The sequence below is a fragment of the Glycine max genome, chromosome 2, assembly GCF_000004515.6.
Source record: "Glycine max cultivar Williams 82 chromosome 2, Glycine_max_v4.0, whole genome shotgun sequence".
In the NCBI taxonomy this organism is placed as follows: domain Eukaryota; kingdom Viridiplantae; phylum Streptophyta; class Magnoliopsida; order Fabales; family Fabaceae; genus Glycine; species Glycine max.
In genome coordinates, this window is record NC_016089.4 from 2,987,938 (window position 1) to 3,098,791 (window position 110,854).

Consider the following 110,854-nt stretch of genomic DNA (forward strand, 5'->3'; position numbering starts at 1 on the left):
TGGATAGGTGTGTAACTATCACTCTCAATTTTTAACACTGATGCACCAAAACCCCTCGTAGTTAGAGAAGAAAGGGGCGTAGGACCTCCGTTTCAACAGAGTAAAGGGGAAAGGGGGCACTTTAATGTGAATGATCAAATGTCTCTATCTCTTGGTGCCCCACATATCTCAGTCATGTTGTCCTCAACCACAGCACTAGATGCCTATTCCATCTCTCTATCATTGTAAGTCCTTTTCAGTTCCCTGTTGGCTAAAGAAGCTATCATCATCAAGAGCTCCCTCCCAACCCCACACCACCAAGACTTGTAATCATTAATTTCCATCTTGCTGGGACTTCTTCATCAAATCATATTATGTAGCATAACTAATTGTCAACTTTGCTTGATATGACAAATTAATTAGAACTCATTGATTAGGCTTTTTAGAGTAAATGATCTTTCACTTATCATCATTAATTAGAAGCAATACAACATCTTGGGCTGCTTTTCCTGTTTCCAAACCTCAAACCTAGCCCGACATCCACCTCCACATTATGCTCCCCTAGGTACATATATGCTTTAGGAGAAAATTATGAGAGATTAATTTCCATTTTTTTGTGAGGTTTTTATTTTTGGGCAGAGATTAATTCTCATGTAATTTTAGGATAAAAAAATTAATATTGTAAACTAGTAAAAAAAATTATTGTTGGTATAACTTTTTAAGGTAGTTATTATAAAAATTAATAAATTTAGGTTAAAATATATTTTTGATTCCTAATAAATACTCAAATTTTATGTTTGTTGTTTTCTGATAAAATAATTTTTTTATATTAAATTCCTAATAAAATAATAATATTTTTTTCTTTGATATTTTTTATGTCTCTAATAAATTAATAAATTTTGTATTTGTTTCATAAAAAAACATATTTGTTATTAGTTTTTTTTCTCTAAAAAAACTAATAACAAATGAAATAAATTTATTAATAAGCAAACACAAAATTTACTAATTTATTATAAACACAAAAAATGTCAATGACAAAGATAAAATTTTTGTTTAATCAAGGAAAAAAAAGAATTTTTTTATTAACAAACAAACACAAAATTTAAATATTTATTAAAAATTCTATACATATCTTATTATTATGCATGTTAGATTATGATGGAATGATAGTATATTTTTTTTTACACTGCTGTCGGTACATATTACATATATTGATTACACAAATAATTAATCAAAGATCTTATATATGCATGACACACACAAACACTAGCTACATATATATTAATTATTTGACAAGTCAATGATAATTTGAAACAAGGCTGGGTGGCAGCATATGTTTCATGGGGATGGAACAACTAAGCGTGTTTTAGTTAAAGGTTAAAGTTACAGCCTAGAAGTGGACCTGACTTACTTATAATCCAACTAGTTTTCTGTCCTAGTTGTCCAACAAATGAGACAATGATGGGTCAGATGTATATACTTACAAGCATTGTGAGTGAGTGTATAGTAAATATTTGTAAAGCCTTGGAGAAAGTGGTTTTGATCAGAATAATATCGAACATCTGTATCACATTAACTGAATATGAGGTAGAACTTTTATCATCATCATCATCTTCTAGATCTCCATTAGCTTGAGAAACCCTTAGCTAGTGATCGCTGCTTGTTATGTTACTGAAAGGCTTGATCAATCACTTTCTGTTTGACTAGCATAAACAAAAAGTTTCTCCCTTTTATAAAATGGTGTTGTCCTGATGGGGAGTGGTGGTGTGAATATTGAATGGCATAGATTGAAGGTTCATATTTTTTAATAGTAACCCTTTATATTTGACATACTATACTACGTGTGCTAGCTATATGTTGCAGTACTGTTTGAGTGGACAATATTGTCCTAGTGAGAGACAAAGGAACATTTTATTGAGAAGGTTGAAAAGATTAAGAAACTGATAAGTGTGAGAGTAACATAAGGAAGTGGCTTTGTTTTTGGCTCATACACTTGCCTTTTTTCCTTTGGGTCGTGGATGGCTACTATAGTGGGTAGGCAAAGCTTTTCTTGGCCAAGATGGTGACTTGCAATCCGATGCTTCACGTGATTCTTTGGAGGTTTTCTCCATTGGAAAAAACTACCAAGTCGCAGACTTTTTCATGCGTTTGATTTGACCATCTTGGTTCCCAGTACACTCCATTGGACTTCTGTGAATTTCTTCCACTAGCTTCTTTCTTTATATATATATATATATATATATATATATATATATATATATATATATATATATATATATATATATATATATATATATATATAATTTTGAAAAGAAAAACGAAACGACGTTGTTGACTGGTAAACGTTTTCTTTTCAAGTGGAGCTCATATAATAGAATAGATCTTATAGAAAGGATACTAGAATGAAGAAAGGGTGAAATACATTGTAGAAAATTAAACTCACACAACTATAATTTATGTCTCGTATTTTGATCAACTATTCTGCCTCAAGGGTAAGGTTGAACGTGATGTTCGATAAACTTCTCTGTAAACTAGTGGGTACTCGTGGGATTGCACTAGTTATATTGATTTTCATGCATATTTTAAAACAACTTAATACTAATAAGTTTATATACTAAATTCATCAATCAAATGCACAATCATAAGTTAATATATATTAATACTTGATTAGAAGTATAGCCACAATTATAATTTTTAGTTCGTCTCCAAGAATGTATTTTATAAAAAAAAATATTTATTCTAAAATTAATGTAAGAAATAAAATAATTGAGTATATTAAATTATCTGTATTTCTTTAATTATATTTATAATTTCAATACTGTCGTTATAATATAATTTTTTTTCAATTATAAAGCATCTTGTTTTATAATTATTCGTTCTCACTTCTCATTTTTTTTCTGGCATGTATCCATATTGTTCAGCTTCAATAGTATGTTTTTTTATAGTTTTTTATATTATAACTTATTCATTTTTATCACAAATAAAATATCTTCATCAGTTAAGTAAATAAAACTTGTTAAGTAAGTACTTTTACATTATTTTAAGTAAAAACCCAATTTTTTTTAAAATAACTTTTGTTTGTATTTTCTTAACTTTATACTATTTACTTTGTTAATGTAATATACACTTATATAAAAATAATAATTATAGTTAATTTCTTTATAAAAATTACTTTTACTAAAAGTGTTAAATATTCATTATAATTTTATTTAAATATTTAGTTGAGATATTAATGTTATCCTTGTGTGTATTTGTAAAAATAGACCGGCAAAAAAAGTAGAATTAATAAACATGTGTAACCAGATGGGAAGACTATATAAGAATCGAAGAATATTAGAAATATAAAAAATACATATTAAGTTAAAAAAAAAAATGAATACAATCATAAAAAATAAATATCTAATATTTTATACATTGATAATGTAAAGTTACTCTCAAATGAAAAAAAGATTCAAATTATTTTGTGTTCTAAATAAAATAATAGGTATATAAAATTTTAGCTTCTAAAACAAAATTAAATTGGCACTATTGATAGTAAAATTATTTAAGAGTTTTATAAATGTATTTTCTTTATTTTTCACTTGTTAATATATAAATCTTTTAATTCATATTTCAAGTAATCTTGATATAAGTTATTTTAGAGAAATAATTAATTTTTATTTTTAAGAAAATAGGAATACATAATATTTTTATACTTATGTTGAAATAAAAATTTTAATAATTATCAATCATTATTTTAATTGTTTATTTTATAAAGTAACGAATATAACCTTTTTTTTTAGAATTTAATTAGAGTATACTGTAAAAATAAAGAATTTTTTTATTGATACATAAAAATAATTATATTTAGTCCAAAACTTAATCTCTACCAATGTAAATATGAGAAATATTATTAAGTTGTATTTATTAATGCATGAAGAATTCAAATAACATGTTGAGTCTTCAGTATGCAACTATGCTACGTTGTATATTTGTAGATAAAATTTTATCATCTATAATAATTTTATTTGATTTGAGTCGAATGACATTTAATAAAATAAAATAAATAAAAAATAATATATTAATTTTTTGTAAAATGTTCGCATATGAAATTATTAAAAAATAGTGTCCAAATATTATTTTTAGTATAAAAATTTCAACCTTTTAATTTAAATATTAACTAATGGAATATATATTTATGAAATTATTTAAAATGACCTTTTTATTATTTTGAAGTATCAGTAAAAAAAATTTAAGTAAAAATAATTTTATATAGTTAATAGATTATTGTAGAGTAAAATAATTATTTGTGTAAAATAACAGATGACCAAAATATTAAATTGAATTTTGTTAATTTAATATAATAGTATAGTTACCTGAAAATTATAATAATCATATTATAAGGAAAAAAATATAGCATAATATATCCATAACAGACTCATAATAGAAGAAATCTTGAGATAAAATAGTTGTAAACCAATAAATTATTAAAGTAATAGATTGTTAAAGTAATTATTAGTGTAAAATAATAAATAATAAATGACTATATAATAGCTATAATAATTAATATAGAATATAAATGATTTAATAAATTTTTTTTAACAATTTTCATAAAAATTAGAATATTAATTATATTTCTTAATTTTTATTTTACAAATCAAAAGTCAAATAGAAAATATTATATTAAGTAATTGATCATATAATCTTGAAATAAGAGACTTTTCTTACCTTATTTTTTGGAACCAAAAGAAAATGTAAAACGTGCTGTCCGTATATGCATTTATGATATGTACCCCGGTGTAAATGTTAACCTATATTATATTATATATTAATAATGTTTATAATTAATGTGGCCAAAAAAAAATTCATTCTTTATTTTAAGGTACCCTACATATACTTTGTGGATTATACTCCATTAAAAGTCGTAAGTGGTGTGGCTTCCAGCTTGATTTACCCTTCACAATTTGGTGCTTTCCGCTTCACGTGTTTACAGCTTTCCACCAATATTTCTTGGCTGTAACTCAAGAACTAAATCGAACATAAAGGATATGTGTTCTAACATATTCACATCCACCAACATCATAATTATTGATAGATATGATCAGAGAAAATGCAATGTGGATTCTACCCCATCTGTATATTAACAGTATTTTGCCTATTGATTTTTTTTAAAAAAAATCAGAATAATTTTCAAAATTATAATTATGTTGATCCTTAAAATAAAATTAATATTATTTTGTGTTTGACAGCATCTTTTACATATTTATAATATCTTATATTTTTGTGTCTTTCTTTAGAGTTAATATTTAATTGATACGTTCTAGATCGATGAGTAAAACTTGTAGATAATGACAATATAAAAGTAGCAACAGCTTTTTTATGTAATTGTTTTTATACACAGAAATGCAAAACTTATAGATAATATATAATATGGTTTTTTTTTGTTTCAAGATATCATAATATTTTCGGGAAAGTTAATTTGAGAATATCATATTTTCATATTTGATACAGTTAAAAAAAACATTCTTAGGTATTACTAATTTCTAGAAATATAAAATATTTGTATTATTTTCCCTTACTTTTATTAATTTAAATGGCTATCTTAGATTAATTATTGTGGAGATGAATGTTACTTTTTTATTTTATTTGAAAAACTAGTAGAATAAAGACACCCTCAATACTATGGTCGAGGGCAATGACATATGTTAGAGTTGTCAATAAAAACTCATCTAGAAGATTTTGGATGAGCAGATACATATTTAGAAATTTTCGTCAAATTTCTAAATTTCTACGATTCTTCTCAATTATAATTACTTAACTATCACATCAAGTAAAAAAAAAGTGACATATGAAAGATTTAAACATAAATTCTTGGAGAGGGAGAAATTTGAACCAAAATCTTAACCATTTGTGTCATCTACACTTGTAGAATAAATGTTAATTTATATAATAATTATCTATCCTTCCTTCAATCTTCTATATTTTTTTTTTCTTTTACCTTCCCTTTTCCAATTTTCAATTAAGTGATTTTTTTCTCAAAATTATTAAATATCATCCAAAATGTTTATGGAAATAATATTCTTAGGCACAATATTTCTGAAAATGTACACCACTACAAAAATTATTTATTAGGACACGCCAACAAAGATGGTTGACAGAAACCATCTTTGAAGATAATGTGATGACAATGTCGTAATTAAGTTCATTAATAACGAACATGATTTTTAAATAATTGTCTTGGAATTGTGAATTTAAGGATGATTATTTAAAAAATTGTCGTAATTGAACCTTATACAAAACCGTCTTTGAATGATTTTACCTTTTCAAATTCACGCTTTTTCTCTCTCTTATCTTAGTAATGCCTTCTAAATTCATGATTTTTCTCTCTCTTATCTTATTGGATAGTGCCTTTTAAATTCATGCTTTCTTTCTCTATTATTCTCGCTTTCTCTCCTCTATTGTGAAACCCTCATCTTCCCTCCTCTTCTACATTTGCAGCAACAACAAATTTAATAATCTTCATTCTTCATAATAATAATGCACAAGAGCAGTTCAGGTTTGACGTTGGGCTTGAGGGGCTCGGACCTAACGCAGGCCTTCTTCAGGCCCGTAACCAACGTGGCTCCTCCCTCTCTGACCAAGCACCACAATAAGATCTCTATGATCGACACCGACAACGTGGGAATGTCCATCACGCAAACCATCGTCACTCGAGACCACCAACGAGCTCGTCCTTGTTGACACCAACATCGACAAGCTCTGCAGCGAGATGCTTGACCTCCAGCACGCTTCCACCTTCCTCTCCCACACCAAGATAAATGTCTCCGCTGATTCCCCTGTCACCGTCGACTTCAACCTTTGCATTGTCACCATTGGCGCCCGCCAGATCGTCGGTGAGTCATGCCTCAACCTCTTCTAGAGGAACCTCTTCCTTTTCTACGCCATCATTCTGCCTCTCATCTATTACTCCCTCGACACCATTCTCTTCATCATTTCCAACCCGTTAACATTCTCACCTACGTCGCTTGGAAGTTTGAGCTCATGTAGGTTATAGAGTATAAACAATAGGCCCTTCAGAGAACAACCTAGCAATAAAGTAATGAACTTTGAAAGTGCAAATTGATTTTTTTTTTTTTTGTTGAAAACAAACTGGTTTCCTGGATACTAGCTTTGACACAATAAGACGATTTATTTTTTTGGATTTTTTTTCTAGTTTACTGGATATTTTTCTCAATTTTTTAATTTTTTTTAAAAAATACATTCCAAGACGGTTTCGAGACAAAACAGTCTTAAAAATTTAACTCTTCTAAGACGGTTCGAAAACCATTGTGAAAAGTCTTAACTTTTCATGACAACAGCTTCAATGAAGAATGGAAATTATCGCAAAAAACCTCTCAAAACTGTTGTAAAAAGTCATTTTTTTAGTAGTTGCAATGTTAATATGTGATTGAATATAACATTTATACTCTTATTTACTCAAAACATATTTCAAATTAATATTTATCGATTAAAAACTTAATTAATCAGTAAGTTAAAATGTAATTTTTGTCTCTCTATTTTCTCAATTTTTAGTTCTCCCATTTTTTAATTAAGACATTTCATCCTCTACTTTTAAAAAGTTTATGATTTTAATCCTCTATTTTTTAACTGAGACATTTTATTTTTCACTTTTAAAAAATTTGTAATTTTAGTTTTTTTAGTTAATTTTAAACGTTGATTTATATCTTCTATAATCGTTACCTAATGATTGTTTGTTTATTATACAGATGATAAATATTTTTTTAAAATTATTTAATTACTAAACGAGCTCAATTTATTAAAAACAATACACAGTCAATAAGTCTAAAATTAACTAAGAGGACTAAAATTATAAATTTATTAAAAGTGGGAGACGGAATGTTTCCATTAAAAAATAGAGGAACTAAAATTACATATTTTTAAAAGTGAAAGAAAAAATGTGAATTAAAAAAATAGGGGGATTAAAATCACATATTTAAGAAAAAGGGAAAAAAATTACATTTTAGCCTAATTAGTAAAACATCTTGAATTTATAAACAGTACATCTAAATTTAAAATTATTTAATTAATAATTTAATTCAATGTATTGTTTTAATATATTTGTGTTAGAATATACTTCTTCTGCTGAATATAACTTTAACATTACTAATTTATTAACCTTAAAAAACTGTCGAATTTTAATAATTCATAGTAACTATTTTCTTCAATAAAAAATATATATATTTTACTCACATGCAAATAAAAAGCTTTACCCCAAAATATTACTAAGTCTTTTTCTGCTATGGTATCAAGAAACAAGACTAATAAAAGTATTGATCACATCTTGAGTTGCTACATATTATTAATTTGGTCAATATATAAATGATTAACTAATTGAAATTAAAATTCTTTCAAAAACACATGAAATTAAAATTATTTTAAAACAAGAGACTGTTAATAAAATGTTTATAGTGTTGTGATGAATTTTATTAAATTATAGCTAATCTTGGTTATGAATTACTTCTAAGGTAGATGTTTATGTTTATGGGATTGATTAAGTGTCCTATGATTTTTACATATAGAAATTAAATTTATGTAAGGTATGGGTATAAAAAAAAATTGTGTATGCGGGTTAAGTAATCTTGTAACTCTTTTTGACAAAATTTTGCTATCAAGGACTCTGTCAAGATTTTTGCAAACAGGAGGAACGTATTTCATGGTTTAGGGTTTTGCAAGCCGTGTTTATATATTTTTTAGTGAGTCTTATCTATTTTCATTTTATTCTTCCATTTTTGTGTAAAAATTGTTAATTAAAATTTAATATTCAAATATATTTTCACATTTCATTCAATAATAATTTATTCTACTCTATCTTACAATATATATGATCTCAAATTGAATCTTGAAAAAATTAATTTTCAATACTTTTTGACAATGACAACAATTGCAAGTATTATTAATTATATTTTATAAACATTATATGCATATAAAAAGATTAATTTTTTAATATATTTTAATATTTTTAATAAGACATTATTTTTATATCAGTATTTCTTTTAATACCTTCAATTTAGGAATAAAAGTTAAGACCAATAATATCAAATTAATGTTTATTAGAACTTAAATTTAGTTCAAGATAAATATAATATATTTTTTTCAATTTACTTTGTTTTACAATTCTCAATTATTATGATTCAAACAAAAACTACAAAGTAATTTTATATTTTATAATAAGAAAAATGTGTAATCTCATCCATTTCATTTTCATCAAAATATACATCATATTTTTTTATAATATTTAATGACTATATTCATTTTAATATTACTTTTTTAATTTAAATTAAATGGAAACTAGTTTTTCTATAATTTTCAAATGAACTATAAACTTCTCAAATGATTTATAATATATCTATGTGTATACATATATTAAAATTTTATAATTTTACTAAAAAAATAATAATAAATAATATAATAAAATATATTACCTAATAATTTAAATTTAAATTAATTTATATATATAATTAAGAACTTGGTGGGAGGCCTAAGACAATGGCCTAATTGGCCTTACCATTTTCATAGCACTGGGATTTTGGTAGTTTTGGGTTTGCTAATATATTTAGCTATATAATTTTGGACGTGCGTATTTGATTTTCTGTTGTTTATATATTGTTCACTATTGTATAGTGCTCTTTCTTTAGCATCCTGAGCTTATAAGTATCGCTAGGCATTTTTTAATCAACCTTCTGTTGACCAAAACAAAAATGTGCCAATATTGCTAATTAAAAAAAAACTCTACACCTACATTTTATTTTTAATTTAATTAGAGACGTAATAAGTAGGTATGAAATTATGATCCCTCACTTTAACTATTAGGATTGATATTTTACCTAATAAGTCCATGCATGGTACCTCTGTGGCCAAACTCTTTTATCTACAACCACCCAATTTTATTTTATTTTTAATATTCCTCTCACTCTTTCTGAGATGATAAAGGTTTATATTCAGCGTTAGTTTTGAACTTTTTTCCACCGTATAGATCCCTTCTTAGTTTATACGTAAAGAGAGTGCTTCTCAGCTGTTTTTGGGCGAGCAGTACCGAAAAAACTTTATATAATTTCATTGTTTCTAGATGAAAAAATCAGCAATTGAAAAAAAAAATAATCCGTATTATTGGTGGTATACTTAGCTATTGTAGCAGTAAAAAAAAAAAAAAAAACCTTAGCTATTGTAACCACTATACACCAAACTAGTACATTTCATTTACCGTGAGAAACAACTCATTCAACATAGTGATAATTATTAGTCATGATAATGCTTTTGCTTCCTCTGTCATCTATATGCTTCCCTATCTCATACAAGAATGGCAAAACAACAACAAATATATGCTTCCCTATCTCCGTTACCAAGTTATATTTTCCTAGATTGTGTAGTATATAATTGAATTGATAAAATAACAAACAACAACAAATGAGAAATTAAGAGAATATATTTTTACAATTGTTTTTTAAATGTTTATCAACTTCATACTTTACTTTAAAGCACACTCTAAAATACTTTAAAGTTTCTTTGTTTCTCATGAGATGACTAGATGTTTAACATTATGTGTGAAAAATTAGCATTAACTATTTTTTATTATAGCATTAATTAATATTAAATCAAGACGACTGCAGGTGGTTTGTTTATATTGAAGCTAAAAACCGTTGCAAACTTTATTATGCTACTTCTAATCAACTTTACACCTTGGCATATATTCTCCGTATCAAGAATCAATTATTGAAATATTTTTAAGTTGTCGGAAAAAGAAGCATATAAATGGTTCATTATCTCTTAAACATGTCTCATTTCAAGAGTCCGATAGGCTTAATTTGGAAATGAATAATACACATATGTCAACTTTGTGCTTTAAATTCTTTTACTAGAATGAGAAACAATATGATTGAACATTAAGTCACTTGGTCATGGAGACTTGATAGTTGGTAAAGTGTATGAGCTACTTTCAATGCCTTCACCAACAGCTTTTTGAAAAAACTGATTATGCTCAGGGTCTTGCCTTCGTTGCGTTATTTACTTATATTTCTTCTCTTTTCATAAGAGAAAAAATAATGTCATGTTTAATTATATATATATATATATATTATCACTACAACATTGGTATGATGCGGTGTGAAAAATTAATCGACTTTGTCAATGATTATTTAAGGAGTAAATTTAATTCAACCTGACCCAATCAGATGTTATTATTTCTGTATATAATTTACAAACATGATGTATAATACCTTCTATTTTAAAATGAAAAACTAAATGTGCATTTAGACTAGTGGTTGAATAGAGATTGAATCGTAGATGGCTTCCTTATCAAGAAGAACGGTGATGTTGTGCTCGAGGTGGGAATTGTGTAGAGAGGGTTCAACGGCAACCTCTCGTCGGTGACATTAGCTTTCTTCTCACAACACCCTCATTTTAAAAGTAGACAATAGCTTCATAAGGAATTGAGGGCTATTAGTGGAATAGGAACTAATATATATAGGGTGAACTAATTTGACTTAGAAGAAGTGTTAGAAATAAATACTGCACTTTTCATTATTAATTAAAAATTTGTTGAAAATTAAAAATTTATATGGGTTTCAATTTTTATTTAATGAACCTCATTTTTAATATATATTAACTAATTAAAAAATATATTATAAAATGTGTTATTAGGACTCCTATTTGACTATGTATGTTTTGCACTAGCTTGTTCATTTTATCCCAATATCATTTCCACACTTTGAGAAGCCGAGCAGAAATGTCTTTGAAGACTTTCCACAAAGACAAATTGAACTCAAGCTATTGACCTTAATGTTACCAATTAAGAAACCTTTACAGTTGGAATAAATAAATAAAGAGAAATATATATGAACATTAATGTCAATCTTAGTTGGATCTTCGTAACATACTTAGCATATATGTGCATTTTTTTAAAGTAAATTACTCTATTTTTTAAGAGATACATAAATTATTGTTAACTAGCTATTTATTTTAAATATATATATATATATATATATATATATATATATATATATATATATATATATATATATATATATATATATTCCTTTTATAATTAAGAGATAAATATTAATCATATTTTATTCTTTTTCAATGTAAGCAAACCTCTTAATACTAGTGAACAATTAGAAGGTGTTTTCTAATAATATTTTGTCGTTTTTACAATTTTCAATGCTCCAACAACTAATTTTGAACATTTGATTTTAGTATTTTAGATGGTAGAATAAAAATTTAAATATTTAAAATTTAAATATCTTTAGAATTAAAAAAATATATCTTTATTAATTATCAGCTTTGCACAATAAGAAAGGTTTTGAATAGCAACCAATTGAATTTTTTTTCTAACGATCATATTTATGAATAATTAGAGACTAATTTAGGGACCAACTAAATTACTAACCAATTTATCAAGTATCAACTTGTTAAGATTGTTTCATATTTCCAGTGTAATCAACTAATATTGAGTTCGAATCTTGAATATTTAATTGTATTAAATATTTAATAAAAAAATTTATCATTCATAAAGATTTTATTAGCCTGAAGAGATTTGTCTCCAATAAAAAATAATGTTGGAATTGGAATTGTTTAATTTGTTTAGCAACGCATTGTTTCGGTTGTTATTTTACTGGTTTTTTTTGCTAGTGTTGATATTTCATTTAATATCTTTTGTTCTATTTTCTAAAGTCACAAATTTGATAGTTGATGTTGAACATATGAAATAAAAAATCTTTAAAAACTAATATATATCAAAATAAACTCAAATGTAGCATATATTAATTCTTTATAAAAGAGAAGTATATGTTTTAAATGAAATATGAGAAAATGTATCATAAACATATCTGGAAATTAAAGGAAATACAATTTACTCTGGTTTTTTTACCTGTGCAAGAATCTTCTATCTGAGGACCAAAGTAAATAAATAAATAAAAATCTTCACCAATAATTTTTTCTAATGTTGGGAAGTGTGAGAAAGTTCATTGTATTCATAGAATTTAAGGGTAGAAACAAATCAGTTAGTTATGGTGATAAGAAATTCCATCACTTCAAGAAACACTGAAATTTAGATATAGATAGACATCACGGATCTCCAATTAGGGTATCCTTTATTTACGAAGCCTAAGTAACTGAGGCGTGAGGGTTATGTGTCTGCTTCTTTTAAGACAAAAAGGGGGCCCAGGAGGGAATCTAACCCTAGCCATTAACTATAACCTATAACATGCCACCAAACATTCCAAAACAATATATAATTACACTCTTTCTCCCCTACCATGTAATATTTTATTTTATATATATAATATATAGTCCGCAATAAGTTTGAGGTTGGAGCTAACAAAATATCTTTGCCTGCTTAGATGTATGCATTACTAGATCCTATGTTTCGTTGTCTCCTAATTAATAATTTATGTGCTTCTAAAGACACATTATGGAAATCACACACACTTTTTTAATTAATTAATTGCTTAGTTTCTTCTTCTATCTGCCGCATTGTTTTTTATTTATTTATTCATTTAATATATGATCAAATGAGACATAGACATTGGGAAGGATGGGAGAGCAGAGATTCCACTTCCTTTAATTGAAGAGAGGGATGGGGCATCCTTTCATATTCAACACCTGTTCCTTGACCAAGACTATTGTGCCATTCTTTGCTCCCATACCAAACTTGTTCGATCCCATTCCCCCACCAAATATTAATTAATTTAAGTTTTTAGTAACCGTATTATAACTCTGATCAAGTATTTATCAATTTTATTAATAATTAATATTTATCAAATAATTTAACTAATTATTTTTAATGTCATTTTTTGGTTAATCACATTTTTCTATCTAAAACTAAAATTTAAAATTCTATTAAGATCTGAATTCAATTCAGTTAGACCTATTTAAGTGATCATCTTTTATAAAACTCCCTTCTAATCATTTTTTTTTTTCAAAATCCTTCAAGGATTCAAATACAGTTTAACTCTCTGAGCAACAAGCTGTTAATAATTAATTTAATTTCTTCAGTCTGTGGTTATTTTTTTATATTTTGTGAAAAGAAACAAAACACCAATATATTATGTCCACAAGAGGGCATCACCCACCTCCAATAAAATCCAAAACTCATTCAATTGTTTTGTAGCCCCCAGCACTTTCCCTTTGCTTACATCACCCATCTCAGAGGCTGTCCCCAACTCTCTACGACTGCTATGTAACTTTCTCTGCCTTACCATCGTACACATCATGAATTATACATGTAGAGTACAGTTTCCTCTTAGCCCCTTAATCACACCAACCCCCCCGTTTTCTCACTCACACATACACACACAATGACATGGAAGCATTGTTGTTGGTACGTTACACAGGAAGAATCCGTTTGGGAAATCATGGAGACAGCAATGTGTGTCACTGTCAAGAAATTAATGAATAAGGCAATAAATAAAGGGTTGGGTTATTAGGTAATCTATAGCATTAATGCCTATAGCAAATGTGAAAATATTTACAAGAGTTTTTATTATTATAATGTATGGTCAAAGGGAATAGGAGTATAATGGCCTGTCTGTCAAGCTTTTTTTTTTTTTCTCGTGTGTCAGAGTGGGGAAATGAAAGTAATGAGTTCTTCTCCATTTAGTCATTATGTAACTTTCAGATTCATCAGAGATGGATGTGTAGCAGGTGCAAAGAAAGGAGATACCGACTATACTATGAGAGAGAGAAAAAAAATGGTGGAGTTCTTAAATTTTTCAAGTATATAAGATGATGCCGTTGAAACTTTGTTTTCTGATGTTTTGTTCATATCATGATTTTGGCTTGGAAAAATGTTCACTACTATATACTACCAGGTTATGGTTACAAGTGGTTGCATATTCTAGCTGGTGTCATTTTATGTATGCACTTGTTTCTATTTGATTGTTACTATAATATATACTACATGTGTGTATATGATAGGTTGCTTTCAACTTCTAGTTTCAACCTTTAGGTTCTAGATAGATTCTTTTTATTTATTTAAAAAGTATAGACTCGTGGAAACCTTTTTTTATGAACGTTTTAATTTGCACATATCATATGGAGAAGGTGATCAAAAGAGGGTGACAAAATGGGAATAATAAAGAAGAAAACATGGTGGGAGAAAACCATGTCTTCCCTAGAAGTGCAACAAGGGTTTGAGGGTTATCATCATTCAACAACCTATTGGATCTTTCGAATCAAGAAGTATTCAACAGTAACACTTTTACCTTGAAAAGGTTATGTATATACAGTAAATTTTAGATGAAGATTAATATGTTTTTTAAGATTAATCATTATTATTTTTACCCAGGTAAAAAAAAAAAAAAAGAAGAAGAATATTAATGTCTGACATTATATCAACTATCAAGTAGTAATTAGTTATGCAATTATAGGCGTTATTACTAACAACTTAATTAGTTATTACTTATTTAGTTGCTAGTTGCTACGAGACTCTGATGCAATAGTATAACAAACAGTAATTTGATGTTGATATTTCGCTTCCTCTAAGGGATATCCTGGCACCATTATCTTGTTCCTCTCGTAGCAGACAACCGATCGAACAAAATTACAAACCCAGGTTAAAGAAAAAAAAAAGTGCCTCACATATATATATATATATATATATAAATAAAAGTTAATTATAAAGTTCTAATTAACATTTATTAGGTGCGGTGTTGTGGCCGGTTGAGTAGAATAAATGGTTGTGGTTTAGAAACAATATTGCTGCGAGGGACTGGAATCATGAGTACATGCTGATACCTAAAAGAGTGTCAGGGAACAGAACGGTAAGCGATGGAACATGAATTTAAAATATAAAATATGTGTATGAAAAGATGGATGGTGCTGCTCATGAAGACAGATTAAGGGCTATAGGAATTAGATAAGAGTCATCAAAGACATGGAGGTACGTGACTCATATATCATGCTGTTTTTGAAACCACATAATATATTATACTGTATTATGGTTATAAATTGCGGTCCACAATCATAATTACAGTCGTAACATCATGGTATTTTGACGCTCCGCAAATGTATTATGATTGTAATTGCGGTCGCATTAGTCATATTTTTTCATAATTGTCCGTAATGTAAAGATTTTTTTTTGGCTCACCGCATCACAATTTAAAATCATATATTATATATTATATAGGTTTGGCATATGCTGCTGCTGCTAGACGGTTCATGAATTTGGGTGAGGTTGGTTGTTTTCAACATTGTAGGATATTGAAAAAATGAGGATTTGGGGAAGGGAGGGTGGTGGGGTCTCAATAAAATGTTAAAATATTTTGAGTAAATTGAAAAGTTTATGGTCCATTTATTTCACCCCACCTAAATGTATTGTATATGTGTAGGAGAGAGAGAAAGATAGAGAGAGGGGGGAGAGAGGGTATAAATGTGAGGTTTTCTTGTTGGTGGGCTTATATAAAGGAGTATAGGATGTTGCAGTTCCCCACTCATAAAGATAGCTAGGTAAGAGGGTGTAAGGGAAGAGAAAGAGATCATAGAAGAGATATAGTTTAATTTTGCTTTGCTTTAATTTGTGAGGATTTGATTTGATGGAAGAACATCTCACTCCATTGGCTGTTACCCATCTCCTTCAACACACTCTCAGAAGTTTGTGCAGCCATGAAAATTCTCAATGGGTCTATGCAGTCTTCTGGAGGATCTTGCCTAGAAACTACCCTCCACCCAAGTAAGGAGAGGGAAATTAGAGAGATCAATCAATTCTATATATAGCTCCTTGAAAGAGAGATTTTGTTCGCTAGCTAGGCACATACATCACACATATATATACTAGTATATATCTATATATATGTGGACTAATTAATTAACTATAACTTTATGAAAGCATTTCCATGATACATGTGTGCTGATTCTTCAATCTTGTTTCTTCGAAATTATATAGGTGGGAAGGACAAGGGGCTTATGATAGATCAAGAGGAAACAGAAGGAATTGGTAATGTTTTTCAGTGTTGAGTGATGAGTGTTAACTTCAACACTGTATAGTGCAGGATTATTGTGTTAGTTTGGCTAACATAGTGTGTTTATATATATATGCATGCAGGATATTGGTGTGGGAAGATGGTTTCTGCAATTTTGCTGCCTCAGCAGCTCCTGAAATTAACTCAGGTGATTGTTCTACCCCACCTGCTTATGGGAACTGTGAATTTCAGCCCTACCAAGGGCTTCAACCGGAGCTCTTCTTCAAGATGTCACATGAGATCTATAACTATGGAGAAGGGTATGCAATATTAATCAACATTCATTTACTTATTTGTGTCACATTTCTCTTGTTTTGCTCTTGAAAGATGTTCATCAAAGCAAAGAGGTTATAGGCTAATTAATCATGTCTAATGGAGCAGGTTGATAGGAAAAGTGGCTGCAGATCACAGCCACAAGTGGATATACAAAGAGCCTAATGATCAAGAAATCAACTTCTTGACAGCATGGCACAATTCAGCAGATTCGGTGAGAAAGAAGAACCCCACATATATCTTGCAGCGTTAAATGCCAAATAAATGTTTGTTAACATAATCATCTAAGTTCATTAGTCATTAATTTCATGTCACATAATTAAAAGACATGATTTCATGTTTAATTAATTATGTATGCTTCCCAAAGAAAATCTGCCTGTATATATATATATATATATATATATCCTTATTATATATGCTCTTTTACAGCACCCTAGGACTTGGGAAGCCCAGTTCCTGTCTGGTATAAAGGTACTATGGCACTCATATATGCAAACCCCCCTTGGTTTTCATACAAAATCTCCTTTCTCTATTAATTTAATCAATTATATATCTTTCAGACCATAGCTCTCATTGCTGTAAGAGAAGGTGTTGTTCAATTAGGAGCTGTTCACAAGGTTCTCCCTCTTCTTCTCTCTCTCTCACAATTAACAAAAAATTATTTTACAAGTTTTTTTAATCGATAACTATTAGTTGTCGGGATTGTTAGTTTTTATTGGCAAGAGATTCTAACTTACGACTTTTTTCTTATTTCTTTCTTTTTTTTCACCACTAAACCAATCTTATATCTAATTTGTTTTGATGGAACTGAAGGTGATTGAAGACCTGAGCTATGTGGTACTTTTGAGAAAAAAGTTCAGCTACATTGAGAGCATCCCTGGTGTGCTGTTGCCACACCCTTCATCTTCAGCATACCCCTACAAAGTAGAAGGAGGAGGAGGGTATGGAGCACTAGAACAATGGCAGCATTTCCATGGAATTAGCAACAACCACCACCACCACCACCTTTCATCATCACCCCAACAAGCTGAACTATATGATCACCATGCAGGCCACTTCAACTTGCCACTCAAGATAACTCCTTCAATGAGTAGCCTTGAGGCACTTCTCTCCAAGCTCCCCTCAGTGGTGCCACCATCAACACAACAACAACAATCACTCTTGCCATCACAAAGGCCATTGGAGTTCATGGGAATGCAGAAAGTGGCAAAGGAAGAGTTGGAAGAAGAGGTGTACAGACCAGAACTTGACATAGGTGAGAGTAGCAGCTCCATGCCAGAAGTAGGGTACCACCACCAACACCAACATCAACATCAACATCATCATCAACATCACTTCCATCAAGTTCAGAATAATAATAATAATAATGTAACTAGGAGTGGAGCCAACAATGGATTTTGAATTTCAGTACCATTAATTAGTACTCCGTTCTAAAACAAAAACACCGAATGATGGGGAAGAATCATCATTGGCAATATTAATGAAAATTAGTCCTAATTAATTATCAAGTCCTAACATTGTAGTGAGTTGTTAGCTTCATCAGTATTATTATATATGATAATAATAATAACAATAATAATAATAATAATAATAACTACTGCGTTTTGAGCTTTGTTGGTTCTTTTTCTAGATGCTTCTGATTCTTGCTATATCATTGTAGTAGTATCAAAGGAAGGTTGTTCCAATATTTCATGCATGCGTGTGCATATCTGCAGCTGCTGATGATCATGATGTGTCTGTCAGTCAATGAGCGTGTGGTGTGTGTATGTATGTGTTGGTAGCACACGTAGTCACATACACACACAGCGAATCTAGCACAATGTACTTCAAAATCAGCGGTTGCGGCTGTTTAAGGATATTGTTAAGTGTAACAAGCAATATTACATATATAGTATTGTAACTTTTAATAAACAAAAAATATTTTCGGACACAAAAAAACTTATTTGACACTTAATGAAGAGAAAACAGAAAGAAAAAAAAAACAATATAAGGTGATAACTGAAAGATATATTAAGAGAAATAATAATAAGTGTTGATTGAGTATTTGAAAAGTGAATTGTCCAAAATCATTGTTGTATGGTAAAATCATGATATGCCACATGTTAGATCAAAACAAGAAAATATATATACATTCTAGTCCATATAATAAGGCCATTCACTCAGCATGCTGAGGACATACGTGACTGTACAGGTTTAGTTTGGCTTCAAGCTACTCAAGATTAAGGGTACTTTTGTGAGTCTTAGCTAGGGAGCAAGGATGACTAATAAGTTTTTTTTTTTGATAATTTTTTTAAAAGAAAAGAAAAAGATGATAATAAATTAATTAACATAAACTTAGTGTGTTATATAACCTTTTATTTGTTTTTATAAATACTAATTATATAAGTTTCAGAAATTAAAAAAAAAAAAAAAAACTTCATACCCATGACCAACAAGTCACCAAGACACAACTTTACCGCTGCACCAGGGCTCGCCCTCAAAAAAACTTCGTATCCCATTGCCCAGAGGCTCTTGCTATGCGAAGGTATGGGAGAGGCACACAGTGGTGGTTGTGGGGAGAGAGAGAGAAAAGTAGAAAAAAAAAAAAAAACAGTACTTAACTACTTAGCTATGTGTCACGCGGCTGCCACATGCACTGTAGTGTATTGCACTGAGGAACCCTTTGTTATATGCATAGTGGAAAATTACATGCATGGTTGAAAATAATAATGGCTGTTTTGCAAAATAAGGATATAACCAAACTTACTGTCCATATTGCCTATTAGTAAATAAATTGGTTGCCAAACATGCATTAACACCACACAGTAGGTTGCTGGTAGCAGCTGCAAAGATTTCGACGTTTTGTCAAGATGAAGAGTGAAAATTGGATTCCCTTGTGTCATACAAGTTTTACTCAAAAGTGTCAATTGATGCAGCATACACACACATGTAAACTTACACATGCACTTTGTGAGTGGTTTTTATTTGATTTAAAATAAAGGTAAAACATGAATAGTTATCATTGTTTTTTGTACAATTTGCAAATTTAATTTACATTACGAGACCTTAACCTCAAGGTGCTAGAAGCAACGATGAAAGTAACTATTGTGATGTAAATCGTCATTTTCTAATTATAAATTAATTAATAACATTTTGACGAATGTGCATGTGGTAGTATCAGCTATATGAGTAGAGTACAAAAATGTTGTTTATACTTTATATATATAGGATCATGGAGATGTGTCACGCATGCCAAATGCCAATTGATCCTTACCTAAAACAAGTTTGAGGCTTGTTTGAAACAATGAGAATTTAGCTTGTCCTATTTATATGATGTGAAGTTTACTTAATTTGAAAGTCTTAAAAGAAAATTAGTTTAAAATTAAGCAATTAAATATTCTCAAATAAGTTAATAAATCTAATTTGTAAGTTTTAAATAAATCAATAAATATATGATTTATTGACGATACAATAAAACTATTAATAATATATATAATATTAATAATAATAATAATAACATTTAATTATTCAAGTTTATTAATTATATCTATAACCTCTTTTGAACAACCTAGATATTAATTTAGTTAAGTAAATAAATTCAAGAAATATCAATTTAACTTATTTAATAGTTTATCCCTTTAATATACTCAAAAATACCCTTCTCCATTTCTTGTCATGAAAATAAAAATAAAATGTAAAAAATAACGTAAATAGTGAATAAATTGTTGCAGGCCTTATATTTATAAATTAGCATGTGTCTAATTATTTTTCAGAACACAAATATTTTTACAAAAAGAAATAATTTCATAGTTAATTTTCCAATTTAGTTTTAAAATAATATAAATACAATATAAATTATCTGACGACCAAAAATTCATCATATAAGTCGATAGGAACGACAAATCACCTTCAAGTTTTAGCATTATGACACATGGATGATTGTTTTTTTCAAAAAAAAAAAAACTATCAAAATTTAATCTCAAATAAAGAATTAAGAATTTAATAGAATTTTTTATAATATTTGAAGTCAGTCACAACTATAAAACTTCCATGACAAAGTTTCTGATCCTTAATAAATGTGCTTACGAACGCACTTTAATTCTTCCTTCTGAAGTACAGTAGAAACAAAGTTGTGATTCTAAAACCTAATGCTACGAGGCCTCAATGAAACAGCCAGGATCTAGACAGAATTAAGGATAACAATTGAAAAAAATAATATATAGTAAAAACTACACATTGAGGAATATACAAGTATGGCAATTATTCTGCCAAGAAAAATATTCTGAAGTATTTTCAACTTTTAAAAGTTGAAGCGGCATATAACGTTTCATCCTTTATATATATTTTTTTTTAATGATGCAATGATATCCATTATTGTGCAAAAACTCCATAGGTTTATCCATTGGCAAGGAGAATGTTTGGAACAACTTATTTTAGAATCCAAAATTAATCAGAAATTTTCTGAAAAAACATTTAAAAAGATAATTATTCAAGAAATTAAATTTGATTACTGGTCAGCAAATTGTGCAAATATGCATATCTTAAAAATAAACAATTTGATTACGAGCTAAATAATCCACGAGAGAATCCTGGGTCCTAAGAAAAACTCAGACAAGTTACTTATAATTGAGGACCAACTCAAAAAGGTATATTTTCCTCAAATGTCAGCCAACTTAAAAGAAAATAAAAACATGTGACATGTAAACTCTAATGCTGATATAAAGCTCGGAACGTAGACAAAAACGATATAAAGATCAACCAGAGTGCGCTCCAGGTATGACCAAGATTCACATTATGTTTCTAGTGCGAAATACAGTGATCATTCAAATCATAAATAAAATCAGGATAAATTGCTTAAGTTGAAAATAAAAATGCACACAACTGTGTAAAACTAAGGTATTTGGGGCTGAAAATTTTCTTCGACAGTTTTCACATGCAAAGTATCATTCGAAAGCTGCAGCTTTGTCTCTGAAATGTTCAAGTAGCTTCTCAATACTCATAACCTTATGTTCTGCCAAGTCTCTAACTCGTACACTCACCTGGAACAACAAGACAGCATGATCAATAATCAAGGAGCAACAGCGTAAACCCTGAATGTCTAGGAACACAGGCACTATAGGAAAATAGTAATGTCTTCAAACATATCACAGACCATAGCCACCTCTAAGATAATGTAAAGCCTCCAAAATTAATAGATGATACGGTTGGAATATGGCAAAGGAAAAAATGGGTATAAGACTGAAGCATAAAAGGGTAACAAACTATGCTGTAAAACTGATCAGACTGAAGCAAAAAACAGAACAGATAATAAATCAGACAGAGCATCAGATTGAAGAAAACAACTATCAGACTGAAGCGGAAATAGCTATCAGACGGAGCAACGATCTAATCAGACTATGCAGAAGCATAAAAGTAGTGAAGTATAAACCAGAAAACATAAACATATATGAAGAAGAAGAGAGTAACAAAACTGCTTTGATGTATTTCAAGTTTATAATTCAGTTTTGCACACTATGAACTGATAAAATAAGTTTTTAAATAGGAAAGCTATAAAGCCCCCTCATTGGGCAAAACATACAGCAAATTATGACAAAGCTAGACATCATTAGCCAGCAACTACAAGTTGCTTTCCGAGCACAAGCAAGCTTTAAACATAGTTGCAAGCAACCACAAAATCTGCAGAGATATCTTAATTATAACAGTGAGAGAAAAAACTCAACTTCCAACAGATACAACCTTAATCAGAATTATTGAAATTAAACTGAGGCTTATACATTACATCTAACTTGAAATCCCTTTCAAATTTGATGCAGTTACTTGAGCTATAATGAGGATAAATTGTTAGGTGGTTCAAGAGGACTATGGTTCCCATTAATCTTCACAACACATAATTAAGTGTTAAATTTTTCACAGAAATTGTAAAATTGTGTTATATAGTTATTGGCTGGGACTTGGGACTATGAACACTTGGTAGGCCTGGACAACTTAATAATTTCTCTAAAATGAGACAAATACTAGCATGCTTTTAATTAAAATCAATCAAGATGGAGCTTAAACAAAGTTTTAACTTTTAACCAAGCTAGAATCCTTAGCCAAAGCACTATGTGTGCACAGTTCATCTCAGCAAGCTGTCTTTCTCCTTTATACACTTCTAAGTAGTACCAACTTAATTTTCCAAGTGTAAGAAGATCATTAATATAGGTCAAACACAGATGAAATGCATATAAAGATATGTTACAGAAAGAAAAGGGCAGAAGTTTATAGAGAAGGGGGGGGGGGGGGGGGGGGATAGAATTGAAATCTAATTACACTACAAATTTAATTTAATGACTAAGGGAAAAGGGAAAAACCTGTCCTGTATTAGCTTCCTCCTCTCCAACAACCAAGATGTAGTTGTATTGTGCTAATTGTGCTTCTCGCACCTGCAGAATGCCACAACTTCTAGTTAAGACTATTCTCTTGCAGGATACTAGATTAATAGTAAAAAAGTATACCATTATAACAAGGAAAGGGAACTTTTCAATTACTGATTCACTAAACATTTAGTCTACTATTTGTGATATCAAATAAATCCCCCAAATATTAAAATGCATAAACAGTCATTACCTTTGTTTGATATCACAAGTCTTTGAAGGATAAAATTGATGTCATGTCAATGTCTAGGGGACTAAATAAGTAGTTTAGTTCTATTTAAATGAATTATAATACTGAAGTTTCAAATATATAACTGCAATAAAATTTGTTAAAAGTAATAAATTTAAATGTTTAATATCACAAATAGAAGAATACATACACTTTGGCTGCATGAAGGGTACAAAATCTAGTAACACTAAACACACAGCTTAACTCATCAGTAACTGCTAGTGGCAACAGCTTGGGCAGTACATCAAAAACAATGTAGGCATTATTGTCCTCTGAATGAATGACATACTAAAATCAAATTGTTGGGCATAAGTTTATATATTACCTTCTTTTGAATCTTCCTATCAGTTGTATCAGCATCAACGTAATACCCTGCTTGGTGGATCTGATCTCGCACCTAGAAAATTGCAGTGCAAGAATGTTACACAATAAACAACTAGCCCTTGCTTTTCACATATCATAATACTAGTACCCTAACACAAATTAGTAATGGAACAATGAAAAGTCAATGGCATGTTCAACATAAGGACATGTTTTGTTATTGCTAATAGTTACAAAAATGATGTTTTCATTTTGTTTCCTATTTTCAAAGAATTGTACAAGGTTGGATTTTTGTAATTATCAGTGAAAATAGAGAGAATCAACAAACCAAACAGACTCAACATAATTTAATAACTAGATACCAAACTGATTCAATGATTTCAAAATGAGACACAAGCTCAGCAATAAACAGCAGAAAGTCAATATTTCATAAACTCCTATGAGAAAGTTCATTAGACAGGCATGAAAAACATGAGATGCCACAAAAATATATTCTCCAATTAAATTAAAAGTGTTGTCACATGATATGCAGTACACATCATCTGTATCATTTAATTGTTATAAGACAAGTATACCATAGAATGAAGACTAAAATTCAGAGCTATGTACCTGTAATGCATAAGCTTGTGACTTTTCAGACACAGGGCATACAATTGCTTGACGAGGACTGAGCCAGAAAGGCCATTTACCCTTGTAGTGCTCTAAAAGTATGGCAAACATGCGTTCAACAGATCCTAGAATGGCTCTGTGTATCATTACAGGTCTCTCAATTTTGGCTTCATCCTCAGCTGAGAATTCCAACTTAAAACGATCAGGAAGCTGGAAGTCAAGCTGCAGGCAACCAGATTCATCCAACCATCAGCTGAAAAGTTATTCAAAACTGAATCAAGTGAATGCAAATCTAGCTGAACAGTGCAAACCTGCAAAGTTGCACACTGGAATTTCCTACCCAATGCATCAGATACACTGATGTCTATCTTTGGTCCATAGAATGCACCATCCCCTTCATTCAACTGCAAGGTTTTACACAGAATATAATTGAATTGAAATGAGATAGGCAAACAACACTTTTTGATATCTAACATGAATTTGTTCTAATCAGAATTACAGCCATATGTTCCAGACAATATTCTAAACTATATATCGCTGGCAAGAAACATTCTAGAAGACATATAGAAGAGGAAATAATTACCTGCCAAGGCTTGCCAAAATCATCTAAAGCTTCTTTAAGAGCACTTTCAGCTTTGTCCCAAGTTGCAATATCTCCTAGGTATTTTTCTGGCCTCTACTCAAATATTCAACACATGCAAAAAACAAATAACAAAACAATATTAAAGAGATGTTATCTTTAATTGAGAGAAAAAAAAAAGTATTGGTTTGCACAAACTGGGAACCAGGATACAAAGACAACAGAAATTTGCTAAAGGAGTTTATATGAGTATCAGTGATTCAGAGTTACATGGAAGTGATGGAACTATAATAAAAGTCCCCACATGAAGTTACCATACCAAAAACTAATAATACATATAATAATGAATGCATTGACTATGCAAAATTTGATCCAGTGTACTTAAAAAGTGATTCACTGGCTAGTTATTATCATAAATACATGAGGACCCACAATCAAAATTCTATATATCTTTAGAAATTTAAATAAGCTACCAGTGAACTGAGTGAAGTCATAATTATAATTTAATCTACTGCAGGAAATGTCAGAATAAATGGGATTGCATAATAAAATCTAAACAGTTCACAGACAATAACAATTAAGATAGTACTGGGATCACCTTAAGTTGAGAACTAAGCATTGAATTTAGGGATTTTTAAAAACATTGAGAAAGGTACATGCTCATTAAGAACAATTAAGATCAAAAGCATACCGTTGAAAGCTTCAGCTCATATGTGAAACCAAATATCTTATAGACATAATTGATGAAATTCAAGCTGTTCCTCACTTCATCCTTTATCTGTAAAATAAATCAAATTAATCACTCAAAATTCAGCTCAAAAGAGACTTCAAAGATTTATGTTGCAGAAATTTAAAGATAAACTCACCTGAGACTCCCTGCAGAAAATATGTGCATCGTCCTGAGCAACATTTAAAGCAAATGCCATTATACTCAATCAGTACAGAAAATAGAAATTGAAGATAATGTGAATGATCCAGATAACTGAATTGCAATGTTCTTTGGGTTGTAATTGTATCATATTTATAAAATGAACAAAAACCATCACCAGGAAAAAAATGACATTTTAGCTACACTAAAATAACTGTATATAAACACCATCCCAGGTGTTTTATTTTTAAGATGAGGATGCCAATCTCCTGTATCTGTGTCTATTCACAAACACTAATCCCCAACCTACTTTAAAAAACATTTACTACTCCAGTATTGCAACAGAAAAATAACGAGATTCAAACATGTGTTCAAAATTTCAAATACCCTGATGAGATTAGTATTTGCTGTGTAAGCCTATAAAATTGAAAGATCAAAGAATCTTGCCATGATAAAGTATTAAAATGTATGTCTTCCTGCCTTAGTATACCTTGACATGAAAAAGAATGCAACTCCTGGTTTAATATACTAAACAGAAAATTAATTTTATTTGGAAATATAACCCAATAAAAAATGTACCCTTTCATCAAAACTTTTATCTTGCTGATCATGTGTGTTAAGTACAGAAGAAAGATTTACCTGCTGGAATCTCCTAACACGTGTTAATCCACTCAGGGCGCCACTAGCCTCATTCCGATGCAAAACCCCAAAATCAGCGAAACGAAGAGGAAGTTCTGCAGAACCATTGAAAAGTTGTGAGATAATATTCCATTTCATATAAAAAAGATCAGTTCAATCAAATTCAGTTCTTCAAGCTATACACTCAAATACATGAAGCATATCAACCTAAAAAACAAACTAGAGACAAGGGTCTGTTTGAATTTAGCTTTCAAAAACAATTCTTTATTTTTAAAAACAATAAAACTTGTTTAATATCATTTGAATTTAGGGAACTAAGTTTTCAAAATTAGTTTTTAAAAACCAAAAAATCAGATCAGATTGAAGATGTTTTGTTAATCTGTTTTTTTTTTCTCAAGAAAAGAGGAAGTGATGTGTTGTCTACCCAACACTGTCATCAACCCTTTCACCTCTTTCTTTCTTCCCTTTTTCCTAACCTGCTGAAAGGGTTGACATCTTGACAACACCCAGCATTCTGGCAGCAAGTAGTGATGCTGTAACGGTAATTGGTTGACAGTGCAAGGCATTTCAGTGTGGCAGAGTGATGCTCTGGTGGCATGGTGGTTAGAGGACAATTCAACAATGCATAAGGGTCCAATGCCAGGTGTGACAGCGACTTGCTATTGATGGTGATATGGGGGCTTACTAGTTCTGTATTGATGGTCCACGACATGGTGGAGCAGTAACAGGGAGAGATTGTGTTATCAAACAGATTGTGTTCTTGTTTTTTGTTCTCAAAAATGATTTTCCAAAACTATTTACAAAACATTTTTTAAAAGCAAAAAAATCAAAACAGTTTCAAACAAGCAATTAGTATTTGAGCTCACTTGTAAAATAGAAAACATTCTGTCCATCTCTCATCACCACAAAGGTATAACTTTAAAGTCAAGTTCAATTTTTGTAAAGATAGCTGATTGAAAAATTCTTGCTTATGCCAAATGAAAAATATGATATTATATGGAAAATTACAAATTATAGATGAACCACAGTCGCACTTCCTGCCCTGGTCGCCTAGTGCAATAGGATTATGGCCTTGTCACAGGAAGAGGAAAGATGAAGCCATGAAAAAAATAGAATGAATATACAGGCAAATGTCAATCCACTTATCTAGGAGCTCCAATGTGTGCATTATCCTGAATTCAACACTAAAATCTGGACTAGCTCAGCCACCCCACACAAGCACATAAAAGATAATATTCAGAAATATAAATCTCTATGAAAATGAGAATTACCTCTATATGATCGAACCCTGTGTTTAAACATCAGGCAGTGCCCTGGGCAATTCATTGGTTTCAACCCAAACTCTTGTTTGTCAACCTAGTTCACATTAAAAAAAAAATACGCTTTGGTCAGATAACTTGATTGCTTTGAGGGAAAAATTGTCTACTTGGAAGGTTTTGTACTTTTCACAGCAAAATGTACTTTCCAGGTTTTGTAAACCTAAAATATGTAGTAGACATACATAGAAATCCCAACAAACCTATTTAGTTTCCTACATCCCCATAAATGGTCTCACGCTCGCACAGATCATTCATAAAGGTAATAATTACATGAGCAATAAGATACATCAAGACAAATATGATTCATTTAGATTCCAGCAAGATAAAAAGATATGGCCTCCAACCCACATTTTTACACAAACAAGCATTTATAAATATGGGAAAAAAACATACCTCTAAGATAAACATATCCTCCCTATAATTTGCAGCATGACCAGATTGCACCCACAGTTCCATGTTAAATACATTGGGAGATATGACCTGATGATTCCATTTCCAAGTAAGTACCATGTACATGGAAAAAGATTGTTTTTCTGTCAGTTTAAGAAACTCCTACACTAAGGTAGTGTTTGGCTTAACTTTTTTTTGGCTTTTCTTCACCTTAAAAGGAGAAGCTAAGCTAAATACATTCGGAGAAAAATTCTTTAAAAACTAAGGAGCTTAATGTTTATATAAGAAAAGAAGGAACAGTAGCTTCTAAAACAGTTACTGAAGTAGCTTTAAAAAATTATAAAAAAAAAAAAGAGGTACTCCAGCCTCCCTCTCATCTGAACAAACCAATGTGGGACAATGAAATGGAGCTTTTAGTTTAAAAATTAGTTTTTAAGCAAAAACTGACAAACAACATCCACTTTATTTTTAAAGCTCTTATTTTGGATTTTAACTTCAAAGTAACTTTTAAGCCACAAAAAAAAGGGCCAAATGAGCCAAAAACTTAACCTCTTGATAGCCCCTGTCTCTGTACTGATTCCGAATGAAGTCCATGAGTTTGTTGTAGATCCGAGTGCCTTGCGGAAGAAAAAACCAGCTTCCCGGGCTGAAATAAACACAGACAGATAATGACATATCAGTCAGAGAAGCTTACCAGAAGTGGCAATCAGACAAGAATGACCCCAACATACCTCCATTCATGATGAAGAATAAGCTCCTGTTTCACACCCAAAATCCTGTGATCATACTTTTTAGCCTCCTCCAGCCGATGCAAGTATTCCTGGAAATTTAAAAACAAAAAAGGGGAAATTATCAAATGATAATACACCATAAAGCGTGACCACACATCCCTACTACTACACAGATCCATCAAATACCATAACGATGAGTTCCAGCTTCACTCTAAGAAGTTCAAGTGCAGCAGCAAATAACTGGTGTACTTTCATGTGTGCAGACCAAGTTCAAGACTTGATGACATTTTACATTTTCAAAATAAAGAAGCCATGGACTGGTTCAACTAGCCAAACTGTGAGCACTGAGCAGTCTGAATGATTCAACTGGTTCACCACCAGTTCTGCAGTTTTGCGACCAATTTTAAGACTTCCAATTATACAGGCTAGACAGGACTGATCAGAGGACCAGTTTCCACCTTCACGGTTAAAATAGAAACCATCCAGTTTTTTAAAAAAATGGTTAACACTTGATAACTAGCAAATAGAGCACTTCTAGCAATTGGTGTCTCATGGCTATCAGTTATTTGGAAAACAGCATTTTACATACATACATACATACATACATACATACATATATATATATATATATATATATATATATATATCATTCAAAATGACATTAATGACATTATATAATAAAACAGCTAAAATATAAAAATATATCTCCTGGAAAATGTGGAATGTGATGACAATATGTGAAGTAGCATGGCAATGTGGCAAAGAGATGGAGCACCAATAACCACAGAGGATTAATTATTTACTTATTCCACAAGGTACTGCAGCTGAATGTTCAGCACACCATGGAGAGCAGACATTATTTTGCCTTTGCCACCCCCTCAAACCCCTATCATTAGTGGTCTTTTCCCATAGTCTTCAAGGCAGACACAATTCTGCTCTAGCCATAACAGAGACAGCAGCACTATCCACACATTATTTCAAAAATGCCACAGTAAGCATGTAGCATAGTGCAGAGGAGCGAGCTCGAACATTGATAAATGCTATAACACAGTATTAACAACTCTAGCTAGTTATTCCCTCGTTCCACAAGGAACTGCAATTGAACATTCAATCCACCACAGCTCAGTCTGAATAGCTGAATGGATTACTCAAAGAAATAACTTATGAAATGAAAATCACCTTTAGACTTTTCTGATCAGGATAAGATATGCCATAAACTCTTTGTAAACTTTCCCGATCTTTGTCCCCCCTCCAATATGCTGATGAAGCCTGGAATTCCAAATACAATAACCAATGAAACCAAAGTACTTGCCATTGACATAAGTTAATGGATAAATCAAAACTAGAAATGGTAGACTGATAAAATAGTTTATACGTACCTTTAAGCACGCAATTGCTTTGACAAAGGATGTATTAGGTATATGGGGTCCACGACACAAATCAACCAAGGGGCCACATCTGTATACTGTAATAGTTTTGTCGGCAGGCAAATCATTGATAATCTCAACCTGATCACAATAACCACAGAGCCAAAGCACCAAATTGTTAATTTGAGATATAAAAAATTATAAATTATAGGTGAAAGAAAATAGGAAATATGGCTCAGATCAATATGATTATGTAATCCAAAAGACAATAGATAAGATCATAAAAACAAGAAGCTTATCCACACCCCACCCAACTCCCGCAGAAGAAAAAAAAAGCTATACTTGCCTTAAACTTATTATCTGAAAACATCTCAAGTGCCTGATCACGTGTAACTTCAATACGCTCAAAGGGTTGCTTTTCCTGTAAATCCAATCTTCATCTTCCATCACATATATTAACACAAGTATTGTTTATCACAATAATGAGCAACACATATATTAACAACAATAGTAATAATAACATTATCCCACTACGTGAGCCTAGCAAAATAGATCAAACGACATTGTTGAATGGTCAATCAATATAATAATTAAATTTAAAAATCAAATCAATGTTGAATGAAACATTCCAAATTTGAGACAACTACTAAAACAAAAGCAATGAAATCCATGGGATTTAGAAAAATTGAATGAGACCCCTCTAAAGTGAAGTTGTCTCTAAAATGAGTAAGAGTGTATGAATATCTACCTTTTATTCAATTTAAAGTGCATTGAGACCTTAACCTACTATAATTCAAGGATGGATACACCATTACTTGCACTCAAATTGGAGAAAAATTGTCTTTAGAAGAGCATTTTCCATAAAAACTAAATCATTTCCTTTTCTCTAAACATTCCAAACCCAAGATTTGGTTTACAAATCAAACCCTATTTAAAACATTCCAAATACACTCCTGGTGAAAATCAGACTTCCAGATAAAGAAAATATACACAAAGGCGCCTAAATTTGGAATACAGCTTGATACTACACTCCGCACAACTGTTTAAATACAAAGTCTCTCTAAGTCCTAAAAACACAAGACTACGAGGAGAGATCAACATAAACAGAAAAACATTTGAACATTATAACTATTGTTCATCACAGTAACCAGATATAATCCCAATAAATCAACATAAACGGAGTAAATATTTAAAAAAAACATAAATAAGAAAAAGCAGAAACACATAAATAACAAGAAGAAGAAGAATACCGCAACAGCCTTCAATGCTCCAGCCTCAATCTGCTTAAAGTGATCGTCATTGAGACCCAACTCCCCGTAAAATGCATCATAATAGAATCCCTAAACAAAAACGTTCACTTTCTATTTCAATACACACACAAAACATCACAACAGAGTCAACAGTCCGCAAACACGTTAAAACAAAAAAGGTACACACAAACCTCTCCTCTTGTAGTGCAAGGCCCAATGCAGAGCTTGCATCCATACTCCGTCTCAAGTGACTACAAATAACCAATAATAATAATCATAATCATTAGTTCGTCACAATCCAAATTGAAAGAAATTAATAAAACAACTGAATGGAGCAGAACCTGGCCGAGAATGTGGGCGCTGGAGTGCCAGAAGGTGTCGCGGCCTTCGTCGTCGTCGAACTTGAAGATCTGGAGCTGGCAATCGTCCTCGAGAGGGCGAGTCATGTCCCAGAGCACGCCATTGACCTTCGCGATGAGCGCGCTGTTGGCCAAATTCTTCGAGATTTCACGCGCAACATCAAGCGGCGTCGTATGCCACTTCTTCGCCTCCTTGACGCTGCCGTCGGGGAGAGTAACCTTGATAGGATCCGGCGAGAGCGAGAGGCGCTGAGTGTGCTGCTCCGCCAGGATGGTCTCGAAGAGACGGATGCGCTTCGGAATCGTCGCGCTGAGGTACGCCTCGTCCTTCGCGTGAGCAACCATGGCGGCGGAGGCGGAGGAGGAGAAACGGTTAATCGTCGGAAAGAGAGAGTGGAGAGTGTGGTAGGAAGGAGCGGAACGGCGGAAACGGATTAGAGAGCATAGCATAGCATAGTGTGCTGTGGGTTTTGGTTTCGCCTTGGAAATATTTTTCTTTTCGAATTTATTTATAAAATATTGATTAATTTAAATTCCGTGTTTTCCAATCTTACCCTCCCCTGAACTTGAGGATTGGGCAGGGTGGGCGTCGTCGGAGACGGGGGAGGGAGTTGGATTTGGAGCCGGTGAGGCCGTCCATGTTGTGCGGCATGTGTGTGGTGCCGTGAAGTAAGAAGGGGTAAATTTGGTAATAGACCAAAATTTGAAATGACTGATTAAATTAATATTTACACAGATGTCAAGTTTCTATTGACTCGGTGGATAATTCGACCATCTTCAAGTCGCACGCCGTAGCATTTCTCTTTTATTTGTTGTGGAAACGGAAATGAAAATTGAGGGAAGTTGTGTGCTACGGCTACGCGCTACTTTGGTTACAAGTGAAGTGAGTGAGTAACGTGAGAGAGGTTTCTAAGGTTTTTGATTCGGTAAATGTTTAATTTGCTATTTTTTTTTCTTCTAAACCACGTGTATTATGTATGGGAATCAATCTTATTTGAGACCCATGAAATTATTATGAGTGATAGAAAATCTTTTATCAAAGTATTAAATATTGTTACAGTTATCATTAATTTCTGATTAAATTCAATTAATTTATATAACAAAAAGTTTATTTGAGTAAGTGTTTGGTGGTCAAGTGTTTCTTCCTAAGTTTGAGGAGGTATCATTATATATATATATATATATATAACAAAAATTTTATGTGGATTAGATTTGGGGAATCATTAAAATTAGGATAGATTTCAAGACTTAATAAATACTTATAAATATACTTATAGATAAATCATCAATAAAATTCTTGCATTAGAGAAAATCTTATTTAGTGGATTAATATTGGTTGACTATCACTTTAGTTTTTGAAAATAATAAAATTTATAAAAAGAAATCCTAAAAATGTAATTTGTAACTTATTTTAGTCTAAATTTTAAAAGGTTGTATGAGATGATTAATAATATTAATATACTTTTAAAAACTAAAATACTATCAATAAGTTGTTGAGTTTAAAATTTTTGCTGAATATCTGATAACATTATGACTTATTTGTAATTTTATTTATTTATTTTCATGATTAATATGACAGAATTTTATACTTTTAAGTTTTATGGATTAAAATTACAATTTATTGGATTTTGATTTGCTTTATGTTATGCTTTTTAACCTATTACTAATAATAAATGCGTCTATTTCATGAAATAAAAAATTATTTCCGAAAATATAACATAAAAATATTAAATATCCATGTATCATGGGAATATATTCATCTTTATAACAAGTTTTGAAAAGTTATTATTGAATATCGTTGATTCAGTAATGTAATAACTTTTCTAATCAAATAATGTAATAACTTTCAAATAATGTAATGAAGAGGAATCGGAATAGTATATCCCCATGAAAATACGGAAACTTACTTTCTAAAATACCAATAACATTTTTTATGTATTTTTTAAATTTTAAAAGATATTCCTAAAAATATTAAAATATAACCAAATCTTTTTTTAAAATATCAAAAAAAGAAATTCCAATATCATATTCTTTAGGATAACATTTTAAAAAAATCCATAAAACAAACGTTGCATAATTTAATACAGTTTACTTTTATATTACAGTTGCATATTACATTTGTCGTTGTCCAACCAAAGCAAGCAAGGATTTGACTCCCATTCTTTTCGTTGTCTGCGGAGAATAAGATTATAAACCATGAAGGAATATTAGAGAAAATTTTATTTGTGTAGACTACGTGTATTTTTTTTTTTATAAAGACAATTTTAATTAAGTTAGATAAAATTATTATCATTGAAAAATTCTCTGTTTTTAAGCTTCAACTATTCAGGAAAAAAAAGCTTCATCTCTACCCAAAAAATATATTAACAAACTGTATTTTATTTCATATTCAAACTTAAATTCAAAATTACTTGTTAAACTAGGATAATTGTCGTATGTCAATTGACACGTTAAGCAAATATTACAGTAACGTTTTTATTCTTTTTAGAAACAAATGAGACTAATTACGTTTGTGAATATGACGAGGAGATTAGTGTTACAATTTTTGCTTCATTTTTAAATAAAAAAAAAATCATTTGTTAGATGAGTTTTTTTTTTTGAAAAATATAATGAATTTTTCTTTGGTCATTAAGATAGACTCTTGAAATTATTAATTTTTTTTATATCAGTTTTAATGCACTTATTCCCTGCATTTAAATAAAGAGTGCAAATTATCTCAGAAAAATGAAAATGGGATACTCTATGCCTCTAATACGTAACTGAAGGATTCCATTAAAAAAAACGTAACCGAAGGAATTGGAAACAATACAAAATTGATTGCACTATTTGTTCCTATTTTTCCTCTCTCTTTCCTTATTTTTTCAAATCCAAAATTTCAAACTTCACATTCACTCTTTCTCTCTCCACTCTCACTTTTTATTTAATCTAATTCATTCTCTCCACTCTCACTTTTTATTTAATCTAATTCATTTAGTGTTATTGTATTGGTGAAACAAAGAGAACTTATTGGATTAGAATTTTGAAGGATTTTAAAGGATTTTTTTTATAAAAATAATATTGAGGGAAGATTAAAAAAAAAAGTCTTCTGATATTTTAAAATATAAAGATTTTTTATAATTTAAAAAATTTTCAAGCATTCAAAAATATAAAAAATTTAATGAATTCTTTTTAGTATGAATTTTGATGAATTTTATATGATTTTTCAGTAAAAAAATATATAGGTCAAACAATCCAACAAAAACCTCAAACTTTGCTACATTCTTTTATTTTCTTTTTCTCTTGTTACTCATAATTTCTTCTATTTTTCTTTTCTTAAAACTAATATAGACATTCATGTCCCATTCAGCGTATATGCATGAGGCTATGAAAGGGAGAACGGTGTTTATGTGCTTGTTCTGATATATAGCAGGTTTTATGGTTCTGGTTTTTGTAATTCTTAATGTGCAAACTTTGGGTCCAATAGCTCCACTCGGTGCTATGGGATTGTTGATGTAATGGTTCGTGAAAATGGCTTGGTACGACTTGGACGTGGCATTTTACGTTTCTTATATATTAATGTTTTCACCTTTCTTAAAAAAAATATATAGCCATCCATATATAAGACTTCATAACCTTCTTGCAAACATTCAATAATCATCGCATGTTAATTTATAACTGACATGTATAGGCTGTTTCTCCTTTCTCTTGCCTCTCCCTGACATCATAAAATAAAAAGACTTTTTATTATTTTGAATAATTGTTCTTCCAATTTCAGGTAATCGTTATTGAATCTGATTAATTTAAGTACTTAATTCTTTTGTTTTTCATGAAGCCAATTGTATTTTTTGGTTGGTTTTAATTTTTGCTCACGTATTCTAATTAGTTGAGTCACACACATTGCTCCATTAACAGGTGAAGCGTGTGATCCTTCCAACATATCATTTGAATTTTTAGTGACAGATAAGGATAGAAAATGGTCATCGGAGGGGATAGAAAATGTGGGGTGTACCCCATTTATGCCTCTGAGCAAAAGGGATTGGAGTTGGAGTTTGGGGATAGTTCAAGAGATATTGTTGAGTTAGAACCCGACAATTCTAATGATATTCATGAGTTACAAGTCAAAGGATCTAACCATAACAATCAAGATGACCAGACTAAGAAAATAGAGGAAGTTGTGCATCAAACAATTACTACAGGTTTGAAGCATGTAAAAGTGGAGTCGAATGAAAATTCATGTCACGATTTTGTAGGTATGAAACTTGAACAGTTCAACCACTCCCTCTTTATAGCTCCTTATTTTTGCTTCATTTTGATGATCAATTCTTAAGTATTAGCATCTATAAACACAAACAGATAATACTAGCACAATTATGTTACTTGGTAGTTTCGAAAAACTTTTAAAACTGTTTTTGACCCACTTATTACATTTGTGAACCGATCGTAAAAATAAAATAAAAAACATTTGTGAACTGCAATTTTTTTGTTGGTATAACACATTTTAGATGAGTTGGTTACATATTATCCACTAACAATAACAAGATCCTTATATTGGCAACAGCGAAATATAGCTCTTTAGAAAAGTCTTCTTTGGCAAGTGGCTATTTTTATGCCTCCTTGTCACGATGATTTCATTTCTTAGCATTTAAGATTGGATTATTGTGAGAATTTGAAGGGTAAATTTAATAAAATAATTACAGGCCGGATTTCTCTTACATGAATTAGCTTCCATGGTTTTGTGTGAAGGGCAACTAGGATTGGTTGGAAAAATTAATGATTAATTTTTTATTTTGCTTCCTTCAGCTTCAACAACAGTTGGTACAAAGACATAACCACAAAGTTTTAAGGAAGAGGATTACTATATAATGTCAACACCTGAAAATCAAGTCAGTAACTAATATGTATTACTATTATTGTTCTTCATTTTCTAGCTAAATTAAGAAAGTATTTTTCTTGTCTCCTCTATATATGTCAAATTAATTTCCATATCTATAATAAACTTTGCTCATCAACACTCTTTTTCACTTAATTTGACAAACAACACTTAATATATTCACCATAGTATCCCCCTTGACACTTCAAGTGCTTCAAACATCGATTCAAATCAGACTATAGAGGTGTTAGAAGAAAAAGACTTGACATACAATCAAGAAGACAAATATTATGAGCCAATCATGTATGAGGAAGTTCATACTCTTGTGGAAAATGACCATCTGCATCTGGACCAGATTGGGATCCAATTGTTGAGCTTGGAAGCATGTTATGTGATAGTTATAAGAGTTTTCCCTTGTCAACTCTCTCAACTACTGTTTCAGAGACTAAAGTCCTAGGTCAAAATCTGGTAGCTATCCTTAAAACATTAGAGACCCTTTTGGAGACCTCCCTCGAAACTATCTCTTGTGATGATGAAGTCAAGCAACAATTCCATCAAGTGTAGGATCAACTTGTCCAATTTGAAGACCAAGTTCCTGTTCAGCTTCCTCCTGTAATCAACAAGTTAAATTTTTTTTATTGAAGGTGTTGATGTCAGTTTTGTGACTGTCCAAAAAATTATCCAAGATTATGATCTGTCGGACATCTCTACCGTTGGGATTTTCAAATTAATATCTATGGAGAGAGAAATTCTATCGCATGCAAACATTGGAACGAAGGCTTCAATCCATTCTTCTTCTCTCTAACGCTTGGAAACCATAGCAAAGAAACAAAAAAAAACTTGAGAAATCTCAGGAAACCGCTAGAGATACTGTTATCGCTGTCGGAATACACACGTGAATCTGCTTAGAGATAAGGGATGAGTTTATCGCAATTGGGGTTATAATGAACATGTGTAAGGATCCTTAGAGAATTAAATTGGGGTTTATTTTAGGATGTTTATTGAATTATAATTTTCCTTTACGATTATAAATACAATATTTTTGTGTTTGGCGGATCCCAATATTTTGATGTGAATTAGTTGATAAAGTTGAGTGCTCTTGATGTTTTCGTGTTTTTGACCTATGACTTTCATTCATTGATTTTAATATGATTGTGTGGAATTGTTTGAAGGGTTTTACTCTTCATGTTGTGAGAAGCATTTTGTATAAATTATTATAGTGAGATTATGAAATGGTGATTCAAATTATGAGAAAATGACAAATTGAACCTGTGATGAATGGTGAGATACATGTGTATTGAGATGTTATATGTATTGAGTCGTGAGTTATGAACTGTGCAATCACATAATTGTAAGACCCTTTAAGGGCGACGAGTTTTTGTGCGATGAGTATTATGATGGGATCCACTGTGGGAACTTGATGAGTTAAATCACTTTGAGGTGCGATGAGTTAAAATGATTTTGAAAACAATTAAGTAGTTGTGTGTATTGGATAGTTCATAGATAAAGTGTATATGATTCATGAGGTGTGATAACATGTTAAATTGGGATTATACCATTGTGATTGAGACCGAGTGTATGTGATAAATTAAGTATGTATTGACTTGTAATATATATGTGCAGTGAGATGTTGTATAAACTGAGTTGTGAGCTATAAATCGTACAATCACACGACTATAAAATCCTTTAAGGACAATGAGTTAATGCGCGACGAGTATTGTGATGAGAATCACTCTAAGGTCTCGACAAGTTTAATCACAAGCGCGATGAGATAAAATTAATTTGAGAACAATTGAGGAATCGTGTGTTTTGTACAGTTTATAGACAGAGTCTATGTGTTAAAATGTTTTCTGGGTTGGACTTGAATCAGGAGGGAGAGGCCATGGCGGACTCTTTGAGTCTAAGCCTTGAGGGTAACTACACCCGGTTTGAGTGTTCCTTTAAGCCTGTGTTGATTCTACATGGTTGGAGTATTCTCGCAAAACAGTGTGATCGTGGCTGGTTTTCTTATGATTTTACCTAGTGAGAGTGACCTGACTTACTAGTGTGTGGTTTGTCTTGTCATGTACACCTAGGCGTCCGATGAGGTTTTTCACTGACATGATACCACATTGCATATAGGATTGAGTCTTAGTATATCTGTTGCATAACACATGTGTATTGACTGGTATTGATTAGTTGAGTGATATTGTGTTTGACCCTTGAATATGTCAATGATGTGAAAATGAATGAGGCAAGTTATGTTGAGATGTGGTGTTACGCGACAAGTGATGGAATGACATGAACTGTGTTTAAATAAGTTGTAATTCATTTATATGATATGTATATTTATGTTGTCTTGTTTCTCTCTATTAGTTACGAATGTGATAACCCACTCCCCGTGTGTTATTTGTGTTCGAATCCTGTGATGATCTCAAATTTTGTGTTCGTGGAAGCAGATAGTTAGGTGAATGGCGATGGAGAACCTCATGTTATAGGACGTTGAAACATAATACTCTGATAGGATACGACATTGGGGTATAGGTTTCTATATTAATTACATAAGTCTTGGATGACCTTATTTTGAGCTAAGATGATTTTATTAATTATTTGGACAAGTTCTATTATGATGTTAGAGAAGTGAATGCGAATCTTTTACCCTTTGAAATGTTTTCATTTAAAAAATTTAATTAATTATGTATTCCTATTTCTTTTATTATTAGTACATATATGTATGGGATAGAGAGTGTCACATTCATCAAGAGTAATACTTCCACCACTGATAGCAACATTGTCATCACCACCACCACCATTGACAGTATCACGGTCATTACTGCTAACCACCACTACTGGCATTGACACTAGTAACCACAATTATTGGTATCACTACCTCCACCACTAACATTGCTACTGTCGTTGTCGTCACTTTCCCCGTGACCATCACCACCACACAAATATACCATTAGTAGGATAGAAATCTTTAAAAATAAATTTCTTTAAACTAAAACTGAATTTTTAAAAGATTTAATTACTCATTTAATCTTTATAGTCGCACAATCTTTCCCTTTTTGTCCATATAGATCAAAATCATTTATTTTAATCTCCACATATTAATTTAATCATTTTTAATTCCTATACGTAATATTTTTAATCCTTATGATCTAAATTCATAGGGACTAAAATGATTAAAAATTATGTACATAATGATTTAGGATCAGTTAAACGAAAAGTGACACCTAAAAAAAATTTTAGAAAAATAAATATTTTACTTTAATAAGAAAATTACATACTAAGCCTTTTTGTCAACATATGTGATATTTTTTCTAATAAGTTTAGTGTTTTTTCCTATAAACTAAAAAGAAAAAATATTTTTGTTGATAAACCTAATGTTTATCCGTGAGTTGCTTTACTCTTGACCAATCCAATAAGACTAAAGAGATTGGTTTTAAGTATAAGAATTAAAAGATAAAATTTGTATAACTATATATAAAGATGAAATGAGTAATTAAATATTTTAAAAATTAGAGATTGACTGTTATTTTTTAATTTGAAAAAACAACTAAAAAAACCACCCGAAGGGAAACTTATTTACCCTGAAAATAAATAGCAGTAGAAAAAAACAAATGTTATGGCTAGACTTTACGCACGTGAGCTTCCCGTACATGAACGATGAGCTTTACAGGTTCCAAGTCAAGCTTACGAATTTTCTTTCCCGTCTCATAATCTTCACGCAACGAATGTTTCTGATCGACTACTTTGTTTCTCCTGAATTCTCACTTTCCTTATTATAAGCAAATTAATGTTTGTGTAACGCTCAAAAGTTTTCCTAATGGCTAACCTGCAAATGGTCAACTATGCAGCTGCTGCTTCTTCTTCTTCTTGTGTGGCTTCTCTCAAAAGTTATGATGTTTTTCTTAGCTTTCGAGGCGAGGACACTCGCGGCAACTTCACAAGCCATCTCTACGATGCTCTCATCCAAGCCAAACTTGAAACCTACATAGACTACAGGCTTCAAAAGGGTGAGGAAATCTCGCAAGCACTCATCGAAGCCATTGAAGAGTCGCAGGTATCCGTTGTGATCTTCTCAGAAAAGTATGGTACCTCCAAATGGTGCTTGGATGAAATCACCAAGATTATGGAATGCAAGGAGGGTCAAGGACAAGTTGTTATACCCGTCTTCTATAAAATAGATCCATCTCATATAAGGAAGCAACAAGGTTCTTTCAATAAAGCATTTGAAGAACATAAGCGAGATCCGAATATCACAAATGATAGGGTGCAAAAATGGAGAAGTGCTCTCACAAAAGCAGCCAATTTGGCTGGGTGGGACTCGATAACTTATAGGTACCAAACCACAACTCTATATAGAAACTTATTTTCCCAACAAAGGGATATGATCTTGGTTTTCTTTTTCACTTATGGTTTATAAAAAAATCCTAAGATTACATATGAACTATTGAAACTTAATAAATGTAAGACAGATTAAATATTAGGCAGTAGCGAATATAAATTAGATTTGTTAATGTTTAACTGTCCACTGTTTCAAATGAAGCAATTTTACTTACTATAGAGTTGGAAGAATGAAAAGTTGAAGAATAATAGAATATCACAGAGTAAACACGGGTGGTTTGGACTTTGGAGATATTCTCCCAAGTCCATGATCCCAACTCTATTTTTTGTTTTTTTTGTTGAACCCCGACTCTATTGCTGTGTCTCTCCTACTCTACATCCCCCACTTATCCACATATTGTAATTGGTGGTCACTCATATTTTCATTTTTATTTGATCGACTAGTGATACATTATTTCATTCAATGTTCTTACCTTTATTATGCTAGGACCGAGGCCAAATTCATTAAGGACATTGTCAAAGATGTTTTATACAAACTGAATCTCATATACCCGATTGAAACGAAAGGACTGATTGGAATTGAAAGAAACTATGCGGAGATTGAATCACTGTTGGAAATTGGCTCAAGGGAAATTCGAGTGATTGGAATATGGGGCATGGGTGGCATAGGTAAGACTACCCTGGCAATTTCTTTACATGCCAAACTATTCTCTCAATTTGAAGGCCACTGCTTTCTGGGAAATGTAAGGGTACAAGCAGAGAAGCATGGTCTCAATGCCTTACGCAGAACACTTTTCTCTGAGTTGTTCCCAGGAGAAAATCTTCATGTACATGTGCCCAAAGTTGAATCCCATTTTATAACGAGAAGACTTAAACGCAAAAAAGTTTTTCTTATTTTGGATGACGTGGCTTCCTCGGAACAGTTAGAAGATCTAATCGGTGATTTCAATTGTTTCGGACCAGGAAGTAGGGTGATAGTAACAACTAGAGATAAACACATATTTAGCCATGTTGATGAGATATATGAGGTAAAGGAATTGAACCACCATGACTCTCTTCAACTTTTCTGTTTGAATGCTTTCAGAGAAAAGCATTCCAAGAATGGATTTGAAGAGCTATCAGAAAGTGTACTTGCCTATTGCAAAGGCAATCCTTTGGCGTTAAAAATTTTGGGTGCATGTCTTCGTTCAAGAAGTGAACAAGCATGGAACAGTGAATTGAGAAAGCTTCAAAAGATTCCAAATGTGAAAATTCACAATGTTTTAAAATTGAGTTTTGATGATTTAGATCATACTGAGCAGGACATATTTCTAGACATTGCATGCTTTCTCAAAGGATAATATAAAGATCACGTAATAAGTCTACTGGAAGCATGTAATTTGTGTTGGACATTTTAGTGTAATTGATCTCTTTATTGTGTTAAAATAAGAGTGCACGCTTGTTTTAATGTAATAACGAGATGTTCGGTTTAGGCAAAGGTTGGAAGTTACATGGAAGTTACTAAAACTTCCATTAACGGTTGGAAGTTACATGGAAGTTACTAAAACTTCCATCAACGACAATTTTTAAAAATAAATAACTTCCATCAACCGCCAATAACCACCTATTCTTTGATTATAAATAATCATCCTGGTTCAGAAAGCATAATATGTGAAAAACATACAAGACCAAAACAAAACTCTTGAATTATAATCTTCTGATTTTATCCGATTGAACAATTTTGGTTGAACCCCGAAATTTGATTCAATCTGAAAGTGTTTATACACGACTTCAGATTTATCCAGGATTATCTCGATTTTCAAAATTTAACCAACAAAAGATTGAATCAAATCTTTCGAGATGACGAACGATAGTTCGAAGATGACAAGCAAGTTTGCAAAGTTGGACAAGTTTGAAGGGCAGGATTTCAGAAGATGGCAGAAGAAGATGCACTTTCTCTTGACAACATTGAATGTGGTGTATGTGCTGAGTACACCGATGCCGGTGTATATGGAAGACGAAACTCTGGATCAAACAAGGAAGCGTTCGAAATGGGAGAACAACGATTACATTTGTCGTGGACACATTCTGAACGGTATGTCTGACTCTCTCTTTGATATTTATCAAAATGTTGAGTCTGCTAAGGAATTATGGGACTCTCTTGAATCCAAGTATATGGCAGAAGATGCCTCAAGTAACAAATTCTTAGTTAGTAATTTCTTTAATTACAAAATGATTGATTCGAGGCCTGTTATGGAGCAATATAATGAACTGCTGCGGATTTTGGGTCAGTTTACTCAACATGATTTGAAAATGGATGAATCCATTGCAGTTTCATCTATAATTGATAAACTGCCTTCTTCTTGGAAAGACTTCAAGCATACCTTGAAACATATGAAGGAAGAGTTGACTCTGGTTCAACTCGGCAGTCATTTCATGATTGAGGAGTCGCTGAGGGCTCAGGAAATTGACAAAGTCAATAATAAAACCGTAGCAGGTTCCTCTTCCGTTAATATGGTAGAGGAAAGTGGAACAGTTAAGCAAAATTACAATGCTAAAGGTAACAAACGAAAATTTCAAGGAAATAAGAACAAAGGTCCAAACAAACAGACAAAATTGTCATGTTGGAAGTGTGGGAAACCTGGTCATTTAAAGAGGGATTGCCGGGTGTTCAAAGGAAAGAACAAGGCTGGTCCAAGTGGGTCTAATGATCCTGAAAAGCAACAAGGTCAGATTGTAGTGAATAATTTTAATTCGAATACGAATTCAAATTATGTATCACTAATATCTGATGCATTCTATGTGTAGGATGATGACGTTGCTTGGTGGTTTGATTCGGGAGCAACAAGCCATGTGTGCAAAGATCGTCGTTGGTTCAAGGAATTTAGACCAATCGATGATGGCTCTATTGTGAAGATGGGCAATGTTGCAACTGAACCAATCCTAGGATTAGGTTGTGTGAATTTAGTTTTTACTTCCGGAAAAAGTTTGTATTTGGATAATGTCTTATTTGTACCTGGTATTCGTAAGAACTTATTGTCTGGTATGGTTTTAAATAATTGTGGTTTCAAGCAAGTACTTGAAAGTGACAAGTACATCTTGTCAAGACATGGTTCGTTTGTTGGATTTGGTTATCGTTGTAATGGAATGTTTAAATTAAACATTGATGTTCCTTTTGTTCATGAATCTGTTTGTATGGCCTCGTGTAGTTCTATAACTAATATGACAAAATCAGAAATTTGGCATGCTAGATTAGGACATGTTCATTACAAAAGATTAAAAGATATGTAAAAAACAAGTATGATTCCTCCTTTTGATATGAACATTGAAAAATGCAAAACTTGCATGTTGACCAAGATCACTAGGAAACCTTTTAAGGATGTTAAAAGTGAGACTAAAGTCTTAGACCTTATTCATAGTGATTTGTGTGATTTGCATGCTACTCCATCATTAGGTCATAAAAAATATCTTATTACTTTTATTGATGATGCATCAAGGTATTGTTATGTATATTTATTAAATACAAAAGATGAAGCTCTTGATAAATTTAAAATTTATAAGAAAGAGGTAGAACTTCATCAAAATGGGCTAATCAAAACTCTTCGTACGGATAGGGGAGGTGAGTATTATGATCCGGTTTATTTTCAATCTACTGGAATAATACATCAAACTACAGCTCCCTATACACCACAACAGAATGGTGTAGCCGAAAGGAAGAATAGAACCTTGAAAGAAATGGTGAATTCCATGTTATCCTATTCGGGTTTAAGTGAAGGATTTTGGGGTGAGGCTATGTTGACAGCCTGTTACTTGTTGAACCGAATTCCTAACAAAAGGAATAAGGTTACCCCATATGAACTTTGGCACAAAAAGACACCAAATTTGAGTTATCTCAAAATTTGGGGATGTAAGGCATATAGTCAAGTGTATAATGGGAAGTCTAGACACTTGGGTGTTAGACACAACATGGTTCGGGAGTTAATCATGCATGGTGTGATATCAGTGGAGTTTGTGAGAACTCAACATAATTTGGCCGATCATTTAACCAAAGGGTTAAGTAGAGATCTCGTAAAAAGGTCGGTTGTGGGATTAGGATTAAAGTCCATCTGAAATCTCTTATGTTAAGATACCCAATTCCCATCTAATATGACATTAGGTGCTGAATTCAATGTGGAAAGCTTAACATGTAGAGATTGGAACACATCATCGAAAGTATCCCAAAAGGAATGTGTTCGGTTCTGTAAGTTAAGGAGGTTGAAGTATAACTTCTCAATGGTTCTTTTGAAAAATTGCATTTACAGGTGCAAGAAAGAAAAGGACTACCTATATAAGCATGAAGTTTAGCCGCTTCAAGAAGCTGGGACTTGGCTTTGATATGCTTATGAAGGATAGGGACACAGGCTAGTAAAACTAGTGTCGAGCAAGAGTAATGTTATAAACTATTGTGCAGATTATCTTCATGTATTCATTATGAATAGAAAGGGTTCAATCCTTAGTGACACCCTGATATTCGAATATTTGAAACGTGTAATTTGCTAAGATGAAATTCAATCGTCACGATATTTCATCTATGCAGTAGTTTGTGGTATGTTATGACTTTGGTGATTTGATCGGTAATTACACTAAAATGGGGGAGGTTTGTTGGACATTTTAGTGTAATTGATCTCTTTATTGTGTTAAAATAAGAGTGCACGCTTGTTTTAATGTAATAACGAGATGTTCGGTTTAGGCAAAGGTTGGAAGTTACATGGAAGTTACTAAAACTTCCATTAACGGTTGGAAGTTACATGGAAGTTACTAAAACTTCCATCAACGACAATTTTTAAAAATAAATAACTTCCATCAACCGCCAATAACCACCTATTCTTTGATTATAAATAATCATCCTGGTTCAGAAAGCATAATATGTGAAAAACATACAAGACCAAAACAAAACTCTTGAATTATAATCTTCTGATTTTATCCGATTGAACAATTTTGGTTGAACCCCGAAATTTGATTCAATCTGAAAGTGTTTATACACGACTTCAGATTTATCCAGGATTATCTCGATTTTCAAAATTTAACCAACAATTTGTTTCCAGCCATTGGAATAGAAGTCCTTGAAGACAAGTGTCTTATAACTATTTCACCTACACGTACAATAGAAATGCATGATCTGATACAAGAAATGGGTTGGAATATTGTTCAACAAGAATCTATCGAAGATCCTGGTAGGCGAAGTCGATTGTGGGATCCTGAAGAGGTGTATGATGTGCTGAAATATAACAGGGTTAGTACAAATTCAGTTACATGGATGTTTGTAAAAAGCAACTAATATGATAGCATTTATTAACTATTATTCTAAATATTTTTTGTCAGGGAACTGAAGCAGTAGAAGGTATAATTTTGGATCTGTCTAAAATTGAGGATCTACATTTGAGCTTTAATTCCTTTAGAAAGATGTCTAACATAAGATTTCTTAAATTCTACTTTGGAGGGGAGTGGAGTAGCAGATGTAAAATATACCTTCCTATGAATGGTCTTGAGACATTGTCTGACAAATTAAGGTACCTTCATTGGCATGGATATTGTTTGGAGTCTTTGCCATCAACCTTTTCTGCTAAATTTCTTGTTGAGCTTGCCATGCCCTACAGCAACCTTCAAAAGCTTTGGGATGGAGTTCAGGTACGGTATGAATCTGTCTACATTTTCTACTTTTACTTTTTCACTTGAAACTCTTCATGTGATAACATTACCTTGTTACAGAATCTTGTGAATTTAAAGGACATTAACCTCGGATTCTGCGAAAACCTGGTTGAGGTTCCAGACTTTTCTATGGCGTCAAATCTCAAAGTGTTAGCTCTTCCTCAGTGTAAAAGCTGCGTCAAGTTCATCCATCCATATTGTCTCTCCCTGAGCTTCAGGTTCTGGATTTAGAAGGCTGCACTGAGATAGAAAGCCTTCAAACAGACGTTCACTTAAAATCTCTCCAAAACCTCCGTCTTAGCAACTGCTCATCCCTCAAGGATTTTTCAGTATCTTCAGTGGAACTTGAGAGGTTGTGGTTAGATGGCACACATATCCAAGAATTGCCCTCATCAATTTGGAATTGTGCAAAACTCGGTCTTATCAGCGTACGAGGTTGTAACAATCTCGACAGTTTTGGGGACAAGTTATCTCATGATTCGAGAATGGCATCTTTAAATAATCTGATACTTTCTGGATGCAAACAACTCAATGCATCGAATCTGCATTTTATGATTGATGGTTTGCGGTCTTTAACATTGCTGGAGTTGGAAAATTCTTGCAACTTAAGAACACTCCCTGAGAGCATTGGCTCGTTATCATCATTGCAGCATTTAAAACTAAGCGGAAGTAATGTTGAGAGCTTGCCTGCAAGCATTGTTAAGAGTCCCACATCGGGTAGTTAATGAGCATGACAAGTGCTTATATAGTTGGTAGACCACCCCCTTATGAACCAGGTTTTAAGGAGACTTTTCAGATGTCTTTACTGCACTACTTATATAGCTGGGTAAATCCGAGGCTTCTTACAAAGTGGCCCTAACCAATAAGAAGAAAACCGAAGATGAATTGTCACCAGCTTATGCATATTTTGACATTAGGTCTTAGCAATATGCACTTGTTTTACTATTTTCAATTTTCTGTCATCTTTCAAGGTTTATATTGGACGTTTGTTTATTTTGATGTTGGATCGTTAATTTTCTATACTATTTGTAACTGTTTTAAGTTCACAATGAACAATTTGTTTTGCCAGCTAACTACGCATCAAAGTTGCTACATATACGCTAAAATGCTATTATATTATTGTAGTAGATTTTCAATCAATAAATAAATAGATAGAATGTCTCAGGTACATGGATTTTAATATGACTAATTTTGTCTAGTTGTTCTTCCCCTGTTTTGCACTGTTGCTGCATCTTCCTTGGACTTATTGATGGGTGGTACCATGTTTAATCGAGCACAACCTGTCTTTTTAATTACAAGTGGGAAACTCTTGCACACCAAACGACTTGTGGAACACTCAATAATTGTTCTTTTCTATTTAGAGACACAAAAAGTTCTTCTTCAAATACTACATATAACTGTTAGATTTATTGGTCCTTTCCCTCATCCCCTAGTGAATAAACATATATGTGCAAAACATTTTTTCAATAATTATCCTATTTGCTTTCTCTATAAAAGAAAAGAAAAGAAAACTATTTTTTTTTATTAAAGGATAATGCTTTTATTTTATTGAACCCCGGATACAGGCCTGATGTGTGTACTCAAAAAGTATCCATAGGTACAAATAGGTGCCTAGTTTATACGACATGACTTTAGAAGTATCCATGCTTAAGAAGAAGAAATCTTCTATGCAATGAACTATGACAATACATTTTCATACTCTTTAGGTAGTTTGCATGAGATCTTAGTTCAAACTTCATTATTATACACCAAAAAATGATAACACGTTTTGAAGTGGACTTTGACGGGGGAGATGGGGTTCCCGACCCTGTTAGTGTTAGGAGACAAAGGATTTTTATAGAGGATAGGAAAGGAATTTTGAGTACAATACGAAGCTTTTAGTTGATGTAAATTTCTATTTGAGAGGATAGGAAAGGAGACAGAGGATTTTTTGGGTCAAACCATACGATGAAGTAAATTGATTTGCTGTAATATTTTTATTGATCTCACATCCGAGGTAAATTTTCATGAAGCTTCTTTGTAGATTCTAGGAATACCTATTCACCATTCTCATCTCTTTTTTTTTTTGGCTTGATTTTGGAGGGATCAGCCTCTCGTGATCAACATCAGTGGCTTCATCTCCCTAAGGTAATATATGATTTTCCTTTTTTTTTCTTCCCTTTATTTAGCTCACTTTTATTTTATTTTATTATAACCCCATATATATAATTTCTCTCTGATGCACCAAGAAGCTCCTGTTTCAGTTTAGAATCTGAGTATTTGACCAATTTGATTGCGTCTTGTTTTGATCCTTTTTGGCACTGAGAGAGAATGGGTTAAGAGTTTTCTCCGTTTTGTACATGTGTATGTTCTCTTGTCTGTAAAAAAACTATGGAACGTGGACTTTGAAAATGTTCAAATTGGAACATCTAATTTTCTTCTTTTAATCTAAGCTAGTCTGTCTAGATCTACCTCTCATTTGAATTGTGCTTGCTATCTTGGTTTAATATTTTTAGCCTAATTATGTGTTAAGCAAGTGTTAAATTGCTAGAAAGTAGAAACTATGCAAACGCTTTGAGTTTTCATTTCCTGCTGCCATCTATATGAGTATGACTCTGCAGTTTTTAACATGATCTTGAGCTGCAAAACTTGAAATAATTGAAGCATGGTTTCTCTCCTTAGAAAGGCAATACATGTGATTTGCACATTTAAGTTTTTTTCATTTGTTGTCAACATTGATGTCAGAGTCAAGATTTTTTTAAGCATAATTTAATGTTTTAGCAGCACCTACTATTTTGCTTTGATGTTTTTTAACTATCCAAACCCCTTCTAATGCAATCTTACTTTGAAGTTGAACCCTGCTTATTGGACTTCAACCTTGTTTGGCAATTGAATGGAAACACGTTCCTTCTATTGAAAAAATAATAATTTAATTTGCTTCTTGTCAATAAGTAATCCACTTGTTGTCAATTTTCTTGTCACTTGATAAATGACATTTCATATTTACTATTCATCAGATTATCCCCTTTGGCACTTCAAGTACTACCAATATTGATTAAATCAGACTAGTGAAATGTCAAAAGAAAAAGACTCAGATGACAATCAAGTGGATACATTTTCTGATTCAGTCATGTTGGAGAGATTTCATACTCTTGTGGAGATTGACAATCTGAATCTTGAACCAGATTGGGACCCAATTACGGAGCTTGAGAGCATCTTATCTGATAGTTATAATATGTCTTCCATGTCCACTCACTCAGCAACTATTTCACAAATTGAAGTCCATGGTACAAATGTGGCAGCTATCCTTGAAAAATTGGAGGTCCTTTTGGAAACCTCCCTTGAAATTCTCTCTTCTGATGATGAAGTCAAGCAACAATTCCATCATGTTTTGGAGCAACTTAACCAATTTAAAGATCAAATCCCTGTCAGGCTTCATGCTGTGATTTACAAGTTAAAAAGTTTCATTGAAGATGTTGATATCAGATATGCAACTGCCCAAAGAACTATCCAAGACTATGATCAACTGCTACAGTCAAGGTCTCTTCTATCAAAGAATTTGGAAAGTGCCAAAGCTCAACAGGACAAAATTAATTTGAAAGTCTCGGAAGGTAAAATACAATTTGAAAAGATTAATTCTGAGATTGATGAACTAGAACACAAGTTATGTACTTTGGTTATGACTAGAGACAAGCTAAAGAGAGCCTTGGACAATTGTGCTGCTGAAAACAACAAGTTAAAGACTCAGGTTGCCAAATGGGTGCCAGAATGCAAGAGTATCATCACAGCTTTGAAGGAGTATGAGACTTCTTACAAAGTGGCCCTAACCAATAAGAGGAAAACCGAAGATGAATGGGCTGATCTGAAGAAGACCTTTGTAGCTAATAAGATTTGAATCGTCTCAGTTTATGCATATCTTGACAGAGGTCTTAGCCATATGCTCTTATTTCACTATTTTCATTATTTTCTCACCTTTCTAGGATGACAATGAACATTTTGGTTTCTCTTATGTTACACTGCAATTTTCCTTGATATCTGTCAATCTGTTTAAGTTCACATCAAATTATTTATTTTGCAAATTTACTTTCATATCTGACAATTTTGTGTTTTTCTTTGAACATGCTTTCTTCTCAGTTATTTTGATCTGACACAATACCAATTTGTAGTTACTAGTTAGGTTGGACTCTCAAACTAATACAAAACAAACTGAACTGTACTGTTCTATTAATCTTGACTTGATTGTTTTTTAAAGTTTTCTAAAATTGATTGAAATTGAAAATCTCAAAATGATTTTGTTGAACAAGCATATGACGGTGATCAAATGATAGGTGTATGACTATCAAGCTGTTGTCTGAATTTTTTTTAAAAACATGTGACTTTGGAAAACACAAAATCTCAAGTCGAAGTCAAACACTAGAAATTTATAATTATTCATCCCCCAATCTATGGTTATCTCTAAGTCCTTGACAAAAACTATAAAAATGCCTACCTTTTCATTTTCTTTCTAAAAGTTTATATGGCTCTGCTGATGCCTAAGATGAAGCCCATATTTTTACTCAAGTTGAATAAAAGCCATGCACTTGGAATTTTTTTCAAGTTTGTTTGCTTTATCAGTGCAGCTCCTTGAGACATTTTTTTTGGGGCGCATGGTCCTGCTATAATCTCTGTGTGTGTCTTCTTTTTTATCCAATATAATGTGTGTGGAACTTCAAATCCACATAGCACGCATTTGGTTTTACATTGGATTCTCCTTAATCATGTTGAGACACTAATTGATCTAATTTTAAGTAAATTTTCACATGTTTAATTACACTTAGAGAAATTGATTTTAAGTTAAAACAATTACATCACTTTAAAATCAATTTTAAACTATATCAATTTTGCTGAACTAATTTTATTCAAAATCAAGGTCCAAACACACTATTCTCCTTGGACTCAGAGGTCAATCATTAGTCATAGCCCAATTTGGGCCTATATGTCTATTTGCACCTTTGAGCTCAATGGACCAACTTCATCTGGGCCTTACGAAACCTTTTGGCAATAGAACACAAATTTTGGGTTTTGTTTCTTGCAGTCCCATCCCACTATTGACCAATAATATTTAGGGTGCAGTCCATTAAGATGAACAAAATGTAGTACATGTGTATGAAACAGCACCCTCAAGTTGTCAAACGAGGAAAATGACAATTTTGCCTCACATTTTGCCCTTTTTGGTCAGGTGAGGCCTATGGTCTGTACTATAGTCTGCAGTTGTAGGGGACCCAAAAACCTTGAGTTTTGGAAGTGACTTCGTTTTCAATGGCCACTATTGGCATTAGATTTGGAGCAATACACAATTAGATATGCACACTCCAACAACTCCATCATCACTTCCTCCCTGTTATTATCATCATTAGGGTTTTCTTTTTTTCACACACAAGAAGAGAAACCCATGTCAGGTGTCTCTGCTAAGATTTCAAATTTTTCAACAACTATGGTTGGTCAACTGCTTCTGCAACGTTGACATTTTCTCTCAGGCATGTTTCCTTAAATGCTATATTTTTTGCTTATCATTGCTTGTTTTTTCCACAAACCACAATGTATGAGTTGGGCTTAATCCCAAAACAAGCAAAGATAATAACTTTCTTCAAAACCACCACATGGGTAGTGCCTCTCTCTCTCTCTCATTCCAACCTCAAAAAATCTAGACATACTCTAATTTGAATTTAGAATACCATCTTCTCAAAATGTATAGGGGTCACTCTAGAATCCTTCAAAGCAATGGTGCTATCACCAACCCCCCTATTGTTTCTCCTTCTTCTTCTTCTTCTTCTTCTTCACCCTCAGTGCCTTATGTGTCTAACTACCAGAAACAAACAGCTCCATCCCCAAGTTCTTCATCTGGGAACAGAATAAGCCCTGCAATTCTTTTCATCATAGTAATTTTAGCTGTGCTGTTTTTCATCTTGGGTCTCCTTCACTTGCTTGTTAGATTTCTCATAAAGCAAAGGTCTTCTTCCAATAATTCATCAATTCCCCAATCAAATAGATACCCTGACATGTCTGATTCAGATGCTTACCAAAGACAGTTACAGCAACTCTTCCATCTTCATGACTCAGGCCTGGATCAGGCTTTCATAGATGCTCTCCCTGTCTTCTTTTACAAAGAGATAATTGGCTTGAAAGAGCCTTTTGATTGTGCTGTTTGCCTCTGTGAGTTCTTGGAACAAGACAAGCTCAGATTGCTTCCCATGTGTAACCATGCTTTTCACATTGAATGCATAGACACATGGTTGCTTTCCAATTCAACTTGCCCTCTTTGTAGAGGGACTCTCTATTCACCCTTTGAAAACTCAGTTTTTGACTTTGAAAGTCAACTTGAGGAAGATGGGATGTCAGGAAGTGGTGGAATTGGTTCTGTTAACAAAACTACAGAAAGTCACATAGTGAATGGGAAAAGGGTGTTTTCTGTTAGGCTTGGAAAATTTAGAAGCACTAATAATAATCAAGATGGGATGGTGGTGGAGAGAGGTGAAGGAGAGAGTAGTACTAGTAGTGTTAATTTGGATGTGAGGAGATGCTATTCAATGGGGTCTTTTCAGTATGTGGTGGCTGATTCAGATCTGAGAGTGGCTTTAGGCACTAGCAGTGGCAGCATGAGACAACTGAAGGGAAGAACAGCCACAAATGGAAGTTCTTTCATTGATGGAGATGCTGTTGAGGGCAAGAAAATCAACATTGCAAGGAAAGGTGAAAGCTTTTCTGTTTCCAAGATCTGGCAATGGTCTAGGAAAGATAAGTTGACAGGTTCATCAGATGCTCATTTCCTTAATAGTTCTACTGTCACTTCAACTTTGCCATGGATGAATAAAGCCAGAGGAGGTACTTGACACATGAAGCTAGTTTGTGTTTTGTATTTTTAACTAATTTCAAATTTTCATTGAAGGAATCCCTTTGTTGAGCTACTGCTTCCTCTCACACTTTGATTTTACTTTTTTATTTTATTTTATTTGTAGTGATAGAACTTGTAAATTGTGCCATAAACATAATCAGGCAACGAGAATTAAAAATTAATCTTGAGTGTGTAAGGAATATAACTCTTAATTCTATCATGTGTTGTATTATGCATTTACCTTTATTTTGTCACACAGCGCTTAGTTTTTCGCATCACGTTTTTTACAGTACCCTTACACTAACTTTTATGGCAAAAAAAGAGGAGAAAAAAACTAAATTTGCACAATTCCCTACTCCCTTGGTCAAAAGGACACAAAATCTTAAAGTACATAGTCTATGCCCTAATAATGTTAACAAAATTATAGTGATATCTAATCACATATTATGATATTTAATAAGTCTAATAATTTATTTTTGTTATGTGTCAGATGTAATACATAAAAATTACACTCAAACTCAAAAGTAGAGAAAAAAATCATTTTGTTTTGTAATATACATCTCATCTATATGATCAGAATCAATCACCTGTTTTGCTCACAGAGAGCTCAATGTTCATGAAAAGCTATAAGCTAGTAGAGGTTGTAATGAAAAAGAGTATAGTTAGTGCTTGAAAAAAAAATCACAGCATATGGTCTCGAACATAATATTTGAAGGTGGGCCCCTAATGCCATGTGATTGTTTGTTCCAGTGTCAAAAGTGGTTTTTAGGAGCAGGAAGATGAAAGTGAAGTCAAATTGGGGTTGCTTTTTGGATGCTGTGGTTTTCTCTAGAGGGCTTGCTTTATTCGCTTTTTGGGTTAAAAAGAAGTGAAAGAGTTACAAAGGAAGGATTCCTTCTTCTTCTGTTAGCTCATTCTTGTGTATGACGACCCTATATGGAAGTGTTATCCTTTTTGGATGGTTTAGCACATGACACACCAAAATGGGTGTGTGGAAACTGAAATGTGGGGTGCAAGAGATTTTCAGATCAGGATTGTGGAGTCTTGACCTGACATCATGAGCCTAGTGGATGGTGGTGGGGTTATAGAGTGCTCTCAATCTAAAAGATGTTTCTTATTTGTTTTCTGTTTGTTTTTTTCAAGTTTTTTGGGATTTTTGAAGAAAATTAAGGAAATGGGATTTTAGTTGTTTTAATTGTTTTTCATGAATTCTTAAAATAAGAAAAATATGAAATGTATTTTTTTAACCAGAATAAATAATGCATATGTCATGATTAAATCACAAATTATGATGTCTGATAAATTTATTAATTTTTATAATAATTATTTGAAAATTGTAATAAAAATGTTTTGCTAATTACGATTGATTAAAAAAAGTTGCATTGATTTGCATGGTTATTAAACAATTGATTTTTAGTAAAAACATATTAACTAAAAATAGAAAGCAAGCCAAATGCATCCAATATTAATATTTTATATTTCTCTTCGAAAACTTGATTAATGTTAATTACACGCATTTCTGCTATTCCTCTATTGATCTCGCATTCAATGTTGTCTTAACTCTTAAAAAGTCTTTGGGTTTACTTCATATTTTAGTAATCTTTTGTTAACAAGTCAGATCTACAAGTAAATTTGTGATGTAAATTCTTATTGAGGTTAGTTGTATATCCTAAATTTGGAACGGGAAAACTTCCTTTCTCCAACTCTATCTATCAACAAACCAACCCTTTCATTATAAATATTATTCACAATTTGCTCATTCTTTGAAAAATCCTACATTAAGCCAATTGTCATTACATCATGTGCTGATTCAATACCTACTTATATAAAAGGTACGGGCTCCAATTCCAATGCAAACCTATTAGTAATAATCTATGAATTACACTTTAGGAAATTAAATTTTGATATTTTGCTCGCTATTTTCAGACAAAAGCACGTAGTAACCGGAATACATATCTCCATTCTCCACCTTGGTTACGCCAAGGCCTTTATTATTCTTTTGGGTCAACTTCCTAAAGCTAAATAAAAGGGTAAGAAACAGAGCACACACCTTGATGCTGGGGCCTGGGGGGAAAGGGAAGGTTGTCCACCTCCTCATTATTGACCCATAATAATAATGGGGTACATCTGTTATATATGGTCACCGACTATACCTTAGCAAAGTGACTTGATTAGGCACAACGTGACCCCAAATTTAAGAAGGGGGATAGAAAAGAAAGAAAGAAATTTAGTTTAGTATTGGTGGTTGGCTGGATCTCAAATAGAAATATACCAAACTCTGCAATGTGTACTTGTTATTTATTAAGAGATATATTGTGCCAGGTAAGATATCGATTCATGATGTTTGTCTCTCTCAAATTGATTCAGTGTGAGGGAGAACAGGGTTTGCAATGTTTGAGGTGGGTTTAAGATGGGGCAAACGAGGTGAGTTAAGCATGAATTAGAATGTAGATGGCGTTTCACATGAGAAGACATAGTTAGAATTAAAAAAAAAATACATGAACACTCACGATGTTATTCAACACGAGAGACATATAAAAGAAAGAAAAATTTAGGTATTATAAATGATATAATAAAAAAAATTAACATTAATGAGGTGTTTAAAATAATAATATTTCAAAGTTATCGCTCTTAGAATTAAGAACGAAGGTTTTATAATATCTTCAAAGATGGGATGAAATCTAAAAGAATTGGTAAGTGTGTATATTCAGACGATATAAATGCTATAGTCTGAAATCTGAATTCTATGAAGTCTCACATAATGCTAAAGTAGAATATTATATGTACTAGTCTTAGTCTTGCACAGAACAAAAAAAAGTGCTAATACGTTGGAAAAAAAAAGTACTAACAAAGAAGAAAAATGTATTTATATACTCCTTTGGAATGAAATAAGTAAGTTTTATCTATAAAAAAAAGTGCATCTCTAAAAAAATAGACTATTATGACATTATAATAAGATAATTACGGCACAATATTCCCATGCATTAAGTGAAGATGTATAATATTTATATAACCTTAGAGACTTCTGTCACAATATTTTTTTTTCTGAAAAAATATAAAACGAAACATTTATGGGGAAAAAATGAATTATTTGCTATGGCAATAAACAGTCTCCCTCCATTCATTTTTTTGTCTTTGCTGTTATAGTTCTAAATGTTTTGTTTAATCTTTAGATAACATTTATTAGCTATAGTTGTTTATTTATTGCAAATCTTTCAAATAGTATTAAAAATTCAACTTCTTAGCATCTTAAACAGTGTTAGTGTGTTTAGAGCTTGAAGATCCAGACTTGTAAGAAACGAATATTGTGTAGAGAATACTTATATATCAATTGTAGACGCAGGCTACTAGGGTGGGAGAGCCAAATAGGTTTCTTTTTTCTCTTTACTCTTTTTCTTTTTTTCTTCTCTGCCCGTCTCTTTCCTGATCCTGTTGCAACGATTCCTCCGACGAACCATCAGTCCCCTCCTCTTCCTTTAACCATAAACATCATGAAACCATCTTCACTTCACAGAGTACTTAAACCAAACACCTTGTGAGCATTGCATTGACTCACTAAATCAATCAAACTAATATTTAATAGGCATCACAGTATTCTTTATCACAGATCAAGAGAAAACAATTCTTCACCACACCAAAAATATCCATAGTCAAACCCAAAATCCTTCCAATCAGCAAGAAAAACACAATGGTTCGACGCAAAAGCATAGCAGAATTAGTCCCAAAAATTGCAAAATCCAAGAAACGAAAGAACGTATAATGAGACTGTAAAATCCATCCATTTTCGTTGAAGAAGCTTCTTAGGTAAGCGTAGAATCCAAAACCCGAGTAAGAACGAAATCTGAGCAGCGGTCAACAAGCGTTTCAGATCCGTACTTGGCAAGGTTGGCGAAGCTGCTGCCGAGGTTCGACGACCTTCTGAAGCGTGACTGATTCAAGTTGAAACCGTGATGTTGACGCGGAGGGGGAAGTGCTGCGGCAGTGATAGAGAAGAAGGGAGAGGATAAGAAACCGGACAAGAACAGGGGTAGAGAAGGAAAAGAAAATGGTTGTGAATTACATTCCCACAGTGAGAGAACGAACTACGTGGCTCTCCCAGCTAGTCTGCCTCATCAATTGTATCTATAAACGGGTTAGAGCACAAGAATCCCGGTCTTTATTGGGAACTGGACTTAGCTTGAAAGTAAATCAGGATAAATATCCTGTTTTTCTTTTCGGTTAAATACTAATTATTAATTGGATAAATAATTATTTTTATGTGTAGAAAGCACTGATAAATTTATTTCGAATGATAAAAATTTAAATTTTAATATTTAAAAGTAAAAAAAAAAATTGTCAACTTCCATCTACTGTTCATACGTGACACATTTAAGAATAAATTTATCAAACTACTATTTTTTTAGGGACAAAAATATTATTTACTTAAAATATAATTTAATTTTTATCTCTTTCTTTTTTAATCGTTGTAAGCATAACATTATAATAAATACTTAAAAAAATAGAAAAACAAATATAAGTTAAAACAAATATAATAATAAACATAATATTAATTAATAAGCATAATTTGTCTATTGTTCTAAAATTTCTAATGCAACATTACCTTATCCAAAATATGCGACATTAGGTTAATCTTTACCAAAAAAAAAAAGAGACTCAATTTGATTTTGTTATTACCAAATGTTGCCACAATATAAATTTCAATGCAACAGATAAATTATTATTATTAATCAATATTATATTTATTTTAACTTATGATTCTTTCCTATTTTTTTCCAGTATTTATAGTAATGTTATGTTTGCAATGATTAAAAAAGAGGGAAGATGAAAATTAAATTATATGGTGGATAAATAGTCATTTTCGTCTATAAATGTGAAAAGTATGACTAAATTTGTCTTAAATGTTCACATAAGTTCTTTCATTAACAGTAACAAACAGACATTGATGAATGAATAGATTTGTCACACTTTTTCATTTCTGGAAACTAAAATTTAAATTTTCATCTTTTAAAAACGAATCTATCAGCTCTTTATATATTCAAGGACAAAAATAATTATTTATTTTTATTAACAGAGAAATCAGATGTATAACTTTTTTATTTTTTTAATCATCCAACTGACTCTGTTTTTTTGTGCTCTTTTATTTTTCGATATTTATGTTTTTCTTTGTCTAAATAGTGTGCTAATTTTGTAAACAAGTTTTTGTATACCAAATTCAAGAATATTTTTATCAAACTCATTCAAGAGCATTTTCTCACACCTTAGAAAATTATTCCAAAAAATCATACTGACTATATTTTTTAAAACTGTTCTTGAACATTTTTCTGTTTGACAAAGGTTCCGTTTAGCAAAAATCTTTTGAAACACAATTTAATCATCTTATGTTTTCCCGTATATTTCCAACGTAATTTAATCATATTAATGTACTCTTGACAATTTACTTTAAAAAATGTTACCCTCTCTCTTCATGTTAGTAATAAAATAAAAAGTACAGTTCAAAAATAAATAATCTTAGGATCTGACACCCAAAAAAATATACAAGATTTTAGTGCGGTGCATGAGTGCTGCATGCAATAAATGACTCTTTTATTTATTCACCTTGGATCCGCGAACCTAAAATGTTTCTAGGGGGTTTGATAGTTGATATTGTCACAAGTCTCGTACTCTCACTTACAATGATACAACAACAACAACAACAACGCCTTATCCCACTAGGTGGGGTCGGCTACATGGATCAACTTCCGCCATAATGTTCTATCAAGTACCATACTTCTATCCAAACCATTAATTTCGAGATCCTTTTTTATAACCTCTCTTATAGTCTTTTTGGGTCTTCCTCTGCCTCGAATTGTTTGTCTTCTCTCCATCTGGTCTACTCTCCTCACTACAGAGTCTACCGGTCTTCTCTCTACATGCCCAAACCACCTAAGTCTATTTTCCACCATCTTCTCTACAATAGGCGCTACTCCAACCCTCTCTCTAATAGCTTCGTTTCTAATTTTATCCTGTCGAGTCTTACCACACATCCACCGCAACATCCTCATCTCCGCTACACCGACTTTATTCTCATGTTGGCTCTTGACCGCCCAGCATTCTGTTCCGTACAAAATCGCCGGTCTTACCGCAGTCCGATAAAACTTTCCCTTTAGCTTGATCGGTACCTTTGCATCACATAACACCCCCGATGCTTTTCTCCATTTCATCCATCCTGCTTGAATGCGATGATTCACATCCCCTTCAATTTCCCCATCATCCTGTATTACAGACCCAAGATATTTAAACCGTGTGACTTGAGGGATAATATGGTCTCCTATTTTCACCTCTGAGTTAGAAACCCTCCTTCTTTTGTTGAACTTACATTCCGTATACTCCGATTTGCTTCTGCTTAGGCGAAAGCCATGTGTTTCTAGAGCTCGTCTCCAAGTTTCCAACCTCTCATTCAATTCCTCCCTCGACTCTCCAAGGAGGACTATGTCATCTGCAAAAAGCATGCATCTCGGCGCTATCTCTTGGATTTGTTCCGTGAGGACATCCAGAATTAAGGTAAAAAGGTAGGGGCTAAGGGTTGACCCTTGATGTAAACCAATTGTGATGGGAAAATCGTCTGACTCTCCACCCTGTGTCCTAACACTAGTCGATACCCTATCATACATATCTTGGATAGCTCGAATATATGCAACCCTAACCCCTTTCTTCTCTAGAGCTTTCCACAAAATCTCTCTAGGCACTCTATCATACGCTTTCTCCAAGTCAATAAAAATCAAGTGCAAGTCTTGTTGGGCCATGCGATATTGCTCCATCACCCGCCGTAATAAATAAATCGCTTCCATGGTCGACCTTCCCGGCATGAAACCAAATTGATTCTCAGTAACTTGAGTCTCCTTTCTTAATCTCCGTTCGATCACTCTTTCCCATAATTTCATGGTATGACTCATGAGCTTGATTCCCCTATAATTTGCACAATTTTGTATATCCCCCTTGTTCTTATAGATTGGCACTAACGTGCTTCTCCTCCATTCCTCCGGCATGCATTTTGACCTCATAATTTCGTTAAAGAGTTCGGTGAGCCACTCAAGACCTCTATCTCCAAGAGTTTTCCACACTTCAATAGGTATGTTGTCTGGCCCCACCGCCTTACCATTACTCATTCTTTTCAACGCTTCCTTTACTTCCTGTTTCTGAATCCGACGATAGTACTTATAGTTCCGGTCCTCTTCTCTTGTGTCTAGACTGCTAGAGTCATATCCATATCCATCATTAAATAAGTTGTGGAAATACGCCTTCCACCTTTCCTTGATATCTTTTTCATGCACTAAGACTTTGCCTTCTTCATCCTTAACACACTTTACTTGATCCAAATCTCTAGTCTTCCTCTCTCTACCCTTAGCAAGCCTATATATAGATCTTTCTCCGTCCCTGGTTCCTAGAGCTTGGTATAGTCCGTCAAAAGCTTGGGCTCTTGCCTCACTCACCGCCTTCTTGGTTTCATTTCTAGCTATTTTATACTTATCCCAAGTTTCAGAATTTCTACACCTAGACCACTCCTTGAAACACTCCTTTTTTACTCTAACTTTGCTCTGAACATTTTCATTCCACCACCACGATTCTTTACCCCTAGGTCCAAAACCTCTAGATTCACCCAACGTCTCTTTAGCCACTTTAATAATCTCTTGGGACATCTTGTTCCACATATCATTTGCACTTCCTTGTGATTGTCCACACCAACCCTCCCATATCTTTTGTTGGAAGATTCCTTGTTTCTCACCCTTCAAGTGCCACCATTTGATCCTTGGTGCTACCAGAGGACTTCTTCTCTTTGCCCTATCTCTAATTCTTACGTCCATAACCAAAACTCTATGTTGGGTAGTCAAGCTCTCTCCCGGGATAACTTTACAGTTCAAGCAATACTTCCTATCAGACTTCCTGATAAGGAAGAAATCTATCTGAGAACATGTCCCTCCACTTTTGTAAGTGATAAGATGTTCCTCTCTTTTCTTAAACCATGTATTGGCTATAGAAAGATCCAAAGCCTCTGAAAACTCCAAGATGGATTTACCCTCCCCATTCATCTCCCCTAGGCCAAAACCCCCATGCACCCCCTCAAAACCTCTAGCCACGCTACCTACATGTCCATTGAGATCCCCTCCTAGGAAAACTTTCTCTCCTTGGGGTATATCCTGAAGTACCCCTTCTAGATCCTCCCAAAATTTTACCTTAAAGTGTTCTGCTAACCCAACCTGAGGTGCGTACCCACTAATAACATTAAAGGTGTCCTGTCCCACTACCAATTTTAAGACTATGATACGATCTCCTACTCTTCTTACATCCACGACATCCTTCTTCCACTTCTCACTTACAATGATATTTAAAAATAACTACAGAACTTTGAATCCACGGAATTCTTAAATGAATTTAACAGCTTGATCGGAACTTACATCACCATGTGACGGTCTTGAAGTTGGACTTTCCAAGAACCATCTTGTACCAGATCACCGACTTAGCCATCTTAGATCACCTGATGTTCATAATATAAGCTAAAATGCGTCGAATTTTCTTCAGCTGTAAGTCAATTGCAAAAAATCTTTTGCGGTTCAAAACTCACTGGAATCGTTTAAACTTACCAAACCTTGCATATTGACTTACGATAAATTTACACTTTTTCACATGATTTGGTAAGTTCAGAGTTGAGTTGAATTTTGAACTGAGAATTTTCTTTGATTGACCTAAAATCGAAAGGGCTTATGTGCATTTAGGGAAACTAGTAGTTTCCATAAAATACTCTTGCCAAGTTTATATAGGTGATGATAATGAATCACAAACTTCACAATGGATAATCCTCACTTTCAAATTTCAATTAAACAGTCAAAAGCCGAACAAGAAAGTTGATATAATTTTGAGATTACATTTCATTAATCTTGAGGGGGAAACATTACATAAAATCAAATATATCAATCGTCTAAAAGATACCAAATTGCATTCAACAACACTATAACTTTAGACAGCAAAACCGAGCGACTACCTCCAAAAAAATAGCAAGAAAGCACTTCAAGTACTCAATAGGACACAACTCTCAGTGGCTTGAGAGGAAAAATTTGACTATGGCATTTTCATACAGGAATATGTTGTACTAATGTACATAAATCACCTAAGTAAAAGAAAAAGGTAAAACAAAGATGTGAAGCCACCAAATCGACTTCAAATTTAAGCCAAAAAGTGGTCCAGATGGTCGAACCATACCTTCCTCAATTGAAGGAATGAAACATGAAAACCGCACCAATAATTATGGAGTGCTGGGGAAAACGATGGGTTTTGTGCATCACCTTAATGACCCCTGATCATTGGGCTTCATAAACCATGAGGAAAGTTATTGACTTGTCCTTCCTCCAGTGTATCCTTGCCATTTATCTTGTATGCTATCCTTATACGCATGACAAGAGATTTCTGAAAAAAATAGTTGCTAGCGATCAAGTCTTCTCTAAGAAGCACTTATACATTACATTCAAATGTACATACAGGAAAATTATCTCAGAAAGTGTACACCATATACATACTCACAAAGTACAAACAGAGAAAAGGAGTGGGTGGGGGGAGTTTAATCCATGGTTGTCAATCCCAGATAATGCCATGAACTGGCCAGCCCGCCCCAAAAATGGTATAGCAGATTGCAAATAGCAGGATAGCCACTATGTAAAAATTATAAATACAAGATAAATCCCTTATGCTACATAATTTCACAACAGTAAAAATTAATCCAATATTAAAGACATTATTCATCATTAATAATCTGAAGTAAGTCCAGACTATAAAAAAAACAATGAAAAATATGATTTACTGTAATGCCTAATGACAGTTTCACAGCTTGTGCAGTTAACTAAAATATCATTGTTGGCTTTGATTGAACAATCTGAAAAGTAGTGAACACTCAATAACCCCCAGGCTCAAATCATTAGCAGTTTTGCAGAATGTAATATCAATTATCAAAATAAAGCATAAACTAGCTGTTTCGCAACAACATGCCAGTGATCAACATTCTGTTTAGAATTTAAATCATACAAGGACATGGTAGAACACAGATATTTACAGTAAAGCAATAGTTACAAAGACCATCTACCTTCCCATGTTGGCTATTAGTAATTTTCAAACTTTGGGTTATGGACCCATTTGCGGGAAGAGTATTGCTGCTAGCTGGATCTAAGTGCAATTGAAGAAACTGAAAGTCAAAACAAAATATGTAAGTACTAGATGATGGAAGGTAACAAAGCAGTTCAAGAGATTTTGAAATTCCAACAGAGCACCCAGTAAAACAGCTTACAGTTATCAAATATTAAAGAATAGATGTAATTATTTAGCACTCAATAGGTCAGATAACTAACTAGACTAATGCAAAGGAAATTATTAAGCTATTGACAGCTACAAACATTTTTATCGCTAGAATTCATCAATTGAGAGAAACAAACAGCCAGCATGGAACTTCAAGTTACCATTATAACAATGAAGATCATGATATTGTTAAAAGCAGTAAATTCAAATTATATCTTTATAATTACAATAATGATGATGATCTTAGCACTGCATGCAAAAAGCTTAATAACATACTGATTGGCATACCTTAGGAACTGCTGCTTGAAAAACAAAATCTGTATATGAATTGGAGGACAAATTCATAAAAGTAGCCTGGATAACTGTTGTTTGTGGGTTTCCTGGTTGTTTTGAGAAATTGAATGTCAACCTCAAGGAGCTGCTCTCAAATGCAGTTACTGATGGATAAACCGATCCATTGTTTTCTACTCAAGATAAGAAAGGACAAGGAATCAATACTTTGACTATATTTCATTCAATGATAATGCCCAAATGCTAAACAAAGTTTACAACCTGTTGGCGGGCTGGGGGCAAAACCATCCAATAAATTCATCATAGGAGCAGCATTTGAAGTTGTTTTTGTCGAAAGTGAAAGAGATGAGAGACCATCCAATGATGAAGAAACTGGTGCTTTGTTACTCGAATTGGAGGATAAGATGTCTACTGTAGATGAGCTGCTTTCAGCAGAAGGTGATCCGATAGACAGAAGATCCAAAAGAACATCGTTGCCACTTTTTGAAGCTTGGCCAGCAACTAAAAATGCAAATAAAGTCAGACATACTACAAATATGTTTGATGGAATTATTCAGTATTCACAATAAGGAAAAATGAATAAGTTTGCATGTTTGTTTAACAAATCAAAATGACAACAAGCACCACCACCAAAGCCTTATCCCATTAGATGGGTTAAGTTACATGGATCAAACAATGTCATTGGGTTTTATCAAAAACTAAATTTTCAATAAATCCATTTGGAAAAAGGTTCTTCATAATGGTTTTTCCTATGAATCAAGTGGCTCAAAAACTAAAGAAGGCCTCATAAAACAGTACCAGCTATCTTGGAGAAAAGCAAAGATGCATAAACAATGATGGTACTTATTTAATACAAAAAATATTTAGTTTTTCGGGCATCATAATAATTTATAAGATACACTACAAATACTAACCAGATTGTTGTGATGCTGGTGACAGATCAACACCAAGAAGGTCCTGAAGAATATCTCCTCCACCAGAAGAGCTCGGAGCAGGAGCATCATCTGAACTTAGATCAAGTAGATCTACAAGAGGAGCCACAGGTTTGGCTACTCCATTTGGAAGATTAAATGAAGGTGCAGTTGGAGTTGAAGCTGCGCCTGGCAGAGACCCAGCCCTCCTACCAATGTAAGTTGCCTCATCCAAAACTGGCATCCTTTCTACAAGTGTAGACCTGCACAATGACAGTTTCTTATGAAAGTGTTGTACAATTCCGTGATCTTGATACAATATAAAAAGCAGATTAATTAACCTCACCTAATATTTTGATGCTTTGAAATAATCGAACTGAATTCAATAGCCCTCTGCTGCAATTCTAGCACAAAGCTCCCTTTGAACTGAACAATAATTTCTTTGATCCTCCTATATTCATATTCAAAAGAGAATAAAATTTCCAGGTCAAATATACAAATATAAGAGGAAATAAATAAACTTGCACTGGTTGCACAAGTCTTAGGCATGGGGAGTAAGAAGGGAGGACGACCAAGGATGAAAAAAGTTCCCCTGATTTCTCACAGAGATCAAATTGCATGGATACAAATTAAACATTTTAAAACTACCGAACCTGGTCTGCTGAATTTATACTAGAATATTACATTCTTAATTCCTCTAAAATAAAAAGGCATGAAAAGAAACAACACTATTAGAATTAAAACCATTCATGAATGTTCACCTAATAGTTTAAACTTTTTGGAAGAGTTGGTTCTTGATATGGTGTCACAGCCTCTACGACCAAGTGGTCATCAGTTCAATCCTTTCCACCTCCATTATTCTAAATAAATGTTGAATTTTAGCCCAAAGTAAGGTGGGCCTATGCATTTCCTACACTTAAGATCCCAAAAGGGCTCTTTTGTGAGGGAGCCTGCTAGATACAAAACCATTCCTGAGGTTTCACCTAACAACTTAAGCTTTTTAGCGAAATGGTTCTTGGCAAACAGATCATCCAATTTAAGGTGTGGTGTGTGTAATAGATAATAAACCATTTGAAAAACAGATCATACTCTGAACATGAAGGGAAACGTGAAGAGAGCTTTAATAGTGCAACCAAAGCCATCGCTTTTGTGGTAAGATCTGATGCATGGCGTTTTATAGCAATCTCTATGACATCAACTGCATCGGACTCAGTCACCTGCTAGCATGAAAAAAATGAAGGATAAAAATTTTATTTTTTTAAAAAAATTATATGCAATGAAAGACCATTTTTTTAGATTTTCCTATGTGCTGTACAAAGCAGACTTAGGCATCAGTTGTTACAAAGAAATAAAAGACACAATGGGAAGGGGTATAAACTCATTCCCCCCAGTATAAAATAATCCAACTATGCAATAAGAATTAAAATGAAAAAGGCAAGTCACAATCTTAGCATATATGGTTTTAGCACCAAGAACAAATCATGTCCAGATTTCATTAAATTGGCAAATAACTTGGAGCAGTTTCTGCCAGAGTATGTTAAATATACCAATCAAACATGTAAACCAAATCCGTATTACCTCATTCCAAATTAAAATAATGGAGAATAACAAAAGAGACAATGAGTTAGTACTGAGACCAGGGAATTTTTTTCTTTCACGGTCATTACCCATCATCCAAATAGGAGACATACAAAAAGAATCATCATAAGAAGGGGATTGTCAGAACATCTTTTACTAGAAGCTTTTTGAGACCAATACATAGATCAACTTGTTAAACAAGCGATATATCATATTCATGCAACTTGAAGCAACAGTTTAGACAAATGTATAAACTTTTCAAGCAGTAGCACTCACTGTTATTGGATCTTCTATGTCTAGCATTCCAACATTATTGACTAACATGTCACCATACTCCCCAATGCACCACACTGTAACTCGAACTAGAGTCTCCTGATGAAAAGTATTAGGTAATATTATATGAAAGGCATCAAAAGCAAATTAACAATGTGCCTAGATTTTGTCAAAGCAGAAGTGAGCACCTGTTCAGCTGACGTTTGAAATGCTCTGTATAATGCTCTTACTGTATATCCATGAAGCTCAGAAGCATTGCTTATCACAACAACTAAGGCATACCATACTTCATCTTTTACAAAGTTTCCAGCCTACTAACATAGAATAGAGATCAGTACATGCACCCAATATACATTTATAACTAAATTGAATAGCTCAATGTGGAAACAGCAAGCACAAAACATAAATCACAATAAAAGGACAACCCAATGCATGAAACTCCCAGCATTGAGGGGGCCGTGATAGGTAAGATGCAGCCACAACTGTCAGCACAGAGGTCATTTCCACAACTAGAACTTGTGACCACCAGGTTATAAGGCAGCAACCTTACTATTGTGTCAAGGCACACCCTCCAAACAATAATCACAATACACCATGAGCTGATTTTGTGACCAACACGTGAAAGCACCAAATCATAAAATGATAATAGGAGGTTGAAAAATATGAACATTATCCTTAGAGCTGATTTTAAGCATCCAAATGATTTCATAGGATGTTGCATACAAGGATTAAGCTCCTCTAAAGTGAAGAGTTCACTTTAGAAGAAAAAGTCAAGAATTTTTAAACATAAATGAGAAAATCAATGACTGGTATTACGAGCACATGCATAACAAATCATGGATTTGTTAAAATCTACTCTCTTAATTTCTCGTTTATGGTTGAGATGTCTCACTTTTTTAGTGACTCACTTTTTACTTTAGAGGAATTAAATCCACATATAAACACACATCACTGATCGTGAATACCCTAAAAAGCTAGCATGCTTTGGTATTTTCACCTGGAAGATTTTAATTCACTACAAAAGCTTCTGTCTTATATTTATACTATACCTCAGACAGAACCTTGAGCATCTGATCAATATACCAGATCTTCTCTGGGGAATACCTGAAGCATTAATAAATAAATGTTAGTCAACCAAATATATTGAGTTGTGCAATTTAAAGAAAATCTCAACTTATTAGTTCTACATTGACAGGGGGTGACAAAGATAAGGACCAATGTAAAATGGGCCAAATGGCTTCTTTTTCATTTTACCAAAGAGGGGAGAGAGAACAGAAATGTCCAAAAACCAATGATTGCATGACCAACATAGGTAACATGTTCACTATCACTAACATGAGAAACAGTTATATACTTCTAAAAGAACTAATAATAATAATAAAGTCTGTTCCTGTGACAAATCAAACGTCTTATATTGATGGAATATCATAAGTGGTCCAGAAATTATTGGATACTGAAAAAAAAATGAGATAAAGTGCAAATAGTTGGTATCCTTCTCTCCTAGCACAAAAAAATAAATAAAATAAAATAAAACCAAATGAAGTTTACTGAAAAAGGAATGTCATTCAGAATATGATGACTCACTTTGCTACAATGGAGCAAATTTTGGCAGTAAGGTCCTCTCTGAAATCAAGATCACTGACTTCCAGATAATCTATAAGCTCTTTTGCCAAGGGCTTCACATTAGTCTCATTCACCAAAACATAAACAAGTTCAAGGGCTCTTTTCCGAATCGAAGCATCTGAATCCTGAAGTTAAGAGTCAAATGATCAACCCCTTGGATTGTAAAACAGAGCTCATCTTTGTCACTGAATGAGGGAAGACAAATCAAATACCTTCACACATTCTATAATGGTTGCACGGTGCCTCTGTACTGCCTGAGCATCAGCAGTTACAGCCTTCATTAGCATGTTTAATGCCACATATCTAAAGGAAGAAGGTAGAATAGTAAGATTCACTGAGTAATTAAATTCAAAGAAAAACAAAAACAGAGGGATGGAATGAATATAGAGCTTGAAGAACACTAGATGCGATATTAATTAATCAGCCTTTTTAACGTGCTAAATTAAAGAAATTGAATGGGCACACAATTTCATCTTTTATAGTAATATAGAAGTTAGAGCTGCCTTTTTCTGTCAACAACCAAAGCCACAATATTCACAGCCTGGCATATATTCCTCAAACAGTCTATTACAAACATGATTTTGACCAAAATAAATTTAAACTACAGAAATTTCAGAATACAGTCAAGTCCTTAATTGCAAGTGTCAGCTAATTAAATATAATCGAACCACAAACCTAGTCTTTGTTGTAATTAATATATTGGGGATCCCAATCTTTTTTATTTTCTTCTTAAATGTGTTAAATCAAGAAAATAGTAAAATTGGTAAGACGATAATTTGATTGCTCAAATGATTAACTATGTCCAGTTTACTATAGCTCAGTCCAAAAAGCACCAAATCATTGTACAAAACTACAAATGCAATAGAGAATGCAAAGACATCATTCCATTGCTTGAGCAGCATAGCACCAAATCTAGTCTTTCTTAAATCATAATTATTTTTTGCATACCTCATCCATCAATCACAGAATTATAGGAGAGAATACATCCACCAGATCATTATGCTAATGATTTTATAGACATTGTTGTCATTCATTCAAGACTCTCTCTTGCTCTCACTCACTCACACACACACAAACACTTGCATATCCAGTAAGCAATTCACCTATAGAAAGGCATTAGGAAAAGTGGGAAACATGTCATAATGATTAATGATCAGTAATAGACAAATGGGATCATTTCTATACCAGTTAAAAATAAAATCCTAGATGTTCCTTTTCAAGTGATAAGCTTACAAGGACTAACATCAAAAAAGAGATTACTCTCTTCATATTGAGTTAATATCAGTCAACATACTGATTTGCAGGCATCTGAAAAAATCTGGATATTCTGACATTGAAAAAATAGACAGATCCAGGTCACATGCCATGAGTGTTATAGTTGTAAGTTGGAGCATAACAGGAGAATATTTAATAAAGGGGTCAAGATATCAATCCTACTAATCAAGAGCACTTCCTAGATTCTTGTATCAATTCATTGGACTGTAACAAAACATTATTCCCTAGTTGTAGGAGACATCTTAGACCTCTTACAGTGCTTAATTTTTTATGTTTCTTTTGGCTTTTATAGTGGAACTTTGCAATGTGAACGCTCAATGTGCTGGTGTTAGTAGGTCTTAATCAAAACTTTCAGTTACTTATGAAAGAGAAGCAATGACCAGAAATAAACCTGATATTGTTGTCACGGTTTGACAAGAATCTTCCCAGGATATTAATGGCAAGTACACGTAAGCCACCATTATCTTCAATGCTCATTATTGTTTGAACACATTCATATAAAATGGCATTCCCTGCAACTTTATTTGACTCAGTCTTCGTAGCCACCTAAAACAGGCAGCAAGTGTAAAAATTATCAGTCTTAAATTTCAGAAGAAATGGCCACCAACAATAAGCAATAGTAGATTAAAATTCATTACCCACATAACAGATTAGGTAAACAGCAAACAAAACCTAAGAATATTGAAATGAATGATCTAACTCTTGATTACTGCAACAAGTGGTTAACACAATTTATTAAAAACTTAGCATGGCCAGTTAATTGGTGCATCTAACAGCGATCAAATCATACATGTAAAATTACAGCATAAATACTAGTGCCTGACCAAAAATAAAAATAATTTTTTATTGCATACAATTATACATAGACACCAAAAGTCCATCCTTTCTCTTTCAACCCTCCTTCCTTATAATCCTTCAAAGAATTAGATACAAATATACAGCTAAATTCGCATTTGATAGAAAAAAATTTCTGCTTATCAATGGGTTTCCATTTCAACAGCTACTTACAATACAAGACCCCTCTCTGGCTCTCCCCATTACACATATACAAGAAAAAAAACAAAGATTTTTAAAAAATCTTCAACTTTAAGTATATTCCACAAAGTAATCATACATTAGTGCAAAACCAAACTGACCAACTCTGCATTACATAAACACGTAATAAAACATCTTCTGACCAGGTCCACCCAAACACACCAACATCCAAAATCACAATAAATGTTTGACGCCATATAAATCACGTCGTGATAGCCCTTTGGTGCATTTAGCAGAAGCAGAATTTTTGTAGCATTAAGGATGTCTCTTTGCCCCTAAATTTGTTTTGTAGGACAGGACGATGTTCATGGCTTCTCTTTGGAATTGTGCTTACATAGTTATGGTAGTTTCAAGGGAGTCGCTATTTAGATGTGCAGAGACACTAGGAAGTCATGCTGCAATTCTTGACTTTTTCTTGTTCTTTGATGTCTCTGGTTTTTTTTCTATTTGGAGGATATTGTATCTTACTCCTAGTTATACTTCTCTTTGATCTAATAAAAATTTTCTTAAATAAATGAAACTTCTCTCGAGTAAAACGTTTCAATCTTTCCTAGAATATCCATATCAATTTGTGTTTGTACTAAGGTTTGCCTCAATCATTCAAATCACATGAAAGTGGACAAGATATTCTAAATGGTTTTCAACATACAAGTTCATGCAGGGAGCCATGCAGAAATGCCAAATAACCCAAGCATTGCAGCATGAGCACTATAATAATATAATACCATAAAGTTCATCATAAACACACAACTGACCTGGGCAAGTATGTCATTCATGGTGTCGCTAGCATCAGCATTGCCTTCACCCAACACTCGCAAAAGTTTTAGCAATCTGATGTGCAGAAATGGGTCTGTGATACCAGCAATATCATACTCTGGTGAATATGGACTATTGGCTAGATCCTTAAGAGTTCTGACCAAACCATCTGTGCATTTCTGTAATAATTGTTCACAAAATGTTTTGTTACAACATAAGCTGTCCAAAATCATGGCTCAATTTGCAGAGTTCTTCATAAAAAAATGCAATCAGAGGTTAACTTTTACACCATAAAGTTGCATGTATGAACCTTGATATTATCCCTTAACAGTTCACATGTTAAGTATTTACTATTTATACCCAGCAGACTTGCTTGCAAAAACTAACACAATGCTGTGACCTTAAACAGTGTGATATTTTTTTTAAAGCATGAGTTTATAAACCCTGTAATACTAGCTCATCAGAAATGCTCAAACACTAAAAAAAATTAAACTAAAGCATTTCAAATATTACAAGGCTTTCAAATTAATATACTCTACAAATTCCATATTCCACAATATAACTTCATTAAATTACTTGAAAGTTGTAAAATTGTCAAGAATGAAAGCCAAGAATTCATGAATGTTTTAACTCACAAGTCACAAATACCAAGAAGAACGTATATACACATATATGGATAGTTTGATTTGCAGCACAAAATATCTGTCATGCTAAGTATAGTAGATAAGTTTACTTCAAATCTTCAATCAATATCCAAAGTGAGTTCTAGGAAAATACACTACGTCTACATGATTGACAATATAATATGAGAGATGAAAAACTACCTTCCTAATATGTTCAAGAGCTTCAGTGCTAATTTTACACAGATCTGTACAAAGCTGAACCCCAGTGATCAAAACCCCATGATGCTTCTCTCTGAGTAAGGAAGTAGCAGGATTGATAAAATTTTCTGCCAAGTCTGGAACTTTCTTTATGATCCTTATAGAGCATAATGCTGCCTATATAGCAGTGAGCACAGTTAATTTATGAGAATAAATAATGATTAGTCATCACTCATCATTCATGCAGTTAAATGGGAACAGTTTTATTAATAACTCAAAAACATTAAATTACATTACAAGGCTATAATTATTTAGAAAACGAAAATAGGGAGATCGCAAAACAATGACATGAGATAATATAGACAAGACTATGAAACCAATTGTTGCACGCTAAGTACTTAGGAAGATGTTAGTAGGTAGACCTCTACTATATGTATGAATTTAAACATGAAGTACAATGAAAGTCACCTTCTTGCGAATATTTGGATCTCGAAATTGCAGCAATCTCTCAACCTCTGGTGCAAGATCACGGGCCATTTCTGCTGAACAAATGTTTCCTAAAGCACAAAGAGCAAGTCCCACTATATACTGATTTGTGTGATTAAGATCTCTGTGATTCAGTTAAGGCTCTACTAACCCATTATTAATATTTTTTTTTCTTCATTTTGTTTCAGTAAGTAGAAGATCAAAATAACACATTTGTAAAGTGAAATGTAAAAATCAGGCAATATAAAAAGATAAACAGAACTTTGACTAAAAACTGGATACTGTTTCAAAGAATTGGTGACCAACATTAGAACTTCTTGTCTTTCATCAAGAAGCAACATGAGGCCAAGATAACCTATTCTCTTCTCTGGAAATTCAGGAGATGCTATCAACTTGAGGCATTCCATTTGACCAAAATGTGTGGGGTAACCAAGCATGTGGATGAACATTAGCTTAGCCAGATTCCGATGTCTATAGTCATTATCATTTTCATTTATTGCAGCGCGAATGGCAGCACATTCTTTTCTTACAACAGCTCGTTCTTCTGCTGCAGTCTTACAAGCACGTATGGCCCGAATCATGTCCCTACAAGTTGGGATATGAACCAGATAAGTAAAAGATATTGATTATAATTAACCACAAACAAAAACTAAATATTAAACATGTATTATCTTTGCAACTTGAAAGAAACCTGGAAAAATAAAGTGTATTTGATTTTGCAAACCAAACAAATTTTGAAATAAAAAGTCAACCACAAATCACGTTTTTTGTCAGTGACAATATAGTAGGATTGTAATTTCAATTCTTTTATGCAATGTTTTATCTCAACAAGTCAAAATACAAGGGGAGGACAAGAGATTCTCTCACTATTAACAAAGCAAATCAATGCAAGAGTGTTTAAGGCATAGCATACTGCCCCCTCCCAAAACTAGCTAAGTGTGAAAATAAAATGCTTCAAATTCATTGCGAGACTCTAGACTGGCCACATATTGCAACCAAAAACCATAGGATGCTAATATGAAAATTCATTCCTTCACAAGGGGAATAATGAAATAAAAATAAAATAAAATAAGTATGAACAACCTATACGACCCTTGACATCAGATTCAATCATTCAAATCCATGATCGATCTGGTAGGTCATGGTACTTAATAGGAACAGCATCAGTAACATTCCATGGATAAGGGAGACAAATAAACTAATAAAGATCTCTCACTCAGTCGCTTACAATGTTGGAACTACGTGTCTCTATGCTTAAGACCTTATCCTAGCAATATACAGAAATACATATGGTTAATGAATTGTTCCAACGCTTTTACAAATACACGAATGAACCTCTGAAGACGTGCAATGTTTATTCAAGTTTGGCGCTAGAATCTAGAGTTCAATTTCAACATCCGATTCAGACATTACGAGAAAACCTCAACCAGCTAAGCACAACAAAATACAGCAACCAAACGAATTTTCAATGTCAACATATATCACTAATTTCAGCTAAAAGAAAAATACAAAATCGCGAACGTACAACTAATAACAGCAACAAATTCAATTAAAATAAAAATGCGGAGATAATTTAAGATTCTCCGAAACGCAAAGTCCTACTCAGCTACAAAACCAGCACGAAGAATAACAAGCATTCGAACGCATTGTACATGAGCGAGAGTGCGAGAGTGCGTGTGCGCGTGTGTGTGCACTTGATGTTGATCCAATTCGCGAAGAAGCGAAGAAGAGAAGGATTAAATTGCTTACCTCAAACGCGTTCCTGAAGAAAACGGGTTCATGATTGACGGTGATTGTGTACGGCGAGAAGCTCAAATCGGATCCAATTGCGAGGAGAAGGAATCGAAGACGGAGATCCGAATCGGCGAAACGAAGAGAGATTCGGATCTGATGCGAAGGGAGCGAGTTTTTGCGTTGTGTGTGTGTGCGAGTTCTGTGAATTTTCAGAGAAACAAAATAACTCAACACCACCGCACCTTTTCTCTCTTCTTTCCACTTTGCAACAATTTTACAATTTTAACGTTTCTGTCACTGGAATTTCTGAAATGGAAAATTAATTGAAAAAAAATGCCAATTAAGGACAGTTTCGTAAATTTGTCCTGTTTGTAGTAAAACATTTAAAAAAAACAAACTGTGTTCCTCATTTCTCATCTTCTCGAGAAAGATGTTACTTGAGTATTAATTTAATTGTGTTGAGGAAGACTTTGTTAGAGTCACAAGCTCGCAAATAATTTTTAAAATAGTAATAATTTAATGGTAAATAAATTAAATAATAATAATTTTCAGTAATGTGTGCATTTTCAATTAATAAACAAACTGTTAGAAATACACCAAAAAAGACCAGAAATTTTGGTTGGGAAATATAGAGACTTTTCTAAAATATAGAAACCAAAACGCTAAAAAAATTGTTTAGATACTAAAACTAAAATTTGCAAAAAGTTATATAGAGTCTGTTTACCTTTTTTTTGTTGGCATTTCTCACATAACAAATTCAACTCATTGATATTTTTTGAATGAAATATCGTGTGCTCCAATTTGTTCAAAAAATATAATGGGCCAAGTTGTTCCAATTTAGAATCAGATCCATCTCCTTATATCCAATATTTTTTGTCAACGGTATTTGAAAAATATCCGTACTTTCCCACTTGAAAAGGTCTTGGAAGGCTTTTACTTTGTGCACCTTGGTTTTGTTTTCTGCACCACCAAAAACACCAAAACAGACAAAACTAGTCCTCTGCCCAACAGCTAGGAGCCAAGAACTAGGAGGATGTATTAACCCAATCCACATCCTCCTTGCTTTTAAGTTTTTACCCCTCCTTGCAGCTTCTGGCTGATGAATAATATGTCATAACAATTCAAATTTGAGACTTTCTATCCATTTGATTTCATCTCATACTTTCCTCGTTGGAATATAAAGGGGACAATTCAAATCATTTTTTCACTAACTATTTGATCCATTTATGTATAACTTTAACTAATTTGTTCCACAAACAATGAATGAATGTATTAAATTGGATGACTCATTAGATCAAGTAGTCCAATGTTCATTAGATGAGTATATATAGGATTTTAAGAGTCCGAGTCCTAGATTCTACAATGTTTGAGATACAAAAATATATAGAAATATTGATTTTATTTCATTAAAATAATTTTAGAAAAACAAAATTTTTATATGATTCAAATAGATAGGTTGAATATCCATCCATAAAAGATGCTTAATAGAATAGATATTTTTATTTATTAAATGAGTTATTAGTGAATTATATTTTTTGATACATTTTTTACAGTCCTTAAATTAAATAAATTAACGATTTTCTTTTATCCTGATTAAATTTATAATCCATCTGTTTGACACCGTGTTGAAATGGGAGATCTTCCCAAGCCATTCTCACTATGAATGGTAACTAGTATGGAAATATTAAGTGCATGCTTAATTAACATATTTTAAAGAGGTCATTACTTTTTTTATTAATTTTTTATATAATTTTTCAAGAAATATATTTTTGGCGAAAAAAAATATTTTACAAACGTGCACTAAGTTACTTATAATATTTTCCTTTTATTCCCTTTTATATGAAGGTGATTAGCGACCAATTAAATTATTAGTTTATATATGCTGATAAAATAAAAATAATCCCAGGACATGAAAATTGGAATAGACCTCGCAATTGCTTTTCTTATATTCAACATAACTAACTAAAAAGTTATTACTTATAAACTGAAAAAATAATTAATAATTGGTAACCACAAGTTTTTAAATTAACTTATTAAATTATAATTTTTCAGTAAAATTAGTTATTGAAATAATTAAAAAATATATAATGATATATTTAAAAAAATGATAAGAAAATTGAATAAATTTTTAATAATAAAATATAAAAACTATAAGTCATCATTTTAAAAATGTTAGTTCAAGTCACATTTTAAAAAATACTAAAATTACTTAAAAAAATAATTTGTTTATTAAATAGTTAAACAAATTTTTTAACTAATAAAAAATTAAAAACTAACTAAAATATCTTGCTAAATATTATATTAAAAAAAGTCAACTATAAATATAAAAATGTTCAACACAACCACAAATTATGTTGCTATTGTACATTAAAGTGTTTGATATCAAATAGTCAAAAGTAATATTGGCCAATGATTCTATAATAAATACTTAAAATTCGTTGTATAAATATCTGTCAATAAAACATCTGATAATTCATTTTGAATATCAATGCTTGAATTCAACACCAAAATTATCCACAATTTAAATCTAAAATCTTAATGAAAACTAAACACATATAATAATAGACAAACTCACCATGCAATCTTGATGGTGAATACCGGATAAAATGCATAAAATCATATGTTCAAATTTCAATGCAACTATTATATCATAACATACATTCAGCTATAAGTTCCATTTTAATTTAAAAATGAATTTGGATATTTTTTTAATAATTAGTTTAAAGATGTTTTTTCTTTTAGATCCAATAAAATCAAGTAGTATTATTTTTTAATTATTTAATAAATCTTAAGAATTTAATAATGCAAAATGTCATAATGTCACTCACATGCAGTGGCTAGTGGCGGCTCCCAGCATGTCATGTCATGTCATGTCATCCACTTGTGAGGAAATTTAGAGTTGACACATTCCGGTGGTTACTCGCCTTATCAGCTTCCACCTTCAACTATTATTACTCTCAAACCTCAATTATTACCACCTTCAATTCTCTCAATTCATTTGTCACCACTATTAATATCTATCTTCTATCACCTTCACAACCAATCTAAATACATTGAGAAATTCAATTCAGCAGCATACTTATAAGTTTTAATTACGCCATCATGTTCAGAAAGTAGTATTAGGTGGATTTAAATATATTTTTATACCTATGATTTAGGGGTTTTTGTTATTTTCATTCCTCCAACATTTTTTTTCTTTAGTCTTTGTTGATTATTTTATTTTTGTCTTTAAAATATTTTAGATAACATTTTTTTACTGTTTAAAATATTATCTAAAATATATCTAGAACAAAAAATAAAACAAATATATTCTATAAGAACTAAAACAAAAAACATTTTGTAGAAACAAAATTAAAAAACACTAAATTAGATAGACCAAAAATATAAGCCTTTTAGTCCATTTGTTGAAATTGTTTGTATCTGGAAATTGGAAAAACTGCAAAATGGTAATTGAAGCATTGATCAAATCAAACAGAAATTTTGGCATGCTCCACTAGGTGGAGTTTTTCTTTGTCTAGAACTAGAATCATAGCAAACATGAGATGTTTGTATGGTACCCACATAACAAATACAGAGTAAAGTTATCTAACGGTGTTTATACTTCTAGAAGAAGAAATACTCATAACGTGTCAGAACTTTTCAGTGGAACAAGGACAAAAAGAGCTGAGAATATATGTAATATATCTTATGGCAGAGAACTTCTGCTGTACATTAAGCATCATCACTAGAAGAAACAGCATGCCAAAATTTTTTTATCTTACCCTCAAATGTGGCCAGAGCGACCTACAATCTGGCAAAACTGATTGAACAACTAATATTCTGATGATCAGCTTATCCTTATAAGGATCTCACTGTTAAAAGGAAAATATTAATTATACTTCCTGTACTTAATTTCATCCTCCCATCTCTAATTAAAGCTGGATTGGGGATTCATTACTCCTAGTCTTTGTGGTTGTATATACTTAGTACTTGTTGATATGACCCATAGAACTGTTTCGAGGTCGAATATAGTGATGATCATAGAGAGATTGACCATAATCCACAGGCTTGATAACTACAGTTTCCTTCTTCCCTTCCTGCTCTTGCACTGCCCCAAATACTATCTCATTGATTTCCTCATGGCTTTGCTCATAGTATGTGTGAGGGACTGATGAATGATATAGATGGCGATGATGTTTTAGTTGTTGTTGCTGTTGCTGCTGCTGCTGCTGTTGAAGTTTTAGTTGTTGCTGCTGCTGAAGATCTCCGCCCCATCCACTATAGAATGCATGGCTTTGCCAAAGTTGTGGCATCTTTTCTGCATCCTGGGACATGAAAGCATACGTTTTCCGTGGTGTTGGGGATCTAGGGTCAATTGAAGGAGGCTCATCTTCATCTGGAATCACAAAACTTTCTTGCACAGGCCAAGCGTTTACTTGCTTTTGAGGTTGCTGGAACAGCGGTTGGCTTTGAAATTCATAGCTCTGTGGTTTTTTTCTGAAACCAGGAAATAACGCTCCCATTATTTCCACAACTGATGCCCCAGCATTGGTAAGAAGCTTCCCAATGGATCGAATGAAACTTTCTTCTTGCTTATCCGACTCATCTTCTGATGGAATTAAAGGAGGCCTGACAGACTTCAAGGGCTTTTGATATGGACTTGGTGAAATGCCAGACATTGCTGCACCCTCAAGCTACAAAAGCAGCAGATGAATAAATGACTAGATTTCTCATATATTCACATAGCAATTTTAGCAACATTAGACTAGGCAGTTTTAGAGAACAAAGGACAAGTTTAAATTCTGTGGCAAGTGTATCTATAGGTAATCTTGAGTTAAAAAGAAAAAATGATAATTTGAAAACTATATAGCATAGCATGAAATGAGATATATATTGGAAAGTTGAGAACAGTTGAACTTCCCAAAATAACTCCAGATATCTACTGCATCTAGATTAATTGAAGTTCCATCAATGGACAATGATATTTATTTATGATGTCTATATCAGATTTACTACAATGAATCAGAAGGCAGAGGGCAGAAGACAATACTAGGCACTCACATCCTGAGATGCTACAATTGTACCAAGTCTATGCTGTAATAATGCAAGCATATAGCCAAAGAAGCCAGCCCCAACAAGCATTGCAATTCCTGCAAATTGACCACAATCAATCTTATTAATCAAAAAGGTTTTCTAGAGAAAGGAGACTCTGGATTGATTTAGTTTACCAAGTGTAAGTCCATTTTCGTATTGATAAGCACAATCATCAAAGTGTAGTTGGATCTCCCTGATGGCTTGGTTCCCCCTGTCTATGACAAGTAGGGAACAACTACTTCCAATATAAACCACATCAAAATCATTAGAAAATTTAGCTTCTTCACTTGGACCATCAATATGGCCCCCTCCCCGGCTCCATTTTCCGCCAGCAATTGTTGTGACCCCTGAAAACAGAAACCTTAACTAAATAAAAGGCTCCAATTTACGATTCTAATGTGAGAAGTAGAAAAGAAGTCTTATGGGGGAGAGGACTGAGGAGGACAAAGGATTGCTCAGAGTATAACATAATGCTTGCCTGAATCACTAATTTTCCTAATTGCCATATTCATTATATCTGCAATATAGATATTTCCTCGGTTATCAACCGCTATCCCCTTTGGGTGATTCATCCTGGCCTCCCTAAGCCTTCCATCAACATGTCCAGAATATCCTTCAGCAGATCCTGCCACCAGCTTTGGTCTGGTATCTGCAAAATTGCATTGCACATGCCATTCTTTAAGTAAGGAAAATATATACATTCATATAAATTGGTTCAAGTGTGGCAGAGAAACTACATTAAAAAGAGAAGTCCCACATACACAACAAGTTCGAAATGCATTACCGTTACCTTACAAAAGTGAGATACATGATCTTTCATAAACCTCAAAAGCAATTACTAGAGTGACATGATATCATGCTTAGCACATAGCACATTGATTCAAATCTTTTGTGATTCCACAATGCAAAAAGTCTAACAACCTAGTGCATGTTTGGTTTGCAGTTGGAAATGTTACGACGCACGTTCCAATGTAAATCCAAAAGATAAAAGCAAAGTGAACACATAAACAAGGGTCCTGATCCGTTGGCAAAGTGACTTTTGCTTCAAACGTAATTTTGCAACCGAGAACTAAACATGCACCTAGTTATGCTGATTTTACAAAACTAAATTAAATAATAGATAAATCAAACAAGTCAGATCACAAACTTAAGCTACCATCCTACCAAATAAACACACACTTACTCAAAGAAAGCGAGGACGAAATCCTATAAATGTTACTATTAGCCGAATCCAGAATAAGAAGCTCCCCATTGGCCAACACCTCAACTGCATAAGGCTCAATTCCAAGCTTGCTTCCATCAAACACAGTTTCCACAGTGTACCCACTCTCGAACTTCATCATCGACTTCGCACCAATCGCTGAAACATTTCAATTCCACATAACCAAAAACTTCAAAATTGAAAAGAAACAAAAAGAAAATGCAATCTACTTTGTAAAGTTTCATACCGGTTTTGGTGGGTGCTTTGAGTGACCAGACCCATTTGGTGAACGCAGGAACGGCATTTGAGAGAAACCCACTAACAATCTCTGGAACAAGGAACAAACTGTTAAAAAAAAGAACTAAAATGAGTGAAACAGAAGTGGAAGAAGAAAATGAGGTATTACTCACTGGCGGGTAAAGTGGTGGATGGTGCAGCTGAGGCATTGCTGAGTAGAAACAAAAGTGAGAAACTGAACGCAAAATGGAGCTTTGCCATTGATCCTGGGAAATGCAAGCTCTGAGAAAGGAGGGAAAACCCTAAAACATTATTGAGATTGGAGAAATGGGGGCACACTGAGAAAGGAGAGGTGTTAGCAGAAACTGAAACAGTGGGTTTGGAGAGTGTGGTGTGTGAAAGGAAAAAGAGAAGGGGAAAGGCAAAAGAGACAAGAAAAAGAAACTGAAAAAGCAAATGGGGACTAGTGGACCATAGGCATAGCAAGAGAGAGGATCATAATAATAGTAAATGGAGAGAATCATGAACCGCGCCATTATTGTCTACCTTCATTTCTCAGACTCTTTGTTGTATCAGTAGTAAAGTCCTAACCATAATCTGATCATTTCTTTTTTTATAAGTGAAAGTTTATCACTGGTAAAGTCCTAACCATAATCTAATTATTTCCTTTTTTATAAGTGAAAGTCATTAAGACATACCTCAAGACTTTATTAAGTGTTTATAAAGAAATTTATGGATAATTTATGATCTTTTCATTTACATCAAGATTTAAACTCACATTTTTATAGGATATAATAAGTCTGATTCTTATATCTGAATTAATTTTTAATTTGTTGGATTTTAAATATTTGATTTAAGTGTAACTCTTAAACTATTAGCTAATTAAAAATTATACAAAATTTACACACAATTCCACAGTTAATTATTTGTGACTAAATTGATTTGAAGACATATTTAAATTGTATTTAATGATTTCGAATTAATTTTGTTAAAATTCATTTCATCTTCCTTTAAAACGAACAAAATATGTAAAAGGGTAATAAGCACTAGTGACAAACAAATATTCTCTCTTGCCAAATTTAGCTATTACCGCTGCCATGTGGTAAGGCTGTAAAAGGGTTTCACATTAGTTTCTTTCTCTTGTCAAATTACATTTTTAACATAAAATCCCCGCTATATATTCTGCAAGGGATATCAATATCTAAGTCTCAGATTATAGTTAAATATTGAAGGTAGTGGTTCACATTGATAATGTCAACATTGCATTAATTAATCGAGTGTGTTTTCTTGTTGGTCTATTAAATGATTTGTACCATGTATATTGAAAATAAAAATTACTTAAATCATTATTGTTTTTTTTATTCATGATGTAGAAGAGCTTATAAGTTAGTACGACTTGCATGAAAATATTACACCTTAAATATTATAGAAACTGAAACCATGAATTTACTATGCTGCACATACGACATGCTTTTCCCAGTAAAATTTGTTGCTATAATAGCATTTTGTATTTTTGACATCAAAATGGATAATGGACCCCCTCTCCTACCCACACACAAGAAAAAAATAACATAGATCTCATATGAGTGTTGATGCCCTCACTAATAGGCATTCCTTTTTCATATAATATCTTATAACAATTTGTATCATTATAGCTACCCTTTTTTTCATAAAATGAATTGTTTTGTGGTCCAGACCAGCATGGAGCCACGAATGAACATGAGGTTAATTTCATCCCTGCCCATCATTACTTTTTCTTCTGTTTTTAGTCTTGACTAGTAGTGATAACTTCAGAATCACAAGGGCAAAGGATGATTAGTATTATGATGAATTTGTAGAATCACCAAGAATTAGTTATTACTATATATCAAAATTCCACTACATCTTTTTCTTATGGTGCAATCAGCAAATACAACTTAATTAATGATCATGGGGACAGATCTAGTTACCACAAACCATGATCATGATGGTTTTCAAGACCAAGCTGTCTTAGCCAATAATGTTGACTATATATATATATGGCTATTATGTCATGCCACGTGATGACACTGTTGTGTAGCATTGCTATTGCCCATTCAAGTGATGCTTGTTGAATTCATCAAGATCAGCTAGACTACTGAACGTACATTATATATATATATATATATATATATATATATATATATATATATAATTCCCCCAAAAGGAGAAAGCAAATAGTGACACTGTGACAGTGCAAGACAAATGTGGACAATTTTGTATTCCTTCCCGAGACAAACAACAAAATTACAAAACAGTCTCTCCTTCCTTTCTCTTTTCCTAATGCAGTATCAGGAAATTAAACAGAGATATGTCATACTGAACTATCAGGTAGACAAAAAAAAAAGAAATTTGTTTACAAATTTATGCAACTGGTTAGTTGCTGCAGTGACTATCTTCTCCCAAAATTCCATAGGCTGAGCCATTTTGCTACTCAGTTTGGGTGTATTTCCATGTGATAACAAGTAATAACATTAAATCACGAGTAATAGTATTTAATTATTTCTGTAAGTGTTTTTTTGGTCCGAAACTGTTTTTGTCCTGATGAGATTCTGTAACCTAGTTTGCCTATATTTTTTGTTTGCAAAAAAAAAAACAAACAATTAATTCCTCAATGTAAGCAGCTTCAAATACATTGGTACAATTCCAATCATGTCAGAAGCATTATTAACTCATCTTCTCTAGCTAGTATATTCAACCTTTATTTTGTTTTTGGCCATTCACTCATCCCATGTTCGCCATTATTTGGGTACTTTATTTTTGGGAAAATTAAACATGGAATATTTTCAAGACATATACCGAACCTTCTTATTGATAGAAAACAAAAATAATCAATGTTTTTTTTTCTCTCGCCAAAATCAAGTTTGTAGGTAGTGAATATATAAATCAATGCCAGTATAGTATTTTGAGCAATGATTGGTACACATGATTAATTTGCACTCATATTTACATACTATATGCACAATTTTATTACAGTATATACATTTAAAAATTAATTCTGATCACTTTACACTCTGATGTATGATCCAATGCTATTAGTCAATGGCAAAGCTAAACTAGGTTTAAAAAAAATCAACGTAAAAGGGCCATCTTACAAATAGTGAAAAATAAATTACACGAAAATATAGAACATTTTGAGGGAGATCACCTCAACTAGCTCGATCTCATATGCAGGTGAGAATATAATAGTTTTTAGTGCAAGTAACGAATAACGAGTATGAGTCTACAATGTACTCCATGAAATTCATATATAATTTAATATGAATCTATCACTAAACAAAAGCTATATACTACTAATTGGAATTCAATAATCTACAACGTCCCTTGCTTGTGCGATATGGATAGTGTCCTTTTGTCAGCTGTGATGACTATTCCTAACAAACTATTGGACACTTTTTGTGATTCCCTCCCTAAGTCCCTATGCCTAGCTTGGATTTCAACAATGTGATGATAGTCTGATAGACATAGGATAGGTTAATGGTAACTGCTAACGTAGTAACGCCTTAAGAATATTTTTTGAGTTAATGAAGTTTTTAATTCTTCTACGTTTTTTTTATTTTTATTTTTAGTTCTTTAAAACTTATTTAACAATTTTGAGTCCTTATAAACTTTTTGTCAGCATTTTTAGTTCTTAAAAAATTTCTTGCCTATTTTTAGTTTTATTTATGTATTTTTATCGTTCAAAATTAATTTAAAATATATAAAAACTAGAGGGGAACTCCTTGCATTTGCAGGGTTTTTTAAAAATAAAAAACTGAAAGTGAGAGAGTAATAGAGAGAAGTAAAAAAAAAAATGTTGGTTAATTGGTGAGTTTCCTTTTTTTAAGGCTGTACCAAAGCATGTTGGAAGTGACCCAAAAAAATTACAGCACAAGTTTTACTGAAGTATTTGCACGGTGATAAAAAAACAAAAGAGAGAAGAAGAGAGTACAGAAAAGTAAAAATAAGTGGGGCCATGAAACAACAACACGTGCAAATGAATGAGGTGTTGACACTTGGAAGATTGAATGCTTGCTGGACGATTTTATTAATTCTATTGATTAGAGACTAAAAATGAATAAAATAAGAATTAATGTTAAGTAATAAAAATAAATTAAAAATTAAAAATTGATAAAAAAAAATTGAGGAATAAAAATACCAATGAAAATTAAGAAAAGACAATTTAATTAATTTATATTTTTTATTTATAAAAATTAAAGTTAAAATTAAAAAATTTATAATAATTCATATATCATGTTTAATCAATTGAGATAGATTCTCTAGATAAAACCTCAAAATATAAAAATATAGTTTGAGTTCAATAGGTTGGTACTACAAATTATATTTAGACAAAAAGGCAAAACAAAGTAAAAGAATAAAGTCTTATTTATTTATTAAGATACATAAAAATGTATTCTTTTATAATTTTAAGTTTTTAATATAAAAAAGTCTATTAATTCTTTAACAAGTATTCTTTGGACACTGTCAAACTGGCCAGTAAGATTTTTAATTTTTTTTTGTATTTTCACAAGATATAGCAAAATAAAAAATAAAAAATTTAATAATCATATACTAATAAACTTATCATGATAGAATTGTGAAAATATTTTACATAATGAATACATCCATGTTTTTCTCATAAAATAAAATAAGTAAGGTGGTAGAAAAAAAAGAAAAAGTTATAGAAAATATTATATAACTATATAATGTTATTAATAAATTTAGCATGGCCTTGAACACAGCTAATTCTTCCCTAGCTACCACTGCCGGCCACCCAAAGGCCATAGGTTGGTAAATGGTAACCATCAGTCATCACGCAAGCCAACCAGCCTTTAATTATCAGCTTAATTAAACCCTCAAATTCTTTCACTTTCTTTTAATTTCTTTGAAGAAATCCACTCTATGTATATTGCCACTCTGCCGGAAACAATTTCCATTTTTTTAAATAAAGAAATTCTCTCCATTGCAATATTTTGATACTTTCATTTTTTCAATCCTCATTTTCCCATGTTTAAGTTTATAATTATTTATTGATTTTTTTATCAATAAATATTAGTTTTTAATAGATGATTTTTTGTTAACAAGAGTTGTTAAATCCATAATATCTTTCTCGTCTCCTTTTCTTCGTTAACCACTTAACCCATCTTATATTTTTAATCATTATTCTTCCTCAATGGGATTCATATTTCTGGCTAGGAATTGAGTTTAATTTGGTCATGGTCACGGATAACCAATTAGATTGAAAGAGATCTAAAAAAAATTACAATGTAATTGTCAACTAAGTGTTACTCAATTAAAAATACATGCTAAATTTATAGGAAAAATCTAAGTTTAATTCTTACAAAACATAAGAGAAAGAAAAAATTTAAGTATGATTAAGTCATAAATTATTGCTCTAATTATATTGAAAAAAAAATATGTTACTGTTAAAGAAAATAGTTTAATGGGACATTTTATTGCATGGTGCCGAGCAAAAATGTTATTGCAGGGTACCCCTTGTTCAGTGCAAACAACTATAGGGTTCACAAATCAAGCACAACTACTGAACTACGGCTCTAGGAGTAGGAGGCACCAACAAATTAAAAATAAAAAATAAAAATTGACGTTACTTTGCACACGAGAAGAACTAATACTTATTAATCTTACAAGTTACAACATGTATGCAAGAAGGAGAAAAAAAGAGGAGAGACAAATATCGAATAAGATAAATTTAAAATAATTGTAAAGATGTATTATAAAAACAGCATTACTCCAAAAGGGAATAGTCATCTTATGCATAATCTTCCTCATTTTATCAAAATAAAAAAATAAGCAATCTCGTTAACAATATTTTGAAAAACAGTGTTTGTTAAACACTATCAAACACAATACATTAAATATTTGGCTAAAATATCTTTTTCATTTTCCTATTTTCTTAAATATATAATTTTAGTTCTCCTATTTTTTAATTGAGATATTTCATTTCTTATTTTTAATTTTGGACTCTCATTTTTTAATTGAGACATTTATCACTTTTAAAAAATCAATAATTTTAGTTATTATGATTAATAAGCGTGGGTCAACTCTTAATTATGTATTTTGTAAATAAAGACGGATACACATCTATTAATTATTTACATGACAAATATATTTTTTTAAATTATTTAATTTCTAACAAACTAAATTTATTAAAAAAAGAATTAAAAAAGTATATAGTCAACTATGAAATTGAAAAAACAGATTAAAATCACAAGTTTTTTTAAAAGTAGGTGATGAAATTTTTAACTAAAAAATAGGGAATTAAAAATGTGAATTTTTAAAAAAATAAAAGACAAAATATTTTAATTAAAAAATATGATGACTAAAATTATGGATTAAAAAAATAAACAAAAATTACATTTTAATCTAAATATTTTTAATTTTTATTATAAAATAACATTTATAATATAATAAGTTTTCCTTTGTCATTAATATACTTTTGATTCTTTGAGCATTCTTCATAGATAAAGAGCTTCCAAAAGGCCTGGAAACGGGTTCAGCTGCAAAGAATAACAGCAGCAAGGTCCCACTTTTTGTTTTCAAGTTAAGATTAACCAAACATTCAACGACTCACAACAAGGGAAGAATCATGGCAATTAACGGTGAAATTGGAATTGGGCTAGCACCAACACCAAGGCTCTGACTGAGATAACTTGGCTTTTGGCTGCTGACCAATTATTAATACTGCTTAATATGTAACTTTTATTCTTATAAATCACATGTATCTTCGATGATTCTGGCACAGTAAACTTTTTTTTTCTTAAGTATTTAAAGCATTTGTGCATTTAAAACTTAAGCTTGAAATTTCTGATTAAACTAAAATAATTTCATGTTATATGTTATATGCCCTCAACTCCTCAAGCATGTCTTCATCATAAATATCATCAACAATGCACATTGAGTACCACCATTCATCAAAGTGGAAAACTGGAAAGAATCATTTTGATTAGCTACCAAGCCTGTGCTTATTCCCTGCAGAGAGGAAAACAAGACACTGATCTGATGAGTCCAATCCAGCTTATGAGTTTTGCATGAATAATATGATAAATAGAGGAAGACAACAAGGAGGAAACAAAAAAACATTACTTGTGGATTGACTTCAACTGTAGGTGATTAATCAAAAATTGTTTGGCTTGGCAAGAGCCAAAATCAAGACCTAAACTGATGGTGCCACCACCCCCAAAGCGGAATATCTTGTGTTAAAATTTCATAATACTAACATTTATCACGTGAAAATTTGTCTTGTTCTTTTTTTTTTTTTAGAAGTACTCATAAATTTTGATAGACCGTACCCCAACAACATATACAATAAAGGAGATAGACAACAATTTTAGTATTTAAATCCATCAGTTGCCTGCCTCCATGTTACATATTCTTGGATTATTTGGACAGTTATAGTCTGTCAATTATATTGATATTATCAATCTCAATTATGTGATCATTATGTTAATGTTTATTGGAATTAATATTATTATTGTAGAAAAATATTAGTAATATATTGATGCAGTAGAGTGGCAGACTTTGTGAGACTCAGATCGACGTACTATAATAATAAGCAACTGAGCCCATATAAATTTAACACAGAAAGTGATCCATGTTTCTTTCCACTGTGCAGTCAGTGCATTATAATTGCTTCACTGAAACTGCATAAAAGACATTAGGATCCATTCGAGCGAGTAAGGCGCCAAACTATCACTATTCCACAACAATATATAATAAAGATCTAATTAACATGGTTGATATAAGTGATACTAGTTTATATCTTTTAATCAAGTGTGATTCTTGGTTATGAAATAAATGTTGTTAATTAGGAGAAAAATATATGTACTCATAATTTCCGATAAAAATTGATAATTACTTCTAACAAGAAATATATCATGATAAAAAATATATATATCACAGATCTAGGAACATTAATCTGTTGTATTATCATCATCTCAATCAATTCAGAAAAAAAACTTCGTACCCCATTGTCCAGAGGCTCTTCGTTATGCGAAGGTATGAGGGAGGGATATTGTACGCAGCCTTGCCCTTACATATGCAAAGGCTTTTTCCGGATTCGAACCCATGACCAACAAGTCACCAAGACACAACTTTACCGCTGCACCAGGGCTCGCCCTCATCTCAATCAATTCAGAAAGAAAAAAAAAAAACAACATCTCATTCCCAGCTCTGACAAGCCTGGCTGGCCAAAAGGCTCCAACCTTCATGTTGAGTAGCAATGAGCAGTGTCTTCGATCTCGTTTCCCCGAGTCCACAGGTAATAACAAGCTTCTCTATTTGTGGGTTATATTATTTCTACATTTTTATTTTTTTATCTTGATCTCCAACAACATCAACTATTTTATTTAACGTTTCCCTCTTCTTTTTAATTATGCAAAAATATACATAAATTTGGTACACATTTTTTCTCACATTTTTTGTCATGGTGTTGCTTTAAATATTGTGCTATACTTGCATCCTATCCACCCAAGACTTGCCTCCATCAACAATGGCCATCCATGCTAACCGCCCATGTCTTCCTTTAACTTTAACACAGCATTATTTATATTATAAGTGCAAAGTGCAATGACATGCCAAATGCTCCACGGATTCTGTCTCTGCATTACAAAGGTACATCCATCGCCAACATTTATTCATTTTGATTTGACATGAGCCTCTGTCCATCAATATATCTCGTAACATCATTGTCAATTATCATAATTACTATGCCAATTACTTTTAAAATTGAGAAGTAGAAAAAAAGTAAGAGTACAAATGTATAATGTTTGTCAATTTCATTTAAATTTTAGTTTGATCTTTTAATTGTTATTTAATTTAGTTTTTCAAATTATTTTGTCATTTTTTTTTTGAAAAATATGTTATGCACCAAACAGTTTTATACTTAGACGGTAATTCAATAACATCTATATTTTAAATTTATTGATTTTTATTATACTTAATCTTAAAATTAATATTTTTTTTAATTATTTTTAATAAGAGATATAAAATGATTGAGTGATTAAAAAAGAAAAAAAGTTGTAGGTTTAATTTTTCTCCTACTAATAAAAACTAATAAACTAATAATTAATATTTTTCGGTAAATTTTTATTGGTTAATTGTATAAGTTTTTATATTAACAGTGTATAGCAATTGATGAAAGATTATTACGATATTATCTTCATATTATTTGTTGCTGAAGCCTAAATATATCCGATGTTCAACAAAGCTTTAATATTATGTCATGTTTAACTACACACCATGTCTGTATCTGCACTACCATTGTTCGAAAATCACAGCATCAGCTACTCATGGAATTCGCCGAAGAAGAAAGAGTATAACGGACTTCACATTGAATTATGGGCCGTACTGACTCTTTGTTTTTTTCCTGTTATTTTTGAAGTATACACTATTAATGGAATATATATAATTTATAACATTGCCTATTAATTGATTTTTGTTCTTAGTCAAAATTGGGCAATAACAACCAACAACTTGATGGTCCTCCACACAAAATGCTTAGTATTCAGACGGATATCCATATTCCACAAACGTTTCCATAGGTGAACATGTGCTGAGAAGACTCCAAATTCCAAACACTCATTACTACATTTATTACATGGAATATCGAATTTGATTCTTAGGCTTTTACTTCAAAAAAGTAAAGCGATGAATTGTAATTACTAATATATCGAAAATTTCCAAGTAACTAGAGAGAAGACTAATAACCCCTTCTCATGTATCCATTGGGAATTGTCGGCATGATTCCCTGGATTTCAGAATAGCCAAGACATAGTCCAACTGTCCAAGCCATCTTGATTGAAGACTTTCCTATATTGTTCCTCGTTCCAACCTTGTGGATGCTCAAGAAAATACTACTTAAACTTTAATTATTATGTGATATAAAAAAATTTGTATTTTTAATTCGTTAAAATTGAAGCATATTTGTGGGTAGTAATTTAATAACTTTTCCTAGAAAAATTTCTTTCATTTGATCAAGGTCAGGGATTATCCATTGGGCTGAAGCAAGATATCTCAAACCAGATCGTCATTATGTATAGTGAAGAAAAATAGTGTAACTGTACAAGCTATTTGGTGCCTCATGTTCAATGCAAACAACTATATGTTCTACAGTTCTAGGAACAACTACAGCTATAGGTGGCACCAGCAAATACAACAATTTGATGTAACCATTTACGTGAGAAGAATTTGTCAAGCTCATTACCGCACTACTGAACGCAAAGAATCCTATCTGCAACAGCAAGGTCCCACCATATATGTCAGGGGCAACATTAATAACCTAACATTCCCTGATTCACATGTGAAGAATATTAATCCTCTCAACAAGAGAAGAAGCACAAGCAACCAATAACTCAAACCGTGCTCTCAAAAGAAACTTGGAATTGTGCTAGATGCCTTGACTTTGGCTTAGATGAAGCACCAAGGCCTTGAAGCAACTTCAAGACATCAGCAGGATCATCAAGATAATATTTGGCCTTGCTAGGTTTCTGACCTACAGTGCAGGCAAAGATCTCAGGAACTACTGGCAATGAAGGGCATGAAACTGTCCTTAGTATGCTCTCAAACATGTCTTCATCAGAAATGTCATCTCCCACACACATCACAAAATCTGGTGGATTGCCATCATTAACCATAGTGGAAAGAACCTTTTCAGCCACCAATCCCTTGTTTAATCCCTGCAGAGAATTGAAGAAGACTTTGATAAGTCCAATCAAGCCTATGAGCATAGGAAGATGACAAGGAGGAATTGAAAGAACTTTACCTGTGGCTTGACTTCAACAATATGCTGGCCCCTGATAACAACTGCAGGTTCATTAGCAAGGACACTTTCCAGATGATTTAACAATTCTTTGGCTTGGCATGAGCCAAAATCAGGGTCTGCATCTTGATGATGCCAGACCAAAGCACTTTCCTTAGTTTCAATATTAGATCCATCAGTTGCCTCTGTATACAACTGCATGACAGGTTCCACAATCTTTTTCCAATCAAGATCAGGAGACAAGGGACTGGTTTCCCATTCAGAATCTTTACTCCACCTGCAACCACAAAATGAAGAGCCACACTTTTATTTTTTGTTTTGGAAGGAAGAAAAAATGGAAAGGGTATATGGTACCCGAATCTTTCTAACACTTAAATACACACCTTAGAAAGTATCCGTGTTCGGCTGCAAGTCCAATCATTTTGCATGAAGTAAACCAATCACTTAAAGAATCTCTTCCCCTTCCACTCACAATGAACACAGTATTTTTAGGATCATTGCACATATCATTTAGCATGGATATGACTTCAGGGCTGGGGGTCTTATTTATAGAAGATTTTGGTACGATAGTACCATCATAATCAAGAAATATGGCTCTTCTACCAGTTCTTTTGTATGCTGAAACAATGTGATCAACAGACAATTTTCTAAAACCAGGAGAAAGAGAAACAACTCTAAACCCTAGGCCCAAACCCATTCCCCAGCATCTTTTGGTGTAATGATCTTTGCATGCTCTCTCCAAATCCTGCATAAAGCTGCGTGCCCAATATGCCACATCATGAGAACTGATGTACCTGTAGTGTTTCTCATGCCTCAATTGCTTCTCTGAATCATTCATAGTAACAGCTGAATACAGAGCATCAGCGACAGCATCTATGTTCCATGGATTGACCCTGATTGCTCCACTTAGAGAAGGAGAACAACCAATGAACTCAGACACAACAAGCATGCTTGTACGAGGAGAATCACTTTTTCTAGCCAAAGCTTTATCCATCTGTGCAGTTCCTTGTCGACAAACAATATATTTGTATGGGACTAAGTTCATACCATCCCTCACAGCATTGACAATGCAACATTCGGCTACAGCATAATAGGCACTCTTCTCAAAACGAGGAACAGGACGATCAATGAGAATTACAGGCCGATAATTGATTGAGCCATAAGTATCATTAATCCTCTGGGCAATTAAATATGTTTCCTTCTTTGCTTCCTGAACATCCTTGCCTGAACTCCTAGCAGGATTCACAATCTGTACTAGGACAACTTTGCCCTTCAAATCACGATTCTGCTGCAGCAGCTGCTCAACAGCTAGAAGCTTCAGACTGATGCCCTTAAAGATGTCCATGTCATCAACACCAAGAATTACCTTCCTACCCTTGAACTCTTCCTGAATCTCTTTCAATTTAGCTGATGTAGATTGAAGATTTAATACAGATTCAAGCCTACCCATATGAATGCCTACAGGCAGAATTTTGATAAATATAGTACGGCCAAAGTAATCAAGTCCTATATGTCCTCGTTTAGATTCATAGTCAAGACCTAGCATTCTTTTGCAACAAGAGAGGAAGTGGCGAGCATAATCAAATGTATGGAAACCAATTAAATCAGAATTCAACAAACCCCTCAGAATTTCATCCCTTACCGGCAAAGTTCGGTAAATTTCAGATGAAGGGAAAGGACTGTGAAGAAAGAATCCAAGCTTAACGCGATTATACCGCTTCCTCAAAAATGTAGGCAAGACCATCAAGTGATAGTCTTGAACCCAAACAAAATCGTCATCAGGATTGATTATTTCCATAACCTTGTCTGCAAATATTTTGTTTGCAGAGACATAAGCCTGCCACAACAAGCGGTCAAACCGATCACCATGATCAGGGAACATAGGTAGCATGTAATGAAAGAGAGGCCAAAGCTGCTGTTTGCAAAAGCCATGATAAAACTTCTTCTGGACATCATGGGGTAGAAAGGTAGGTATGCAATTAAAGTCCTCCAGTAATTTCTGAGCAACTTGTTCCTGCTCATGGGCATCTATTTCAACCTTGAGGGATCCCACATAGATCACCTCAGTGTCAGAAGAGAAACCATCTTTTAATTGCAACAGAATAGAATCCTCATCCAAACTGAAACACCATTTACCAGTTTCAATATCTCTTTTGGCCTGCAATGGCAACATGTTTGCCACAAGGATTTTCCGCTCCCGATAACCAGAAGAGCTAACATCAGAATCCCCATCATATCTACCATAAACATCCAGGTCAGAAATAACTCCAGGAACTGTCATAATCCTTGGAATAGTTCTTGGCATGTGAGGAATATCCAGTAAACCTCCAGCTAAGTCTAGTAGATTAACATATGATCTTGATGCCATGAATGATCCAAGGGAATCTTTTCTTTAATGCCTTTTTTCCTATCAATTCACACACACACACAAAAGTAGTTAATAAATAAATTATTAGAAGAAACACACATTCTAACCCGTATCCTACCAAATATTAACAGATAATTGTGCAAATTTATCTACTGTTATTCTCAGTTGTGATTCTTTCCAGGCACATTTGGTAGCTTCGTTCTTAGAGTTTATAAAGGCACTTGGACAGATTACTCGAACAATAGCAATTAGAAAAACTTGTTTTTTTTTTGTATTAAAAAAATAGTTAAAAAACCATTCATTAATGCACACAATAATAAGTTGCAACTTAAAACATAAATTTCCAGGCTACGAGTATTCCTACATAACACAGAATAAGATATTCTCCACAGAACTATGATGAATTGATCAAGGTAGTTCAAATTGTGGACTACTGACTAATGAACAGCAGAAGGTGACTTGCAATAATTCATCAAGGAATGCTAACTCTAACAAATGGATCTTATGATAAACAGTTTGGACAACATTAAAAGGGTCATTAGGATTGCTATTTGTTGTAAACAAAACAATTATTCCGTAAGCAATTAGCAATAACTAGGTAACATAATTTACCTCTAGGCTCCCCAAACCCAAAGAAAACTAAAAGCAAATAAACAAATGACTATATTTGAGAACCCTGGAAAGTAAGGCCAAAAATAAAAACTTAACCATGGACAATATTAATTACATATATGATGTAATTTTTTCACTAGATCACCAAAAGGGAACATCATCGACACAAGAGTCAAACCAAGCTACACATCCATATAAATCTAATTGTAGCACCTCATCCTTATTGACACTAGAAATCAGAAAACAAATAGAATCTAGATTAAGAATTCTGTAACGGCAAGAACGGGTAGAAAAAGTGCCTTTAAACAGGAAGATTCAATTCTGATAATAACGTATCTACTCTGTTTAAATGTAAATCTCATCATGAATCAGATGGATCCACTTTCCATAGCCATGCCTTCAATGTTAATACATAATAATAATAATAGTAATAGCAATACACACAAATTCCATTCCACAGAGTTTGCATACGCACCCATTTTCAGAGTATTGACTCCAAAGTTGAAACAACAAAGCCGGTACAATTATCAACAAAGTAACAGGTAAAAACTGTTCAGAATTTTGAGATTTCAGATGATTTCAAAACACGCCTGAAATACCCAAAAAAAAAATCCCCTAAAATCACAATAACCGGTAAACCATTGATTCTGTAGAATGATGAAATTGGATAACTACAATCAAATAATAATACACATGGGTCCAAAGAAATTGAAACCAAAAATACATTGGTTGAGTTGAGATTCTGTTTAGCCGAAAGGTAAATGCTCTATGCTGTAGGGGACAACAGCATATATCTTAAAATAGAAACAAATAGACAAACCAAAATGGAATCGACACATAGCACCCCCGTCGTTGAAAAATTCATATGATGCCCAAGAAACTCAAATCAAGTCAAAGCGAAAAATAAAAATCACTCCAACGCGTTCCAAAAATAAATAATATTAAAAAACAAACAAAAATAAGCTCATCATCATAAAAGAAAAAAGAAAAAAAATATATATATATTCCATCAAATAACCACAAAAATAGTAATAATAACAAAAATAAATAAATAGAGAAAAGAGGTTTGGAATTGAAAAAAATAAATGGAATATCAATATTCAATCACCATATTATCAGACTTCAACAATCGATTTCTTGTTGAAAAATCAAATTCGTAGCAATAACTCTTAATTACAAAATAAAAATAAATAACTAAATAGAAGTATTTAAAAAGCGAAGGATCAGGATTCGGGAACGAATAAGGTGCTTAAAGGAAGGAAAGTGGAAGTGGTAAAAGTTTAGAAGAAGAAAAATCTATTCAAATTAGAAACCTATGATAAAGAGAGAGAGAGAGAGAGAGAGAGAGAGAGAGAGAGAGAGAGAGAGAGAGAGAGAGAAGAAAAAGGAAGTTGAGGCAGTGAAGGATCGATCACCTTGAAACGGCGACGGCGAGATAACGGTGCGGGACAGCGGGAGTGATCTGAGGAGAATAGGAAACGCGGCGAAGGAAGGAAGTGCGTTTGAGTTGCGTTGCGCTTGCGTTAGAACGAACTTACAGAGAGAGAAAGTGAGAAACGGAGTTTTTTTATGAGAGTGAAGGAGAACCAGATTGCGAACAGCTAATTTTTTATACCAGGGGTCACTGTACAACTACAACTTCAGTGGATAGAATTTTTCTTTCTTTTCTTTTTAATAAAATAATTGAATTCCTTCCACATCCAAATATATTTAATTATGAAATAAATTTATTTCATAAAATTCGATTGAGGAAATCTTGCTTTGAAGAATAATAAATAAAATAAAATGGGAAATTAAAAAATTCCATTTGCTTTGTTTTGTGTCTAGCTAACTAGAATAGATGTCCATGTCAAAGTTTTCAATTGCAAGCTTTACTACACTTTGCCGCACTTGAATTCAATGGATAATATGGATTTCCTTTTGACGATGGGGAAGTTACACTTTTACCCTTACGCCTATTTTTCTTGCATCTAAATGGATTAGTTAGTTAATACGGTTTATATGGGTTATTACAGCCTTCACTAAAGTGACTAAATGTCGCCGTTCTAAAGAAGAAGAAGAAAAATTATAATGTCGAAAGGTAAGAATTTGTCTAAAAAATTAGTTAAGATTATTGGATCTTCTAATTTAAATTGACTGTAGATATGTTTATAGTTTCTAAATTTATACATTTGTTAACTTTAAGAGACTTAAGTTCCTTTGGTTACGATAAGATAAAAAGTTAAAATATTTATTACACTGAGAACATGAAAAACTATTTTTGTTTTTTTTTTTGGTAATTTGAAATATTTAATATGTCAATTCAGATAGAACACAAATAAAAAAAATCAGTAAATAATTTGGTAAAATTAGACATGTAAAGTGTGTACATTCAAAAGAATGAACCCTTTGTAATATTTATACTGTTATACATGATTTTATAACATATCCATTTTCTAAATTAAAGAAAAAAGTAAAAAAAAAAAAAAACTTTCTACTTTTAAAAAATGGAATGAAAAAAATAAATCTAATGTTACTTTAATGATTATAATGCTTCTTCGATTTTATTTTTTCGAAATAAAAAATAAAATAAAGAAGAAGAAAAACAACGAATGTTTGGCCTACCACAATTGGCATGAAAAATATACTTTAATTTTTATCTTCGCGAACTCTTTAATCTTAGAGTAGGTATATATGTAAAGAATTTTGTATCTATTATTGGTTACAAAAATAATGATAATCCTTTCTCGGCTAACATGGTAATTGAAATTGAAATATTTTGACAATGAAAGACCTGCAATAATACAATGATCTGTCAAGTTATTGATCGTTTATCTGCATTCTTATCTATAAGTGTGTTCTAAATACACTCATAAAAAAAAAAATCAACTACATCACCTACTCCACTCCAGTGCAAACAAAAAAAAATTATAGAATAACATTATAAATGATTCGTCCATTTGATATACTCTTTACTATGCAGCATGTGTTGGCCCTCTTAATCAATTATTGTGTTGTTTAACCTAGTTAAACTATTACAAAATAAATTGTCAAATTCATAGAAGGGGTGCACACGATAGTGGTCCTTCTTTTCTGTTATTATTTTTACTATTACATTACTGGTTAATTATTGTATCAATGCTGAGTTTTGATATTTTTCACTTTTCACACATCATGAAATGGCCTTTCGAAATTTTGAATATGAATCACAAAAGAGCCTCCTCTTGTTTTTAGCTAAATAACTCTTGAATTAATATAATTACCATTAAAGGTGTTAGCTCTTCTATCATTTAGATACAGATAAGCAATCTATTTTTGCAAATTAATATCATTATACTAGAGTAACTAACGTTTAACCATCAACTACCTTAGTAGTTTATTTTCAATTTCATTTTATATGTAAAAATAACAATTACTGTTGTTAATTTGTTTGGATTTTAATTAAAAACCTCCAAATCACTGTTTTAGCAAAAATTATAAGAGTTATGCCATTATTTAAAAGCTATTATTTAAATTAAAGTTTTTAAATCATAATTTTAATCAGGCACGGACGTGACTTTTTCATGGTTGATAAAGATGACAAAATTAAAATACTAACACAATATATATGCTCATTTTTCACCTAAAACATTACTTATAGTAATAATCAGCGTTATAAAAATCAGCTCTTCAATGAATTATTTTAACCACTGATCAGAACTGATTTATTTTAACCGACTAAAGATTAAAAAAAAAAGTCAATTGATCAGTTGATTAAAACAATCCAATGAAAATTGATGAGTTATTTATTACTAGATTAGAAGTTATATAAAATAAATGTGACTGAATAAGTTTTTTGAATGAACCGTTGATCCTGGTTAGTAATTAGTTTGGGTTAGTTATTGGATTATGAATGTTACGAAACTTGTGTGATTTACTGTCACCCAACAATTTTTCGAGTAAACCAGTGACCCAACACAATTTTGAATGAGCGGATGTATTATGAAAAAAAAAATCAGAATATTGAAACTTATATAGGTTATGAATTTATTGAAATTTTTTAATATACGTCGGATCATTAAATTTGATGACTCACTTGTTTGATAATAATTCCTTAACCCAATTGATAACTGAAAAAGTTGGTCACGCCATAGTGTTTTCATGAATGGAAGCCACAGGTCACAACTTAGTTCGATTAATAATCTTACATGATTGTTATTCATTAAAATTAAAATCAAATTTCATACAATTATGCACATTATCATATTCATTTAGGTGGCTAGAACTTAAGCGTACAATAACATCCTGATTTGTGGATGCATATTACAAGCGTAAAATTGGGGCAATACGAAGTTAATTACTGGTTGCTAGGCAGCCTATGTAACATGTTTACATAAAATCCATCAAATTTATATACAGAAAAAACTTTGACATGGAAAAAGGGTAGAAGTGTAAGTGTAAGTGTGGAGTACTGTAAACAACTAATTAAAGGAACAAGAAAGGCAAAATTGATGTAAAGGAAGGAGTAGTTGGAAAGTGAAAATGAAATGTGATTGATAAGTTGGGAGCGTTTGCATCTTCCAAATTAATTTGAACACGTACGTATCGTACACAAAAACGGCGACAAATTAAGATTAAATTAGATTTCTTTGTTTAATTTAGTTTTTAATTTTTATAATTAATTCAATTTATTCGTGTAGTTTAAATTGAACTAAAAGTGTTCAAAAAATATATACTTGCCATTTTGAATCACCACAAAATATAATATAATGATGTTAAGATGTCCCCAACACATATTGCTAGTTTAGTTTAGATGAAATTAAACTAATTTTAAAATTAGATGATCTAATTAAATTAAAAAAAATCAAATCTAATCTAAAAACAAATTGTTAAATGGTAAGAGAATTAGTTAAGTAATTAAAGAAATAATAATTTTATTGGATCGTGTAAAGTTACATTTTCTATATTTTTTATGCTTTTCTATTATTTTTATAATAAATATTTAAAATTTTTAATCAATACTTTAAAATACTGATTAATTATATTCAAATAAATTAAAGGAAAAAAAACTAATTTAATGAGAAATTACGAAAACTTGAAGCTCTTGGAAGGAGATAAAGGTAGCAAAAATAGAATCGTGGAGCGTGAGAAAGTGAGTCCCCAAAAATGCAGCACTTCTGAGTCTGACTTTCCTATTGGATAAGCATATGATATTCCCATATGCCATACGCCATTTAACACAGCCACTAATATTTTTCCCACTTTCCAACTTGAATGGAATATCGTTACTAACCATACTTTGTACCTTCTGCCCCAACCAACTTTGTCCTAATCACCATTCATCTATCTTCCTCCATTGTTTTAATTTCAACTCGTTAATGTAAGTCAACAATATTATACCTTAAGAGTATGTTTGGAGGGAGAAATTTAAAATTTTGAGAAATTTTAAATTCTAAGAATTTTAAATACTTTAATTGAAATTCTTTTATTTTCAAAATTTTGTATTTGGATAAAAAAAAGTTAAAATTATGAGGGTGAAAAAAAAAATAAATGAAAAAAAAGATATGATTAGTGTGCTAGTTATATGTGTTCCTCTACGTTTTCAGGTCTGATCGATGTTCCACAATCTGACACGCTGTTTCTTGAAGAAGACGGTAAGAAGAGAATTTTAATTTCTCACCTTTTAGAAGAAAATTGAAATTTCAAATTTTCAGTTGTTTAAAATTCTGTTTTAAAATTCTAAAATTTTAAATTCTTCACAAAAAAACATCCAAACAATAAATTTTAGATTACAGAAATTCAAATTATCTAATAAATTACTTTCCTCAATTAAAATCCTGTATCCAAACATACTCTAAGAGTAAATATTTATATGTACGGTTCTTTATCACTTAGCCCATGAATTAATTCGTCATGGATTGTTTTAGTTTCTTTAATAATGATATTGATATAAAATCAGATTTATTTATAATTAAACTTTATCAAGAAAGTTGATTAACTGTGGTGAAATTATCTTAATTATATTTTCTTATCAAGAACTGAAATCAATATCATTCAAGTCTCGAATTAACATTTTATTTAAATGTTATTTTAGTTTGATGAATGATATAGTGTTGCTTTAAATTTTTTGAAAAAAAATATTTTTTGCATATAGAAATATTATTTGACTTCAATAAAATTATTCCATTTTTATATTGAAAATATATGAAATTATCATATTTTATTCTTTCTAGTTTATATTTGAGGGGTTTACAACAAGTTCTTATTAATAATTTTGTACATGTTTTGTATATATTAGTAATTTTGGTCAGCACGTGAATGATAAAAGGGTGGACATCACATCACATTCCCGCCTAACTTGTTAAATATAATGTTTTATTTATTTTTTAAACATAATAAAGATAATTATCTGGTTTTATTTGGACCCTAAAAAATTCAACACAGAATCTTGCCAAAATATCTTACAATGACTAATTTAGTAACTTACGATTAAAATAAATGAAGAATGGTAAAAAAAAATGATGGATTAACATGCAGCCATTGATATGAAGGGCGAAGTAGGTATGCACCAAAAAAACAAAACAAAACTTAAACATAATACTGTAGTTAAGTTCTATAAATCTAATTCGGTGGGTGGGTAGCATTTTAAACATAATAATAATAGTTAAATTTCAAAAGGTAATTCGGTTGGTGGCAAACAGAAATGAACCACAATTCGATCAGCTGCCTATTTATCCAACAATAATTAGCTATATAATAGAAGTTGACCTTGACATTAAAATCAATTTTATCTTTACAATGATGGCATTAGAATTTGAATTTATAGTTTTATGCAAATTATTTAAGTTGCTTTATTATATTAATTTAATTTGAGTTGCTTACTTTAGTTGTAATTTAAGAAATTTGATCTTAAGAGTATGTCAAAAATTAATTTATTTGTCATTTTCAATCTAAAATTGCCCTAATAATTACTTTGACCCCCACCTAAAAAATCAATTACCTACGTATAGATTAATTCATCTATAATCTATAATTTAAAAACACAAAACAGGGCCATTCAATATGACATCACATAATTTTTTGTAACTTGTCAATGTAAAATTTCAAAGTGGGGATAAAAAAAAAATAACAAGATGCCCAACTCTTACTATTTTCCACATACCAAGAAAGTACACAAATCACAAACCACACGCGTCAAGATCGCTAGAATCACACGCGCCATCTCGGGAACGGTACGGAGAGAATCGCACGTGCGAGAGGACAAATCTAAGTGGGGCCGGCACGTGCCGTTGTGGATGGATCCCGTTAGTGTGAAACGCGTGGTGAGCACGCCTTTATTGGTAGATGAAAGGGGATGTGGGGCCCGGCTTATCCGGTCGCCGCGTTACGCGGAAATGGTTTTAAAATAAATAAAAAAAAGAAAAAAAAAAGTCAGTTCAGTTTCTGAGAGAGGCTTATCCTATCCGCAAAATGAAAATGATAAAAAAGTGACTTGTGCAACGTATTCGATAGTGGTTATAATTGAGTTCAGATCCTATACATTACACATCTTCGTTTCTTTTCACCTCCTCATGACATGTGGCATTTAAAAACTTCAAGGGCTGAGATTCAATTCCTATTAAAAATTTTAAAGTATATATTTTTTTTTTCTCTTCACCCGTTACACTTCCCCTCCTTCTCTTGTCATGTGGTTCAGTTGAGGTGGTTGTATTTTTTACTCTTTTAGATCATGTCTCGCCAGTGTATTGAAGTCTAAAATAAATTTTGAGAATTTTGAAATTTAAAACAATTTTTTTTTTGTTTTAAGTAAGAAAGCTATACGTTGAATTTTTTTTTGTTAATATATGCAATTTTTTAATTATTATAAAAAAAATATTCTTATATACTCCTTGGGTGTTTACACCTTTGAGAGATAAGAAATAAATGATTAATTTGATTGGTGATGACGCGATGTAATGTGATAGGAAGAGAAATAAAAAAAAATTATATATTTTGATGGAGTGTTTGTAATTTTTGTATAAATATCATACCCATTAGAAAATTGGTCTTTAAGATATTCTCTTTTAGGGTAATAATAACTCTTCAACTGTCACAGTAGTTATATTGGTTTGTAAGGTTTGATTAGAATTAAAATTAAAGCAAGCACTAGTGTTTATATGATTCCTTTTGAATCTATAAAAAATATTCTTGTCATCTTTTTGTTGATATATTCGTGTGTGTGTGTATATATATATAAAAACTTGTGGGTTAGGTGAAAGGCTGAAGTGAAGGAGTGTGAGTAGATGGTATAGCCCAATACTAATTTGCTAAGAATGAAAAAAGGTGTTTGATATTAAAAAAAGGGTTAATACTGGCTTAGCACTTTAGCAGCTTGTGTACATGACAAATTTGAGCTTCATTGATTGCATTGCATATGTGTTTGCTTAGACTGATGTAGAATTTGTCAATAAATTGATACAAATTTCAAGCTACTATTTCTTTCATAATTGTATCAAATTTCAGCATACCTATTTTATTAATGTTTCAAAGTTATTTTATTTTGCTTACTTATTAAAGTCCCTTGTGCATTAGGAACCACCTATAATCACAGCAAATACATTTCAATGACAGTGTTGCCTGTTGATTACCCTGTTGATAAGATCAGCTGATTCAGCTGTTATGTCTCTCTAATACAGTGGATGTAGACAATAAGACAACCTGCATGTCAACTAAAATATGGTGATGATTGTATTATCTGTTAAAATTACATGATATTTCATTGTTCAATAATCAATATAAGTTTCAAAGTTATAAATTGGTTTTGATACCTCAGCTCCATAGAGGTCTGTAGATGCAATAATGGAATTCCCAAGAGGCTTATTAAACTATTAACATTTATATTAATATTAGCATTGTAGAATATTTAGTCATTATGCTTGTGATTGTCGTTATAGAGCATTTACTCCGATTGTCAATAATCAATAAAATACCAAAACACTGTGTAAGCATATATAAGTGCATAACACATCATTTCTCTTAAAAATTTGTCTTTCAACAAACTAAAATAGCAACAATTAGTACAGTACAAGAATTGAAAGTAATTATTTCAAACGCTTCGAAGTATGAATATGGGACTTTCTTTCCAATAATCTGTGTGTAAATGTTGGAAACTTCTAAGCTTTGAAAGACCTTACTTTTAAGTTAATGAAGGGATCAAAATAATTCAAATTCAAAAGTTAAAAGATAAAAATGAATCATTTAAAAGACTAATGACCAAAATAAATCTAAAAAAAAAGATAAAGAACTAAAAATACATTTTATAATTTCTGGATAAAACTTAAAAACAATTGTTTATCTAAAAGTCTCTATTAATCACGCACTAGCTTTAGAAGAAAAAATAGTTTAGACACACAAAAAAAATGAACCAAGCATCTCCTTAAATGATATCTATTGGGTTTTTTTTTATCGGAGGCCTAAGAAAACATAAAGTTGAATAAAACTTGCAATTTGTTTTCATTGTTTACTCACTTAAAATATACCAAGTTTAGTAAACATAAATTTACTATAACAATTATTATTAGGTGTTGAATTTGAGTCTTCACTCTTCACAATTCAGAATTCACAAACCTCCTCGAAGCTTTAATTTTGGTTTACAATGATTTGAAAACACCACTCAATATGAGGATACAGAAAGATACCCAATAGATGCGAGCCCGTGACTAATTGCTGGTCTAAAACATGGCCCAGTTATTATGTCTATGTATGACGTTTTTCAGAAACCATGATGTCTATGACAACTCAAATGGCAATCAAGAAGTTATGGAGCCCGAAATTAACATGAGGAAATTGATGTTTGGTGTTGCTGCTCGCACCTCTCTGTTTTTTCTTTTCTTTACACAGTCGAACTATTTTTGTAATATTTTTAAGAAAATACTTTTTATGGAAATTAATCTTCTGTGTTTTTTTATCAGAGACGCAGCAAATTAATTTCCATTATGTATCTATGTAAAATATACAACAAACTAGTTTTCGTTAAAAGTGTTTTCATAAAAAAATTACAAAAATATTTATCAGTGTCGAAGAACAAAACCAGAAATGCAAATAGCAATCCTATTGGTGTCTAAGTCGATCCATTGAGCTAAAACATAGCCTGCACCAATGCACTAATGCACCATGCACCCCCATAGTATATAACATTTCCATTTTTATATTACGAATTTAAACTTTTATTCTTGAGAGTAAAATAATTTCTATTTATATTCATATATATATTTTTTTATTTCATAACACATTTTTTTATATATTTAAATATTAAATCAATACTTCTTCTCCTTAATTAATTATTCAAGATTTTCACTTCTTAAAAAAATTTCTAGTAAATATTTTATCAAATTAAATCGATCTTCATGGAATATTTTTTTAATTGCATTTAAAATTTACATGCAATACACCTAACACTTGGTAGTTCCATCTTTTATAGTATTTCATCTTCTATATCTTGATGACTGAGGTTTGTTACTGAATTTAATTTTTCCCCACCATTCACCCCAGGGAAAAACATACATAGATGTCATCACAGTAGAGGCAAAAATGACCAAAACTTTTATACTATCATTCATTCAGCTGATGGGTTGTAACGTTTAACTATCTATAAGATGCAATATGTACATGGTAGCTCTATCCTATGAGAAACCAAAAATTAAACTTGGTACATCATCCCAACTTCTAGAGATGACGCATGAGGCACACCAGTGACAAAGGAGGGTGCCCTGCTATTTCTTCTTAGGAATTCATACACTAAATTAATGCCTATTTTCTTCAACATGCTAGACCCTGGTTTTGCTCTCATGTGTGTCTGTCCTATAATGTAAGCTACCCCAGCCTCCCTGGCTTCCATCAACTCCTCCAACTCTTCCATTACTCTTGTGTCAATCTTTGGACTCTCTGGTACCAAAAACCTTACTCTTTTCTTCTGTTGTTGGGTCACCTTAAGTGACTTTATCTCCTTTAGTTCTGATGGCCCTGGCAAGTCTACATTCTCAACATTATCTACTTTATCCTCACTCATCAAAAGGGAATGTGTAGAACATGTCCCTACAACTGCCATTCTGTCATCCTTTAGGGGCTCATCATTTGGAGAGTTCGATTCGGTTCTTTCTGTGCGTATGAACTCAGCTATGCTGCATATAAGATCATTCTCAAACTCAAAATCATCTCTGTGAACGTCATGGTATCCGTATCGCACTATGCACCGGTAGATTCTGAACTCTTTTGGACCAATACGACCAACTAGAAACCGTTCCTTAGCTTTAACATGTGGAACCGGCACATGTTTGATGCATAGGAAAACTAGGACCTGATGGAAGGCTGGGAGGTTGGCTACAAACTGGAAGAAAATTACAGGGATTCCAGACACTAGCTCGGTGTGTAAAAGCCCAACCCCATGCACTCGGACAATACCTAAGCTGGGACCTTGGTCGAGTAGCCAGTTGATGGAAACCTTGTTTTGAACATCATATTCATACTTTTTGAGTGTGCCATAGTGCCATGCATACATGACAGTCAGAAGCACAAGTGCCAATGCTATAGGCACCCATGCTCCTTGCAGGAACTTGATAAGAGAAGCAGAGAAGAAGAGAGCCTCAATGGAGCCAAATATGAAAACAAACCCAAGTGCAAGGAGAACATTCTGGTGCCAACATAGTACAATAACCATTGACATCAAACAAGTGGTCACCAGCATCACCGTGATAACTGCCAAACCTGTTGTGAAAAGTAAAGTATATTATGTCATATTCTTGTCAGAGAAAGGTACATACTACTCTCTCTATCCCAAAATAATGATGTTTAAGGTTTTTGTACACAGACCAAGAAAACAAGTATTCTAAGAAAATTAACATTTATTAGGGGACAATTTTACTAAAATGTCCCTGTTCTCTCTCTTAATTTCAATAAATGTATTATTAAGTCTTCCAAGACAATATTATTTATTACAGGACAAAATTGGAATAGATGTTTGAATATCTCATTGGAAAGTGAGAATATCAATCAATTTGGAATTTTTTTCAAAGACTAAAAATGCAGTCATTTTGGGACGGAGGAAGCAATTAATTACTTTAACATTCTCCCTCCCCCCTAGTTATGATCCCAACCCAAAAAGAGAATCAAATGCCTGCTTATGTACATAAAGCCATGCTACTCAGAAAAGTAGGCAAGTTACTTTGATTTGCATTCTTCCCCAGAAAAATTATGATTGCATCTTCTTAAAAATTGCATCCTCTTGATGCTTCTAGTTCCATATCATATTGCAGCAAAAGTAATGCATACATAAATAGTAATCAGTGTCATACCTGCGGCATGACCCAGGCGCTTTGTGTCTCTGAAACAAATAGTTACGGCCAAACACAACATCATCAATAGCCAATTGATCTCGGGGATATATATTTGTCCGTGAATTTTGGATGATGTGTGAATCACTTTAACTCTTGGGAAGCAACTTAATGACGAGCATTGCTTGATGATTGAGAATGTTCCAGTGATAATGGCTTGACTTCCCACAACTGCAGCAAGTATGGCTATAACGAGAACAGGCCATCTCAATTTCTCTGGAAAGCAAAAGAATGAAAACTGCCAATTAGCTGAGAATTCACTATCATCTACTTTCTCCCTCAAAAAGAATGAGTTACACCACCTACCTGGTACAGATTCATAAAACCCAAAGTGATAATCTTGTGCAATGTTATGATGTTTAGATAGATAAGCAGCTTGCCCCATATATGCAAGAATTAAAGATGGATAAACCACAGAAGTAAAAGCAATCTGCAGAAGAGAGGTTAAATAAATAAGCATTTCCAAAATTTATTTAACTATATGACAAGACTTTTTAGTGAATTAATCTGACTGAGAAGATATGTTAGCACATATCAAGAAACATAAATTATAACTTTTGGAGTGAACCAGTCAAGATAACAAACCCAACACACTTTGCCAAATATACTACTGTATTGTGTTTGCAGTATATAAGATTAGGTAGATTACTAGATTCACTTATCCTGTATCAAAGGAGACCGAAATTGAAATAGCATACCTTGATTGATAATTGTGTAAAGTGCCCAAGATCAGCAAACATGGCTTCTGATCCTGTAAAAGTACAATTGAAACATATGAATATTGACATCAAATTGGCATAACATCTAAATTAATCATCAAGCAGACAGACCAACCTGTAATGCACAGCAAAATTCCACCAAGGGCCATCCAACCTCCTTTCTGAGTTTTCCTTAAAAGTTGGAAAGCATAATATGGAGAGAGTGCTTTGTATACATGAAGATTCCAGTAAAATATATTGTATATTCCAATGGTACTAAGGCAGAAAAGCCATGTGATAATTACAGGAGCAAACAAGAAGCCAACTCTGTGTGTCCCATAATGTTGAAGGGCAAACAAGCCTATTAATATGATGCATGCAGCTGGAACTTCAACATCTGCCAAACAAGTTTCAAAAGTAATAGCAGCAAGGAATGTTACACATATCTCAGGTAATAAAGATGGATGATATCAAAATTCTATGTGAAATAAAAGAAAAAAAGATATATGATGGACAAACAACAATTAAAGCATATTGGAGCAACAACTAATTTGTCAAAAAATAAAAAATAAAAATTGGTTATGGACATCCAAGTCTATGGAAGTCCTGGCTATATAGCAAAAGCAATTTCCCCTCATCAAATAAAAAATAAATTGTGTTTTTATTGAACATTTTTTATTAAAATATATGATTAAAAAAATTATACTAATTATATAATATATATATATATTTTAAAAAGAACAGTGTTTTTTCATAAAAGCTAAAAATAATAGAAAGCTTAAACAGATAGGATACGAAATCACAGAAGGTTAGCTATATATTTGTATCCACTTATAATTTTAATAATATCTGATATTTAATTCCTCCCTCTGTCACATTGAAAGAATTGTTTCTCACTGTAGCAACAGTATAGCAGGTTATTGCTGCAAAATCAGGCTGATGATTCACAATTGATACATAACCATGTTTCAACTTTCAATTAACACCAGAATATAGACAGACCAGTATGGAAACTACCAAAGTTAGAAGTTAAAGCAAATTATTTAAGAGTCCACCCAATTTATCAGACAGGTTGTTTAAGTTACATGTTAAATACAGTGCCTAAAGCACTCTCTCTGATTGCAGGTCTCCACATATGATTCACGAGGATTTCAACAAGGATACAAATATAGGTCAACCTAAAAGTGCACCGACAAATGCAACATCATGACCTGTCCTTAATGCACAGTTCCTCACAGGATGAGTATTAAGTTTTCAGATTTAACTATCAAGAAACACCACCAAGCTGAGAAAAGTATAGCATACACAACTAAGGAGATAAATTACTAGTGATGTAATAATATTATTGGACAAAAAAGAGCTTCTTCTTCTACTTTTTTTCTTCATGGAATAAAACATGTTCAGGTCAACAGGAATCTCCTTTTGATCAACTGCCAACAAAATTATGCATAAAGACTCCAATATGACCCGTATCTAACTTCTAAACAAATACTCAGACTCAAAAAAAATCAAGTTGAACTCACATGTGTGCTTCTCCTTGGACATTGAAAGCTCCAATCCAGACACAGCTGAGAAAACTGCATGCACACATCCAAACAACTCAATTCAGTTCCTCAACAAACCCCTCAAATATTCAAAGAACAAAACTTACATGCAGTTTCGGAGATGCTTTTAGTACTTATCACCAATCAGAATCGAAGTTTCACCTTGAGAACCCGTGCTCACCTTTTTTACACGAATTATTGAGATGAAACTTCAATTCTAACTGAAAGCAACACCAAAAACACATAAAGAACTGCTATCTTTAGTTTTCTCTAAAGTCAAAAGGACAAAACTTGCATGCAGTATCTTAATTGTTTTTCGCACTATTCTTCCATCAGAATCAGAGTTTCACCTCCAGAACCTCTGTTGACCTTCCATGTAAACACTTATTTATGTGAATCATCATCGAGGTGAAACTCCAATTCTAATTAGAGAACAACAACATCAAAAACACATAAAGAACTCCATCCAAGTTTTCTCCAAACTCCAATAACAAAACTTACATGCACTTCCTTAATAGCTCTTGGTTCTGTTCTCCAATCAGAATTAGAGTTTCACCTCGTGAACCTGTGTTGACCTTCAACGACGTAAACATATACTACCTCCGGTCCTTTCTATGAGAAACAAGTTTCAATGTATTTTTTTATACTGAAATTTGTTCTTATAAAAAAAGGACAGAAGGGAGTATTATTACATTGATTGTCGAGGTAAAACTCCGATTCTAATTAGGGAACAAAATCAAAAGCACGCTTATTGCCTGTTTGGATACAAGTCATAAGTGCTTTTGAGAACTCCTCTACTCTTGAAATATACATATTTTCCGGTAGAGAAGCTCTCAAAAGCTCCGAAAAGGACTTTTAGCTTTGTATCCAAACAAGCTCCAATGACCATTGATCATCTCACCAGAAATAGCCGGGTGTGAGATGCC

At 32.3% G+C, this 110,854-nt stretch overlaps 9 protein-coding genes, 1 long non-coding RNA gene, 1 other non-coding gene and 1 pseudogene across 14 annotated transcripts in view; 6 read left to right on the forward strand and 6 right to left on the reverse strand.

Annotated features, from left to right (window-relative positions):
* Positions 1–16,339: 16,339 nt before the first annotated feature.
* On the forward strand, positions 16,340–18,754 carry LOC100799671 (uncharacterized). Its single transcript, XM_003519538.5, has 7 exons — positions 16,340–16,684; positions 16,898–16,948; positions 17,057–17,233; positions 17,355–17,460; positions 17,676–17,717; positions 17,807–17,863; positions 18,060–18,754. Exons 1-7 carry the CDS (start codon positions 16,548–16,550, stop codon positions 18,645–18,647), a joined length of 1,158 nt encoding a protein of 385 aa, XP_003519586.1. The 5' UTR covers positions 16,340–16,547; the 3' UTR covers positions 18,648–18,754.
* A 3,219-nt stretch (positions 18,755–21,973) lies between these two features.
* Positions 21,974–32,988, reverse strand: LOC100802879 (threonine--tRNA ligase, mitochondrial 1). Its single transcript, XM_003519544.4, has 19 exons — positions 32,283–32,988; positions 32,133–32,192; positions 31,942–32,031; positions 31,038–31,112; positions 30,704–30,832; positions 30,504–30,593; positions 29,325–29,413; positions 29,143–29,239; positions 28,597–28,683; positions 28,156–28,240; positions 26,885–26,979; positions 26,244–26,276; positions 26,069–26,155; positions 25,381–25,473; positions 25,109–25,201; positions 24,798–25,019; positions 24,193–24,264; positions 23,576–23,647; positions 21,974–22,264 (listed from the first exon to the last, which is right to left on the reverse strand). Exons 1-19 carry the CDS (start codon positions 32,748–32,750, stop codon positions 22,169–22,171), a joined length of 2,133 nt encoding a protein of 710 aa, XP_003519592.1. The 5' UTR covers positions 32,751–32,988; the 3' UTR covers positions 21,974–22,168.
* Positions 32,989–36,252: 3,264 nt separating this feature from the next.
* Positions 36,253–39,172, forward strand: LOC100793704 (uncharacterized; annotated as a pseudogene).
* Positions 39,173–40,878: 1,706 nt separating this feature from the next.
* LOC121172685 (TMV resistance protein N-like) lies at positions 40,879–42,818 on the forward strand. Its single transcript, XM_041007411.1, has 2 exons — positions 40,879–41,472; positions 41,966–42,818. Exons 1-2 carry the CDS (start codon positions 40,958–40,960, stop codon positions 42,816–42,818), a joined length of 1,368 nt encoding a protein of 455 aa, XP_040863345.1. The 5' UTR covers positions 40,879–40,957.
* Positions 42,819–46,702: 3,884 nt separating this feature from the next.
* On the forward strand, positions 46,703–47,836 carry LOC100794228 (disease resistance protein TAO1). The gene is made up of 2 exons (XM_041010576.1): positions 46,703–47,124; positions 47,206–47,836. Exons 1-2 carry the CDS (start codon positions 46,900–46,902, stop codon positions 47,374–47,376), a joined length of 396 nt encoding a protein of 131 aa, XP_040866510.1. The 5' UTR covers positions 46,703–46,899; the 3' UTR covers positions 47,377–47,836.
* A 753-nt stretch (positions 47,837–48,589) lies between these two features.
* Positions 48,590–51,234, forward strand: LOC100778267 (uncharacterized). 2 transcript variants are annotated; one of them, XM_003519966.5, is made up of 3 exons: positions 48,590–49,141; positions 49,228–49,272; positions 50,142–51,234. In XM_003519966.5, the coding sequence occupies exon 3, from the start codon at positions 50,198–50,200 to the stop codon at positions 51,017–51,019; it is 822 nt and encodes a 273-aa protein (XP_003520014.1). In that variant the 5' UTR covers positions 48,590–49,141; positions 49,228–49,272; positions 50,142–50,197; the 3' UTR covers positions 51,020–51,234. The 2 variants fall into 2 exon arrangements, with proteins under 2 accessions (XP_003520014.1, XP_006574598.1); XM_006574535.4 differs by having other exon boundaries at positions 48,591–49,141; positions 49,235–49,272.
* Positions 51,235–52,218: 984 nt separating this feature from the next.
* Positions 52,219–55,112, forward strand: LOC100794750 (RING-H2 finger protein ATL47). The gene is made up of 2 exons (XM_003519766.5): positions 52,219–53,985; positions 54,746–55,112. The coding sequence occupies exons 1-2, from the start codon at positions 52,851–52,853 to the stop codon at positions 54,865–54,867; spliced, it is 1,257 nt and encodes a 418-aa protein (XP_003519814.2). The 5' UTR covers positions 52,219–52,850; the 3' UTR covers positions 54,868–55,112.
* A 7,762-nt stretch (positions 55,113–62,874) lies between these two features.
* LOC100815152 (AP-1 complex subunit gamma-2) lies at positions 62,875–75,386 on the reverse strand. Of its 2 annotated transcripts, none has more exons than XM_006574537.3 (18): positions 75,111–75,386; positions 73,644–73,946; positions 73,344–73,485; positions 72,879–73,052; positions 72,054–72,233; positions 70,655–70,809; positions 69,201–69,291; positions 68,950–69,113; positions 68,415–68,469; positions 67,554–67,676; positions 67,369–67,464; positions 66,604–66,731; positions 65,861–65,965; positions 65,518–65,777; positions 64,865–65,104; positions 64,601–64,776; positions 64,104–64,202; positions 62,875–63,433 (listed from the first exon to the last, which is right to left on the reverse strand). In XM_006574537.3, the coding sequence occupies exons 1-18, from the start codon at positions 75,140–75,142 to the stop codon at positions 63,338–63,340; spliced, it is 2,619 nt and encodes an 872-aa protein (XP_006574600.1). In that variant the 5' UTR covers positions 75,143–75,386; the 3' UTR covers positions 62,875–63,337. The 2 variants fall into 2 exon arrangements, with proteins under 2 accessions (XP_006574600.1, XP_006574599.1); XM_006574536.3 differs by having other exon boundaries at positions 66,604–66,734.
* Positions 75,387–78,696: 3,310 nt separating this feature from the next.
* Positions 78,697–82,189, reverse strand: LOC100797570 (uncharacterized). Its single transcript, XM_006574538.4, has 7 exons — positions 81,780–82,189; positions 81,617–81,697; positions 81,352–81,528; positions 80,647–80,817; positions 80,303–80,515; positions 80,136–80,224; positions 78,697–79,768 (listed from the first exon to the last, which is right to left on the reverse strand). The coding sequence occupies exons 1-7, from the start codon at positions 81,865–81,867 to the stop codon at positions 79,058–79,060; spliced, it is 1,530 nt and encodes a 509-aa protein (XP_006574601.1). The 5' UTR covers positions 81,868–82,189; the 3' UTR covers positions 78,697–79,057.
* A 9,444-nt stretch (positions 82,190–91,633) lies between these two features.
* On the reverse strand, positions 91,634–96,995 carry LOC100818536 (probable alpha,alpha-trehalose-phosphate synthase [UDP-forming] 9). 2 transcript variants are annotated; one of them, XM_003519657.5, is made up of 4 exons: positions 96,776–96,995; positions 92,764–94,787; positions 92,384–92,657; positions 91,634–92,297 (listed from the first exon to the last, which is right to left on the reverse strand). In XM_003519657.5, the coding sequence occupies exons 2-4, from the start codon at positions 94,746–94,748 to the stop codon at positions 91,974–91,976; spliced, it is 2,583 nt and encodes an 860-aa protein (XP_003519705.1). In that variant the 5' UTR covers positions 94,749–94,787; positions 96,776–96,995; the 3' UTR covers positions 91,634–91,973. The 2 variants fall into 2 exon arrangements, with proteins under 2 accessions (XP_003519705.1, XP_014620140.1); XM_014764654.3 differs by lacking the exon at positions 96,776–96,995 and adding an exon at positions 95,836–96,744.
* An 8,893-nt stretch (positions 96,996–105,888) lies between these two features.
* LOC100795282 (potassium transporter 6) overlaps positions 105,889–110,854 on the reverse strand; it is an 8,771-nt gene continuing 3,805 nt past the window's right edge. Inside the window, exons 3-9 of the transcript XR_001383757.3 lie at positions 110,151–110,196; positions 109,908–109,983; positions 108,521–108,781; positions 108,385–108,437; positions 107,993–108,116; positions 107,648–107,902; positions 105,889–107,060 (exon numbers count right to left, since the gene is read on the reverse strand). This is a non-coding gene — a transcript (potassium transporter 6). The remainder of the gene's footprint in view (positions 107,061–107,647; positions 107,903–107,992; positions 108,117–108,384; positions 108,438–108,520; positions 108,782–109,907; positions 109,984–110,150; positions 110,197–110,854) is intronic.
* LOC121173757 (uncharacterized) lies at positions 110,241–110,823 on the reverse strand. Its single transcript, XR_005889098.1, has 2 exons — positions 110,494–110,823; positions 110,241–110,342 (listed from the first exon to the last, which is right to left on the reverse strand). It is a non-coding gene; the product is annotated as an uncharacterized lncRNA (long non-coding RNA).

Coding starts and splice junctions, on each gene's coding strand:
- LOC100818536 (XM_003519657.5), bottom strand. CDS start 94,748: ATGGCATCAAGATCATATGTTAATCTACTAGACTTAGCTGGAGGTTTA. Junction 92,658..92,763: donor GAACACGGATACTTTCTAAG/GTGTGTATTTAA, acceptor TTGTGGTTGCAG/GTGGAGTAAAGATTCTGAAT. Junction 92,298..92,383: donor TTGTTGAAGTCAAGCCACAG/GTAAAGTTCTTT, acceptor AATTCTCTGCAG/GGATTAAACAAGGGATTGGT.
- LOC100794228 (XM_041010576.1), top strand. CDS start 46,900: ATGTCTAACATAAGATTTCTTAAATTCTACTTTGGAGGGGAGTGGAGT. Junction 47,125..47,205: donor AGCTTTGGGATGGAGTTCAG/GTACGGTATGAA, acceptor ACCTTGTTACAG/AATCTTGTGAATTTAAAGGA.
- LOC100802879 (XM_003519544.4), bottom strand. CDS start 32,750: ATGCTATGCTCTCTAATCCGTTTCCGCCGTTCCGCTCCTTCCTACCAC. Junction 32,193..32,282: donor GCGCCCACATTCTCGGCCAG/GTTCTGCTCCAT, acceptor GGTTATTTGTAG/TCACTTGAGACGGAGTATGG. Junction 32,032..32,132: donor CTTGCACTACAAGAGGAGAG/GTTTGTGTGTAC, acceptor GTTTTTGTTTAG/GGATTCTATTATGATGCATT.
- LOC100797570 (XM_006574538.4), bottom strand. CDS start 81,867: ATGGCAAAGCTCCATTTTGCGTTCAGTTTCTCACTTTTGTTTCTACTC. Junction 80,818..81,351: donor TTCGTCCTCGCTTTCTTTGA/GTAAGTGTGTGT, acceptor GCAATTTTGCAG/ATACCAGACCAAAGCTGGTG. Junction 79,769..80,135: donor CAATTGTAGCATCTCAGGAT/GTGAGTGCCTAG, acceptor CTGCTTTTGTAG/CTTGAGGGTGCAGCAATGTC.
- LOC121172685 (XM_041007411.1), top strand. CDS start 40,958: ATGGCTAACCTGCAAATGGTCAACTATGCAGCTGCTGCTTCTTCTTCT. Junction 41,473..41,965: donor TGGGACTCGATAACTTATAG/GTACCAAACCAC, acceptor TTATTATGCTAG/GACCGAGGCCAAATTCATTA.
- LOC100794750 (XM_003519766.5), top strand. CDS start 52,851: ATGTATAGGGGTCACTCTAGAATCCTTCAAAGCAATGGTGCTATCACC. Junction 53,986..54,745: donor GATGAATAAAGCCAGAGGAG/GTACTTGACACA, acceptor TGTTTGTTCCAG/TGTCAAAAGTGGTTTTTAGG.
- LOC100778267 (XM_003519966.5), top strand. CDS start 50,198: ATGTCAAAAGAAAAAGACTCAGATGACAATCAAGTGGATACATTTTCT.
- LOC100815152 (XM_006574536.3), bottom strand. CDS start 75,142: ATGAACCCGTTTTCTTCAGGAACGCGTTTGAG. Junction 69,114..69,200: donor CCATTATAGAATGTGTGAAG/GTATTTGATTTG, acceptor TCTTAACTTCAG/GATTCAGATGCTTCGATTCG. Junction 65,778..65,860: donor TCAAAGCATCAAAATATTAG/GTGAGGTTAATT, acceptor GTCATTGTGCAG/GTCTACACTTGTAGAAAGGA.
- LOC100799671 (XM_003519538.5), top strand. CDS start 16,548: ATGGAAGAACATCTCACTCCATTGGCTGTTACCCATCTCCTTCAACAC. Junction 16,685..16,897: donor AGAAACTACCCTCCACCCAA/GTAAGGAGAGGG, acceptor GAAATTATATAG/GTGGGAAGGACAAGGGGCTT. Junction 17,234..17,354: donor ATCTATAACTATGGAGAAGG/GTATGCAATATT, acceptor CTAATGGAGCAG/GTTGATAGGAAAAGTGGCTG.